The sequence below is a fragment of the Strix aluco genome, chromosome 16 (assembly GCF_031877795.1).
Source record: "Strix aluco isolate bStrAlu1 chromosome 16, bStrAlu1.hap1, whole genome shotgun sequence".
Taxonomy (NCBI): Eukaryota; Metazoa; Chordata; class Aves; order Strigiformes; family Strigidae; genus Strix; species Strix aluco.
The window spans coordinates 21,016,615-21,160,793 of NC_133946.1; the positions used below are offsets into that span (position 1 = coordinate 21,016,615).

At 42.0% G+C, this 144,179-nt stretch overlaps 1 protein-coding gene and 1 pseudogene across 7 annotated transcripts; both read right to left on the bottom strand.

The window, feature by feature from the left end:
• Nucleotides 1–8,244: 8,244 nt before the first annotated feature.
• Nucleotides 8,245–90,571, bottom strand: CPT1A (carnitine palmitoyltransferase 1A). Of its 7 annotated transcripts, XM_074842646.1 has the most exons (28): nucleotides 90,179–90,320; nucleotides 86,805–86,989; nucleotides 77,772–77,850; nucleotides 77,478–77,632; nucleotides 76,293–76,432; nucleotides 75,726–75,897; nucleotides 72,399–72,500; nucleotides 71,552–71,689; nucleotides 70,642–70,719; nucleotides 69,864–69,971; nucleotides 68,787–68,874; nucleotides 64,494–64,689; nucleotides 63,199–63,387; nucleotides 62,103–62,208; nucleotides 60,200–60,316; nucleotides 59,075–59,239; nucleotides 57,684–57,818; nucleotides 53,236–53,388; nucleotides 52,019–52,123; nucleotides 49,889–49,981; nucleotides 32,202–32,293; nucleotides 31,817–31,858; nucleotides 31,477–31,548; nucleotides 30,776–30,878; nucleotides 29,238–29,375; nucleotides 28,506–28,681; nucleotides 26,991–27,138; nucleotides 8,245–8,299 (listed from the first exon to the last, which is right to left on the bottom strand). In XM_074842646.1, exons 4-28 carry the CDS (start codon nucleotides 77,616–77,618, stop codon nucleotides 8,264–8,266), a joined length of 3,033 nt encoding a protein of 1,010 aa, XP_074698747.1. In that variant the 5' UTR covers nucleotides 77,619–77,632; nucleotides 77,772–77,850; nucleotides 86,805–86,989; nucleotides 90,179–90,320; the 3' UTR covers nucleotides 8,245–8,263. The 7 variants fall into 7 exon arrangements, with proteins under 7 accessions (XP_074698747.1, XP_074698742.1, XP_074698740.1 ...); XM_074842641.1 differs by lacking the exons at nucleotides 8,245–8,299; nucleotides 26,991–27,138; nucleotides 28,506–28,681; ... (4 more) ...; nucleotides 32,202–32,293; nucleotides 90,179–90,320 and adding exons at nucleotides 45,268–48,357; nucleotides 90,469–90,571; XM_074842639.1 differs by lacking the exons at nucleotides 8,245–8,299; nucleotides 26,991–27,138; nucleotides 28,506–28,681; ... (3 more) ...; nucleotides 31,817–31,858; nucleotides 32,202–32,293 and adding an exon at nucleotides 45,268–48,357 and having other exon boundaries at nucleotides 90,179–90,319.
• A 35,096-nt stretch (nucleotides 90,572–125,667) lies between these two features.
• The window catches only part of LOC141930680 (uncharacterized), a 20,090-nt pseudogene continuing 1,578 nt past the window's right edge, over nucleotides 125,668–144,179 (bottom strand).

Here is a 144,179-nt window from a genome sequence, read left to right on the forward strand (position 1 = left end):
CCTTTCCAGCAGCTCTTTGGCGGGGAACAGCAAGGGCAGGCTAAGCCGCAGGGGAAACCAACTGGGAGCTGAGGGTGACAAGAGGACAGGCAGAGGCAGCGCCCACACTGGAGAGGGCACAGCCCCATGGCACCTGAGCAAGAGGGCAGAGCAGATACAGTGATGGCAACTGGGTTCAGGCAACAGCCCACATCACCACACAAGTCAGAGCGATGAAGCAGGTCTGAGATCAAGCCGGCAAGTCAAGATCATGTGTCAAAGTCAAGGTCTGTACCAGCCAGGCAGAGGAATGGCTCAAACACAGATTAGGCAAGGACCACATATGAGAGCCTCTGCTGAAGAGCTACTCCTGAGCAAAGAGTACCTGCACCGTACTTGAGCTGCTTTCAGCCCAAACAGCCCGATCACAGCAGGGGTGGGGGGTGTGCATTCTGAGCCCTGACACTCTGAAAGGGTCTTCACCTCCCGCTGTCCTGCAGGTTTGTCTGCTCTATACAATGAAGTGCTGTATGGAGACATCTGTTCCTCAGAGGTGAGCTGGCCCTGCTTCTCAGCCCAAGGATTTCAAGATGCTAAGGAGCAATAATAGAATTAGCTATGCCCCCAGAAATCTGTGCTGTGCACAGATGAATGCAGAACCTAAACGGACAGAGCTGCCCATGTATTGTTCCTCACTATGGTTATACGTATTCAAGATAGGCTGCCTGGAAAAGGTTACATCAAACAACAGCTCTGCAGAATTCATTCAAGATACGGCATTTCTGACAGAGATTAAAGGGGATGTGGGTGCCCTCAGCTCTTTCCTTATAAAAGCATATGCTGCATAGGCAAATGCCACGTCTTTCTTCTGCACAGTGAATACATTTGTTATTGTGTTACGTTATGCTATTAGAGTTCTTACTGTCCTGAATGGTCATCACGATACAGATGTTCTGAAATAGCCAGTTCATACAGAGAAACCAATATAAAAAGTTACATCTTCCTTTGTCATAACTCATTTGATGTTCCTTTTGTATTCATCATAGTCAGATAGTCAAAATCCTTTCAATCCAGCATTAAGAGTATCAAAAGAGAACTAAACTGAACAAGGCAGAAAAAAATTTATGAGTGGGTACCAGAGAAAATCCTGCCAATTCTCTTTAACAATTAGGCTAGTGTTAGTGCACAGAGTGGAGTAGAATGGGATTAGAGTTTTCATAAATTATCAAAACTGTGACTGAAATTGAGCTTGCTTGGACAAGTTGTTACATATAGCTACAGTTTGCTTAGGAAAAGGGGAAAGTAAAAAAGGAGTTGTTTCTGGACTGTTTGTAACAGTGTATCTGTTCCATCCTGAAACTCAGGAGGAGGTGAGTAGAAAACTTGTTTAAAACATGCACAGGAAGATAAAGGGAGCAGTGATATAACAGGACACCTATTCAAAAACTCTTGCTTAGGGAGAGGGGGCTTTCTGAAGCACCACGCTGTGCTGAGCTGACCTTGGCTGGCTGCAAGGTGCCCACCAGGCTGCTCTATCCTTGCCCCTTCTCATGGGACAGGGGGAGAAAAACAGGATGAAAAGCTTCTGGGTCAAGGTAAGGACAGGGACACCACTTACCATCACAGGCAAAACAGATTTGACTTAAGGAAAATAATTTAATTGGTTGCCAAATAACCAAAGTAGGATAATGAGAAATAAGAACAAATCCAAAAACACTTTCTCCTCTATTTCACTCTCAACTCTTCTACCTCCACCCAGCCACCAGCAGTGCAGGAGGATGGAGAATGGGGGTTGTGGACAGTTCATAATGATATGTGTCTGCTGCTCCTTCCTCCTCACAGGGCTCTCCCACGGTGGGCAGTCTCTCAGGAATGGACTGCTCAGGAATCAAGATAAGGACAGGGAGCGGTCGCTCACCCATTATAGTCAAAGGCAAAAGACAGACTTGTTAGGGGAAGAAAAAAAGACATCACTTTAATTCAAAACACTAACAACAACACTTCAACAGACAACCAGATAGTGAGGAGTGTTACCATATCTTAAAAACACCTCTCCCCACCCCTCTCTTCTTCCCAAGCTTCTTCCCAAGCTTCCCAAGTTCCTGATATCTCTACCTCCTCCCCTCCAGCAGTGCAGGGGCAGGGGATGGGGGGTGCAGTCAGTCTGCAGTCCCTTCTTCCTGCAAAGGAGGGGGCAGCACTCCTCTGCATTCTCCCCCTGCTCCATGTGTGTCCCTCTCACAGGAGACAGTCCCCCACAAACTCTCTCCTTCGTGACTCCTCCCCATGGGGTACATTCTTCCTGAGATGCTCCGGCGTGGGTCACCCCCACGTGTTGCAGTCCTCCCAGTGCCAAACTACAACCGCGGGGGCTGCTTCTCCCCACAGAGTCCTACGGGTCCTCCACAGGCTGCAGGCGAGTCTCTGCTCCCCTGGTGACCTCCATGGATGTCAGGGGGGTGCCCCTGCCATCTCACCATGGGATACAGGGGAGTCTCTGCTCCAGTCCACCTCCCCCTCTTCTTCCTCCTTCCTTCAACTGACCTTGGTGCTCACATAGGTGTCCTTCTCATAAATCATCTCCATAAATCCCCCAACCCCATCCCAGGTTTCTCTTCTTAAATACATTATCACAGAGATATGCCACCATCTCTATTGGCTCAGCCTTGGCCACAGGTGGGTCTGACTTGGAGCCAGGGGAGTTTTGAGAAGCTTCTCACAGGGGCCACCTCTTTAGCCCCCTCTCCCGCTACCAAAAACCCCACCACACAAACGCAGCACAAAGGGCAAATTAGCCCAAGACAAGGGAAAGTTATTTGCACAGCAAAAGAGCATTCTTGCTACTTCAGTAGTTCCTTAAGTGCCCGAAATTTTAAAAAGAATTGTTCAAGAAGCAAGGAAAAGGCCATGTAATTGAAGTGAAGTACAGATAAATAACACCAGCCTGTAGAGATAATTATTACAGCAGCTGCAGTGAAAAAGAGTTCACAACTAGCAAAGACCACAAGAGCCAAAAAGAGAAGGTACTTCTGTGTTTACAAAGGGCGACAAAGAAAAGTATAGTCCATGGTAAATGGAAAAGAAGAGACAGCTAAGCCAGAGTGAACCATGAGCTTCCAGGATTTGGCAGCCTAGAAATAAAACCCCCTGATTTATTGCCAAGCCTAATCAAAAGTTATTGTTGAGAGAATGCACTGAGTTACATTTTTTATCTTCTTCTCCACAACCATGAAAGAGAAAAGCTTACCTTAAAAATTTATATGAAAAGTTTTTCTCCAATCAAATGCTTCCAGTAGACAGAACTATGAAAATTGGCAAAGCCAATTCCATTTGTAGATCAGATCAAAACTGAGACCGGTGAAAAACTTATTGAATTCAGTGGGGTCTGAGTCTGGCCAGGATGAAGAGAAAAGCTGATTTTGCCTAGCTTTGGTTCAACTTTTAGCAAAGCAGAACAAAACAGAACATGGACAGTTGAAGTATTTAATTGATTTTAGAAGGCTACTTGAGTCAACAGAGAGTTAAAAATCTCCATAGCTGTAAACTGACTGTAGTTTTAATGATTCAACTCACAGTAGATTTATGCAAAATATCTTCCTGTGTTTCTGGGTATCGCATCACCTTGTAACACGAGTAACAGCTGCTTCTAAACTGACATTATTTCTCCCTTAAAAAACAGCTGAGTGCTTGACAAGCCACCTGCAAATCTTCATTTTATCACCCATAATACGGGAAAGTCTTGTCAGAGGCCAGACTTCATCTCTTGTGAAATATCATCCCAGGTTTGTTCAATAAAGAAAGAACTGCTCAGCAGCCACAATTCTCTTCTACGCAATAGAAATGGGGCAGTCTGTTTATGTTTATTGTCTATACCCCAACTCCCGGAACTCTGTAAATCATTCTGGTTAGTTAAAATGAACCAAAGTTTCCCTCAGGGGTACAATTTTTCTCTTGCAAATTTTCTGAAGTCATATTGCCACTAAACATGGGCAGACAAGCTTTGGAAAAAATAAGTTCTTGTCTTCATTTTCAGAACTTCAGCTAGACAACACTTCTGTGGCATTTCTGGGAGGAAGATATTCCTGTATTCCCCTCATCTTGTCTTTCTTAGCTTTTCTCTGTTAGCAGGGCTGCCAGCAGAGAAATAAAAATGTAAGCTACACTGAACTTCACGTGGTGCAGTTAAGTCACAGAAAGCGATCCTGTTCTCTTTACAAGTTTTGTATCAGTGCACACAGTGACACTTTGTACATCAGAGTACATCATCCCTGAGACACACGGGAGAGCAGGGAATGACACTGCATTGTCAGTATGATTCACATCACTGCAGCACAGGCTTCTGTAAATAAAGCAAATGGATAGCTTAAGCTAACCACTTCAGGCAGAGGTACCCCTCTAGTCTCCATAACAAGTGCAATATTTAGTAGTCTCTGAGCAGCAAGCTTACATGTGGGACCCCATAACTCTTGCAATGAGTTATTTCAGCTGTGCCCTAAACCAGAACTTTTAATTTATCCCCTCAAACAAAGAGTAAACATTTAAATATTAAACATAATGTGCATGATCCGATCCTCAGTAAACAATACAAATTTGTGCAAAGAACTAATGAACATTGAAACCACCGCGTGGGATTTTTTTTTTTTTGTCTAACAACATATGTCACGTAAATCAGTGGGGTGAGACAGACAAATCATTAAAAGTAGTGCCTCTCAACATCTGTTACAGCTGAAGAAAACATACCTAATGTACACAGTCCAGGCAAGGAACAGAAGAGATCTCACAGCTTGAGCAGACTGGCTGATGGAAAAAAAACAAACCACACAACTTGATTTTGATTTTTACTTATTTCTAGTTACAAGCTGTGGACAAAACATTAGTTGTTAAATACAGAAAATCAGACCTCAAATTTTCTGCAGTGCTGATCTCCAGATTTCAACACTTTTCTCTGTCTGAAAGCTGAAGATTAAACAAAATGTAACCATTCCCTTGTCTGTCTTTTTAAAAGCTAAGAGAATCCCTTGCTTTTCTAATATACACATAACAAACATCCACCAATAGACTTAACTTTCAAAAAGAAGTTTGTGAAGCCCTAAGGAGTGAATTTCTCAACTTGAGCATTTGTCCTCTGCAACCCAAATCATTTAATCTGTATGTACCTACTCAAATCAATAGTGTTCCTTGAAATGTAAACGTTGCCTTTCCCTAGCAATTGGTGCTCTAAGAACATATTAATATGCAGATTTAAGCTGTTTTGTTTGTAAGACCTTTGGAAATTATTATTTGGAAAAGAATGGAGGGGAAGGAGACAAAAAAATTAAATCTCTGTGGCATTGTGGTCATATCTGATGTGCTTTGTCTCCTTTGACTCCATCCGCAATTAGTAAACATGCTTATCTAGATGCAGTCTCTAATCTCCTGAGGCTTAGAGGATAGACAGAAGTCTCAGTCCACAAAAGTTTGTTTGTTTGGTTTTTTTCTTGCACAGTTTTTCATATATATCTGCAACTAGCCACCGTAAACCAGGATAGCGTGCAAGGTGACTCAGAACTGCTGCCCTGAGAACACAAGAATCAAAGATTTGCATGACATACAAGAGCAGCTCAGATTTAAGTTCAACAATTTGCGTATGTTTAAAGTAGTACTCATGATTGCAAAGAAAACCACCTCAATCTACATATCTTTAAAAGTTTAAGGCAAGAGATGAAGCCATAAAGCAATTAGACCTTTTAAAATGAAATCCTTGGTTTGAAGTGGTAAACAACTTTCTTTCAGTAAGTTATTTATCACACAGTGGATAATAACTCTCTGAGACTGTAATTGAACACACATGATAAAGAAAATAATTTGGTTAATGCCTAAAAAGCACTGCAATGACTTGTACACAAAAATAACATCAACTACAATTTGTTAAAATATTACCAGTTTGAGAACAAAAGAACACATGTATTGATACATGAAGTCTTTGAACAGATACACATTTGAAAACAACACTCTCCCTCACCATGAGAAATTATATTTAAATCAGGTTTCTGCTGCATAGGGATGCATCTGCCTGTTTTCTGGATGTGGAGAACAGATGAGGAAGCAGGAAAAGAGGAGGAACAGACCGTTAGCTGAACTCCACATTGCAAGAGTCTCTATGTGGGGGTTCAAGAACACTGTTGGTTCCTAAACACAAACTCTGCAGTGGTTTTCTGAGTTCTAGCCAGGTTATGTGGAAACCGAAGCCGCTGACCCAGCTGCAGAGCAGGGGCACAGGAGTTACTGAAGCTTTTGTGTTGTCACATCTCTGCATGCAGCTGCAGTGGAACTCTACTTGATGAACATGGTCACCTCACCTCTCCCTCCCTCGTTGTCCTGCATAATGGGAGCCAATACAAGCAAAAGGCATCTCTGAGCAGAGAAATGCCTAAATACCACGCACTTTGAGACCACGTAATTTCTCTGTCTGTATCTAGTCACAAACACAGTGAATCTCTAAGTTCCCTGGTTGATGAGCCACTGCTTGGTTAACACAGCTTCTGCGATCCTAGAGCTCTATTCCAGTGTTGGTTTCCACAAGGTTACTTGTTGGTTTCCACTGGTTACTCCAATACTGTGCAAATATTAGAGCAACAATTGGTCTGTCTTCCCTTTAATCTTTCAGGCTTTTCCTAACTTCCATTTAACTACGACAGGAACTTATAACTGAGAAAAGCAACACAAAATCATATTCTATCTTCTTCATCTTATAATAAAAGATCTTCCTCCTGGCACCACAAGAAGTTAAAAAGAGGGAACCAAAACTTACATCTGTTGGGAAGCCCTTTGTAAGGTCAGGAAATCAAGAAGTGGCTTTCCTGCAAATGAGGAATAGACAACGGTGTTTTAGAACTGGAGAGAAAAACACGTTCATGCAATCATAACCAAATCCCATTCTTTCAAGCTGTGCTTCTAAATATACCGAACAGCAAAGCAGGAATCTCAGAGATACTATAACTTCCTTGTCCCTTAGTTTTATTTTACTCTGGACAAAGTATTTTGCTATAACACTTAGCTTCATTTTCATATATAGGGGTATAAAGAAGCAACCTTTCTTTTGAGCTTGAAACACATTTTAATTTTGGACAGTTCTGTAAGATTAAGACATTAAACAACTCTTTGCTTTTTTTATCTCATCATTATTAAATCTAGAAATCATAACAATAACAATACAGTTATCATTATTTGATTCATGTTACCATTATGTGATTAATGGAGCCACTTTTAACAGGAATAAGCTACTTTCCTAATGAATCTTACCATTATAAGAGTCACTTAAATGAATACAGTCATTGCTTTTGCAATCAAATTATCAAAGCCCTGAAACAGGAATATCAAAAAAGTGAAATAAGAATATATTTTTATATAACAAGCCAGGGAGCAATACAAACATAAATAACAGCTGCAATGAATGCATTGAAAAACACTTGAAAGTAAAATAAAATTTTTACAGCTACATAAATGTTATGACACTGCATAACTTACAAAAACTGAAAATAAGAACGTCAGAAAAATTCACACATAATAAATGGAGTCAGTTAAGAAAGGAGACCTTTTTTTTTAAAAAATCCTCTTATAGTCAGTTGTTTGTTGTAGTAGGAGACAGGACTGAAGATGAATATTACAATGCTTGACATTTAGTCAACTTCTGTGTGGTGGTTTTTTTTCTTTCAGGTGCAGGTTGTTTCCAGATCTCCTGGGGCCAACTAGCATTAACTACCCTGATATAAAAGAGCCTGACAATTTTCTAGCTTTAATCACAAAAGAAGGTAAATACTTTATACCTAATTCTCACAAACTAACCTGCATGCAAACATTGTTGTCTGTAAGACAGATGGCTGGAAAGGACCATGACCAACTGAACTGAGATTTGTGTATTTTATGATCTTTAGCTCTTTACAGGTGAAAGAGTTGCAAAGCAAATCTTTGACAGTATTTGGATGATAGAAGGGAGTGACAGCAGACATGATAGAATGGTAAGATTACAGTGTATGCATGCAGCCGTTTATCAAAAAGAATTTATTAAAAAAGAATTATTGCTATTTTCTTTCAGTAAACTGAAATTGTTGTTCTTTGTGCCTGTGCCATCTTCATGGGTTTTCTTACAGTTGAAACTGTGTGTGCTCCAAAGGTAAACGTTGTGTTAAAAATGTCTTTATCATATGGGAGAGTCAATTTCTGGTGAAATAATACCTACTTTATTTCTGTAACCTGCAGATTAAAGCTGTACTGAGAAGCTGGGGCGCACAATCAATGCTATACCTCAAAGGAGGCTGGAAGATATATTCAAAAACTTGTCCTGTGAACAAAGAAGGTATATGCTTATTTGGACTAAGACAATGAAAACATTGATATTTAAGCTATCACAGAAAATCAAAGGATGTTAATCAAATTGTCTATGATATCTTCACAGAATCACAGAATCATCTGGGTTGGAAAAGCCCTTGAAGCTCCTCCAGTCCAACCATGAACCTCACACTGACTGTTCCCAACTCCACCAGATCCCTCAGCGCTGGGTCAACCCGACTCTTCAACCCCTCCAGGGATGGGGACTCCCCCCCTGCCCTGGGCAGCCCATTCCAGCGCCCAACAACCCCTTCTGCAAAGAAATCCTTCCTAAGAGCCAGTCTGACCCTGCCCTGGCGCAGCTTGAGGCCATTCCCTCTTGTCCTGGCGCTGGTTCCTTGGCTCAAGAGACTCCTCCCCCCTCTCTGCACCCTCCTTTCAGGGAGTTGTAGAGGGCCATGAGGTCTCCCCTCAGCCTCCTCTTCTCCAGACTAAACCCCCCCAGTTCCCTCAGCCGCTCCCCATCAGACCTGTGCTCCAGACCCTGCACCAGCTCCGTTGCCCTTCTCTGGACACGCTCGAGTCATTCAACGGCCTTTTTGGAGTGAGGGGCCCAAAACTGAACCCAGTCATCAAGGGGCGGCCTCACCAGTGCCGAGTACAGGGATAAGATCCCTTCCCTGTCCCTGCTGGCCACGCTAGTGCTGATACAAGCCAGGATGATGCCATTGGCCTTTTTGGCCACCTGGGCACACTGCTGGCTTATTATCCATCAGTCACCCCCCCACCAGGTCCCTCTCTGACTGGCAGCTCTCCAGCCACTCCTCCCCAAGCCTGTAGCGCTGCTGGGGGTTGTTGTGGCCCAAGGGCAGCACCCGGCATTTGGCCTTATTGAAACTCCCCCAGTTGGCCTCAGCCCATCGCTCCAGCCTGTCCAGGTCTCTCTGCAGAGCCTCCCTACCCTCGAGCAGATCAACACTCCCACCCAACTTGGTGTCACCTGCAAACTTACTGAGGGTGCACTCGATCCCCTCGTCTAGGTCATCAATAAAGATGTTGAACAGGAGTGGCCCCAAAACCGAGCCCTGGGGGACACCACTCATGACCGGCCACCAACCGGATTTAACTCCATTCACCACAACTCTTTGGGCCCGGCCATCCAGCCAGTTTTTACCCAGCAAAGCGTGTGCCCATCCAAGCCGCAAGCAGCCAGTTTCGCCAGGAGAATGCTGTGGGAAACGGTGTCAAAGGCCTTACTGAAGTCAAGGTAGACAACACCCACAGCCTTTCTCTCATCCAATAAGCAGGTTGCCCTGTCGTAGAAGGAGATCAGGTTTGTCAGGCAGGACCTGCCTTTCATAAACCCATGCTGACTGGGCCTGATCATCTGGTTGTCCTGCATGTGTTGTGTGATGGTACTCAGGATGAGCTGCTCCATCAGCTTCCTGGGCACCGATGTCAAGCTGACAGGCCTGTAATTTCCTGGATCATCCTTCTGACCCTTCTTACAGATGGGCGTCACATTGGCCAGTTTCCAATCTGTCAGGACCTCCCCGGTCAGCCAGGACTGCTGGGAAATGCTGGAAAGCGGCTTGGCGAGCACCCAGCCAGCTCCTCCAGCACCCTCGGGTGTATCCCATCAGGTCCCATAGACTTGTGTGTGTCTATGTGATACCTATACTAAATGAAATATAATATAAATATATAAATAAATATATTCTCTTAGAAAATGGCCATAACAAAGTTCTTGTAAGCATAGTTGTATTACGTAAGAATAATTTTCAGCAGAAATTTTAAAATTTTTATGCCATAATACTTTATTCAGACACATATTTATTTTATATGTTCCTCTCAGGGAGAAACCATCCAGCAATATTTCATGTAATTCATGTGGTAGTTTGATGGCACGTGCCTAAAATATACCTTTTATCTTATATTTCTGCTTGTATTCAAGTTTTCAAAAATAAACAAACATAATGACCTGTCCTTCTACCTCCAGACTGAAATATGCAGGGTCTTAAGCTCCAGTTCTGATGATTTTTAAGGCTAGCTAGTAAATAGGCAGTTTACTTTTTGCTGATACTTAGAGGAATCTACATGGTATGCAATCATCTTATTATATTAAATAAGGACAAGTGCTTATGAGTCATGATTGAGTGGAATGTGAAGTTTGCTTCTGTTTGACAACAGAATGTCACTGAGTAGGCAGTCCCTCTACAAATATCTTTGAAAACAAGACATTTAAATTAATAAGGTACTTAAAGAACAGAGAATAGTACACCTACTCAGTATCTTTAGATATTATTCAGATGGCATTTGCTCTAGAGATTGTGGACTACATCTGACCTACTCTTGACTTTTACTGATTTATGTACAATATCTCAGGAACAATTTAAAAAGAGTGATTGATGACCCAGGAGTCGTTGCTATAATACAATATGCCCTCTGGTATCTAATTTCTGAAGTCAGCCTTGCTTAAGAAGTTTTATTTTAGGTTGAGACATTACCAGAATGATCTTGTAGGGGTTCAACTTGAAATCAAATTTTTCTGGAGGTGCATACACAACAGGCCCAAGGTGAATTTAACCAGTCACAGGATTATTCTCCAAAGTAGGATAATCTTTGGCTAGCATTGACATGTCATTAATGTCACGTTCCAGATGCCTCTCTCTCACTGGAACAGTGAAATGCAAGATGAGTAGCAAATGATTCTTCCACAGTTATTCCAGGTGTCAGAGTAGCTTTATGGAATTGCAGCAAGTTATATCTTCTCCATGCTTTTGAATCTGTGCTGGCAGAAAACTAGTGTAGGCCAACAGCAGGTAGTCCATAATCAAAGGAATAAGGACATGGATTAAAAACTACTTTCGCTTTCCTAGTGCATCCAGTTTGCATTAGATTTGCAGCTGAATCCCAGCATTGGGCCCACTGAAACAAAACAGTGAAGGCCCTAATGTAAAACCTTGTCACACTGATGTCTTGGATAAAAAGGACCATGCCTGAAGAAGTACAACCATATGGACTTCTCCAGCAATATTAGCACTACTGTAAAACCTATTTCTGTTAGGGTTCTAAATTTACCAAGCACACCACAGTGACACTATCTTAGCATTTGCTATTATTTTCATGTTCATCTGAAAAGTTTTCATATAGACTTGAGGTTTGTCAATAGGGATCAGCAGTTCAAAAAAAAGAAGAACCAAGTATATTAAAAAAATACATAATTTTGTAAGTTAAATGTGTGCTAGCGCTTCAAAAATTGCAAAGAATTAAAGATTTCAGATGCAAGCCAACAATATTATCTGCATCTTTTTCCTGCCATCTTAAGATCATGGGATATTCTTGAAGAACCATACCTTTTTTCTACAATCAAATAACACCAGTTGAGAGGCTGCATTTACATATTAACATACAAACAGTGATTATACAAGAGAACTCATTTGGCCACAAGTTTTGCTTCTCTTTACAAGCCTGACAGTGATTAATTACTTCTCTATTGTCATAAAATAGACACATGACAAAAGAAATCATATGCTCACTACCTTCCCCCAAAGAACTTTGTAAAGCTTATATAAATCTTGCCTTTCGTGAGATTATATAAACTGCAGACTTTCCTCTCATATATGCTTTCTAGCCAAAGAATTGCATGTTTTCACACCTATAGCTCATGGTGCCTCCTACTCCCCTACAAGGAACTACACATTCACAAAATTAAATCAACTCAGAGGAATAAAATCACAGCTAAAGCATCTGACCACTCATAGTGAGGTACCATCATCATGTGATTTCTTTCCCAACCTAAATTAGTCATAACTGCATAGAAGTAGTTACCTTGACCTCATCTCCACTCCAAATACTGTCTACAAACCAAGACTCTTCTCCAAAACACACCAGACAAAGAAGCGATCTGAAGATGAAAAGGAGCTGGCAGTAAGTAACTGGTGGATGTTGTAATTGTTGTTCATTTTATGATTTTGGGAGATATATTCTGGGTTATTCAATGTACCTCTACTGTACATACACAACTGAGGGTGGTACCTCAAGGGAAAGAAACTCCAAAACATAAGATAGACAACTTCTAGTTCTAATCACACTAAACCATGGAGCTGACTTCAGGCTTCCAGAAGTGATTTTTCAGAGTTCTCATGTTCTTCCCTATCTGTATCTATACTCCTACAGCCACTGTACAGAATGTGAAGATGTTTGAAAAGTGCAGGATATCATGACTTGGCTGAGTATATTAGACAGAGAAACTGAGACATGTGAGGTTTTATATGAAATACCCTCCTTTGACCTGTGCTATGCACTTTTCATCCTTCACAAGGTCCATATACATGGCTTAAGTAGTTCCATCACAAAGCCTAGTAAGGACGTTAGTTAACTGCATTTCTGAGATGGCAGAGTTGAGGCAGGGCTGGAATTCACCTTGCCTAAGTTTAGCTAAATAGAAGTCAGTTAACTTGTTCAACTTTCCTCTCCAGGTGGAGGAAAAGCAGCACCTCCAGAGGATGATGTAGCCCATCCTAAGACGAGATCAAACCATCAATGAAGAGAGAGAGAGAGAGAGAAATATGCCCAGAAATCAGTTTTTGGTCTTTGGAGGACTCTCTCTCTTGCTTTTGCTCTCCTTTTTCATTGATGGTGGAAAGAGCTTGTGCTCTTAATGTAAATGTCTGAGAGAAGACATGTCTAAAGTCAGGTAGGCTGAATCTCAATGAGTACAAAAAGCTGTACAGGACCACAGCATCTTTTGTCCCATAATGATAAGCAGAACCCAGGGGCCATGTGATTTCTTTGCTGAAAACACCACATGAGGAATTTGAACTATTTAATCTAACTAATTGCCTGGGCAATGCAAACAACAACTCAGGGTTACTGTAATAACCATCAGGGTAGCTGAGTCAGGGCCAGGGCCTTGCCTTTTAAAGTCAGCATCGACATTCTGTAGCAAGCACCTGCACATTATTCCTCTGCCCAGACCCAGTCTCCCTGTTATACACACAGTACACTAATACCTCTTGTCTTGAACTGGATGCTGTGTTGATGGAACAGTTTTCCTGAATTTTATGTTTCTCTCTCATTTTTACTAGGTGGCAGGAGATATGCCTCTGACAATGATGGACAGCATTACAAGCTTAATCTGGAGGATTTCAGTGCATTTTTTAAAAAGTAATTTTAAAAGAAAAAATATACATAATTTACCAATATACTAGCTACAGATAAATGTCATATTAAAAGCAAAACCATTTTTTGATGGTGTAAGTAGTTCTAACCCCACAGGATTATTGTACCACAGAGGATCCATTCCTTAGTTTCGTACACCAACTGAAATCTAAAGGAAAACAGATAGAGGCCAGGATTTTTCAAAGTGGTCAAAATTATTCTATCTCTGCTGCCTCTAACAATTTGAATTCTCTAAGAGCAGAATTAATCAAGTACACAGCACCGCCCTTCCTCCAAAACCAGTGGTATTCTAAGAACTCAATTATTTCTTGGGAAAAAACCACACCAGAAGTCTGGTGATCTTTCTGTATAGCTGGAGTTGAGAAAAAGCCAGCAGCAGTGTAGTGCATTTACCACACCCAAAAGAATTGTGACTGCAACAGGATGACAGCAGCGAAGAGGAGCAGCCCCGACAAGAGAAGGGTGCAGTGAAGCAGTGTAAGTACCACATACAGACAGCATGAGATGATGCCAGATGGCAGAAAAAAGAGTAATTTCAGTGTTATGGCAAGTAGAATTTCTTCAGTGCTTATGACACTACAAGCCCTCTCCATGAGTACAAAGCAGAGTTATACTGTTGGGAAGCGGCAGTCCGGAGATACAGCACCACTGCCTCACAATGCAACAGCACAACCTGAAGATTCCACTTTTTCTGCAGTGGGGCCACACAGATCACATTCCCAGCATTGTAATGGGGCCAGAAGTGAATTTGGAGTAGTCCTAAGAAAGAGACCTGAGAGTCTTCAGCATAATTCCTAGTTCTTCAGTTGCTTCTGAGAAACATCACAAATTGGTAGCGTTAGGAGATCAGTTTGCAGACTGGGTCAACAGTTTAGGGAAACATTCTTGTACAAGAAAGGTGATTAAGCACATATACAGTAGAAACGGACTTTAAATATATGCTCAAGAATCTTCCTAGAATAGTGCCTGTAGAAGTAATCATTACCAGAAGATTAATGGCAGAAACTAAGCTTTAAATGAGAAAGTAAAGGATGTTCACAACATCAGCCAGCCCTAGAAAATGAACATTTAGTTTTGGTTTAATCGACTTAGACCTTAGGGATGCTGCTGGAAGGTTAAAAAAAATAAACAAAAGTAATGGAAAAGAAATTAGCTTGCATGGGCAACCTTACACTTGGATTGCTGTTGTGGAAAGAAAGTGCCATGGTTCAGTTGGGCCTATGCAGAACATTCGAGGTTAAGCTGGGACTAGCAAAGTACAGGCTTTCAAGGCTGGATCGGCAAGAACAATATCCCAGGCTTGTAAGATAGACAGATACACATCTGCAGCAGCTGCTGTACAGATGTAAGACCAAAATCCAACACCTGTTTATATTAAAGATCTTGTCCTCAGTGCAGCTAGAACAGGTTATGAAAATTAATCATAGATACCAAGCACTGCTTGCTGCAGAATGTCCAGAGAATACTTACATTTTTGGCTTTTTTATTTAACTTTAGGCTATCTGAGTTCAACACTAATGAACTTTCTGAATACCACATGAAGATTTACAGCCCAAAACACAGACATCAGCTGCTTTAAATAAAGCAAAGCTTTCCTGCTGTTTCCTGCAAAAATGTCCTCATGCTGAAACACAATAATAAAAAAAAATTAACTGAATGTAACTACTGGAAATGTCACTGTAAGTCTCTCTAAAGACCAGAAAGTGTTAAATCAGCTTGTTCCAAGATGAATCTTCATTTCATCTCATTAAAGTTACATCTCAAAGTTATGAAAGCTAAAGGCTTACTAATACAGCTCATCTTTTTTTTTTTTTTTTCCTGACATTATGCACATGAGACAATGTAAGTAAATTAAAAGCTTATAATTCCCCTTACAATTTTCATAACTGTCTGTGGGAAGCAGCAGTATTCAAAACATCAGATCAACATTTCTTTGCTGTCCTCAAAGAGCTTCTTTCCAAAGCCTGTCATATGTGATGCTACAATATTCACTCAACTCCATGAATTATACTCAGCTTCTCTGTGCCTGGTCCTACCCTCCTCACACACTAGGTTGCTAAAGAGAATGAGGTGTCTCCACGCAGGCACAGTCTTTGTGATTCTCACAACATGGAAAGTGCCACATATCTTCTACAACTCAATATGTGCAAGTGATCACATTATCTTTAAAAAGAAATTAAACAATACAGTGTGTCTATTCCTTATTCAGGTAATTACCAGAAACGTTAATAAGCATCTACAGGTCTCATCTGTTACTATTTCATATATTTTAATTTAATTAAACTTCCAGTGTTTGCTTTCTTTTCTGACTTCACTACAACAGAGCTCAGAAATCTGAACAGATATTTAATAGATGTTGTTGCTGCTAATTTCATGAATTTTCCCCCAAAATATGCTGGATTCTTGCATAAGATCTAGAAAAAAACAACAGCATCTCACAACCAAGCTGCTTCTGATGTTTTCTGTGCAAATGTTAGATTTTGTTAATTACCCACTGAAAAGCTGCCTCAGCTGCTTACCCATCACACTGACACAGGACAGCTACATTCACTTCCATAAACCAGATGAAATTATTTATATGGCTACGATATGGCATACAGTTGTGGTCTGTAGTTGGATATGAAGATGATAGAAGTTTCAAACACTGACCTGAGCTCTGTTCTTTCTGTGACATCCTACCATTTCTCTACTGCAGTGCTGACACCAGCTTACAATGTTCTTTAATCATCTCTGTTTGGTTTAGTTTTTAATTTACCATGATGGGATTTTGATGGAATTTCTGCCATTGAAGAGAGTCCTAGTCCTACTCCATTACAAGAGTCCTAGGCACAATGGTAACATACATGAATAAAAGTGAAATCCAGGTGCCCTAGTAGAAGTTTAATATAATTTTAATAAATTGTGATAGTTTTCACCATCTCTGCATAGTTTATAGTTGAAGGAATCATCTAGGATCACATAGTCTGCTGTTGCTTCCTGATAAATACCAAATAGTGCCGTGGCCCTCAGTTCTGTACGCGGTGAAGTTTGTTGCCAATTTTACCCCATAGCTGTTCTATCTTCTGTGCTCTAGCAAAGCAGGAAAAATCACTGGAATTAAATTTTCACTATTTCTTTTAGCAGAGCTAAAGGAAACAGTGAAGGACACTGCACAAATACAAGATTTTATCACCAAAAGCCTTTCATAACTGACTGAAGTCAAGGGGAAGACTTCTACTGATTTCACTGACTGGTCAGTCCTGTCCCTGCATCAGAAAGGAAAATCTTTTCTTGTTGTCTGTCTCAGTATTATAATGCAGAAAATAACATATTCAAGATGGCATGTTTGGCTATGAAAATCCCATTAGCAACTACAACTGCAAGGACAGCTCTCAAGGAAGAAATTTTTTCAACGGTCCATATCTCTTGTTCCAATAAAGAATACAGCTGTTACATGCGGTCATATCCACTTGCAGTAAAGAAAAGGGATTTGTATGTTGTGGAACTGAAGAAAGCAATTCTACAAAACAGATTCTCAGTAAAACAGTGAAGCTCCAAAAATTCCCTTCTTAAATGAAGCCAAAATGTTAAAACACAGAAGTGACAAAAAAAGATTAATGCCTACTCATTTCTAGTGAGCAACAACAAAAAAAAAAAGTGGTGTGCATACATGCATACTCACTTCCAGTGAAGGAGTCTATTCTGTATTCACCTATCTCAAACTTTCTCGGTACTTAGTAAGTGCATAATCAGAAAAGTGCAAAACTGGGTTTCTCAGGGTAACTCTGTGAAGCAACACACAGTCTGATACTTATGGCTCTAAACTGAAAAGTTGCCTGAAACTTCAAAACTTCCCAGTCTAAAAAAACCTGATTTCATAACATTTTTTTTCACTTTCTTCTCATATACTCACCATTTACACCAGTGAGGTAGACCATGCTCTTTATGGGAGATATTCTCTATCACTTAAACACTACCATGACTGGAACAAACAATAGAAATTATCGATAACACAAACTTACTCCCAGAGACAGAGCAGCAGTACCACACTCCACTTGATTAAAAACAAACAAGCAAATGACAAAACAGGTAAAATACTAATATTTTTGTTGCTACTCTGCTGATTTTTCAAATAGTAGCGCCTAATCAAGCTCTATTAACAATTCAGATACGATTACAAGACTCTGACAATGCATTGCTCATACATTTTCCATAATTATATCCGCGCTAGCATTGACAGCTTCCAAACCATGGCGGACCTGCAGCAATCTCCAACGATTATTATCATTGTTATTATACTCGCTGCAGTCAGAATCTCTCTTGAGGACTCCCTGGTACTGCTTTTGACAGGATGTACATCTTAATGGGCTTCCTAACAAGACACGGAGAAAAGATATGCAATGAAATGAGGCTGGATTAATTATATGAAAATGTGAAAATACTAAATTTGGACAGCTTCCTACTGAAGTTGCTTCCTATTGTCCCCAGTTGTGTTGGTATATAACAGAAAAATACAGTATTTTCTTCCATAATTTCTCTTCTCGCAAAAAAGGTGTTTTTAAAGTTGTTATTCTGATCCCATAAGAATTTTCATTTCTATAAATGTTAAAGGAGCCACTTCATTGATCATAAAAATTATCAATAAATGGCAATTGTACACAACATTTGCTAAGATCCTTGCATTAAAGGAATTTAGCTTAACCTGACCAACCAAACTTGACTTTCTCATATTCTTCTACATTAATTGAACAACCCATATTCAGTTGCTGGGCTTTACCTTTGTAATAAAAGTAATTTGGAGCACCATGTTATTTTTAGCAGTTTCATATATCATATATTGCAAGAAATATTCCACAAGTGAACATTTCTTTTCTACTCCAAGGCCATCAGCTTGCACTCAGCAATTCAAACACAGCACATTAACGCAACAGAAAGCAAAACTTGCCAGAAGTACTTTTATCATGGGAGACATTTTCATCAGCCCACACCCAGACACAAACTGCCACTCTCAAATGACCTAGTGGCACCCTCTGTCTATGAATTTTGACACTACATAACACCTGTGAAGAGATTTCAGTATCCCTTCTAGACTATTTAGGATTTAATTACTTAGCTGAGTTTACAGGGAATGGCCCGTCTGTTCTTCCTCAGGTGTTATATTAAACATCTAATATTGCATTAAAGAAAATGTGAAATGTCATGTTTCCCTCACACAAAGAAAGATGAAAATTAAAACACAAATTAAATTCTATAGCATGCAGACTACTTAGAAGCTGACCCTCGTTTTCAGGAGATTTGCCATATGAACAAATTAATACCTATTGACTTCAGTATGAAACTAAGCCCACACCAGCTTCTCTGGGCAATCCAGTTCAAAGAAAAATGCACCTTTTGCATAATAAATCTACTTCAAAGACAGATATCTATTACTTTCAAAGTGCAGAATACAAACTCATTCACGTATTTCAAATACATTTTCTCTGTACTCATTAAGGAACCTAAACACAAAAGGTCTTTTTTTTCCCCTTTATGGACTAGGAATTTTAACTTCAAACTATGATTTGGTTTCCATGCTCCTTTCAGATACAAAAACCTCTCCTATGCCACATTAATAATATAATTATACCTTCATGTTTCTCCTGTTACAAAGAATTAAAGCATTACATCGCCTTTTACCAGCTTCTTTGCTAGGACAGAATACAGAGGGATGTGTTTCTAGCTACAGTAATTACCTTAATTTTGTAGGAACATAAGATTGCTGGGTAATCGGCTATTACTAATGCAATTACTCTGAAGAAATGGCTCACAAAGAGATGTGTCAGGGGTGCTTCTACATCAGCACAGATTGAAGTAATTTAATAATGAGTCACATTTGGTCTCTGAAGTGGGTAATACTGAATGGCAAATATCCACACTATAATGATTTATGAAAGCACTATTTTGGGGTATGCTTGTGGGATAGCTACTGGGTTTTGTAAATCCACTATACACCTCTTTTTGTCCCAAATATATTAGCAGTATTTCTATAATTCGTGTTATAGAAGAGGCCCCAGCTGGGATCAGGGCCTCGTTCCGTTAGGTATCTGCTCAGGGTCTGATATTCCTTACTCTTTCTACAGGCATGTCTCAGAGCTTGCTGAAGTAAACTGAGAGACTTCGGATGGGATATGGACTGAGCCCCAAATAACTGGGATATGGACTGAGCCCTAAATAACTGCTATATGGACTGAGCCCTAAATAACTGCTATATGGACTGAGCCCCAAATAACTGGGATATGGACTGAGCCCTAAATAACTGGGATATGGACTGAGCCCTAAATAACTGCTATATGGACTGAGCCCCAAATAACTGCTATATGGACTGAGCCATAAATAACTGCTATATGGACTGAGCCCCAAATAACTGGGATATGGACTGAGCCCCAAATAACTGGGATATGGACTGAGCCCCAAATAACTGGGATATGGACTGAGCCCCAAATAACTGCTATATGGACTGAGCCCTAAATAACTGCTATATGGACTGAGCCCCAAATAACTGGGATATGGACTGAGCCCTAAATAACTGGGATATGGACTGAGCCCTAAATAACTGCTATATGGACTGAGCCCCAAATAACTGCTATATGGACTGAGCCATAAATAACTGCTATATGGACTGAGCCCCAAATAACTGGTATATGGACTGAGCCCCAAATAACTGGGATATGGACTGAGCCCTAAATAACTGGGATATGGACTGAGCCCCAAATAACTGGGATATGGACTGAGCCCCAAATAACTGGGATATGGACTGAGCCCTAAATAACTGCTATATGGACTGAGCCCCAAATAACTGGGATATGGACTGAGCCCTAAATAACTGGGATATGGACTGAGCCCCAAATAACTGCTATATGGACTGAGCCCTAAATAACTGCTATATGGACTGAGCCCCAAATAACTGGGATATGGACTGAGCCCTAAATAACTGGTATATGGACTGAGCCCTAAATAACTGCTATATGGACTGAGCCCCAAATAACTGCTATATGGACTGAGCCATAAATAACTGCTATATGGACTGAGCCATAAATAACTGCTATATGGACTGAGCCCCAAATAACTGGGATATGGACTGAGCCCCAAATAACTGCTATATGGACTGAGCCCCAAATAACTGCTATATGGACTGAGCCCCAAATAACTGGGATATGGACTGAGCCCCAAATAACTGGGATATGGACTGAGCCCTAAATAACTGCTATATGGACTGAGCCCTAAATAACTGGGATATGGACTGAGCCCCAAATAACTGGGATATGGACTGAGCCCTAAATAACTGGCAGACTAAAGGAAAACAAAGGTGAGGGAGTGGCCTGTCATTCAGCTTCCAAGAGTCCTGACTCAAGAAGCTCCTTGACAATATGCTTGGCTTTATTATACAGTATTCACTCAAGTATTTTCCTGAATCAAGGCCGTGGAAATTCAGTGAATCTCTCAAGACCAACTAGGAAACATGTAACAGATCTAAGAAGTGAACTTGGGTCTCCGAAGTCCCTCTTTAGCTCCTTAGCCACAAAACACGTAATTTCTGTAAACAGAGCTCTGTGCTATGCAATTAATTAGTAAATTTGTTAACTATAAGCACCTCTCAAAAGGCCTGTCTGACAGAGCTTAATTAGTTATTGACTATGATTAAAAAAAAGAACTATAATGAATAAGAAACATAAAGTATCCCACAGCAGGTTGCCACACTGCAACAGTCGAAACGAAGACCATTTGTGTACATATGATCTATTAGTTGATTACAAGTAGCTCTAGAACATGAGCTGACCATTGCTTTGCCCCAGAAGCAGAAATACAGACATGCCCGAAGTATCATACATAGAACTGTCACTACAACTGGTATGCTTTTTTTCTCTTTTTTTTTTCCTACCCCTGCAACTGAAAAATGTAAACCAAAATCACCTAAACACAGGGATTAAATGATTACACTAGAGTTTTATCATCCAATAAGAAATGACTGCTACCTCTAGCAGCGCAGTAAAACAGAATGCAACGAATATAATAATTTTATATCTGCACAAAGTTCATCATCACTTTCAGTAATACTCATTAATTGTTAAACATACAGAAGGCCAGACCTGGCCAGGGTTAACCCAACAGGGTGTGAAAAATTGCCAGGTACTGAAGACGATGGAAGGGGGAAAATCAGCTAGCCAACCTTAACCTGGGCTAAATTAATAGGACAGGAGAAATTTCTAGACATAAAACACTGAAAAGGGAGTATCCAGAACTTCCTTTGGATAAAGACTGAAATGATAGTGAAAAGGTATGTGTTGACTTACTGGGGTCACTGACAAAGGCTACCAAGCAGGGATGCACCTCCCCACTCCCCAGACAAAAAAATCCAAATCCTAATAAAACAACAGTAAAAGTGTAAAATGGGGACAAGCTGTTTATCTGAGAGGGAGAAAAAGGGGCACCTGCTTTACAGGTCTCTGCCTAACCAACACAACCTGGAAGACCACAATAAACGTGTCGTCCTGACCACACTCTCAGGACCCCAGTGCATCAACAGACTCTGCAACCTCTTCCTCCTCTCCAGGGATCTGGCTGCCTGTGCTGGAGGCCAGCGTTGACATGGCACAGCTGCAGCCTTGGATCAGACTTGTGTGAGAAAGAGCCTTGCTGGGGACCTCCCCCCTTCACTCAGGAGCTGCGCTTAAACTCAGGCCTTGCTCCTTCCTGAGCTACTTCACAGATAGACTTCTGTGCCTGGTTATATACCCTGCTGATCCTCACTCACTGATTTGAATTCCTGATTTGACATCATATTTATCTCATCACTATGGACTTGTCTGGCAATGAGAAGGCTGTAGGTTGATCTTATTACAGTCACCAGAGCTCTTCTGCTCTTCCTGCTCAGGTACCACGCATTTTGTTGGTGTGGAATGTAGGCTCACAGGGTTGGATCTTCAAACCCAGTCCCTTGTTGACAACATGCAACATCTGTGTCCAGTTTAGAAGGGACCACAGAACATCTACTTCACATTCCCCAAACACTTCCCACCACTTTCTTGTATAGTTCACACGTGAACCAAGAGATTCAAAACAATACCATGCCGCAGAAAGAATCAGAAACTGAGAGCATCAACATCAAGTAAATCTTTGAATTGGCAGAACATTAAAAAATTCACTCACATGTGGTTGAAAAATTTTTCATGATCCTAAAGTAAGTTTGGTCAATTCAATCCTGAGCATGTAAACAGGGGAATTTAATATCTCTAGGAAGGTGAACACACACTGCCTGCGTTTTGCCTCAGCATCTGTTAGTGTTCAGTACTTAGGGGAAGTATCATGGAGAAGAAATATTTTTCTGGGTGTCATAGGTGACTAGCAAAAGCCCTGAAGTATGAGATTCACGCAAGGGAAATATGGCAGAATCTACTGTCTTTTCTTTCAAAATCCCTTGAATGTGCAATATATACACACCCAAAGCCTTTTAATGCAGACACAATTTATTGTCTCCAGGAAATCTGTTCTAATTAGGCAATTTTTGAAGTCCCATTTTTAAATAGTTCAGGTTCCTGGCTCACCTTACTCTTTGAATGGTTAGGAAAACTTACTTTACATTCCAAATTTAAGTGATACGTATCCTTTATCTTTTTCAGCTCCTATCCCTCTTTGATATCTATCCCCTGAATTTATTTATAAAGAGGAATCATATTGCCTCTCAGCCTTTATTTGCCCAGACTAAATCAAACTCCTTTGTTCTCTCCACCTAAAGACAGATACTCCATTCTCTCATTCATCCCAGGAGCCTTTGAGAACTGCATCTGTTCCAAATTAAGTTTATCTTTCTTGAGTACAGATGACCAGAACAGTATTCTTAATGAAGATTTAGCAGCATTTTATAAAATAATACAAACATTTTCCTCTCTCTACCAAAAATATATTTTTTAATATTCCCTAGAACGGTGTTAAGCTTTTTCATAGCTGTATGAATAATGGTAGCTTAGAGTCACCTTTTGATTCACCATATAATTCACATCTTGCTTTTCTCCTCTCCTTCCCTCAAACTGATGCAAAACAAATATAGAATTAGAAGCTATTTCTTACACCTCACTACTTTGCTTCAGCTGACAATCTTTCTGAGGTGTGTCTCTCATAACTCCCTTTGCTTTCATGTTCCACTGCATCCTGCTCTCTACTAAAATTGGGGCTCTTCTGACATTTATCCTTTTCTTCTTCTGTCCATATATGTCAGCTTCTCAAATGGACCAAGCAGTCTATAAAGAGAAGGCGTCTTCTGTCAGAATGTGTTACATTTTTTTTTTAAGCTGTACATTGAAAGGGAAACATTTAATCCCTAGGATCCTTAAGAACATTTGACCAAATTTGGAGACACCTGCTGTAATGAAACAGGGACAAACTCCAAACCTAATGGAGAAGGCATCAGAAAGCAACTTTCAATTTTTACATAAAGATCTCATGGAGTGGACTGTGTATTGTGTGTCACTTCTCTCATCCAATACATATATGAAAAACTCAGTTCTCCACATAATTTTTATTCTGTACCAATCCATACCTCTAAATAAGCTCTCACATACCACATTACAACGTCCTTCAGTGGAACTGCATGATTATGAGCCAAGAGAGACCCCTCAAAAGCGTCTGAACTTCTGAATTTCAGAGACCTCTCTGAAATAATTTTAATGTGCTGACCTCTGGTCTGTGCATTGAAGATCGTGACAGCAGTTTACCAAGCCTTTTAAAATACTGTCTGATATACCCATAGGTAAAAAATGAAACAGAAAACAGACATTTGATGAGAATGTTTGCTCTAAGTAACTTTGCAGTTGTACCCATCAAAATAACCTCTGTCCTTACCTATTTTAAAAGATCATTATTTCTTGTTATTTTCAGATGAGACTGACACATTGCCAGTTTCAAAAAGGTCTTTATGTTTTATCTGCAACATTAAAATGTAAGTAGTTCATGGAGTTATGAATTCACGGGCTTGCTTGTTTTTTAATTCCTTCTTGTTTCCTCAGAAACATGAATATCATATATTTCTGATATATCATAATTTCATATTCAGAAATTGAACAAATTATAATACTGTAAAAAGAAAGTAAGATCCATTACCAAGAACAGCACAATAGCTGCTATAAAAAGAGCTATCCATGCTTCTCAGCTATCCTTTTCCTTTTTCTTTACTTATTTGCTGGGGCCAGGGATTTTTTGCTAGATAAAGCAGCAGTGCTGGAAGGCAATTCTGCTTAGTTCTTGTTCATTAAAGCCATTTGAAGAAGCTTCATTCCTTAGTACCTAATTTCCAAGATCCTTGTATGAAACAAAAAGGCAAATTATCAAATTATTTGAAAAGGTGTTCTCCCCCTAGCACAGTACCCACATTCCGATTCTATTCAGCTAAAGTTTTTTGTCTCAGAGACAAGAGCTTAGGGATGTGGCTGAAGCTGTAGCTTCTGTCTTCTTCATCTCCCTTACTATGCTGTTTGTATCTCTCCCCTGCACTCCTACCCTTTACTTTTGGCAGTGGAATTTTCTTATCTTTCCCACTCTAATTCCATTTTAATTCTCTACATTATTTCTTTTAAATTTTCCCTGTGATTTTTCCTCTTTATTATTTTCTCACCTCTTGACTAGTCAGCAATCTTATGATTTTTCTTCCTAATCGTTTTTTCATCGTCATTTGAGCTCCTCTCTCTTTTGGGCTTAATAACTTGCCATTGTATATCATGGCATTGTTTCCTGCTGTGTGTATTCAAATTAAGATGCATCTGAAGATGAGACTGTATTACACTAAATTCAGCTTTTCAAGGATTCTAACAGTTCCTCTTACAATGTATTTATCTTTTTCTACTCCTCCCAATAATTTTTTATTTTATTTTGTATTTTTATTCCTAATTGCTATTTTTAATCCATACTTAAATCACTAGTCCTAACCCTACCTTCTTGTTTACTAGTGTTAATCCTACTGAACCCCCCCTCCACTGGGAATTTTAGTGAGTTTATTTCTGAGATTTGATTTCAAGGCATGATTTAGCAATACAGGCTCACTTCTTTTTTTCATATTTTGCTTCCTTTTGGAGTGTCTATTGACTCTACAGGCCTTATGGGCTCTTCTGACTTATGACCTCGTAGTAAAAATCTGGCTACAGATGATACCAGATGATACCTTTATGTAGGTATTAATTCCAAAACCAAGAGAAATCATCTTAGGCCCAGGAAGGATTGAAGCATACACATGGTGCCATATCACTTACGGAACACTTTGAGAATCCATTTTCTCCTGTGACCTTCAGCAACCTCCAGCAGCAGTTGTTAAAGATATAAAGTGCAATGCATTTACCTATCAACTACCACTAATAAAAAAGCTGTCCCGCTTTTTAAACAAAATTCTAAAATAGTATGCAGTCTCACCTGCTGTCCTGGCAAGAATTTTTCATGAATCAACATGACATGGAGAATACCTTTATTCTTTTAAACATAAATGCCAAAAATATCTAAGCATATATTATTAACTTAGCATAAAATGTCTAAAAACCAAGTATCAATTTTTATATAATCTGACAATTCATTTAGATTATTTTTTTTTTCTTTTCCAGAAACTTGGCAGGAAATAGCTTACTCCTGTTAGAGAAAATAAAATCTACTATTATCCCAACAGTGAGAATGAGAAGAGGAAAATATGTCACAGAGAAAATGTCCACATAAGACAAAAGAATAATTAAACAAAAGCTTTTCCAAGTTTTAAGGGAAACTGGATTGCAAATGCAGGGTTCAGCAGATTTCAATCCTAAACACTATGTACATAAAAGATTTTCCCATAACAAACTCTTGTACTTTACAATAGGAGTAAAAAGGAGGTCACCTTCCTGCTATTCTTTACAAGGCTCATCTGTCTAACAAATCTAATGTTGAACAAAGTCTGGTGTGGGTTTTTTTTCCAACAGTAAATACCAAAGCTGCTGAAAACATTGCTATATTTCCCAAAAATAGTACATCTGCAGACAGCAGAAAAAAGTTCCCAAAACAGAGACTACCCAAAGCTAAACTTAGTAGATTTGCCTACTACCACTGGAAATGGAATTGTTTCACAATTCATAAAATAACTAAAATAAGATAGCAAATTCTTACTCAGTTTCTACCGCATCTCCACTCACATAAACATCCAATAAAGTAATTTTAAGTTAAACTTACTTTTAATAAGATTCTAGGTAAAGACTGAAGAATCAGCTCAGAAAGCCCTAACTATAGAGAAAATCTGTTTAGTAGAAAATATAATAAGCTTTCTACAGTATTAAGTTACTCGGAAGAATGCTGGATGTGGTGTTGGTTTCACTTACACGAGCGTAATTCAGAAAGAATTCAGCTGAAGTAAATTAAATTCTTCCTATGAAAGACCAAAGATCAGTAAGTAGCAAAATTGTGGGGACTATGGTAACAGACTATTAGTACTTCTTTGCTTTATAACACATTGAATGTTATTCAACTTTCAGTCCTTTAGATTTTAATTATGCCTGTAGGACCTGGGACAAACATCTCCCAAATTCCTCCATGATCATCCGCTCAGCTAGACAGTCAGAGTAACCTCTTTGTTCTGCCTCTTCAGCTTGCATCAGGAGACAAGCACATATTACTTTCACTTCTTCCCAAGATACACGTACAACTGGTTTCCTGACAGAGGAAAAGAAACTGGTATGAAATATCACCATTTTAAATACACAAAATAATTTAAAAGGCAAACTGCAAAACTCAGTTAAGAGCTGGAATGCACAGAGCTGAATCAGAGCAGTTGCACTGTTACATCCTTGTAAGAGTTTCACTGTTCTGCACTGATTAGCTTCTAACAGATTGCTTCTGAGTTTTTGTAATTTATCACATGAAGGCTGTGTTCACATTACATAATTAATCTATCCTCCATCAGCATGCAACAGTCAGATCCTGCCTCATGTACAAGTAAATGTGTTAAAAAGGCATAATTAGGGTCTAGGAGGCACTAAATGTAAATTCAGTCTACTGCCGTTAAAGGAAACGGCACCAAGTCCTTCAAGAATTCCCTGAATGGCACCTGAGCAGCCTTGCTTTGAATAAACTCTTGAAACTACCAGTCATTAACATCATAATTCATTCTATTATATTAATAATGTAACTCATCCTACTGTGCGATTCAAGCAAAGGCATAACTTGGCAACACCTACCCCAGCAATATGCTACCAACTGCAGAAATTATTAAAATATTTTAAAAGTAGATCATCAGAAAGTATTTTAAAAATGGAATTAAGAGTAGAATTTGAAGGTAATGGCTGATGCAAAGAAGCAAAGAAAATGATGCATGCAACAGCAAATTTTAGAGCCTGGTGTAAAGCTCCCTAAAATCAATTAAGAGGTGTTTAATTAATTTTAATTATTATTAACAGGTGCTTCCATTTATTAGGCAAATGACTATACAGCAACCAAAAATAGAGATTAGGCTACAACTATGTTAGAAAGCATAACAACATCAGGATAGTATGGCTGCCTTAGAATATTTTACAAACCGCATTGCCAACACAAATAAAATTGACTAAAGGAAGAAGTGACGGGAGGGAAGCGGTGACATAAACATGCTTATTAACTGCACATCCAAAACATATTAATAACATTTTCTTAGTACTTCTTTGGTCAAGGTTTTGTTAGAAATGAATGCTTGAACATAAAAAAATTTAAGAACAGAGGAACTGAAGGAAAAACAAAGTAGCTAAGGGGGAAAAATGCTGAGAGAATGAAATATGTGATAAATACATAAATAACCTCTGTTTTGTAAGCAGAACTAATACATATATCCCTGAACTCTGTATACTATATTCTTACAGGACAGTTATAGCTTCTCCTTTAGATATTTATTTAGAGAAACAAGATGGCAAATGCAATGTGAAGTGATTCCTTGTATATAAGCCATCTGTCATTTTAGTCACTAATGCTTAGATAATTATGATAATGGTTACATAAAAAATAATGAAAACAGACCAATGGCTTATGCATAGCTATTTCCAAATATTCACCTGTCTTTCTTCAATTTTGGTAAGGTTTTGAATGTTGATGTTAAAACTGGGCTATTTCCTTCATTATTTCCAATGTCCATGGAGTTTAGCACATTCAACTGTTTTTTTTCATCTGGACTTTCTTCATAATTCTTGCAACCAATGCATTTGCAAATAGAGGAACACATGATTTTAGCCTGGCAAATATAGAATACTTAGAATAAAAATTGTATAAATCTTAAATTAAACATACATTTGAGCAACCATTGGAGCTATACCACCAGGGACTTATTTTAGATGTGCTGGTCTTGGATACTCCCAGAGCAAGACCATCAGTATAAATACAGTAAGGAAGCAAGACAGGTTTTTATCCATGGGCTGTCTGTGCAGATTGATGTTCTGTACATGGACAAATCACTCCTCCCCTCAATTTGTGGATAACTTTGCAAGATAACAAAATACCGTGGATGCAAAGAAACTACCAGGATTAGCAGAAAACCATCCCTCTCTTTTCTTCTGAAGCAAGGCATTAGGTGAGAGCTCCTCATACTGAAAAGTTTAGCTGATCAACTCCAGCCAAGTTCAGGTCTTTTAAGACATGACAAGAAAGAGACTGTGCCTTCTATGTTAAAAAAGTTTTGTGATGAAAAATGCAAAGGAAGAAGAGAAGTTATTATTTTTAGCAACTACTAGTTACAGAATATAGTCAATGTTAAGGTAGTAACTCATGAGAGGGAAGTTCACCTGACTCACCTCAAAGCACTCACAATAATTCTTGAGGCATCCTGAGCGCTTGCAATTACATCCTTTGTTATGGTGAGGTTTAATTTCTCCTAGTTTCCTTTTCCCAATCTTTGGTAAGAAAGCTTCTGGGTTTCTATCAAGACAGACCTAAACCAAAAATTGCCAGATTAAGAGAAATTCAAAGAAATGTTTTTAAACACCTGAATGACTGATCCAATGTTTACTTTCCACTCTCATTATTGGTGGTATGAAGCCCATGGATAAAGGAGTCTTCCATGGCATTTGAGAGCAGGAATTCAAAGATTCCAGAACATTAAGCCGATGTGGCTCTACCATGGCAAGCAACTTACCTTGTTTTTATGGAATAACCTAAATGACCCATCTACTATTCTCTTGCAGCTGGTTTTCTTTTACTGCTGACATGACTTTCACCAGAAATAAAAAGTTGTCAGTGAAGAAAAAACCCTTGCATACATAGTTACATACATCTCAGAGGTTTTGAACATATCTTGTTTTGATAATGGCCCAATACAGAGACCATTCACTGGATTCAGCATTGGATTGGAACAGGAGGTTTTAATGAGGTCCCAAGACCTTGCAATGTCATGGACTACTAAAAGACAGGTTAAAGAGGTTATATGCCTTCTATGTACGATATTTATGGATGGCACAGGTACGCTTTTGTCAGTGACAAACAAGATCTGTTACAATATCTGCCCTCTACAGCAGTGAAAGGCTGCATATTGGCAGCAAAAACTGCTGTGGCTTTGACTGGCTGGATGTGGCAAAGCTCTAACTATAATTAGATCAACATCTTGTACAATCCTGAAATTATGTGAATGATACAAAAAGAGTTCTGGAAAGTTGCATGCAGGAAGCTCAAAGCCATTAATGTATCCTTAAAGCATCAGAATAAGACTGCATTATCACTTTAAGATTTACAAAACATAATATAGATTAAATTATTTCCCAGATTGTGCAGTTGGATACACACACAAAAATTAGCCCACATATTATTCCTTATTCCACTAATAAAATCAGTCTCCAAATGTAGAAGCAACCTGCTTCTCACTAGTGCAGGGTTCAGTGTCAGTGCCAGGAGAGCTAACTCTGCATTGCTGCATGGGTCAGCCAGGAAGGCTGAGAGAACAACTGCAGAAGATCTGTCAAGGACAATAATAATTTGGATAGCAACAATTTGTTTTCCTTTAACTACTGTCTGACTTGGGGATTCAATAAATTTTCCTTCAACTGAAAAAATTTTCTGAAATTAAATTTGGGTTTGAATACTTCCTTCCAAGAATAGAAGTTATCATTCAGTTAACACATCACTAGTTTTAATCCACAGCATCAGAAGTTCTATAAAAGGAAGGAAATAAATTTCTTTATGTAAGAATAATGCAGAGGCAACACTTAGCTTTATTTAGGTTAAAATTAACATATTTCAAATACTGTAACTAGTAGAAAAACCCACACCGCTGTATTTTTCATATATGAAGCTGATACAAATGTGTACTGTACTTTCTTCTTTTTTTTTTTTTTTTTACCTTAATGGCTTTAAATCGCTCAGTTTCATGAAGTTGGTTGTTGTAACAATTATTGCAGTTGCAGTCGTTGCAAAAATCACCATTGGCAAAGCAATCACAATATCTATGATTAGTATGTAAAATAACATAAGAAATGAAAAGATTAACTGGTTTAAGGGTAAATTTTAAAATTTAAATTCTACTTCTAGGCAGAATGTTCAGTTTTTACTCATGAAAAATATTCCTTCCTCTGTAATTTAATCACATCCAAACCCAGACAAAGGCCTTCTCTCTCTCTTTCCATTTTACATTTTGCAAAATACACCCAGTCCATCAACGAATCAAACTTTAATTATCACGTACACATTTCTGTGCATGTTATTTATGTATGAAAGCAGCAGCAAGACAGAGAAATTATATTTTAGTATAGAGCATTTACATTTTACATAGGATTTTCCAGATATGCTCTGAAAAATTCTTCTAGCTTATCTTTTTATTTTTCATACCTTGGATTATATGAAGTCATCTACACCTGTGCACCAAATCTGGAGCTTGTGTGACACTAGTTTACATCAACTGTGGATCTTTCTAACTCAGTATTGGATGAGTAATTTTTAACATGTATTTACTGTTCATTTTAAAGCACACATTTCTTGTATGTTTGTCCTTTCATCTATACACTGTTATTAGCATTTATTAAATGTTGATAAACTATTACTTACAATTTAAGACACTGAGACTTTGTGCAGTTACATGGTTTCTTAGACTTTGCAACCCCTGAACCAAAAGGTAAGCTACACAGGATGAAAAAGGAAAAAAATTAGGAAAAAAAAGCCAAATACAGCTACAGTGAAAACTAATTATTCTATAGTTTTGAAACAATAAATACTGATTTTATTTTTTTACACCAATATTGGTGCTACTTAACAAGTGTGGCCTCCCAGAGTGCATGACAAAAAGAGAATAAGCAACCTGTAATCTCCCTCTATCCACCAGCTGTCACTACGTGGGACAGGTCTGCCCCAACCCAGGGATGGTTGTGCAACTGCAAAGCTCTCTCACCTTTCACACTGGGGTTGCATCTGCCTCTTATTTAAAAGTGATCTGCAATAAAATATTATTAAAATAATTCCATTAGTGGCAGAAATACAGGCTAAACACATGCTAATTAGATTTGGAAACATATCAATTAACTTAGAAAATTAAACGTTTTTCAGGCAAATGGACAGCACAGTTCTGATCCTAAGAAAATCTGAAACCACGCGACATAGTCTTGACTGCCAGCACCTGGCATCGTGACTACCGAGATATATACACAAAGCATTCTTACAGAACTGCATTTTTGTTACAAGAGAGAAGCAGCTACGCAACACGAAAATGTCTAGGAGTCATTATCAGTTAAAAATTCAAAATTCATCATGTATGTAAGATGTTTCATGCACCTTACCCCTCTGTGGTTGTTCTCACTGGCTCGTGCAGATCTGATTCTAGATGGAATGAGGCAGTGCTAGCTACTAGTTGTAAGGGTCCATTTTCAAACTGTTCAAGATAAAATGCATATATCCTGTTCATGTTAACTTTAAAAAAAATACTGTTGTAAGTTAACAGAGAAAAACTAACACAAAGAAAAGGCTTCAGGGATAATTTGATTGCCAGGGTTACTGATAAAAACTCATGGAAGTAGAGAGTCATGAAAACAGCATGCATTTCCTCTTGGAAATAATTCAATATGTCAGGAATCCTGTTTCTCCCAATGCAAAGAACCAAGAATAGCTTTCAGTGTTGCAGTGTTGATGCACTATTTTCAGTTTACTGATAGTTCTAGATTCAGTTGCTTTTAATTCCAGTCATCAACTGAAACTGGCTAGTGACTTGATGATTTACATCATGTTCAGCTGCAAGATGACATCTAATTAGCTGAAGACTAGGCAAAGTTTAAAAAAGAATCTCACAGGCCAAGAAAGCACACTGAAGATCTGTTGTCTCTTCAGACATATGATTAATAAGGGCCTGGTTATAGAGAGAGACAAGGGAAGAACAATTAGGATTATGCTGATACTACCAGTAATGAAGGGACAGTAAATAATTGTATATCACCATTATTTAATAGTTGATTAATCTAGCTGACCATAAAGGAGAGGGAAATTAATATATTTACAGCAAGAAAAGAAATCTAGGACACAACTAATTTGGGATAAAATTAGAGAAGAATTACAAGACTGTCTACATCACTGCTCAAGAATGTTTAGGCACCAGCTTGCAGATACAGCACCCTTAGATATGAAAGACTCCCTAGGTCATTGTTTGAGTTGACCCTCAGGTTTTTGCTTCCCTCTTTTGTGATAGTGGCTGCTATCAACAAACCATTTCCTGTGCTTGTATTTACTTCACACAAATCAAAAGTTAACAATGAAAAATTGCAGTGATTTTTGCTACCAGCTCTGTTGGAAGTAACACATGAGAAGTCAAACATCTGCAAAGAGTTTTAGTCTTCTGTTCAATTTTCATCAACAAAAAAAAAAAACCCAGCAAAAATTATAAAGGCTTAATGACTGCTAAATTCTAATTGAGAGAAAAGAGTGTAAAAAAATCCTACTGGAAGGAAATATTCCCCTTCTTCTGGTAAAAGTCAGTGTGCTTTCCTTCACCCCAAAAGAGTCTCAGAAATAATATAATCTATATAATACCAAATTCAAGGTTCAAAACTGGAAGAAATTAATTTTTCTTACGGAAAACTGTTTTTAATTCTGGTATAACTTCTAGAAAATGTTGACATCGGACACCTTTATATGCAGAAAGTATACTGACTGCAGAACTAATCTGTCCAAACTAGCTAAACTGTCTTAGAAAATGCATACAATTGTGACTTTCTAACACAAACTTAACAATGCATTTGAAGAAAAGGAAAAAGTGTATATTGTACCTAACAAGTTTAAAGGATAAAGCTTCTTTACCTCTTGTTCATTCGGAACCAGTTCCCCTGAAACAGGCAAAAACTGCCCCAGTACAGCTGTTACAGAGTTGTCCACATCTGAAAAGGCAACATTTACCTGAAGACAGCAGAACTATTCACAATGTATAAAGTTTCATTTATGCATAAATATTTTTGTAATTAAGCATACAGGCAAATTGGTATCTTCAACTTCTTTTGTTAATAAAAAAAATTACCTGAGGCTCTCTGTCCTCTGTTAGCACCTTCTCCTACACTTTTGAATCCAAACTTACTCTACAATAAATAGTGTCAATGAAAGGCCTTGAAGTTTTCTCTCCAGAAATGTTTTTCTCATTGCAAGAAAACAAGAATAAAAACCTGACCACACAAAAATACCCCTGACAGAAGAACCCACCACCAATTTGTCAGCTAGAAATTTGAGCACAGGATGTTTTCACTCTATGACATCAACTACATTTAAATTCAAATGTCATAGACCTAAAATATTTTTTTTTAAAATAAGAAAAATGTCAGAAACAATTAAATATATTTATCATTAGTTCTTATTTTACAAATTTCCAGAGTTCTGAGAGAGCATCTAGAACAGAAGTCTTTAGCTTATGAAAAAAATTACTAAAAACCCATGGAGAAAACCATAGCTGTGAGAGTCTTTGTGTAAGCCCCAGTGAAGAACTGCAAGTACATAAGCATCCTAGCCCAGGCAGAGAAAAGCAAACATCAGTCAGATGCAGACATCAGACTACAATATGAATCTTACATCTGTACTCACTTCCTTCCCATCTAACGAAAGAAAAAAAGTAAAACAGGAAGTCAAAGGGCAGATTAATTCCAAAATTGAAGAGATTAGTCCCTAAAATAGGGAAATATCAATTCTGGACCTAATTCTTTTATTCGTTGTGAAGATGAGTAAAACAGAAGAAAGCTCAAGCAAATAAAAACTAAAAAACATATGCCAGTGCACTACTCCTCAGCTTGTTCTTCCCTACCATTACATCAAATGAATGAGAGTTTGAATTTTATAAAGGAACATGACCTTTAACTTGAATGTGCCTGGTTTACTCTTCTGATGGCTTCTGACAAATATAAGTAAACAGGCTCCATACCTAGAGCACCTGCTGAGAGATGCTCACACTCAGCACCTGTTGATATTAAGAGCAGTATCTGTGCTTCTACAGTGCCCAATACTAAAAGGCTTTGTTTTCACATTGCCACCAAAATTCGCCACTGTAATAAAGCTATAATAATAAATAATTAAATAAACGATGTTAATAATGTTCTTGAGAAAGCTATATCCGGGTAAAGAAATCTTTCTTTAAATTAAAACTAAACTACACTCAAATACTTTGTTGCTGCTCAGATGAAAATGTGTTACTCCATCTAAATAGCACTAACTTTAGGACCTCAGGAACCGCTTTCTTTAACACCGATAGCATTTCAAGTTCACATAATTCTGTAAATACTAGTGAGACGTTCTGAATCCCAAGGCGGATGTCCATTCATAGGCCTCAGCATTTCATTTCTAGAGAAACAGTGACACTTGGTGGCAAGCTGGGGTAAACGCAAATGTATGCTGGTGCTTATGCTAAACGTGCTTTATGGAAAGTGACTGGTATGTTAAAAACTTTTCATAAATTCAAAATATCCATTACATCGTTCGTACTACACTGAAGCACCTAGCAATTTTTCAGTTATAAAATAAAGTAAAATAATAACTGGTGAGAGCTACATTACCTTTGGCTCATCTCCCCCTGTTGCTTAAGAACACAAACACATGCAGTTACACATTAACAATCTATGATATATAATCTGACAGGCCAGAGATAATTTTCATTTTCATTGCACCTGATTGAAGGTAATTGTGCTGATCGTGACAGTCAGGAATCAGAGGAACTGGTTTTAGTTCTTGTGTGTCACAACAGTTTATACAGAATATTTGAGTACCTCCTTCCAACTGGCAGATAACCTGGAATGAATAACAAATGGTTATCTTTCAGCTAAGAAACCTTAATTCTAACCATATAGATATAAAGGTTTCCCTAAGTGTACCGCCTGTCTTATAAAGCTTATAATCACAGACTGGAATCTCTCAAACAAATGGATCATTACACATTAAGATGTTTGCTTTCTGACTCTCAATTTTAATTTATTTTTGGAAGCAGCTATAGAGATCTAACACTGGAGCTCCTCAACCCAGGTGATACGGATTCCTGACTCTCTACATTGCTCCATGGGGCTTTGTAGAGTGTATTCGAGCTATTTACTAGTGTGCTGGCTTCAGATTCAGTTCCCTAACCAGCACATGCCATTGTAATTGTTTATGTTTTATTCATTTAGCTGCGATTTTAAATCAAGACTTTTCCTTCGAATGAAGTAATCTTCATATTGTTTGTTTCCAAATGTTAAATAGATAATAATATGTAATATATATATAAAGTAGCGCTATAACTAGATAAAATTTAGACTGTGAGTCCAAGGAAGGGCTGGCCTTATTATTCTTGATCCAGCTCTTACTAAGTGGGACTTCTTGACACTAGTGTGGTACAAATAAGTTAATTTTCTCTAGCATATAATTTTGCTATCAATTACAGGATAGAATTACCACAGGGTTGGAATCATTTCTGTGTGAACATCTGGATTCCTCTGCTACGCTCTGCCACGCTAATAACTTGCAGCCAGACTCATCAACATTTGAACTCCGAAAAATTGCTCTGTCTTGGTGACTCTCGATAACACTACTAACTGCCTCTCTTACCTCAGCCTGAAATATAAAGTTTAATTTTAACAGGCATGATTTAAAATCTACTTTAAACTCCAAGCAAATACAACACATTTAAAAATGTATCTGCATGAATCATATATTTTAAACCAAGGATTACATTCAGATGTAATACTGAGAACAGCTCATTTACTTCTCAATGGCAGAATGTTTTTTGCTTACGTTTCAAGTAAAAATATTCTTGAAGAATAACAATGAACAGTAACATACTTCACAGTAACAATGGCATTCAGGGTCTCCAACATGATGAAGCATCAACTGATTTCTAAACTGCCTTGAAGAAGTTAGGCAATAGTCACGGCAAATTATGCAAAACAAGAATTATTCTTGAATTATATAACTTGACTGGGGATCGCTGGGATTTAGTCTAAGTAGAAGCAGTCATGGGAGACTGCACAGCAAATTCAGTTATACCTATAAATCACAGTGGTCCAAAATGAACTTTTGTTACCGTGCTCAACTACTGTGTGTCATGGCATTCCATCATCGATACGGTGCCACCTGCATTTGTTGAAAACCAATTTATCTCCTATCTTGCCAATCCATTAACTTACTACAGTGTCATCTTCACAGAAGTCACACTTCCAGATGAAGCCTTGTCCCTATCAGTACACTTAAAACACCAGATGGACAACATTGAAAAACCTGGCTACAAAATTCCAGTAATTTTCAGAAATTTTCCTGTCTTGAAATACCTGAATTTCCATAGTTTGTCTTGCACATATCTAGGAAATTGTATTTGAAAAATTCAAGCATTTTGAAAGAATAATTAAGTTGCAAAGAACATCTCTCCATAGGCAGGGAATGCTGATTTTCATCCTCAGCTCTGTTCCTTTATATGAACTGCACATGTGATAATGGCTGAAGGACTGATCAGCTGCCCAAGGGTATTTGGCGCAGTCCTGCTAGGCAGTGTGTTCAGGTGGCCTCAGGAGAAGTCCCCTCCCTAACTGGCCTGAACTGGAACCAGAATGTGCAAGCGGCAGACAGGAGCCAGCTTGACTTGAGCCAATAGGAACTGAAACAGGCAAAAACCGCAGGTGCTGTGCTGCCTTCCTCCACAATGGAGCAGCGCAGGAAATCTAGGGAGCAACATTTTTCTTTCCCTCTCTTTTGTGAACAGATCAGACAGGACAGTGTTTGAAAGAACCTTTCACCCTTTGGCACTTAGAATAAATGCCATTTTAGACATTCAATGCTTGGACAGATTCCTCCAATAATAATAAAATCTCGCATGTATACTTACTATTTCATCACAGACAGAAGCACTAGTCTGAGGTAAGCCACAGATACCACTGGAAGACTCTAGTGCATAAAATAAAGCACGTTTTGATTACAAAAAGATCAGTGTTTTATATCAGGAATGCCTTTACAGCATCAATAAGAGATTTTTATGTCATGACAGCATTACATTCTTGTGAAGGAAATATTTAATATTCTTTTGTAACAGACTTGCTGGGAAAAACAGACATCAGTTTGGGTCTTTTTGATGTCTTTAGAGGTTTATTGAGCCCATTTGGTAAAATTCATTTAGCTTCAGGATAAACTACCTTGTAAGATCAAATCTAGCAGTGAGTTTAACCCTGAGCAGGACTGTGAACAGGTTATGGGCAGAACACATCAAACAACTGCTCACTGTCATCAGCAGCATCAGTGCAAACCATGCACATTTCATAACTGGTGGTCAAATTTCAAAGCGAAATAAAACCATTATTCAACTCAGTCAAAGAAAAACTGTGCTGCGAGAGGGAATACCTTCTTCCCAGTCCCCTGAAGGAATGGGGAGGTGTTATGAAAGGAAGGGAAAATCAAAAGTAAGACCGAACTATGCGGTTGAAGCAACATGAACATACATGAACAAACAGTGTCCATTCTCCTTTCAAAAATTCTTAGGTATATTAACATTATCAGAAAAGGCTCATACTGCAATTTGCCAAATCCAGAAATTAATTTATTTAGCTATTTAAATCCTTCCCTAAGCTTATACGAGAAGAAAAAATAAATCCCCCTCAGTCACTCGGAGCACTCACCATTTAAGCACGTGGTCAAGTTTTGTAACTGCATAGTACTGTTTTGGGTTCCTTGAAACTGATCATAACAAATACATTTATTCTCACCTGCAACTGGAGGTATGAATGATCTGAACACCTGAAGAAAATAATGTTTTATTTATAACTATTTCATGCATTAAATGATTTAATTTTAAAAAGCCGAATCAATAAAAACAGACTTAAAGTTACCTTGAAAACTGGAAGTTATATAATTAAGCACATAAATGTTGATGCCTATTCAGTATTAGCAGACACCATTACATACCTTGAATATTATTTCTGCTTTTTCTGCTCAACATATAGTTATGCTTCAGATCTAATTCATTTACAACTATAAAAGCATCATACTTAATACCTACATTTGTATTTTCAAAAACAAATCAAATGAACAGAAAATGGAACAGAGACCAACTACTTTCTAGTTTCAAATCAAAATTGAGATTGTTTGAACCAGACAGTTTGCTCTCCATCTGTGTGTGCTGTGCTTGCTCTTAATACAGACAGCAGTTTTTTAAGGTAACTTAAAGAGCAAGCGGAAGGTCTTGATTATTAAAGAACTACTGATACTATTGAGCACGTGTGTAAACTACCTTCCAAGCCAGAGAGACTTTTAAACTCTAACAGTAACCTGAAATCAGAGAGAAAACTAAAACATGTAAGGTAACTGTCACGGTAGACCTCAGGACAAAATGCCACTGGGAAACACCCAACACACTGGGCTGGGCAGCGTCAGCACGGATTTCTGTGACAGGAGGTTTCCTGCACAGACAGCCCCGCAGCGGCCACCTGGCTTCAGCCTGGCACCTCGCTGGGGTGCTGCAAGGGAAAATCAGACCTCGTTTTCAACCAAGTGGTTTTTGTCATTTGTGTTTGCTTGTGTTCTTTGGTTTTGTTTTTTTGTTTTTTTGTTTTTTTAATGCTTTTGATTTTTAAATCTGAAAACAACACTTTGTCAAAATAGTTACATAGAAAAAAATGTCAACTGGTATGCCTGATGATTTCAGGATAGCTCCTCAAAGGAAACCTCAGTGCCCCTCTAGAAGTAGCCACAGAGCAAACAAAATTTGGAGATTTCTTCGGATTATATTCTACAGCCATAAACAAAGATGCAAGGAGACAAGTATTCTACATATGAATAGCCTGCATTAAGCAGATGGATTTGGTCCTGTGAGCATCACAAGAAGTTTTATGCTGTGTGCCTTTCTAGATAGTAATTGATCAAACACAGAAAATGTAACTCCAAACTATACAGAAAAACTGCCAATTGTGGTAAGCAATGGGAATCCCCTCTCTTACAAAACTACTTTCCCCATGAAGGTTTAACATGAAGGTTATGGTTTACTGCTGCAAATAAATTACTTTTTAACTCATTTGGACTATACATTTTAAGATGACCTGTGGAACTAAAGAACAAAAGTTAATATCCTATTTGTACTTCGTACAATTATCTAATACTTGCTAATATAGACAGTAATATAGAAAACCAAAGTGGGTATGTTTGTGACATAGTAAGATTTTTTTAATGAGCAAAATAACTACGCAGCCATTTAAAAATATGGCTCGTAACATGGACAAAAAAGAACGGCAGTCAGAACCATAAGTTCACCCTGCACGCGATTTCTGGCAATAAAACCTAAAAGTTTATTTCTGTATTAAGTACTAAGTTTGTTCTAGTATAAAATCTATGACATAGCTTTAAATATTAGGTGGATCCCATATAAGTTTTAGTGTAGCAATTCTCCACGTTAAGTCACAAATAAGCATGAATATATAAAAAAATCTTTTTTCACTTAATCTTACTGGTATCATTCTGACATTTTGATTGACTGTTCCTTCTGGAGGGAAAATGCTTGCAGTTGGAACACTGTAATTTTTATGCTGCATTGCTACAGAAGAAAGAAAGTGGGCACCATCTGAAGGCAGATAAGGTGGATACATATGTTCAGCTTCTTCTGGAAGATTTAATTCCTTGTATTTTTCAAGATCATCATCACAGCTGTTGTTTCCATGCGGATGTACTTCAACTTTTACTATTGTATTTTGATTTTCAGTGGTAAGTGGGTATGTGAAGTGATCTAACAAAGCCTCTCCCACATTTACAGTGCATAAATGATTGTCTTGACTAGATAGCAATCCTTCTTCAATGGCATTATTAATTACTGCAGCTTCCAGATTAAAGTTTTCATAACTAACAGGACTATTTTGACTAAATATTTCAGTTATAAGTCCACTGTCTGCTGCTGACCTTATATCAAGCAATATCTGATGCTCCATAGTCGTGGGCAGACTGGCAGCTAGTTCATATTTATCTTTTTCGTTGAGGATCACTAAATTTTGTTTCAGTATTCTTCTGAATAGTTTTTCTATCTAGAAGTGAATGAAACAGACAAGCAAACAACACATGAAGATGAACCCATTTAACATGTAAAACTTAAAACCGTGGAAGAGGCTGTCAGGGTTCTGAGCCTAGCTTTCAGAAAACAGCCCACCGTGCCAGCACAAACAAGCTGCTTTTAGTGGAAGAACACATTGTTTGGAACTTTTAAGCACGTTAACAGACTTGGATCAGTTTTGCTACTTGGTGTTAGTCAAAAAAGGAATCCAATTCGCGGCAGCACACTTAGGCCAGCTCTCCTGACGCTGGTTTGTGGCGGTAAGCAGCACACTAACCTTGCCGGTTTTAGACAAGGCGAGGCCCAGCACCCCCGCCCCGAGTGTCACCGGGCCGCCTGCAGAGGACAGGCCGAGCCCCGGTCCTGGATTTAGACCGAGGCGCTACGGGAGGGCCGAGCTGCCCGCGGCCCCGCCTGGAGGCACCGAGCAGCCTCTGAGGGCTCCGCTCTGCAGGTGCCGGCTCTGGGACACGCGCGGGGGGCGGAGACCGGCCCTGCCCGGGAGCTCCGGCTGCTCGCCCCCCCGCCGGTTTCCGGGGCAGAAGAGAAGGGCCCGGCCGCCCCCCCCGGGGCCCTCACCGGGGACAGTCGCTGCCCCTTCCCCGCCGTGCCCGCTCCCCACAGCACCGCCCGCGCGCCGGCTGGGCCCGCGCCCGGCGCCTCCCTCCCGCCCCGCCCCGGCGGTGCGCGGGGCCCGCCCTGCGCAGGGGCGGCGGCGGGTGGGTGTTTGTATTTAAAGTATCATTTCCCTTGGGAATGATCTCGCGTTCCACGGAGTCAAAGATTAACCAGGACCCCGGTGCCGGGTGTGAGAGGTTATTTGTCACAAAGCAGGTAGAAGCTGCTGCTGAGCACGGGCGGAGCCACCGCTGGGCACGGGGGGGCGGTTCTGGACACCCCAGTACAGAATCACAGAATCGTCTCCGTTGGAAAAGCCCTTGAAGCTCCTCCAGTCCAACCATGAACCTCACCCTGACCGTTCCCAACTCCACCAGATCCCTCAGCGCTGGGTCAACCCGACTCTTCAACCCCTCCAGGGATGGGGACTCCCCCCCTGCCCTGGGCAGCCCATTCCAACGCCCAACAACCCCTTCTGCAAAGAAATCCTTCCTAAGAGCCAGTCTGACCCTGCCCTGGCGCAGCTTGAGGCCATTCCCTCTTGTCCTGCCGCTGGGTCCTTGGCTCAAGAGACTCATCCCCCCTCTCTGCACCCTCCTTTCAGGGAGTTGTAGAGGGCCATGAGGTCTCCCCTCAGCCTCCTCTTCTCCAGACTAAACCCCCCCAGTTCCCTCAGCCGCTCCCCATCAGACCTGTGCTCCAGACCCTGCACCAGCTCCGTTGCCCTTCTCTGGACACGCTCGAGTCATTCAATGGCCTTTTTGGAGTGAGGGGCCCAAAACTGAACCCACTCATCGAGGTGCGGCCTCACCAGTGCCGAGTACAGGGGCAAGATCCCTTCCCTGTCTCTGCTGGCTGTGCTATTGCTGATACAAGCCAGGATGCCATTGGCATCCACCTGGGCACACTGCTGGCTCATTATCAATCCCCCCCCAGGTCCCTCTCTGACTGGCAGCTCTCCAGCCACTCCTCCCCAAGCCTGTAGCGCTGCTGGGGGTTGTTGTGGCCCAAGGGCAGCACCCGGCATTTGGCCTTATTGAAGCTCATACAGTTGACCTCAGCCCATCGCTTCAGCCTGGCCAGGTCTCTCTGCAGAGCCTCCCTACCCTCGAGCAGATCAACACTCCCACCCAACTTGGTGTCATCTGCAAACTTACTGAGGGTGCACTCGATCCCCTCATCTAGATCATCAATAAAGATGTTAAACAGGAGTGGCCCCAAAACCGAGCCCTGGGGGACACCACTCGTGACCGGCTGCCAACTGGATTTAACTCCGTTCACCACAACTCTTTGGGCCCGGCCATCCAGCCAGTTTTTTACCCAGCAAAGTGTGCAATCATCCAAGCCTCGAGCAGCCAGTTTTGCCAGGAGAATGCTGTGAGAAATGGTGTCAAAGGTGAGGGAGACGTGGACATACTGGTGAGGGCCCAACGAAGGCCACGAAGATGGCGAAGGGACTGGAGCATCCCTCCTCTGAGGAACAGCCTGGAGATACAAAGGGGAAGGGAGGGTGCAAGGAACGTGGAGCCAGGCTCTTCCCCGTGGTGCCCAGTGCCAGGACCAGGGGCAACGGGCACAGACTGGAACACGGGAGGGTCCCTCCAAACACTCTTTTCTGCTGTGTGGGTGATCTAGCACTGGCAGAGGTTGTCCAGGGAGGTGGCGGAGTCCCATCCTTGGAGACACTCAAAAAACATCTGGGCACAGTCCTCAGCAACCAGCTGCTTGGACCAGATAAGGTCCAGAGGCCCCTTCTAACCTCAACCCCTCTGCTTCTAGCTTCTGCTCTTAGAGCCCTTTCCACAACTCCCTCTAAATCTTAGAATTGTCACCCTGGTGCCATAAAGATTTGAGAGTTTAGAAAACACTCCAAACCTACCAGGCCCCTGCTTATGGCCATTTAAGATAAAAAGATGTTTTTGTTAAAAGCAGAAATTGAACCTGAACTTTTCATTTTATATATTAATGTCTTCACTTTTAGGAAGCTTTGTGTATTAAAAAAACCCACAGCAACTAAAAATCACCCAAACCACTGTGAAGTTACCTTTCATCCATAAGGTGCCGTATAATTAATCCAAGACGAAACCAGAAACAATTTTTCCTTATGCTTTTGGTTACAAAATTCCACCCTGCTGTCCCTGGGCCGGCACCCATGAAAGTTAGGGAAAAACAGAACAAAACAAAACAAGCCCACACTCTCTCCTCCCCTCTCATAGGTCTCATCTAACAGCTAAATTTTTTATTCCAGTACTTCCCAACAGGAGTTCATTAATCTTAGTAGGAGCTGGTTAATCCCATGCATCATGTACAACCACAGCAACACTTTCTGAGTATAAGATGCATCTTATACTTGTCACCCTTAAAAACAAGCAAAAGGAAAGGGTGAAAAAACCCCAAAAAATAGATCAAGTATTCTGTGCCTAGAATCTTTCCACACAGCATTTTCTGTTCAGATTGAACATACAAATTTGCAGCTTCAGTATACAGCCTTGTTGGAGATGTTTGAAATACAACCAGGAACTTACAGCATCTAAGAGATGAAGTGTGAAATTGAAATCACTGCGTTCTTTCATGTAGTGAAGGCTGCAAAATCCAGAAAAGCAGCAAACTAAATGACTGTGAAAATGGTCTATCACACAAAACTATATGGTGGACTTGGTGTGGGTTTTTTTCTTAATTGAACAGCAATTCAAAAAACCAGCACATAAACCTTTAAAGGGTAAAAAAAATCCTCTTCAACAGTCTCAAAGTAGTCCCCAGTTTTAATGCAATGTCAAAGGAGTTTTCAGGTATTGGGAATCTTCAGATAAAGCAATTAATATTTTAACAACGTTAAATTTCTGTGCCTGAACTAGTAGTCCACTGCTTTACCATTCACATTCTATGGATTATTCACTGTAAAGATCAAACTAGTGCTATCCACTAGCTTGCTGTGCTGGGTTCGTGTGTGGTGGGGCTTTTGGCAGCAGGGGAGGGGGCTTCAGCAGTGGCCCCTGTGAGAAACTTCTCAAAGCTCCCCCAGCCCCATGTTGGACCCACCTCTGGCCAAGGCCGAGGCAATTAGTGATGGTGGCCGCGTCTCTGCAATAATGTATTTAAGAAGGGGAACCTGAGAGGAGAAGTTGGGGTTGTGAGGAAGAAATCTATGTGAACACTGAGCTCAGTGGAAGGAGGAGGAAGGGGGGGAGGTGGACCAGAGCAGAGCCCCCCTGTATCCCATGGTGAGATGTCAGGGCCACCCCCCTGCGACCCATGGAGGTCACCAGGGGAGCAGAGACACACCTGCAGACCATGGAGCGGAGCAGAGCAGAGCAGGGGGCTGCGGCCAAAGAAAACTGGGACTCTCCCATTAACCCCAAGCATTTTGTTTTATTTTCTCCTTCCCATTCCTGAGGGGAAGGGGTAAGTCAGCAGCTGCACGGTGCTCAGTTGCCCTCTGCACTCAAACCACGACACTTGCCCAGACTGCTTCACAGAAACATGAAAAAAGCTTATCAAAAGTAAGACCTATGTTGTTTCTTCTTTCTACTGAGCCTGAAACCAAAAATTGCTCATTAATACATTCCCTATTAACTAGCAAGACATGTATAAGTCACTGCTAAAATAAACTGAACAGTCTGCTAATACCATTCCTAACTGGATTTAATAATGATTTCACAAGTCCAGAAACAGCAACAAGGGAGCTGGAAAGAAGATACAAAGGATATTAAACATTGTATAAGTAGTGGTAATTGTGAAATTTTATTTAAGTCACAGAAGAAGGTAGAAAATAGAGACAAAGTGGTAGATCTAAATAACCAACCACAGATGTAGAGTAATGAACAAGATAAAAAAAACCTAGCTTAAATTAATATATTCTATACAAGAAAAAAATTGGTACGAAGGCTGAATTAGAACCACGGTTTTCAAGGTCAGGCACACACTTCCTTAGTCCCTCATAAAACCCAACCTTTAAAAGAATATTTAGTCTGGAATGGTGTCAATCCTGGACAATGGGTAGCCTCTAAATGCACTTAATGCTCTCCTAATTTCTGGCATGAAATAGCTGAAATAAGAAATTTGAAAAATGCACATTCAAAGTATTCCACCAATTCCACACTGCTATTTAATAAACAGGTCAATTATCATCCAACCTAACTTTTACCACCTATTCAACCCTAACTCCGAGCTCTTAAATCACCAATTGAGAATAAGTGATTCAAGGTTTTAGTAACAAATTAGTAGTTTTTCTGGAATATGAACATTTTAAAGTACACCGTACTAGAAAGTTCACTCAAATCTAGGTAATTTCAGTTATATTCCTATGGCTTTTGAGCAAAAAAAGCAAGCAGTTTCACTGTATGTACACAATATTGAACATCAAGATTTAAATTAATTATTTATTAATAACCTACATTCACTGTGGATTTCTAAGATTTACATCCAAAAAAAGCACATTTTATGTACATGCTGTTGACATTTTAAAGAAAATGAAATAAAATCTGTTTAGGAATTACGATCTATCCCAAATTAAAAAAAAAATACATTTAACACCACAAAATGTTTAAAACATTTACAGTAAAAAACAGCTTTCTGTGCCAATTATACTTACTCTCTAAGAATGTAAAATTGCATTGATAACTGCGCTAATTACAATTAGACTTGAAACATTTAAAACCTGAGAGTCAAATCTAAGCTTTTTTTTTTTTTAAAAAACAGAAAATCCTACAAGCCAATATACTTTAATGTTAATTTAAGCACAGATTGGTCAGTGGTCAATAAAAAAAAAAAAAAAATAAACAGTGCATTATTTTTGCATCTCAAAAAGAATAGACCACTAAAAAAATCGTTGCAGTAGTTTGATAAATGCCAGGCCTGCCAGCTGCAGCAAGGCTTATTTCAAAGTGTCTTTTCCCACACTGTACCCTAATCAAATAATGAGTATCTTTGGCCAATTCCTGTGAGAGTTCCTACATTTAGATAAGCATGCATTTGCTTAAGTATGCATCTGGAATCTTTGAGGTTTCCTACCTCAAACACACATATACAGGTGTTTTAATAGCTAGATCAGAGGGGAAAAAAAAAACCAAAACACAACCATGAAGAGGCATAGAAAGTTAGAAATACTGGCCAGAAAACATTCAAAGTCTAATGAGAAATTTTATATCAACCCCAAAGGCTTTTTAAAGCCAGCATAGCTCTGGAGCAGCATTCACTGTATCACCATGTACCTCACATTAAAAAAAAAAATAGAAAAAAAAAATGTTGTGCCAACAGGTGCACTTTGCTGCGCTGCAGGATGTAAAAAGTAACCACACCTACAAAGCCTGGGGAATAGAGGCTTTATGCACAAAGTTACTTCATTTTGTAGTAGCCGCTTTATTTCTGCACTTAGAAACATTATGCTCCTTTTTGAGTGAATTAGCTTTCCCGTCCCTCCTTGTATCCTTCAGAAACTGGGCTTGACCAAGAGCGTCTCCCCGGAGGGGGTTTGAGAAGGCCATGGTTTTCCTGTTCTGGAGCTGCTGTCCACAGCTTTCACAGTCTGCCCTTCTCGTGCAGATGCTTGGCGATGTAGTGGCGGTCCTTCCAGGCTGACAGCAGGCACACTGCCGTCGCCCAGCCCCTCCAGGCAGCCGTGCTTCGTACACTACCCAACAGGTTGTGTTTAAGCAAATTGACATTCCCTGCGGCCCAGAAACTCTTATCTCAAATGACCACCAATACCATTCACCAAAACAAGCACATAAGTATCTGTAGCTCTGAAACAAAGTGATCCTGCATTTCATAGGGACCGATCTTTGCCATTTAAGATGGGAGCATTTTCTTAGAGCTTTAAGCCTAGCTGCACCACATGGCAACATACTCAAGTCTACTTATGCCACAACCACAGTTTGAAAACTAGATCTGCATTGCTGCTACTTTACCTCCTGCACCACTAAGACAATGTAAAACCAACTCCCAGCATAGTTTTTTCCTGGGTTTAGGATGTTCTTTTTTCTAAGGCACTCGCATGAACAAGCACACAGTTTCATTTATTTATATGGAAATAAAAGTGATGTGGCAAACATGCTTGTAAGTAATAAGAAAAATGTGATACGTGCTAATTAGGTGACACATTTGACTACCCAATGTAGCACCACTCAAGGTTTTCTTTTTTCCAAAAACCAAAAAAATTTTCAACAACTTGTATGTTACAGTGGGTTATATCAGGGATTTTTCTGTGTATGTTTTACAGAAATGACCTTTAAAAAAAAACCCCAAAAAACAATGAAGGTAAACAGCCACAGGTTTTGTCATTCATTGACATAAAGCAGCAGATACATTGAAGAACATTCTGCTATAGCAAATCGAACTTTTTCTAGTATTTAAGATAGTGCGTTTTATCCCTTTGATTCTGGAATACAAATAGACTAATTTTAAGTAAAAAAAGAGCAAGTGTATACAAATTAAGAGAAAACTGCAGGAGTTAGAATATACACGACTTCATGCAATGGTACTATACTTCATCCCTAGAAACATACAAGATTTCAAAAGTCATCCCTTTGTGGAAATAAACTCTTCCAAACTACTGAAAAATAAACCAAAACAAACACTCAATACACTGCTAAGGTTTTCATAGGTGATCAAGATGATGTTGACTCAGTTTCTTCGCCAGCTACTGTTTGACAAACCTTCCTCTCATTCACTGTGCAGAAGAGTTCTCATCCCAACAACAGGAGATTGCTTGGCACCAATAAGGCAAATCACTTGGTACAGTTTTTACTAAGGTTAAATAAGCCCATGATGTCAACCATTGCTTTTCGGATGTTTTTTCCAAAACGATGAGAATCCTTTAAAAACAAACAAAACACAAAACCAAAGACTTGTACTGTCAATCAGCAGTTATCTTTTAGTTCAGCATTTTGTAATTTTAGAGCCTACGGACTTCGGGCATGTATTTTACCATAAAATGGGGAATTTAAACCACAAAAAATTTAATGCTATACAAATTAATCCAGGTTTATGCTATTACTAACAAGTCCTTCATTATGCATTTACTTTCCTAAAGGCAGAACAGAGATCATCTCCCTTTGAAATCAGATGCATCTATAGCTTTCTGATACTTTAAAATAGCTGGGTTTTGGTATTGGCTTGTTTTGGGTTTTTTTTGTTTGTTTGTTTTTTTTATACAAGATTTTGCAAATTTTCAGAATTTTCAGAAAACAAAAGAATGTTCAGGAGGTGTATGACTAATGGCCTAGAAGTACCAAAAGAGCAGAAAAACTTTGTATTTCAGTTCCTATCAGAATCCTGAATTTTGCCATTGAAAAATTACATCAATTATTGAAAATAAAAATCAATTATCTAAGACTAAACAAACTATGAACTGGTTCTGTTTATTCTAAGTGTCAGATGAATGGTACAAGGAAGAAATTAAGATAACAAATATAAATTACTAGCTACATTATAGGACTTACTACAAAGACTCTACTAATATCAAGGCCATGCACACAAATGCTGCCCTTTCTGCATGGACCTTTGACTTGACTAGTAAGTAAAAACTACAGGGAAATTTAAAGTACAAGCTAACAGGCATCTGAAGAACAATTTGAACCAGGAAAAAACGAAGTTGCATTTCCTAATCTTTAATGATTAACCAAAGGCACCGAGATTTCTCGGACAAGTTAAGGTCAAAAGAGGAAAACTAGTTCAGCTATGTAATCCTGAACAAACTCAGCATGTTTACTGAAGTCGTAAAAACCTACAGGGGAAGGATGAATTGAAGCTTACTCAAAGCATGCCTCCGCAACAGCAGGATACTGAATAGATAACATCTACTACAGTCTAATAATGGGTGTTATTCTAATAAATTTTTGATTAATTATGTTTCTCAAGCACAGATTACAATTTGTGGGCCAGCTTCTTTCAGTATTATTTAAACCAAGAAGGTTTAAAGAATAGGGAATATACATTTTACTTTGTCTTTACAACTGCAGCCAGAGACAAAAACCAAAGCAAAACTGTAATAAAAAAAACCAACAACCAGGAAACACCCATCTTACTCTTTATGGGACAGATACAAGTCATTCCACATGAGTTCCAAGGAACTACACATGTGTAAAGATGACCTTGGGCCACATGCTTTCTTTGTGCTTGAAAGCATAAGTGAATAGGATATGGTTTCTTTGGTTCATAAAGCTATTAAATTTATAGAAGTGGAGACACACCCCCCCTCCCAACAAAACAGCATATGTTGAGAAAGAATACATGATAACTGTATGTTGCAAGTCCTACTAAATTTTTTTAGACAATGAGTACAACAGTTTTATAAGCAAATATCAGAACAGATTTATTAAACCATAGGAAGGAACTGACTCTTACCGTATCAGAACAAGATATTTTGCTGGAGACATGGAAATGGATGGCATTTTCATCTAGGATAATATAAGAAACACCATAACCATCATCAGCCACCTAGGGGAAGAAAGAAGAGAAAAACAAGTTCTAAACTTTTTCTTTCTCCTTCCATTCCTAAATTATCTTATACATAATTACACAATTCTTACTGTGCAGGTTTTAAAATCAGTTGCAATTTCTCCTCGAGCAAAAATTAAGCTTCCGTATTTAATGCATATCATTTCTGAAGACTGATTCCACGTAAGGAAACTGTTCTAGTCTCAGCTGAAGTGCATGGAATTAACATTTTCTGAATATATGTCTGTAATATTTCCCAGCTTTAGCATTCTGAAATAGAATACTTGTTCAAAGGCCTTATCCTGCCAAGGTCTGGTCCTAAGCAGCTATACAGCTTCAGTGCTCAAGTAGAAAGGAACAAAGCAGTTCAGTTGTATACCTAAACATCCTGTTTCAGGGGATCACTCTGCAGATGTAAACATATATAGTATAGAAACACAGAGTATACATGCCTTGTAGTATGAAAACTTGCCCGAAGGCAAAGTCATTCAACTCTACAGCAAAGATATGGTTCTGAACACCCGTATCATGAGCAGAGCTCTGGTCTGATTTCAACATTAGCAGGATTAACTGTCCCAAGTTACAGTCTGATGTTAAAGTATGCCTAGGAAACACAGACTATCCTGCTGCCACCCTCCTTCCTCACCTTCCCAACTCAAAGGATCACAACCTTCAAGCTCCTTGTGGCCATTGCTCCTAAGCAGCCCGATAGCCTTCTCTGCATTAGTGCTAAAGGGCTATATTCTACAGAACACTTAAAAAAAAAAACCCCAAACCCAACAAACACACACCCATGGAAAGCCTGATGTACTGAATCTCTGGGCTACTTCAAACCAAAGCAGAGTTTTTGTAAGGATACAAGGAACGAAGGGAAATGTAAGCAGGGTTATTTGGAAAAGCAGAAAACTGAAGGAAGGAAATTAAAGGAACGAAGAAAGAGTAAGAAGGGAGCAGTTAACGTAGCATTAGCAAAACCAAAAGGAAAAATGCATTAGAAATTCCTGCAGCTTAAAACTCTATTTTATTGCCAGACTACACCTTTTGGGTGATTCTAAACACTGACTTTATAATCTGCTGGGGCAAGCCAGTTTCTCATGAATAAGCAGCACTGCAATAGCTAAGCTTCCTTGATACTGTAATTTAAACTCATTCCAACTTCAAGAACTACTGAAAGCTGTATCAGAAACATGAATAAATTTTTTTTAAAAGGCACAAAAAAACCACCTTCCAGCTTGACAAACCAGCCAAAATACACTGTACTCGTCATCCTAATTTCTGTGTGGCAAAGAGCAGTCCTGTGATCCCTCTCATTGTTCTTTCAATAGAAATGCTTTTTGAAAACAGATTAATCTAGTTTAGAGCCCCATAAAGTCTGCTTAACAGATCTTGTTAACAACTATATCATCATCAATGGCCATGTTCAAATCCCGGTAAAATACTACAGCAAGTTAGAGATTTTACAAGCTTCTGACAACACTCTAGTTTCTTGGAAGTCTATAGACGCTGCAGAATACAGTTTTATTCTTGACTCAGCCACTATTCACACTTAAGAGGGCAAGCAGAACAATGTGAATAGCTTAATTTAGAGGAAAGCATAAACACATTTTTTAATTAATCAGGAAATACAAAGAACAGGTCAAGTATGATTACTTTTACAAATCCCAACCTTAAAATCTAGTTTAAGTAATAAAGCATTTGTCACTGTAATAACAGCCTGATGTACAGAAGCTCTGGGCATAGGTAATGTGATAAAAGCCCCCACTTTATCAGATCTCTCTGCCATGCAGCCCTGTGCCACATTTGATAACTGTGTATTTCCTTAAGAATAATCCATTCTTGTAGTGGTATATGAGGAAAAGGTCGTGCAGACTTTTCTGAGCACACCCACATCATGAGAAAGCATTAAACACAGGCATTTAAAAGCACGTGTTGTACCTCTGATGTGCAACATTAAAGTATTACAGATCTGAAATTTTTAGACTGGCATATTCAAAATAAAACTGTTTTTAAAGGGGTACTCGTATTTAGCAAACATACCGGTCCAAATCCTCCACCACAGGATAACATCTCAGGGTTCTTCTTTAGATCAATGTATTGCTGCGGTGTCTGACTCGTTGACAGCCTCCAAGGCTCTGACAAAACCTTTATTAGATATGAAAGAGATGCAAACAAGTGTAACACACTGTTTAAGAACATGCAACTTTCTCAAAAACTAGCCAAGATGAGTTAGAAAACACTCAATAAAGAAATATTAAGGATAACTCCAGTTCCCATTTCAATGGACAGCCAAGAAGGTTAAAAGCAACAGCTAAACTTGTCCTGACACACAAGCCATTACCATGAGGTCTTGATGTCAATTCCTTAAAGAGAATAGAAGCTCTTTCAATAGAAGGGCTACTTCAAAATAGATTAATCTGGTCTACAGCCTGGTAAATTCTGCGTAACAGGTCTTGTTAACAATGAGATCATTAATGGCCATATTCCAACCCCGGTAAGATACTACCTCAAGCTAGAAGCTTCTAAAGTCTCTAACAATACACATGCATCTTGAAAGTCCACAGAAGCTGTAAAAAGTTGTTTTATTCTTGACTTAGCCACTACTCACATTTAGGAGGGCAAGCAGACAAATGTGAGTGGCTTAATTTGAAGGCAAGCTGGAACGTAATTTTTATTAATCAGAACACATGAACAAGTGCAATATAATTACTTTTATAAAACCCAAGCTTAAAATCTAGTTTAAATAATAAATCATTTGTCATAATAGATAATATTACATAATAATATAATATGTAATAAACAGTGACATTAATATTGTGCATTAAAAACCATAAATTACAATATACAGCTCCTTTAACTCACAGTAACTTAAGATAAAGTGATTTTGTCACAGTGCCAAAAGAACATTGAGACAAAACACACAGTCTCTGTTGTGCTGCCTTGAAAATATGTAAAAACCACAAGCAACCAGTATTTTTTTTCATAATACCGACTCTATCTTCCTTGCAATCCTTAACAACATGTATCATATTATGAAGCTCACGGAAAGCATTACTACAGGTCTATTAATAAGCGTATACATAAAGCAAAACGAAACTTGTAATCTAGCAGCAGATGTTAAACTACACTAGCTAAACTCTCACTTTTTTTCTTAGGAAAGCCAGAGTTCTACAAGTATGTAAGCAGATACCACAAAACACTAAGTAAACAAAGGATTATTTACTGTAATGAATAGTTACTAAGTAAAAGACACTTACTTCCTTAAGGAAAGGAGAATCTACAGCAAGGTACTTGGACACGACGTAAAGGCAGAAGAGATGGCGGTCAATGCCAGAACCAGTCATGGCAAGACGATATAAGTGCTGATGTTTGGCAGCAGCAAGCCGGAAGAATTTAAGCTTAATTTCATTCTAACAATGAAAAAAAGATGAAGAAAAATCTGTTAAGTGAACTGGGTTGAAGATGGAGGTGCAGAAACTCAGTTACAGCAAGGGCTCCCAAGCCTAGAGTGCTTAAGGGTGAAGTACAAGACAATGCACACAACTAACACCAAGTACCAGTATCCTCTGGCTTTTCAGCCTCACGTATTCAACTTCAGTTATTACCAAGTGTCAACTATTACCTGCTGTAAACAGTATATAACAAAAACAAATCTGTATTTTAAGTGTGATCTAACCCCAGAATAAAACACGATTACAACTCAAGTTTACTACATTATTGTATATTTAGTTTCTAGAGACACTAGTTAAAAAGTTACAGAAGTGCAATTCTCAACATGATTTAAAGAAAAGCTGGAACTGCAACAGCCCATTTTAGACAAGTTTAGGCAAACCAACAACACTGAAGATACCAGGAGTCCACAATGCTGGTCATTTTTTAAAAGCCTTCTCTTAAGAGCTTAGGAGCAGACAATTCCAAAGTGTCGTAAGTCAAGCAAGTGGGGCAGAAGGCTGGCTCGACCAAGCAGGGATCATCATCTAGAATTTAGGTGGAAAAGTGTATGGACATTGGAAACAAGGACAGGTGACATGGGATGACTACAGAGGTGCTGTTCACCACTGCAGGGAGGAAAACTGTGCAGCCAAAGCTCAAATAGAGTTCAAGTCAGCCAGTACCATGAAGGACAGCAAAAAGGGTTCCTCACAAATAGGGATGCAGACAGAGCAGAGACATTTAATGCCTTCTTCACTTCTGTCTTTAACACCAATGATGGGCCCTGGGACCACCGGAGCCCTGTGTTGGAACACTGTGACTGGGGCGATGATAAACTCTCAGCTGACTCTGAACTTGTTTGAGACTTGCTGCTCCTGCTGGAGGCACATAAGTCTATGGAGCCCAGTGGGATTCATCCCAGGGTACTAAACGAGCTGGCCGATGGTATCGCAGGACCTCTCTCTGTTGTTTTTCAATGGTCTTGGGAATCTGGAGAGGTCCCCGTCAACTGGAAACTGGGAAATCTTGTCCCAATTTTCAAGAAGGGTAAGAAGGGAGACCCTGGTAATGACAGGCCTGTCAGTCTCAATTCAGTGCCTGGTAAAATCAGAGAAGGTTACTCTGGGAGTTATTGAAAAACACCTGGGAGACAATGTAGTCACTGGTCACAGACAACACAGGTTCACAAGGGGAAAGTCCTGTTTAAACTAACTTAATTTCCTTTTATGACAAGGGTCACCCATCTAGCTGGCCAAAGGAAGTCAGTAGATGTGGGATTTTTTGGATTTTAGCAAAGCTTTTGATAACTGTTGCTCATAGCATCCTTCTGGACAAAATGTCCAGCATCCAGCTAAATAAGGGTGAACTGTCTGATGGGTCAGCTCAAAGAGTTATAATAAATGGGGTTACATCAGGCTGGCAGCCAGTCACCAGTGGGGCTCAATTTTAGGGCCAGTGCTGTTTAACGTTTTTATGAAGGATTGGGACACAGGAGTTGAATGTACAATAAGTAAGTTTGCTGATGATACTAAACTAGGAGGAGCTGTGGACTCCCTCAGGGGTAGAGGGGCCTTACAGAGAGCTCTGGATAGACTAGAGAGGTGGTCACTCGCTTTGTTCAGCTTAGAGAAGGCTGAGGACTGACCCCGTCCCAGTCTGTAACTTCCTCAAGGGGGCAGTGGAGGGGGAGGTGCTGATCTCCTCTCTCTGGTGACCAGAGACAGGACATGAGGAAATGGAATGAAGCTGCATCAGGGGAAGTTCAGACTGGACCTTAGGAAAAGGTTCTTCACTGAGAGGGTGGTCGGTCACTGGAACAGGCTCCCCAGGGAAGTCATCAGGGCACCAAGCCTGCCTGAGTTCAAGTGTCTGGATGATGCTCTTAGTCATATGGTATTGGTTTTAGGTAGTCCTGAGAGGAGCAGGGAGTTGGTATCCTTACAGATCCCTTCCAACTTGAGATATTCTATGATTCTGTGAATACTGTATGAATGCTGCAACGGTGAAAGAAAGTGTCTCTTCAGAACACTTAGATAGCCATTCTGTTAAGATTTTATAATATGGAATGCCACACACTGAGTATATGACAGCCTGTCACTTTTTATCTCCGGTATCACTGCACTTTACACCACTTATTTGGGACACAATGAGCAGCCTACTTGCCTCCAGCATGAGAAACTGGTAAATCACTTTTAGTCATGCTAAGCATGCCTACCACTGGCATTCAGGAGTAAAGCTTTGTGGATAGTCTATGGAGGATAGAAGTGCTCAGGAAAAATTCTAAGGAAAAACCCAGAGAAAATTAGAAGCAAGCAGTAAAGGCAGACAACTATTTTTAAAACAACATATAAATGCATATAATACAAGCTTCATAACATAAAAAATAAAAATTGCATTATGAAGGCAGCATTCCTCTGCTCTGTGGCTGATCATTCCAGATGAAGGACAGTAATGAATCAACAAGTCTGGAAAAGAATCATATTTGTAGTAGTTACAAAAAAAGTGAGCAGAATGAAGTCTGCTATATATATATATGATCTTGTCACGTATGGTGCTACCTTATTCCTTTAACAAAAATGCAGATGTTAACTGCAGAGATGTAATAGCAGTTAATTCTGACATTAGGACTACGTCAAAATGACTTTCTATACACAGGTAGTCGTACAGAAACTGTGCCATACAGTTATGCATGACGTGGTGACATGACTGGATTTCCAGACTTGCACTGCTACCAGCACATCACACTGAGAAATCCAGGGGGATTTTATCTACATAGAACTTCCAGAAAGAGGAGGGAGAAAAAATTTTCTCTCTTTCTCTGAGCATCTATTTTCTTGCAGTAACATTTATTCACAGAACCAAACCTCAACTGTTCATTTCCTTAGACTTCTCTGCCCTAAGATCTGATCAACTAAAACACTTTTCTGAAGGACCATTACGTAGCTTAAAGATTTTCAAAGTGAACCAACAACCTCTCCAAGCAATCTGTTTCAGGCTTCTCACTATATTTCCCTCCTTACTCATTATCCTCACCAGCAGAAAATGTTTTCCTAATGTGTTTCTTTACAAAATTTAAGTCCATTGCTTCTGGGGACAGAGACAAGATTGTTTCCATCATCTCTGCATCACCCTTTTTATCTTCTTGAGCACAACCTGGCTCCCTCATCCAGAGTGTCCTCCCTTCTTTAGACTAGGCAAGAATAACTAAGTTCAAACTCTCCTCACAGATCCTCTTCAGAGGTTTGTAACCATCCTTCTTGCTCTCCTTTAGACTCTCTCCAATCCATCCACACCTCAAGCGTGGTGTCCAAAACTGGACACATCACCCCAGTTAACGCTTTACTAGAAAAAAGTGACTACTAAAAATACAGGGCAAAAATAACTGAAGCAAGGCCTCCATTTTTCCCAATGGGACAACACTGAATGTGCTATGTCAGCGTTCAGTTACTGATTATTATAGTCCTAGATCTTTTTCATTAGAACTTCTACCCATGCAGCTGTTAGTCAAGCCTGGATGCAGTATCTTGAGTACATTCCTACTCAACAAAATCCTCTTTTTCATGTCAAATTTTTATTGACTCCAAAGAATTGGAAATCTCCTTCAGCTTAGCAAAACCTGCAAATGTAATGATTTATTTCATCAACTGTATCTGTGAAAACTGAATAGCAGTGGATTAAAGAACAGAGAGCCCTCAAGACGACCATTCTCCACCCTTCCATTCTGAGAGCAAACATTTTAACCAGTATTGTCCAAGTTTTCCAAGTCAAGAAGTTTTCCCCCAGACCATGCTTCCTTTGTTTGCTAATCAGAACATCACAAGAAAGATTAAAAAGCCCACTGAAATCAACATATAAGAGCAACTATTTATTTCCTGTGAATACTTGCCTCCCTATCAGAAAGGAAAGCCTAACTGTATGAGGTTACTCGTTTTACAGATCTTTGAGTTTTACAAGTCACAAAAAATTCACAAGTCATCTCACTTTTCTGCAGTTCAGGAACTGTAAGAAATGTCATATTTGGCTAAGTTACTGACATTCTCTTTCAGTATAGCCTTGAATTTCTGTCATATTGACAGAAAATACGGATTTCAGTTTAGCCTTGAATTTCTGCCATATTGACAGAAAATGTGGACAATTACCTTATGCTGCACTTCATTCCTAAAAAACAAAGGCATCACTAAGTGTTTAAAAATTATTTGGGAACTTATACAGATATCTAGTGATAACTCATGTGCCTTATGGATTGTATAAGGCAACACCACCATGAACTTACACTTTCAGTTGGGTCTTCCATCCTTCGAACAAAATTACATGATTCAACAGTACAGGAACGAACAGTTTCAGTCCTGCCTTCTCTGAACAAGCGTGTCATAGAGGCTTCGTATGTTAAAGAAAATTTTCCCATGTCCTTGAAAAGGAAAAAATAAGAACTTAGAGGTTTAGCCCTCTTTCTTAATCAACAGTTCAAGGTAAGCACACAGGATAATGAATCACTCCACAAATTAAACTCAACATTGTTTCTTAGTAGCCCACCATTAGCAGTCTTACCAAAAGATAAAGACAAAAATAGCGTTTTGATAAATGCTAACCACCAGACTACCAAGGACGACCCTCTGCATTTTATATTCAATCTTCTGCAGTTTATAAAACAAGCTGATTTAAAGGCTATCAAAAACCTATTTGAAAGTTCAGAGGCTTCCTAGTTAAAACAGCTGTGGTACGTAATTGAGAAAACTGTAACACCCTTGAAAGTATTTTCAGTTAAAAGTTTAATAGCATGCAGATGCATGCCAGTGTGGGGATTTTCAAGAATGGGAGAATTGAAAACAGCCTGCAAAATCCAGGAAGTGTGGCTTCTGTATTTCCTGTAGATGTGCACAATCTACAAATTAAAAGTTGCCAAATGATAGAAGTTTATCTAACATGTTAGCAATTGTATCTGTCTAAAAATCATAGATCAGAACAGACTGTGAAAGTCTGTTCAGTTTTAGATTAAGAGGGTGTGTATTCAAAATAAAAGAGGTGAGTGGGTAGTCAAAACTATTTGCCACGTAGCTATCCTAACCAATGAGAAGAAAGACTGTAAAGTGGGGACAGCTGTCAGGAAGTCTGGATGCTTTGAAAAACCATTTGGAACTACTTTTAAAAAAAAAAGTAGAACAGTATTTCAAGAGTGACAACTAGAAAGCAAAATGAAAAACATGCACATTGGTACGCTGGTGTATTCTGAAAGCACATTATAGAAAAGGTGAACTACCAGAATAAAACACAGGCTGGCATTTCTGTTAATCCTCTTAGGGAGTGCCCATAACTACTGAACTAAGGGTGATTCCAAACTAAAAGATAAGTTTAACATGGTTTAGATTATAAACACAGCTACTAGAAGTTTCAGATCTACTTCTTTCAAGTCCAAAACGCCTAGGGATAGACCAACTAAGCAGAAGAGAAAAATTTGCATGAGTGTCAATACACCAACCTTTGGACAATTAATTTCCAGCTAGCAAAGTGTTTACTGTTTGTACCAATTTCCATTGAGTGTCTTTAATAACCTTGCACAAGTAGTGCAAGATTAAAATACTTTACACAGTCACATGTTTTAATCACAAACAAGCTATACCAAATTTAATGAGATTCTATAAGCCAGAAACAGTCTGTTCTCCTTACCCGATAGTGAGCAAGCTGCAGGGCAAGTTGTATAAAGGCATCGGGGCTGGTTTTTGCTTTCTTTATTAGTCCCTTCCCAAAAGCATCAAAGGAAAATGAATGGAAGTCCACATCATCTGCCAGAGCTATGGCGGTGCTCAGAGACTTCTCAATCACTTCTTGACACTAAAATAAATAAACACTTATATTCAGTTATGTTCATATGATGGCATTTGAGAGAACTGTTCAAAAAGCGCAAGTATTTTTAATTGATAAATAAGAAATGCTGCCTTCATGCGTGCCAGGAATATCATTATTTAAATAACCTCCCTCTGGGGAAAGAGGAGAAGCTATCTTTGCAGGAAAGTTAAAATTCAAAAAGCTAACAAAAAAGTTTTACGCCAATACACATCTGGAGTCCAAAAATTACACTTTAAAAAAATACCAGCGTTAAGACTGTTCAAATCACTAGAACATAAAAGAATGACCCACAGAGACACTATGGCAATAGTGGTGTGGCTTCAAATCTGCCAGACATGCTTAAACATATCACCAACCATTACTTTTTTATTCAAAATTAAAATCCAAATAGGTGGCGGCAGTTTGTCTTGAACGCAGGTTAAAAAAAAGAAAAAAAAAAAAAATCAAACCTTACTCAACACATATACAGAATTTTGAACACAAAAAAGACAGCTAATCTCAAGGAACTATTACATAACAGCATTTGTTGCGACAACAAATGGGAACTGTCAATGTTGGGTTGATGGTTGGACTGGATGATCTTCAAGGTCTTTTCCAACCTAGACGAGTCTGTGATTAACAGTAATGAAACCTCAGCAACTTAAACTTCATTTTAATACAATTACTATTTAAAATAGGTGGCCGCTTATTTTTGATGTGTTGCCAACCAAGAAAGTTTCTAGTAAAAAGTTGGCATTTCCTGGCTAGAATTTTTAAAGAGTGATATTAAACCCCCGTGATATCTTTTTAAGTCAACTGAGTAATATCCACACATGAAAAAGACATCTAACAGGAGTCAAAGGAATTTAAAGCTGATTTATAGGGTTATCAGTAATTACTTAAGTTATCTGACTGCTCAGGAAAAGAAAGGCTTCTTTCTCAAACCACTAGCTGTTCTGTACTTACTTCTTCTGGAATTTCCCACTGGAGTTTGGTAGGAATAGGAATATTTTGATTGGTATCTCCTTTGCAATGCCCATCTTCTGAATAGCCCAGTTCAAGATACTCAGTTGCCATTACATTCTGCAAAGAATGATACTTCTTCAGAATTGCAACATGTTACATATTGCTGTGGAATTAGGATTTAACTGTGAAATCAATATAATCCATTTTCAGTACACAGTGAAATACAATATACAATACATTTCCAAATACTGAAAGTAGCTGCAAGTAAAGCCCTGTTTTACCTCCTCTTTTAACACATTTTTACTTGTGTTCTGAGTGGGAAGAATACCAGATATGCACACCTATCCAATTACACTGGTACATTTTATTAGATGCTACTGAATTAATCAAAATGTTTCAGTTAAAAACCCACCTCAAACTTACTAGCAGTAATAAACAGTCAGTCTTAGAGGCTTAGATTTCACAACCTTTGTTCAGTTTAGATTCTAGAGAACTTCTGCAAGTTTTTTATCTGTCAAAACTTGTTCATCAAGAAGCAGTTTATTTCAGAGTAAGGGCATATCCCTGCAAGAATTTAATCCTTTTTGGTTTGCATCCCACTCAAAATTGAGGTTTATTTTATATATGCACCAGAGCTCTTGGGTGAGGAAGTAGAATAACTACATGATGAACAATACAACTAGAACAGACAAAAAAAGCCTCTGTCTTACAAGATTTCAAACATCTTCAACATAAAAAAAAAAATTAATAGATTTGTATCTGCTCAATATGGAAAGAAAAAGCTTGACAAATCCATTGCATGTTCTACATATATATTTATAATCCACTCTATTTTAATTTTCTTAACTAGTGGTCAGAACATGCCAACTATGAAATAAAGCTTAATCCATTTTATTCTAAAAGTAGACAGTCTATAAAAATCTAACAACATATAACTTCTTAGGAGATGAAATCTTACTTAACTTATTTTATTCATTTTAGCAGAAAATTAACCAAGTACAGAGATATGAACTAAAGCATGTAACATCCTTCATTAAAAGAAAACACAGTAACTCTTTTTCATTGAGCTAGTCTAAACTGCACTGTCGAGTCAATCTCAAATGAGTTTGGCCTTCTTTCTTCCCTGATTTAGAGAATACAATGAGGATTTTTTGTTCTTACACACATGGAAACGCTCATATAATAAAATCAGGAAATTACTTGGGGCACCAGTCAGACCTGAGACCCATCTGCACAAATCCATAATGAAATCAGAATTAGCTAATGATCATGAAAAAGTTCTGAGTGGTTGGGTTATGTAACTGTTTATGGGTGCAAGCTTCAAAAAGAAAAAGAAAAAAAATCAAATAGGATTTCAAGTAATAAACGAAGCTCGCGATGAGCAGACCTGACAAAAAAGTACATTTATTCCATTCATTACAAATAAATACAAGACATAATTTAAACAGCATAGCAACCTGCAGCTCATCAAACAATGGCTTAGAGAAAAGTTAAACTCTGTACCATTTCTTTAAATTTTGAAAGTAAGCATTGGATTTTTATAGCACAAGAAAGCTTAAGTGCTTCAGGAGCACATATATACACAAAATACAATGCCACATCAAAAAGACAACAATCTCTTGATTTAGACTCTTATAAGCAAGTTAGATGAAGAGCTGTACCACTTTTCTATGAAGACATCTATGCTCATTTAAATGCAATAAAGACCTTAAGAGACAGCAACTTTTTATTTTAAGCAAGTTTTGTTTTGTTTTTTTAAATTCTACAGTTGCTGTAGACACAGGCCCATAATCACTCATCAGCAACATGAATGCAAGTGATTGAAAGTAACTGCTGATCTTCAGGACTATTGCATGGACCACATCACATTATCTTCTGCATTAACTTTGTATTAAACACCTACCTCCCACAGGTGTCCAACAATAGGAGCATCTGCCCAAGAATGCTCTGCATTCAGACCCATTTTGCCATTTTTGAATACTATAAGAGTGAATGTTTTATCAAACCACCTACAAAAGAAATTAAAGTTTGCTTATGGTTTTCTACCTTTCAATAGCATTTTTATACTGTAATTTAATCTCAGAAATTCACATTCAAATGCACTAGTTCTTGGCTTTTTTAAAAAAATAACAGTTTATTTAAATAAATAGACATAAATTTGAGCCTCATGAAGTTCAGCAGAGCCAAGTGCAAGGTCCTGCACGGGGGTCGGGGCAACCCCCAGTACCAATACAGGCTGGGGGATGAAGGGATCGAGAGCAGCCCTGTGGAGAAGGACTTGGGGGTACTGGTGGACAAAAAATTGGGCGTGAGCTGGCAACATGCGGCCACAGCCCAGAAAGCCAACCGCATCCTGGGCTGCATACGCAGCAGTGTGGCCAGCAGGCTGAGGGGGGGCTGTTCTCACCCTCTACGCTGCTCTGGTGAGCCCCCCCTGCAGTGCTGGGTCCAGCTCTGGGATCCCCAGCACAGGACAGACAATGGATCTGTTCCAGCAGGCCCAGGGGAGGGCCATGAAAATGCTCAGAGGGCTGAACAGCTCTCCCACGAAGAAAGGCTGAGGGTGGTGGAGAAAATGGGACACCTTCTTGCAGCCTTTCAATATATGAAGAGGACTTCTAAGAAAAACTGAGAAAGACTTTTTACCACAACCCACAGTGACATGACAAGGGGCAACGGTTATGAACTGAAAGAGGGTAGATTTAGATTCCTCATAAGGGAGAAATTTCTTTGATGATGATGATGGTGAGACACTGGGACAAGTTTCCCAAAGATGCTGTTGATGCCCCACCATTGAAAGTGTTCAAGGTCAGGCTGGGCAGGGCTTTGATGTCCCTGCTTGCGGACTAGATGATCTCTGAAGGTCCCTTCCAGATCAAACAATTCTGTGATTCTATGAAATTTATCAGCTTATAAGTCACTAATTCCTATGTATTAGCCATGCAAATTAGTGAAATTCTAAAAAAGAGAAGGTGTTTTTCACAGAGTCAATACCGTACCTGTCATAACATCGGCCATGTATTAAGGATTTTGCATATGCATCCAGTGACCCCACTGGATCTTCTTTCCTGTACCCTTGCTCAATGTCATCCAATGTCACAAAAAAAGCTGCTTTCTCAACAGCATCTAAGGACTGTTTGTTCTTTCCACGGCTAAAATAAGCCTGTCGAGCTTTAGCCCATGGTACTCTGCAAAAAGAATTTGGTTTACAGCCAGATTACACAAATTTGTCAATGTTTTATCACCCTTAAGATCACTATGAGACATTCCTCCTTTTATCAAATTTGAAGCAACTACTTTCATTACATTTAAACTATATTAGCAGTGAAAAGTTCTGAAAATACATGTACAATATAATCTTAAGAACCAATTCATCATCACACACATACAAAGCTTAATTCTCAGAAATTCAACATTTCTGTGGCATGCAATACATATAGCATAGATCATCTATGTATATAACTGAAGGAAGTATCTATTATATGGAAGAAAATAGTAATAATAATGAAAACAACCAACAGATATTAATATCCATTCTTGTAACACCTAAACCTAAGAGTCTGGACAATTGTCAATGAAAAGTTCTGTGGTAAATGCCTGAAACAGATTTGAAGTTGTAGAAGTCCTGAACAATGTAATTTCTGTATGGCTGAGCCACATTTATTTATAAATACATGTGGTTTTCCCAAAGAAAAAATATTGCAGTTTGTTTTAAAGCAGAAAGCGAGAAAAAGGAAGAACTCATAGTAAGAAAGTATATTACAATCCACAGCTCTTTCTCTCCCTTATCCAGAAACAACTAGATAGATTGAACTAAATTTGTCACAATTGAATTCAATAATTTTTCACCTAGAACCAACCGAGTACCTACTGCTTTAGTTTGTAGGCACATGAATATGGAGTAAGTTACTAAATTCGCATTCTCAATCTTAATTTTTAAGGTATTCTTTCAAATGCCAGTGAACCCCAGAGTAGATATAACACTCAAGTAGTTCAATATGTGTAATGCTGTAAAGCTTCCAATTACGGCTCTTTTGATAACCACAATTAAACCAAACTTCTCCAGCTAAGTATAGGTGATTTGTGTACAGGGTTGCCACTGCAAAATTACTTGTAACTCTACGTAGTTACAAACTGAAAGGCTGTTACATGTTAGCAATAGACAAAATCAGGGATCAAGGTACAATCAACTGACTGCAAAACATTTTAAAATCCCAAAGCCCATATTTAATTAGTATGTTATGCAACTATGTCTAAATATTAAAATTAATTTTAAAAATAATAACTGCCATACCTATCTCCTGCAGTAAGAGCTGCTAGTTTCTCTTCACCAGCCTGAGGCTCTGAGTCATCATCAAGAATTCTTTGCATCTGCTGTTCAATTTCTCGGGGTTTCAACAATCTACCATCATGGTACAGCCACACTTTGAAGTAACGGCCCTTATGATACACAATAATGTGTTTGCTGTCTTTCACGTGCTGCAGAGTATCTGGAATTGCAATCACTTATGTGAAAACAAAGCTGAAGTCTCAAAACACTAACGCACTAAATAACATCAGACGCCTGCTGCATGCACTACCAGTTAGCCATTGCTCATTTTAACAGAGTAACAAACGGTGCAGAATAAACCACTCCCCCCTGTTATTTCAGCACAAAGATTCCTGCATGAAACAGTCAAATGCACAGATTTGATAGTAATTTGCATATATAGCACCACCACTGTCCACACTGGAGGCCAATACTAAGCAAATAAACCTGAATTTCTGTATCTGAAAAGTGATCACTAATAGTGTAGTCTGATTAAGCAGTCAGCAAAAGAATACACTAGATGAGTCTCAGGAAAGGTACTTTTAAATTATCTACATTCACATGCTAGAAAACTCACAGTACAATCTGTGGGGAGTCTTACGAGACCCCAGATTTAGTACTGTGATTTTAGTTCACTTTTACCCTGGCAGATGCAGAGTGAATACTTCATAGATGGCTAAAAAGTGTAGTGTTATGGAAGTCAGTGAAGCAGAAACCTAGACCACAAATTTTTCCTCACTTTATTATTTAAATGGCTTAATTGGGATAAGCCTGAAATTAGTCATGAAAGCATTGTATCAAACCACAGAGGAAGGCTTCTACAGCAGCCAGGAAAAGCCCTCAATTGATGAAAAGTTAATCGAATTCCTTCACTAGCCCAAAGAACTGTTCTATTCCTATGAATCTGAGAAGACCCGTTACTGAGATTATGAAGAAAACTGATGCCAAAAATGAGGGCTGAGCCTAGAAGCCATGATTCCAAGAGATGTGAGAAACACCGTACAAGGGAAGAGTTCTATACTTTGGGTGCTCTCAGCTATCCATAAAGTTTTGGTAGGTATGCTCCATCGACTGATTAGAAGCAGTTTTATGCTAATCATGCCTTTGGCTATTCACCTTGCCCTTCTGCCAGAGATAGGATGCCTGTAATAAAAGTGCTAGGATTGGCAGAAGCATCACTCCAACTGTCAAGTATTTTAATACAACGGTTGTGAATGGAGGAGAAACCCCACAGAGGGGGAAAAGCAGCAGCAAAGCAAATCAGCTAGTGAGGTAACCTTCTACAATCCCAACCTGAGTCAGGAATCCCCAAGTATTTGTATCACATACATGAAGTGTCCATACAACAAAGACAAATTCTTGAGTGTAAACAGCAAAAGGTCATTAGTCAGCTCAATCAACAACTGACTTCACAACAGTTGTTGCTCGCAATCACCTTTCAGACACTGTACTTATGGGCCTAAATACAGATTTATGCACCTGGAATACAGAATTGCTGTAATACAAAAAAAAAAAAAATCCTTTCCTTTTTCTTGCCAGTCCAGGAAGTCATTTACATACATCTAAAGATGCACGTAACATGCTGCATGGGTTTCCTATTAAAAAAATGGGAACGGAAAGACACAAAAGCCCTTCCCTGCTTAAAAGAAGTGGTTCACTCCATTGTGTGTTTTCTTTAAAACACATGATTAAACTATTGCTCGAAGTGGCAGGATACAACGTTCATTAAGATTTTACCATCATTTAACATGAAGACATGCCACAGAATTTTTTTTTAAAAAAAATATGCTGCTCCTTTAAGAACTAACATACATAAAACACTTAACTGAAATCAGGGGCAAGAAATCAAGCTACTTGTGAGAATCTGGGAAAAATGTCTTTATAACTCACTTATCCACATACAGAATGACACAAGTTGTTTTTCCTTTAGAAAAATAGAAACAATGGAAAACTGAAAAAGCAAAATAGGAAATGTGAAGTGCTTAGGAGGAAAATAAGGTAATTTTATGATGCTGACTGTACTTTAACTTGAAAGACTTTAGGCAGGAGAAACTGAGGACAACCATTAAGATACACAGGATGTATTTCAATCAGATGTTACAGTTAGAATGGGCCACTTCTATGCATTTGTGCAAAACTTTCCAGACTAAGAGAACACCAGATCCAAAGCTAAACACAAGTAGTTCATACCTTTTATTTTACTGAGTACAGGGAAGGGACAAGGGTAGCACTTTCAGCACCTGAAGTATTCTAAATAACAATAGCTCATACACTACAGTTGTCTAATAGATGTTTTAAAACTTGCTAGTCTACCAAAGCTACTAGTTCATGATCAGGGAGTAATCACATCAGGGGGATGTTATTCTCCAGTTTGCAGATAAAGGAAGATGAGGCATAGCTGGGAAATAATTCCTCAATAATCTACCAAAGGCCAGCAGCAGAACTAAGAGTAAAATCCTTATCTGACACATACACCCACTGCTTTATGCACCAGCCAGTGCTGCTTCACACCCTCATCCAACTTCATACAGCACAGCCAATGCCAGGCCCCCAGCAGGGAAGAGTGGGCACATCCCTGTGTCTGCTCAGAAAGTCTTTCTGTTCTTTTGTCGTTGAGTGGGACTAACACGCTCAAAGACAGCTTGAAATATAAAAGTGAGTTCACAGATCTCAAAGAAAGTTAAAAAATATATCTTATCTTCAAGTGACAGCCCATACATACATTCCCAATGGAGGTGATTAACCAACTGCATTCCAAATTCCTAGTGGCTGTCCTCTGCACTGATCATGAGTGTCAGGATAGCTCTGCCAAATACTGTATTTCATTCTGATGCTGCCACAGTGATGCAGGGTTGGATAAACATGTCAACTCACTTCTAAGAGGCTCTTCAGCATATAACCAGGTCAGAGAAACCTAGGTATAGCTTAAGCTTTTGTAGAAAGCACAACAGAAATCTCCACTCAAATCTGCTGTGAAATGATTAGTTTGCTTCTCAAAGAATGAGAAAATGAATAGCAATGTTTTCTTCCACCTGTTGACTACAAATGTTAGTATTTCTAGATGCAATCTACCTCCATTTACAGTGACAAAACTCTGGAAAAAACACAATATTAAGATCATGAAAACCATCTTGAGCCTGGAAAATTTAGCATAAGTTGATGGAGATCTTTGAGGCTACCTTAGAGAGAAACCCATGATGAAACTTTAGGATACATTACCTTTAGAATAATAGCTCCATATGGAGAAGAATCAGCCACAAGATCTTGGATGATGTACTGACCATCAAAAAAAAGGTATTTTTTATGTTGAGGTACAACAACAAACAGTTTATCAAAGGTTTGCCATTGACTGAGTGAAATGCTTTTATGTCTATAGGCAGTGTTGATGAATGTGTGCAATGACAGCATATGTACACCTGCAGTGAGAAAGTGTGTATGAACTGTCACTTACAGATACAGTCTCCCACAACAAGCAGAAGTGGCAGGAACAGACGCAGGTGAAAATGACCCTGCTGTAAGTCAACAGGTACGCCCCTCTATTCAACATTAAAATGTGAAACCTAATTACTCAGAGCTTAGGATAATCAGATCATTGCTGGGAGTTAGGGCAGGGCAAGAACTAACAAAACCCAGAGTATATATTTTCTTAATGTGTTACAGAGAAAGTTTCAGACACAGTCCTTATTAGAGGTGATTTCACTTAGCTGATGTCTTACAGTGCATCAAAAGGTCAAGGTAACAGTGGCACTGAAAGCCTTGACAGGACTAAGACTGCACCTGCCTCTAAACTGGGTAAACAACTAGTGTTAAATTTATGTTCATATTGAGAACACCCCACTGGGATATTGTTGTGAATCATAAGTCAAAAGGAAAAAGGGAAAGTCAAGCAAGCAAAAGATTTTAAAATGGTTGAGGTAAGAGAACACAACTTCTACAAAGATAAAAACATGGCTATCAAAGGAGCCTGAAAGAATAGAAGGGGGGAAAGTAAAGGTTATTTATAAATTAAAAACACAGGGCAGACAACAGTTTCTTGAAGTTAGTTTTTAATTTAAGTAAAGGAAGATAAAAACCACTGAAGAAGTTTCAGAATCACCCTAAGAGGAAAAACATCCATGCACTCTATAGCAATTCATTACTTCCTGGGTATCGAAACACAGTATTGGTATGTCCTTGTGTCTGTCAGATCCTTATCTTAAAAACCAGGATTTTAGCAGAAAATACCCCCAAAACTGAATTCCATTAAGATGCTTATTCTGCTTGGCTGGCCCTGCTTACCTGATTCCTCTCCTGGGATACGGGAGGTATTAAACATCCGTTCCCACTGGGCTGAGCAGAGTGGAACAGTAGATCCCATCAGAAGAATCTGTGCCACAAATGTACATTAAAATGTAATTTTGCATATACAATTAGCAAGTTAAAAAGAAAAGAAAAAACAGGCTGTAGAACACCAAGGGACATCAACTCAGGATTTATTTTCCCCCACTCTGTTCATTGTCTTTCCTTGAACTACATGTGGAAGAGTCCACTGACATTCCAATAGCTGTATTTTTTCCCTCCTACCAAAAGCTCACCCTTCAGGAGGGATGACTGAAGCTAGCTAGCATCTGAAATCCAAAGTGCTCTCAATGGCCAGTCTCGATGCAAAACTTACACATGCAGCACGCACTACCTCTTAATTTCTTCTTTTAAAGCTATTTCTGTCTGTGTAGGAACAAAAGTTCACATTCCTCAGATTTGTAGTTACATATAACTAACCGCATCCCTGTCAGGACCTTCAAAAAACCAATTGTTTCCACAATATTTGTTCACAACACACAGTCACTGGACAGAACAAATTCAGAATGGGATTCACCTTGCCTATCTTTGCTACCTAGAAATTAGTGCAACACAGGATTTTATCATCACCTATACTTGGGCAGCCACTGGCCCACTCTTGGCCTCAAGGTCCAGCCCATTGTCCCAGCCGCCCCTTGTGCTCACACTACATGATACCACAGACTCTTCAGACTTCAGTGGCTCAGAAGTACCATTACATGCTTAGCACATACCAACATCTGTTATAGGGAATACTTAACATATGCAAGTACAAAACTAATTTGTCTTTTGGGCAAATACATATGTTACTTTCAAATACAGCAATGAGGTGGCATGACAGAATCCTGCATTGTTGGTAGTCTCTGCCCATGTGTGACTCAAGCGATAACCAAGATGTTTGGGACCACAAATTTAGTTACATCTTACATGTAGTTCTGACAATAAGACATTCTTCTCTTCTCCCATTCTGAAAACCGATCAACTTCTTACAGACTGTGATGGAAAAAGATCAAAAGTCATTTAAACTGATATACATACTGGCTTGATTTCTTGTCTGTCCAGTTTTTTCCGATAGCGCAGGATGGCATGGATAACATTACCAGCTCTAGCTGCCTGCAGGGTTGTGGGAGATAAATAAAGGAAGTCCTGTAAAGTACATAAGAATAATAAGTTAATGATTACCAGACTACTTTAAAAAGAAAAAAACCCAAACAAAACTGATAGTACTTCTCATCCATGTTCTTAGAGTTTATTTTGGTCTATACAGAAAAGGCTTTAAATCACAGGAAGCACACTAGTGCAGTGAGTTGATGACTCAAAACTTAAATTTCTTCAACAGTCACAACCTCAAACAGCATCAGGCTGAAAACATACATGATAGCTGTCAAACATCCCAGTAGAAATGACAATGCTACTTAAAACTTAAAATCCAAGACTACCATATTTCCTCTTTTTGCTTTTGATTTTAGGGTCTTCTACAATTTTATTTCCCATCTGCAAATATGAGCACACACCTTGCTGAATTGTGTTACCCATAAAGTTTTACACGGAGCTTTTGAAAGATTGCTTGTTGCAGTAAGCACAAAACTGTGTTTACTACATGAATTTGCCCAAGTGGCAGATGTGATAAGTTTATTACTAAGATATCACTGTACTTGAAGACATCGGCTGCAGGTTATACTAGAAGAAAGAAAAACAAAGGTCATGTACTCAGTGGGAATGGATTTCTAAACAGAAATATATCATGAAATAAGATACCTGGCAGAAATTTTACAGTGTTGCTTTCATACCTAAGGTGTTTATAGTATTTACATACCATTGCAAAATAGTTACTATTAACCATAATTGGTCCACGTCCTCTAAGGTAGATATATTCTTCCCACCAATCACTAACCTGTAGCAGGAAGGAAAACAAAAGCAGTAAAATCCCAGTTTCCACAGTTTGTATCTTCTATATTAATGACTCCACAACATTCCATACAGAAGCAGGAAGGAAACTGCTAGCTTGCCCCCACCCCGCCCCTACATAAGATAAACAAAAACCCCCTAGTTTGTATTAAACTTTAGACAAAACAGCAAAAGAGGGGCAAGAGAATTAAATTCAGCTGTAGCTCTCTGATAAGCTTCTGAAGAAGTCATCATCTCCATATAACATTTAAAGTGTATCACATCTCCCGAATGTTTTGCAGCCTTTGCCAGGACAGCCTAGACTACTGGGCACAGCTGATAATATATCAGGAAGGAATTACATTACAGTTCTCACTATAATGTTGGGGCTTGGGTTTTCTTTTTGGTAAAAAAAACCCCACCAAAACAATAACTTATTGTTACAATTCTTTATTTCTCTTCCATATGCTCTATATAAAAAAGTTGTCTTAAATCACTCTTCTAAACTACCTGGGTAGCCAGGCCCATTGTTATTAAGCAAATAAACAGACCTCAAAAGCAAATGTAACAGCAAAAGCTAAATCACCTGCCCCAGAATATCAAACACAAAATGAGGATTCACTCTTTCAAGTTCCATTCACCACACTGTTTGTTTACCGAATCACACAAATTATTTCTGTGCAAATCAGGTGTCTCCAAAGCACTTTGCCTTTTTTGGCTTAATTTTCATTCTTTCTTAAATATAAAAGAACGCAATTGAAACTGCTTAATATTTTTGCAATGGGGAACAAATTAAGTTATGTCATTTGAACGACTGAGCCTCCTATTTATCTACTCACATAGTTTGTGGCCCACCAGGATTTTAGCTTCAAATACCACTGAAGCCTTGGTCCCAAATTAAATGCAAAATCTTTGGCAAGACCCTCCATTCTTCTGAACTCGTCATCATCCATAAGTGGCCGAACTGATTCCAGATACTAGAATACAGGAAAAGAATCAGTATAGTAACTAACACATAGGTTCTCACCATTCCTACACAAGGTATTTGAACAGTAGACAGAGTTTATCCAGACTCAATTCATAAGGTTGCAAATACTATGTTGTTAAAATAAGAGTATACACTCTTGTAAGTACCTGCCTGCAAACTACAAAAATGAGATCTTTTTCCAGACATGTCAGCAGATCACAAGTGGAAGAGGTTACTTTTCTAAAGATATATTTTCCACTCAAAAGGGGAAGACATACTACTACTTCAGTATCAGGCAGAGATTTTTTTTTTCCATCTCTAAAAAAAAATAATCCAACCTTCAGTTTCTGTGACATACTGTCCTACTTACACACTTTGCTATAAGGTTTTGTGTCATAAAACACACATTTATACGTTCAAGCTGTGGAAGATAACAAAACCAGTAAGTTTCAAAACCCCTGGAAATCACTCTTTGTTGCATAGTCTTACATCAACAGATATCACATCATCCCATATGAATTACGCCAGCTTCAAACTGTCACCAGTTTCAGTGGTTTGTCATAGCCTTTATTTTAATTTCTGTGCAGAAGTTTTAAACCATTACACCATATTAATACCACCATGTAACACTTTTATAATGCATGGCAAAAAAACCCCACAAGGGCACCTAAATATGGATTCATTGCTACTGAAGAAAATGAGTTAATAAATATACACACCCTATTGACTGTGTCTTTAACAGCTGGAACTGGCAATCGTGGTAAAGATGTCTGGAAACTGTATAACATGGGTTTACGTCCTGAGAAGAGTTTTACAAGTGCCTGAACAAAAACAAAATACACACCTCAAATTATTAGGTTCAACAAAAGAAAAATGACAGAGTAATAAAGTCTAATGTAACTCATAGTTCTTTTCACTGGTAAATTATACTGTACTAAATTTAGCAAACTATCATTTTTATCACTGTTTCACAAATAATAAAAGGCACTGACAAACTAACTTCCTAAAAGTTAAACAACATGTCAGTGGAAGAGAAAAATGGTCATAGTCATTCCTGACTTCCCAGACAATCTTCTGGTCATTAGGCAATATTGTTTATGAATGGCACACCTTGATCTCAACAGAAAATAGTTACTTATCACTTCTTTTCTTCATACATTTTCCTCTATAAAGATTAAAAAAAAAGCAAAGTCTACCAGTTGATCTCTTACTATATAGTAGATACTACAAGAATATCTGTATTGTGCTTCAAAACAGGAATCATTATTAAGCCCATCGCTCAGCTAAGGACCCTAGTTAACTATCACCATCTTTAAAAATAATAGTTATGCTTGGAATCATGGTTTAATATTTTCTAAAGTTACAGCTCAACATCAGTAGTAGTACTGATATTACAGGGAGTTTCTTCAAGCACGAGTCTATCTCAGGTAGTCTACTGCATGATTTGAACATACCAAATTGTGCAAGCGTGCCAGTGTTATGCTCGGTGCTTGTGTTACAAAAAAAAAATAAAAACAACAAAGCACTACAAAACAAAAAAGCCAGAGATGACAGCTCCCATCTTAGCTTCAGATCTTACAGCATCCCAGTTTTCCATGGGAGACTGGAGACAGAAGCAGCATTTTTGCCTAGGACTACTTCTCAGCTGTGACATGCACTAGGCTTAAGTCTAGACCATGCAACTTCTACGCTACATATGAAAGGATTTTGACACTATCACCCTATTTCAGCATGAAAGTAAGGTCAAATACTACACCCACAGTCCAGTGGAGCCTTTATTGTCGAAGTCCAATCTTGGTCCAATACACTATACTGTATATTGTATATAGACAAAAGAAAACAGAGGATGCAATTTCACTACTAAATTCCTAGAACTTCTCCCTTTTACCTCCCCCTGACAAACTGACAAAACTACTTTTTAAAATGTAGAGTTCCACCCCTCCCTCAATTTCCTTGATCAGCACAGCTAAAGGAGGTTATTTTAGGCAGTGCAAAGCTATTAATAATTGCAGAGTATTACCAGCAGAGACCTCCCTGCAAACACATCTCTTTCATAGAGTTGTCAGATACACGTGGATGCAACCACAGTAATCAGCCCAATGCAGTCTAATTGTGCTTCACGACAAGATAACTTGGAAGCCAGGTGAGAAAAAAAGCTCAGCTTTTCTTAAGAAAATCTAATTCCATGATCAGAGACAATTTTATTCCAGAACTCTTAAACCAGGAAAGGCTGAAATTACCTTCAGACAGAGAGTACCTGCTCAACTGACAAAACCAGCAAACACATTTCACAGTATTTATCTCTTGAGTAAACTTGTAGTAGAGAATTTGTAATAGTTTGAGACTATTAGTGATCTGACAGACACGCATCCTTAATTACATATGCAGACACAGCAAATAATCTCATTCTAGCATGCGTTGCACCTGCTCACAGATCATTATTATTTTTTAACTGATTTTTTAAAACTGCAACTAAGAGTTCTATTTTTTCCCTAACCCTGGTACAGAAAATTTGACTTCAGAAGATGAAGTATGTTCATTAAAAGTGCCACCAGACTTCCAACTAGCCTGAAAATCAGTTTGTACTGTGACTGAAATCAGAGCCCAGGTTTTTGATCTGCATGACTATTTGACAGTATATTCATTATTGCATTTTTCATGCATGAAAAACAGCCAAGCAAAAAAAGACTAACCCAACAGGAAAACCCCTCCAGAGAATTACACAGTATTAAAAGAGAATAAAAATCTAGAAAGCTAAGGTAATTGGTACTGTTCTACTAGGGAAACCAGCCTTTTGTTGGGACTAGCTAAAGAAAGAATAAGGTATTAAATAAGAGCTTCATATTAAGTACAGGTGAGACACTGTTGGGCATACACCTTGGTAGTGTTCTGCATTTCGAAACATACATAACACACAACAAAATACATAAGCAACATATGTAATAGACAAAAATTTATAAATACAATATACAACAAAGCATGGTAAGTAGCATTACAGTTCATACTGTTTAAGGTTGATATGGCAGTATTAACAGCTTTAAAATATCTATCTGGTAGGGCATGCTGAAAACCCAGACAGCTACAGCTTCAAGCAACTGACACAAAGCCTTACCATTCAGAGCCTGTACTGTACAAATTCGAGTCATGAGGCTCCTGATACTGCTTCCAGGAGAAACTATCGATTAGAAATTTCAGTTGTAACAGATGAACATTATATTCTATTTTAGTATACCATTCTGAATACCTGTTCTCGAACATATTTCATAGGAAATCACATGTTGTTAGTCTAATGAACCAACAGTTAATTTTTGAGGCTGCATAGACTAATTTTATTGTTGTAGGGCACTTAAGTTATTTCTACAACAATACTGGCAAAAGTGAGTTGAAACAACCGAGTCTAAGTAACAAAAAACTACTTCATCTCTTGGAGCACCGGTATGTGCATTTCCTCACTTTATACCTACCACATCCTTTAAGGATCCTCTTCCAAAGTACCCCAATAATCAAGAGGAGCCAGATCACTCTCATCTTATCCTTATGTGAAAACTGCACAAGCTACCTACCTTATGCTTTTTCTCCAACTCATTTTGGAGGCATACCACTAAATCCATTAAAAGGACACTCAATATTCTTTTCTTCAAGTATGAGGTTAATTTTAGAATGGATGACCGCAAATCCTAGCATTTCAACAAAGAATTAGGGCAGCACTTTCTGGGGAGGACAAGATTCTTTGGTGCTACAGCCCAAGTTCTTTAACCTGTACTTGCATAGAGGAAAAAGTAGGTAGTTGAGTCACACAGTTCCAAGGCGTTGGCAAATTTAAAAGTTGTTCTTGAAGTGTTTATTCTTCCTTCTACAAGGCCATCCTGAATAGTTTAATTATAGCATCAGGATGACACTAATTAGTAGAAATGTCTGCCTAACAGCCTCCTGTCCCATGACACACAAAACACAAGCAAGGAAAAAACCTACAAAATTTTCTTTTAGGACTCTGAATACAAATCACATAGAAATTAAGATGAGACAGAAAGACAATATATCCTTACCATCCAAACCTTGGTGCCTGCAGAAACTTTGCCGTGTTCAGTGAATATCCAACCATGATAGGAAAGCAGCATTTTTAGAGAGTAGCGCATTGTGACAATAAGGGCAACCCAAAGCCCTGTGCCAAAGAGTATTCCACTCACGATGTTCTGTGTTTGGTTTGACATATAGCCGCTATTTAAAACAAAAGCCAGCATGTGTCAGTTAATGTCAGTTTAAGTTCTAAAAAGAACCTAACATTGCAGACCTAAGTCTAATGGTACCACAGGCAGGCATTGCACAAGCCTCATGCCTGTTTAGTCCTTTTTCATAAACTCCTTTCCAAACACCCTCTCATGAAGCAAGATCAAAGGGCACAGAAGTTGCCAAATGTGCTTCCCAAATACTCAGAAAACAATGCAGTAATACTGGTATAACAACCTACCTATTTCATACCCTCATACATCTGTTTATTGGACTTACTCTGCCACAAACATACTCTTCAAAAACTTTAACAGGATTAGCTTTAAGGGTAGTTACAAATAAAACTGATTTCCTTGAGATGAACAGTAACTTTTCAGTCTACTTACGTTGTATCAAGTGTTCGGTTGATTTTAGCTATTATTCCTAAAGAAGGATCAATTTTGGCATACATTGTTGACATCACACCCACAACTACAATAAGCCAGCTAGATGGGCTAGCAGGATAAACGCCAGTGATAATGCCATTCTGGAAAGAAAAGCCTTCACATAATTTTTTCATACCAAAGTGGTTGACTTCATATTATCATGGAAAGAAACAAAAAATCAACACATTTAGTTTTAAACAAGAAGTTAAGATTATCCAACATTTTCTTACGTATGCTTAACTCAGGAGTAAGGAATGGATTTAGTTAAGTTTGACTGCTACAGTTTTGTAGACAACACTGGTCCTGCTGCAAGTCTCACTAAAAATACTGAAATTAGCAAACAACTTTCAAACAAATGACACTTCAATAATTCCCATTTACACTGAGTTAGGCCTCTCTAAATGAATACATGGCAAAAACATTCTACCGAACAAGCCACTGAAAACTGCAATCAAGGGTTTTTTTTATATCCTTTAAACAGTCCTCATAGCTTTCTAAGAAGATTTTATTAAGACTACAATACTGTTAAAAATATGGTTTTGAAAGAGCTATTGAAGATAGCCTGTAGCTTGTTATCTAGTTTGCTACTAACAAAATAGATACTTACCATTTATGATCCCATGACCAAACCAACAAATTCACAACAATCTGTATCAAATGTCTCATCAGAAACGTTACTATTTAGCATAACTTGTACAAGATAGATGTTCAGGTAATTTCTTGAAAACAGCAAGCATTCTCCTTAACTTTGATTTTGGCAAAGAATACATAAAATCAAGAATATAGTCTTGTACCTCTAAGTGATATGACACTAAAAATCAAAACTAATTCTATTTCTGACTTATGCTAAATGATTACATAATTAAATGATGTATTATGAAGAGAATGAAGTAAATTAAAGCTATTAATTTCAACATCTGTTTCATCTTCCATAATAAATCAAAAAGATGTACCCTTTCAGTCTTTCACTGCATCATCCAGTGCTACCTTCCCTGTCTTAACCAAAACCCACACAAGCCTTTCATAGTAACAAACTTTATTTGCCATAAAGGCAAAAAAATTAAATTTTACCTAAATAAAACTTCAATAAATCTATAAAAACATTAAAACCCCTCAAGTTTGGTGGACTTGACTAATTTAAAATACCTTGAATCTGATGAATTTTTTCTTCCATGAATGGACACCAGATAGGTAAATTTGTTTGAGCGCTTCATGGCTCATTCGCAGGTCAATCCCATCTGGAGTGACTGTAAATTGAAAAGCTACTGCTTGGTGAGCTTCTGCCATTTTCAGAGCAAGTTCTGTCAAAAAGCAAAGTTTAAAAGTTATTTCTTTTTTGTTCAAAGGAACCAGGAGCTAGTCCATTTCTAGCAAGGTACCTTCTATACAGTAATTTTGGGAAATATTTCAAAGTATGCCAAATTTACACACAGTACTTGCCTCTTCCTTACAGGCTATGCTTGCACTTCAGTCTCAGCGTCCAGTATGTTAATTAAGGTACCTCTTCTAACCACAAGAGCTGAAAATGGAAGCAAAACACTCCCATATAACTTAGGCCTTTTGGCAGGACTGCAGCAAGCTTAATATCGTATATACATGCAATATATAAAAATTCAGAGCAGAAAATTAGAGCCATACTATTTAGGAAAAAAAAAAAAAGTATCACAGGTACATAGCATCCTACTCTGTAATGATGAAGGAGATTCAGAAGGTTTGTTTTTTTTTTTTCTCATCATTTTGAAACAAAAGTTCTTCACCTCAGCTAGCAAAACAAAGCTGCTTCTGGCCATATCTTCCTCTGGAATTTTTTTCAGATCTTAATTTCCAGCTAATTAGTCACAGCAATAAGACACTACAGCTCTGGTGGCTCTGAGTTCTGACTGGCAAATAACTGCAAAATCAAAACTGTGCAGAGTTGAAGAAACCAAATCACAATTGTCAGAAAAATGACCTTCACATAAACAAATCTGAAATTAAGAGGAAATTTAATTGAACTGCAGCTCAGTTTAACTACCCAAACAAATATCAACAACAGTGCAAACAGACAAAAGACCATCATAATGGGCAGGTGTAACAGGCTCAAATAAAACCACTGGAAGTTAAAACAGAAATATAACTGTGATGCTGTTTACGTGTTTATGGCTCAGCTTTGAGGATACAGCCAATTTGAACTGAACTGTATGCTCTTATTTATCCACTCATCTTCATAGCTTCTTTCTTTCCATAATGAGCATTTCTACATAAATACCCTGGAAGTTACCCCTACTCATCATTAATTCAGACTGATGTTTGAGCACTTAGAACACAGATTTTTGCAGACAGGCTCTATGTATAACACTGAAATGGTCCAAACTACATATTCTCGAGACCATCATGATTCCAAAGTCTTTCGCCCACATTCATAGGGATCTGGTGCAGTTGGGAACTGTCAGTGTTAGGTCAATAGTTGGACTAGATGATCTTCAAGGTCCTTTCCAACCTAAATGATTCTGTGATTTATTAGCTTACCAAAACTTCTGTGCATAATCCTAAAACAACACTGTCTTAGAAGTATGACAAAAAGGGAGAGGAATCCATAATCCCACCTGTAGGTCAGGGTTCAGGGGTAAGTTTTAATTTCATATTTTTACTGGCACAAAACACAATATTATCAATACCAAGTGTTTTAAGGTGGCACTTGCATTTCTATTTAAGCAAAATCAAAAGAAAGAACAACTACTTCATGCTTTTTGATTCCTAAAGGCTGAAATGTACATTTCTTTTGCAAACCTGAGGCTTAGACTTTGTAATTAAACTTAAATTCTGGTAGACGTTCATCCCCTGCAGCATGGAGGGCTAACAAGTGCAGTTTAGCTGGGCACTTCAAAAACAGTTTATTATGACCGTAGTGCTGCTCTTCTAGTCTGTAAATATTCTACTATGTCAATGTCATCTGGAGTACAAAGAAGGGGTGCAAAGGTGTACGAGTAGACAGCTAGGGAATGCTGCAGTAATAGCAGGCTTAGGAAATAACACAGTATAGGAAGAGAAGGAGCATCAGGCAGAAGTGAACAAGATAAGGGCTGTTGTGCAGCATCTAGTAAGGTTGTGACCAATACGTAGTGACTGTTTGCAATATTTAAAGTGTTTATCCCTAGACCAGCCTGCAGTGACCAACCTCTGCAATACAACTACTACGGCGGCTGATGGTAATTCATAGATCTCCCAAATCCATCAGCCACTGCTCAAGTTTTAGAGGTTGAGCCCTGGGTGAACCAGGCTTCTGGGTTTGCAGAAGGGTAGCTAAAGCTCACAGACAGCATGCAATTGGATCCATGCATGTACAGCGTCCAATTAGGACAACAAAGAAACCAAATCAGCTTTGAACATCAGTTTCAAAACCCTTAAGACAAGCCCCTGTGCCCTAGTAACAACTGCAATTTGTAGTACTTAATGACTCTGCCAGTAACAACTGCTTATTCATGGGGGCCTTGCTGTAGACAAGTCTCAGGAAGGCAGTCAGTTGTGCATTCATTCATTTAAATTGTGCATCACGCGGTCAACGTTGAGGCCAAAACTACATGACAGCAATAAAACAAGAGACAGGCAGTAGTAACACAGGATGTGCCCTGGACTCAACAGGGTTTGCAAAAGGGGAAAGCACTCAAAGTTATGAATGAATCATACGTTTAGCAGTGCTATTAAGACTAGGATTAAAAAAAATAAATAAATTAAAAAAAAAAAAAAATCACACCACAAAAACAACTATACCCCCATATGGAGAATCAGGCACCTGGATTTGTCTCAAGAAGCACCGCCAGGTCCTCCAGTTCACTCATGGAATTTTGCATTCTGGAATGCCAGTGTCTTAAGATCAACTAGTTTCTATTACCCTTTGACTCCCCTGTGACTTCTCAGCCTGGGAATTTGTAACTATCCTCCTCTCTGTTTCTGAAGAGAAAAAATTTCAGGAACCCTTCCCTTTTTAGGCACAGGCATTTCTACTGCCCAAGGCAGAAAAAGATTATAAATAGCATTAATCATAAACTGTCAACCCAATATTTTGATGAATTGAAGCTCAGCATGATCAGAAAATTAAACAGGTTTCAATAAAGAAAAATATTCCTTATTCCCAAACGAAGAACTATTAATCCAGCAAGAATTAATCCTGAACCAAGTAAACAAGCCCTGAAAACAAAGACAAATCTAGTTCTAGGACTGTATTACTTGACCCTAAAATGTGAAACAATCAAAAGGCTTGTTCCTTTTTATATCCTTTTCCTCTACTTCAGAAAACTCTAAGCCTTTAAGACTGTTCTGAATTATGACGGCTGGACACCAAAGACTTCCTGAAGTCCCTTTCTTTGAACACTTATTTTCCTCCTTAAAGGCCAGTTCAGCCCTAAGCCGCTGTGCACTTCCCCTCCTCTGCATTCCGCTGCCGTCACGTGCTCGCCAGCAAAGTGGGTAAAAGGGCACAGGCCAGAGGAGCATGCGTTGGGCTGAGAAACTTGACTTGCCCATGTTAAAGGCAGCACCCACATCAATTAGCTAGCTAACACCGAAACAATAACTTCTTCTAACTTCTGGCATTTTGGTCAGCAAAACACTTCTGTACAGCATATACTAATTAACCTCATTCCCAACAGAGCTATAAACAAGAGCTTGGCCAAGTCTTACTTAAAGGGGAAAAAAAAAAAAGACACAATATAAAAGTAATTTAACTATTTTCATTCATTTCAGTGTTCTCTCATAATATTAACATATCTTAAAACACACCCTTGCCCCTTAAAACTTGGTGTCTTTTTCTTTGCTTTTAATTAAAGGAGAAAGCTGTATGTTCCTTGCTCTTTTCTGGTTTTACTTCAGTTCAAACATGCTGTAACAGCTGCAGATGTTTCTCCTCTTCCCTTTTCATACCTTTGCTCAAGCCAACCAAAACTTACCACAATTTTTTTCCATTGTTATAAACAAGTACTGCTAGGTTGGATGTCACTTTTAAGTCAAGAAAACACCACGCAGTAGAAGGCCTAAGCACTGATAGACCTGACGGCCTGAAAAACTATGCCTACTATGCACAAAACCTCCTCAGACTGCTATTTTTGCAGTTTCAAGATATTTACACTACAAAGACCGAGGTTTAACTCACAGACTGCTCACAGACCTTACAATTTCAGGTTGCAGACACTGAACAGTCAACTCTATATCAGGGCTTACATGCTCCTAGAGCCACGGAAGATGAGGGCTCTGGAAAATCTGAAGCTAAGGATCCCATGTGCAGGATGCTTCTATTTAGTCAGGCATGCAAGAATTCACTTGTGGTTGGTAATGCCTCTCTGAAGCACATAGCACAGAACACAACATCTAAAAGACAGTGAAAGGAAGACCATGTGCATCTTAAAAAGCACCAGGCCATGATACAGAGGTATTACAGTAGATTGCACAAAACAAGCTATTAATTCCTGAAGCAGTTACCTTTGGAACTGCAACAGAGTATGAACCTTCCTACATTTCTGTAGATTTCATAAGCTTTATATGGATAAAATGAGTGCTAAAAAAGCAAAGTCACTACCCCTAACTCAAAAAAACCCCAACTCCTCTACTTTAAGTGGATATCCATCTCACATCTTATCTCAGAACTCAGCCACTTGCTTCCCATACATTGCTTGGCTCATGCAATCCTTTTTTTTTTTTTTTCCCCTCCCATTTCCCATTCCTCTTGGAATAGGGAAAACCTTGCCATTTCTTCTTGGTAGGAGTCCAAACATCCACTGGAAAGAGATATATTATTTAAACATAGTTTTCACATCTAGAGTTCCTTTCCTGCAAAGGAAACAAGATAACAAATGCAGAGAAAAACTGGAGAGAAATCTTATTCACATGATCCAGAATAGCTAAAACCTTCCTGAAAACTTAATTCTACGACTCTCACTTGCAAGCTACTTCAACAATGTATTTTGAGGCTCTCCTCACAGATTTTTGGCATTTATACTTTAGCTTTTACATACAGGGCATACACCTGTCAGTAACCAAACTAAGCTCACAAAACATTTCTCTCCAAATATTCTACAATGACTATCAAAGGTTGACAGTTTTCTGGGAAAAGCAGTGACTGCTGCATACAGTTTCTCTGAGAACATTGCTATGTACACCCCACACAGGTTTCATACTGCCAGAGCCCTCAAACAGACACCCTTGGCATCCAACCCACAGGCTGTTCATAGACGGGGGCAGACTTGCAGCATTGCATGTCCCTGTGCTAAGAGCTAGAACATGCTGCATCTTGAAGTATGATGGTAGTTCTGAATTCAGAAGCACCTGGAAGCCCTTATAACTTCGTGCAGATGCAAAGTGCCACCAATAAAGCAATGAGAAGCATCTTATCACTAGATAGCGTTTTTGACTCCTGCCAAGTTCCTACTAGCAAGATTAAAAAAAAAAACAAACCAAAACAACTCAACCAGAAACCCTACCTCAAAGAATTCTTCGCTCCTTTCTTAGAATAAAGTTACAACTTCAAAATTTAGCTTAGCACTCAGGTTTCAGATAGGAGTAGAGACTGGTGAGGAGAAAAGAATGATACTAAATCATTTACAATTACATTGTTTAAGGAAGTTTTCAAAATGGGAAGTAGAGAGAGAGATTAGATCAAAGAACGTTAAACCCAATTTTAGTTCAGAAACATACTAAGAACTATATTAAGATTTCCATTTAAAGCTAGACACCTTGAACTCAGAAGGTCCTGGGAAACCAAGCAAGTACCCCAGTGTCTCCAAACCCGTTTATTTCAAAGAGAAAGGGAAGGAATTCCGTTTCTATCAACATGGAAAGCAATGAGTTCCTGTCTGAAGGTTACAAGCAGCCATACAGAATGGGAAAAAAAAATTCTGGAGCTCTTGCAGGTTCTAAAAAGACTTCAACTCTGAAACTTGTTTAAATATTGAAAACACTGAACAAGTTTTATCCAGTATTTTATTACCTACACATCAAATCTCCCTTCAGGAGATGAGCTTGCTACAGCTTTTGGAAGAAAATAGACATCCAAAAAGTTTCATTTGTATGTTATTGATTTATATTTTGACATTTTAGTATAGATCACTGAATTCCAAGAGTCTGAGGACAGACTTAATGAAATCAGAGCCAGTATTAAAACACTAGCACACCCACACTGTATTTGTGCTGAGACAGTGATCAACTATTTTCTCTCACTGGTTTAAGCTATTACTATGGAAATTTGCATATTCTACTCTCCTAGAAAGCCAAAATTATGAATGCATTGTTTTATACAAATCAGTAACTGTTTAAGCTCAAATCTGTTGATTTCATGTCAGATAAAGTGAATTGTAAACATTGAGATGTCCATCCAAGTCTCTTCATGCATTATTTCAAATTTCTCTTCAGATTTCTGTTATTGATGCTCCTGCCAGTCCAAGCCTCCAGTACCACCAACCCAAAGTAATTCAGACTACCTTATAGCAGCTAGATAGTATGTTTGCAATGAAGTGATATCAAGCGAAGCACAAAAAAAGCCAGCGTCAACATCCTAAAATAACTTGCTAGCATGTTAGTTTACTTCCACACTTTGCCACCAACTACTGGTTAATGGCAACATTGATCTGTACAGCCATCCCAGAAGGGGATGCAATCTATGGATAATCAAGGCTGCTTGAATTTTTTGTTTTTGTTGAAAAAGACTCATGCAAACAAGGTTCTAGCTGTCAAACCTATCTAAAAGGTTGAAGACAGCAAAAAACAAAAGCAAAACTGCAAATGGATTTACAAGTACAGGGACTGAAACTGGAAGTAGTGGCTGATAGACCAGAGGATTTCACTGCCATCCAGAGGGACCTTGACAGGCTGGAGAAATGGGCAGGCTGAAACCTTATTAAGTTCAACAAAGAGAAGTGCAAAATCCTGCACCTAGGGAGGAGTAACCCCATACACTAGTACACACTAGAGACTGACTGGCTGGAAAGCAACTTTGCAGCAAGCAGCACCCAAGCCAGCAAGGCGACCTTGCAGCAGAGGCAGCTAACAGAATCCCGGGGTGCATTAGGAGGAGCGTTGCCATGAGTTGAGGGAGGTGACTCTTCCTTTCTACTCAGCGCCGGTGAGGCCCTATCTCGAATACTGTGTCCAGTTCTGTGCTCCCCAGTAAAAGAGAGAAATCAAACTACTGGAGTGTCTGGTGAAGAGCCACTAAGAGGATGAAGGGCTTGAAGAATCAATCCTATATTTTTTATACACTTTTAACTGCATACCTGGCAGAAATGCTTTATGAAATTTAATATCGGGGTTTTCATAATAAATCTGCTTCAGAAGTCAAACTCACTTTAGAACATTTAAGACCTGAACAAGAAATCCTGTGCTTCAATTGCCTTAAGTGAAGAGCGTACCTTGAAAGTCAAATTGGTAGTAGCAGTCAAACATTCAAAAAGAGCAAGTTTTCTGCAGCTGACAAAAAGTACTATTAGTTTGGAGGATAAAAGAAGCTGGATTTTGCGGTAGAATTTTTACAGAGATTTTGCATGAACTTTTCATACAATGATTCATCTGAATTTTTCAACATTATTCCAGTAACTTCGCCTTCACTAAAAAGCACCAGCGTGTCATTACACAACGTTTTTAAATGTATGTTGTTTTTTTAACCACCACTACATTGCCTAATGAGAGTCTGCTAGTCTTAAGGCAGCAGGTAGATTTCTGGAGCTGACCCTAAATGCCACATATACCACAGTGATATGGTGGGAAACATTATAAACTCCTAGTAAGAAATAAGCCCTTGGAATTTAATGTTACATGTATATACCTATGTAGCGGAAACACTGACTGTTCCTATCAAATTAAGAAAGCCTGTATTATCAATAATAAAACCGATGTTACTTCAGTAAAGTGTTTTCATGGAGTTTGCTATACATGCAATACCTTCAGACACTAAAGTATATGCTGTACAGCATCATCCAGCACTGACTCAGTAACTCATCCACTCTTATACAAGTGCCTACCTCCCTACCACTATCTGAAATAAATACCAAAATTCTGCCCTAATGCTAGAGGGTCGATTCAGTAAGGCAGCTAACCAGAGAATGCCAAAAGGATGCTAAAACCATTTTTACTCATGTGCATCTGGTGCTCCTTTGATGCACAGCTGAACAAAGTTAAACCTAAAGCTAAAGAAAGAGCATTCAGTTTAACAGAAATCCAAACAAAGATCAAAGTTGTCTAGAGTTTTATGCCTTTCAAAGAAAATTCAGGTTTTGATCTATAAAAATCTTCAGTAAACAGTATAAAATACACAGCTCAAACATTTAAATATATGACCAAAAAGACTGCCTGGTCTCTCCTGTACCTGTTTCTTGAATATTCTACTAGCTAATGGCACTTTCTTGCAGTGTATACTACACCTCTGCAAAAAGATAACAAGATATCAAAGCCTTAGAAAGAGTACAGAGCTTATTCATAGTCCACGTGATATTCCACAAGGTGCTGACTTCTGAACTTACTATAAAGATTAACCAGACATTGTTATTTGCTTGAGAATTTCTAAATAGCTTCCTTGCATACTAACCTTCAATAATATCTAATCATGCTTCAGCATATAAAAAGACACTGATACTTGCTGTTCAGAAGCCTTACCAATAACTCACCTACCTTACAATGATTAATCATTCTACAGATACAAAATCATTACGAGAAATCTGAATGAAGCCAAATCATTCCAGTGCAATAAGAAGTCATGTGGATTAAATTCACTCAACAGGGCTTCTCAGGTGAACCTAATGACTACGGCATGGAAGTAAAACAGAAACCAAAGAATCACTCTCTTTTAATACTTCAATTAACATAGCATTCCATCAATTATCATTTGATCTGATGAAAACAAAGTTAAACTGACAGGTTCTCTCATGCCACTTTGTGACTGACACATGTTAAAACCAGTTTAAGCCTCCTAAAAGCTGAATCTGTTGTTTATGCAGCACTTCTCTCTCATAGGGTCCCCAAAGAAAAATTATTATTCCGTGACTGAAGTGGCTTAAGATAGAAGCCTCTCCTCTGATAGCCCTCATTTAACTGGGAAATTTCAAGTTCTCCTCTTTGGTTATCGCCAGTCATCGGCTCCAATCCTTCCCACCCTCACCTACAGCTGACAGCTGGGGTCCCTCAGAATTGCAAATGTCTTGAAGGATTTCTCACACCTAAAAAATGAACAAATGCTGTGATTCAAGCCAAGGCGGAAAACTGAATACATGTATGAATACATGCCCAGGTACAGCAGCACCGGGACCTACCGCAAACCTCACCCACAGCAGACAGTGTGAAACCAGAACAGCGAAGGAGTTTGCAGTAACTTGCTCCCCCACTGACAAACCTATCAGCTTGTGTCCTGTCCTCAGCAGTTTTCCAAGATCCCCTCCCCAAATTGTAAACTGGAACAACAGGCATATACAGAAACGAAGAGGTAATAACAGACCGATGAATGAAACGTAAGCACACCTGAACAGCTGTCTTCTTTAAAAGCAGGCTTGAGAACTGTTTGTCACACAAATCTTCTGTTCCACAAGCTCACTGCAGCTGGGATCTTGAATGTGTTAGGACACAGTGAGAGGCAGATTCATTCCAATGCTGCTAGCTCCTAACAGACATCACACTACAGCAACGGCAAACAGTCACTTGTAGCTCTGAAACAAAGTCGAGAAAAACAGTTTGAGCTTTGATTCACACACAGCTTTCAACTGCTCAGAGGGACTGGATCAGACTGGAACCATTTGAGAAAAACTGATGGCAATGTAGAGAATAGTCACAAACAGTTCTGAAACACCATTTTCCGTTATGCTGGATGAATGTGTTATCTGGATTGATCTGTCTTCCTTTAACGGGTCTGAGATGGTGAGGAACTGTGGAGTGAAAGGAAGTTCATCTGCTACCCACTCGGTCATCTCTGAGGGCTCCAACTAGTGATCACTAGCTAGTGCGATAAGCAAGGTGATCTCACGGGCCAGACTCCAACATCAATTTCAGCTTTCAATTTAAGACATCTGAGCGTTTGCCTGCAAGTTTTAAACTCCCATTACAGTCAACACAGATGACATCAAGATCTCTTGGAGAGATGTTCATAGAACAGACTGTTTTTACTGGCATTTCCAGGAGAAAAGCCACAGAAGTTGTCTTCTCACCTGATCAAACTGGAGACAGTCAGGCAAAGAAACAGAAGAGACTGCCTACAGCAGATGTGTTAATTACTAGGCCAACACTGAGCAATGTTATCCCTACACCTTCTGGATCATAAGGTCTCTCTCCTCTTCCCAAATAGCGCGTTCCTGTGAAAGATGGTTCCAAATGATACACTTCAACAAAAAAACCAAAACACTGACATGCTCCACAACTGTAATCAACACAGGAACTGTCATGTTATTTACACTTTTTCCCCCTATACAGAGTGGGACATACTATACTGTTCCTAGGCCTTTTAGATTATTCTAGTCTCTATTGCAGTACGTTACGCTGTTCACATCCCAGCAAGCTACCCCCTCTGACCTTCTAGAAATTTATAATAACTACAGAGTAAGAGATAAGCACACAAAGCTAAAACACTGCACAGTTATACCATGCAGAAACCTCCCCCACGCCCAAAAGGCCCTAGATCTGGGTATTTCTTTTTAATGCTGCTATAAAAGACATACTTAGGCATTTAGATTCTGTGAGTTTTGTCCCTTCTCTCTTCCTTTGCACTAATGAGCTTCTGTGCTCACGCAGTAAAGAAGAATTATTATCTTCTCTGTAACAACAAACATTTCTGGAATCGCAAGACTTTCATGAGACATGCAAGATGCCCCATTTTCGGACTTTGGAGATGCTGGAAGATGAACAACAACGTTTGGGGACCAAATGCAGACTGAATGGCTTCTTGCTCCCACAGCAGTTCAATGATCATTTACTGTACAAGGTTGAAAGACCCGAGAAAGGTCCTTCAGCTGTATGAGGCCGAAAGACCGAAGCACCAGTTCCAAACAAAATTACAAATAGTTAAACTGACCATTCGAATCAAAGTTAATGCAGACTTGGAAAAAGAGATCTTGTTTTTCTGAACATGTGAAGTTCAAGACTATGATACAGCATGCTGCAGGACACAAAGACAACGGGTTTGGAATATTAAAAAAAGAAAAACAGTTTTTGATTGTGGATTGGGGCGGGGGGGGGTGTTGGGTTTTTTTTATACAGAAGCATTCGCTGAAGTCGGTTTTTCCCAAGGTTTTCCCAAGCCAGTCACGCTGGGGATTCAACACTCCGGCCCCCGCTGCCCGCAGCGCACAGACACCCCCCCCCCCCCCCCCCCGCCGCCGCTCTCACGTTCCGCGGGGGCTCCGCGCGCTCCGCCGCGCTCCCACCGCCCAGGCGGGGACCCGGGGGGGGGGGGGGGGGGGGGGCGGGGGGGGGCCTCCGCGGGCGCGTCCCCTCCCCCCGGCGCCCCGCCCCGCCCCGCGCGAGGCCGCTCACGTGACCGCTCCCGAGAAGTGGGTGAAAGGTCGCGCCGCCGCAGCGCCGCGCAGCCCCGCCCGCACCCCGCGGAGAAAGGGGTGCCCCTAGCTTGTGCAGCCCAACGGTTCTCCGTGCTAAAACCCCTCAGCTTTTGGGGTTGCGGTTTTCTTTAACCAAGAATGATGTTTTCTTCCTAGAAGAAGCTCTTGAACCAAGGCTGCAACACCCCAAATTTTAGAGCTGAATTTTAAAGGTCAACTTACCTTTCAAACCAAGTCACAGCTACGACAGAGCTTGATACTTATGTAGTAAAGTTACATTTCCTAAACTAAGAGATCCACCTCGTACTTGCCCACAACATGCCCTGTGCTATCACAAACTGGTAGTTACTGGTTTGTATCACTATATGAACATGCTCACAATAGGAAAAGAACCTGCTAATTACTACCGAAGACTTTTTATACAGATAACATCCACTCACAATGGTCTGAACACACACCCAAGAGCTTGCAGATCTGGAAACTGAAGAGATCAGACACTCAGGAAAAAATAAATTAAGGAAAAGAGAATTTAAGGCATTAGATCTTCCCCATTCTCAGTGCTACACTGCTACAAACGTGGTAAGTTTTCTGTACGGTAATCTCCTCCAGACTGCAGTTTCAATACAATTGTCCTCTAAGTGCTGACAAATTGCCAGATAAGAGGAAGAATGAGATATTTGTCTTGATCCTACTTTGCCCTTTTCTCTTTCCAAAAAAACGTGCTTCCTGTATACAGTTCCATCCGCATTTGTGTAGAGGTTATAACTGAAATCATGTTTTAGGCTGATTTTTCTATTTAAACCAGAAGACAGCGCAAAATATTAAGAGTTGTGCAAAAACGAGGCAGGAAAATGGAGTTCCAAGATGCTACAAGACATCTCAATCTACCTTTCGCAACAAGTCTAATTAGCAGTCGCATCCAGTGAACGTGCCACGCCACCAACAACATACACACAGGTAGAAAATGTTATTTCTCAGGAGCAGGTCGCAGGGACTGCGGGGTTTATGGGTTTCACAGCCCGCAATCACATGAGCCCCCGGACCGCCCGCCCGCTCTCTCTCACACGAACACACACAACGAAGGACTCAGTTCACACACGGTTGGAAACCCACCGCCGCTCCCGCAGAGCTGAGACTCGGCCGGTACCGGGTCAGCGCAGCCCCGCTCCGCCGCGGCTCCCCCGCGCCACAGCCGTGTCCCCCCCCCCGCGCCACAACCGTGGGTCCCCCCCGCGCCCTGCCCGGCGCAGGACCGCGCGGACCCTCCCGCCGGGACGCCAGGGCCAGCGCTGCCGCCCTGCCCTGCAGCGCCGGGACGCCCCGCTCGACGAACCGCGCTCGCGCATTTACCGCAGGACTTCTCCTTCGCCCCGGAGGAAGCGCCGCCTCAGCTAAAGTCGGCGGGACCGATCCCGCCCGGCGCCAGCCCCGTCCTCCCGCAGCCCCAGCAGCGCTGCGGACGCGTCCCGGCCCGGGGCGGGGGGGGGGGGGGGGGGAAGGCGGGGCAGCGGCCCGCAGCGAATCCGCCGCACCCGGAGGAGCCGCGGCCCCCGCACCCCGCTCCCCCGGAGCTGAGCTAAGCCGCGCCGGGAAAGCCCCGCACCTGCGCGGCGCTCGCGGCCGGCCCCCGTCCCGCTCACCTGCCGAGGCAATGGCGGTGACCGGCGCTCGGGCGGGCCGGGCCGAGGCGAGCGGCGGCACCAGCAAAAAGCCCGTGAGGAGGCGGCGGCCGCTCCCCGCCGCACCCGCCAGCGCCCCGCTTGCCGCCCGCGCCGCCATTGGCTGCCGCCGGGAGGGGCGGGACACGGCCCGGGCGGGCGGGGCGGAGCGGCGGGAGGGCGGTGGGCTGGGGGGGGGAGGCGCGGCGGGACCTGAGGGGGAAGTCGGGGCAGGGAGCGGGCCCGGGGCCCGGAGGCGGGTAGGCCCCGGGGAACGCCGGCGCCGTGGTCCCAGAGCCGTCCCGGGGAGAGAAGGTGCGGGGCTGGCGAGGAGACAGGCCCGGGGGGCGAATGTGTGTGGGGAAAGGGGCGCCGGGGAGCGGCTCGGGGCTGCCGAGGAAAACTGAGCCCGAGCCCTGGGGTGGGCGAGCCCAGGCCGTGGTTCTCCTCTCGGTCCCTGGGCCAGGCCGAGGGCACCGGCGCTGTTGGTGGGGCTGCGAAGGGGCTTCCAAGAGAAGATGAGGGCCACCAACAGCGCTCGCTCCGGGTCCCTTCTGTGTGGGGACATTCCCTGGAGGGACTTGCTTTTGGTAGGTGAGGAGCTCCCGGCAGCAGGAGTGTACAGCCCCGCTGGGGGGGGGCTGGGGGGGGCTGCCAGAGGAAGGTGAGGGCAGAAACAGCTGGAGATTTGGGGTGCAGCCATGGAGGCAAAATGGCCTCCCTGGGGAGGACCAACCCTCCCACTCTGCTCCAGCAAGTACTGGGGTTTGAAGGATATAAAGTACACTCAATACATCTCGGCAAAAGTAACTGTATCCTTTAAAAAATGCAAAATTATGAAAGTAATTCAAACAAAAGCATATGGACTGTCTCAGGGCGCAATGGCGCTCAATTTGGAATGAGTCACAGAATCATCTCAGTTGGAAAAGCCCTTGAAGCTCCTCCAGTCCAACCATGAACCTCACCCTGACCGTTCCCAACTCCACCAGATCCCTCAGCGCTGGGTCAACCCGACTCTTCAACCCCTCCAGGGATGGGGACTCCCCCTCTGCCCTGGGCAGCCCATTCCAACGCCCAACAGCCCCTTCTGCAAAGAAATCCTTCCTAAGAGCCAGTCTGACCCTGCCCTGGCGCAGCTTGAGGCCATTCCCTCTTGTCCTGGCGCTGGTTCCTTGGCTCAAGAGACTCATCCCCCCTCCCTGCACCCTCCTTTCAGGGAGTTGTAGAGGGCCATGAGGTCTCCCCTCAGCCTCCTCTTCTCCAGACTAAACCCCCCCAGTTCCCTCAGCCGCTCCCCATCAGACCTGTGCTCCAGACCCTGCACCAGCTCCGTTGCCCTTCTCTGGACACGCTCGAGTCATTCAATGGCCTTTTTGGAGTGAGGGGCCCAAAACTGAACCCAGTCATCCAGGTGTGGCCTCACCAGTGCCAAGTCCAGGGGTAAGATCCCTTCCCTGTCCCTGCTGGGAACAGTCCTTTCTAAATTCGTGATGAGCTGGTCCCACTCAAGAGCTCAGTGCTTGAATATCTGATGCTTTGTTTGATTTCAGTACGATAACAGCAGGAAGACTGCTCTGCCCCAAAAGGAGGTCATGGCCTCTCAGACAGCAGTGGTGTCAGAATGAAGTCTCTTCTTTGAACTAGTACAAGTTGGGATTCATACATTTTTCCCTTGTGGGCAGACCCACCCAGCTGCACACTCCTGCCTGCTGCAACTTCCAGGATGTGGCTGAAGGCTCCAAAACACACAAACATATGACCAAATCCAGAAGCATGGACACTACAGACTAAGCCTCTCCCTTACCCGTAAAATCATGCAATGTCAGTGAAAAAAAAAACCCCATGCTTCTGGTCAGAATTTTCTCTTCTAGTGTTCTGTGCCTAATGATGCAATTTTAAGATGTTGTTCTTTCAGAAGGAAACATAAAGCCTAGAAGAAAGCAAGGGGAGGAGGAGAAAAAGAACCAGGATTTAGATCTGGTTTTGGTGGGAGAAAGAAAACAAAAGAATAAATCACTAAAAACCCAGCTACACCCTCAGATTCAGCAGTATTCATATCTACATATTTTTAGCTATAGCAGATAGGAATTTAATTCAAACAGTTACAAGAAGGTAATTATAGCTTAAAAAGAAAAAAAAATAATCTGCATTGTTTTCATTATGCAGAAAGGCAATCTAAGATGTCTTGTTAGGTCTTTTTTTTAAATCTTCCATGTGCTTTTTACCTTTGAAGTATTAAAAAATAAACCAAATCTGCTTTTGCTCATTCTACCAGGAATTTCGTCATATCTTGGTCCCCAGTGAACATTTTCATCTACGCATGAAATCAAGGAGGGAATCAGTCACGAGATGTTGGTGTTAATTATTTTGTTCTCCAAATAATTGTGCAAGCTGTCATGAATTAGGGAGCACCAAGGCAGAGGGCTTACTTTAACAGGACTGTGAGCTCCCTGCAGCTAACCTTGGTAAAGACATGAAGAGTACTGCGTTACATAAGCCTGCAATGTTTGCAACTTAGCCAACCCTGACTTGACTGTTTAGCTGGCAAATGCAGCTTACAGATAATCCTGTGAGTAGATCCCGGTGGTCCTGACACTGACACCTAGGTCAGGCTCTATTTACCCATTAACCCACAAGGAGCAAGTTAGATACTTCTGAAAGACTGTCCTAGTCAGAATATTGTGCATATTTTATTGTGGCAACATACACTGCTGCAGTGCTCTATCTCCTCTACCAGCCAGCTCCCTCAGCTGAGGGCATAGGGTGATTCTGCCTCTCTGGCTGCAGCTGGAGTCACCTGCAGGCCTGCAGTGTGGCCTGTGCTTCTGCAGCAACCTGTCACACCTCAGCGAAGTCAATTTTTCCCCTGTAATATTATCAACAGCACAGTCCACGTATGCCTGGTGCTGTAAGACCTCCCTAGTGCGGTCCTTGTAATCCAAAGAAATCAAAATAATCAATGGCAAGTCAGCAGTACCTCCGCAGACTGAAATAAGTCCAGCTTACCACAGTGGATATGCAGCTCTTGAATTCAATACATTTGGTTATCTTACCCCAGCCCTTCAAGACTTCCTGGCTTCTGTACATGCAACACGGCTTCTTTATAGCAGCTTTTCTTATCTAGTATACCTACCTTTCATTATTTCTGTCTATTTTTGAACAGATTTTAATGATGGCAAAGTATAAATGGCAAAAAACCTTAAACCTGGATCTGGTCTGGAAACCTGGCTATCTCCAGTGTAATTTTGTGTTGTTCTGTTTTGGTGTAGTTTTTTTGAATTAATTCTGTTTCTCAACTTGCTTAAGTTCAGCAGTTTTAATATAGACAAGCAATTCTCTTTGTTGTCTTGAAACAGAATTATTCTGCTAATTGGAATTGAATTGTTCAAGACCTTCAGAGCACAAATATATTGGGTGCAGTCTTAGCTGCTTGAGCAGATATTTTCCCAGTTTGCTTGCTAGTCAAAACACCACTGCAGTTTCATTTTAAACAGGAGCAAGAGCATTTGTTTTTTTCCTTCATGTTATCTCCCATGATATTTGAAAACAAAGGTTCCCAGTTCATAGTTAGGATGTAAGCACAAGTAAGTCAGCGTCCCACAGCAACTTGCCACTGGTAGCCTGAGTGGCAAAACAAATTGGTAGTAAGTGAACTGAAGAACAGCTCCAAAATGTAACTTTTTGTATATAGGTAAGTGTATGCATGTTTGTACAGCAGAGAGCCAAGGGTGAGAGCAAAGCGGGCAGGGCAGGGCCCGCCCAGACGAGGGCACCGTCCCATGGCACCTGAGCAGGGTGAGCAGGACTGGCCCTGTGACAGCAAACAGGGTCGGCCACACTGTTAGACACATCTTCGGTGATGAGGCAGATCCAGGGCTGTCAAGATGGAAAACTGAGTTGGGATAAGGGTCCAGATCGGCAGGGAGCACGGCCAGGTGCAGGGAGAGCACCCAGGATGAGAGCCTTAGCTTAAAAGCTACTGCCAAGCAACGCGGGGAGCCCCGCTGGGGCCTCGCAGCACAGCTTCCCCCAGCAGCTCATTTCCAGGCCAGACACCTGCACTCTGTCTAAGCAGGCCCAGAGGTCTGGCAGCCAAAAGCCCAGGAGGGTTGGAGGGAGGATATCGCATACATGTGTGCAGATTCACAACATGGCTGCATTTACCTTTCTGTGAGATGATGCAGGAAAAGTGAAGGCCCTTACAAAATGCAATGGCCGAAAGGGTACAGGATTTTTTGTCAAGAACAAAATGTTGCAAAACTGTGTAGTGCACATTACTGACTGATTTCACATACCACGATTAATGCCCATGCCTTGCCACATCCTCAGTTTCTTACATGTTCCAGACCACTCCTGTCTCCCAAGCCCTTATTGCTGTGAGTCAACCCTCTCAGCCACTGTTGTCATACTGAATAACACCACATAACAACAAGCTCTGCCAGCACAGTAACATCTCAGACTTTGATCTGGTTTGATCTTTGTCCATTCTTAAATACTTTCTCATGAAAATACAGTAGCAATTCAACAGATATTTAAACAGAACAGGGTGAGTTGCCATGTGTTGCCCTGCTTTTTTTTAACCAAATAAAATGAATACTACTAACCTTCACTTGACTGAGTTGTCAACAGGGCTATCAGCCTCTCCTGTGACAGTCAGACCTAGCAGAGAACATATCATGTGCATCTGTGACTGCAACAGCAGAAAGATGTTTTGGGAAAATAAATATGCCCCTCTTCTCCTAGGCAATATAATTTTTAAAACTGATTATTCACTTTTAGTGTATTATTTTTTCTCAAGTGGGACAAGCATTTTGTTTTTAAATTCACTGGTTAAGGAACTGCAAAACAACCACTCAGAACATGTCACAAGTTTTGCTTAGAGTTTATAAATCAAAATAAAACAAGTGTACCTTTCCAGTGCTCTGTCAAACTAGCTAGACTTTCCAGTTTCCTTGCAAAGTGAACACTTGTAGATGCCATTTAAGCAGTAAGTAATGTGTTTTTGCTTTAGAAATGACGCAACGACAACTTTTCAGGTGGTGAAACCCCACCTAACTTCCCCAGATCTGATCCAATAATTCTCCGTGGCTAGGGTTATGCTCCCAGTGTCTGGTATTACTGTTTTGAACACCTGAGATAGTCTTACCTACTGTAACATCACCTCTGAAGAGATGACTGGAAGACCAAGCGAACACAAGCGCTAATCAATATCCATTGAAATGTGGATGGGTATAGCTCTAATACGCTGCTGAGCAAAATGTCCATAAGCTCAGCAGGTACCTAAGTTTTTCAGAAAAGGTTAAATTTATAATCAAGTAACCACAGGTAGACCCCTTTGAGATTTTTTCTAACAGTATCTGAGCATCTTTGGCAAAAAAGTCCAAAAGAAATTAAGTGACATCTGTATATTCAAAACACCATGTTCCAGGCAAGTCACTGTCTCTCCAAGTTATTTTTAATACATGTTGACCGTAAGAGCAAAATGAATACTACTGCCATGGCATACGGATAAGATAGCCCTTCTGGGCAAGCTCGCAGGGGGTCCTCCGCTCAGAAAAATAGGTCAAGAGTTTGGTAGGAACATCCGCAGCAAGTGACAGATCTGCCCCACACGCAGATTTTTAGATCTCCTGGTTTTCATTTGTCTTCTTCTGATGTCTCACTTCTTTTCTCTTACTTTGCATATTTATGACTCCTGCCTTTGTCCTTCACAGTCACATTGGGTGAGCAATATGGATCTCCTGCTACCATCCCAGATGTGAGGAGATGGCTGACATCCCAGGTGTGAATGACATTACTTACAAGCCTCACAGCATGTGCCTGAGGTTAACAGTAGCAAAACGGAGCCTGGCCAAGCTTTGAAAGGAAAGTATGTAGTTGGAAGTTTTCTAAGGCAAGGGAACAAGTCAAAAATACTGAAGGTCACTGTATATTAGAAAAAGCCAAAGTGAATGTTTCAACCCATGTTTGTGACACTCCCTAAAATCTGCAAAATGTTGAGAAGGAAAACTCTCTGGCCTGAAAATACACATCATAATTTCTAGCAAAGTGTAGAGTTTTATCTAGAGATTATTTGGAAGGTTTGTTTGTTCAGATTGAAGGATCTGGCAGATACTTTTGGGAAGACACCATATGTCCACTTGTAAAATATTTAAAATAACCCACTGTCAATAGAAAATCTGTCACTCAGACTAACTGTCACTCACAAATTGATAGCATAGTTTTCCTTAACAGTTTCAAATGTGAGGCATAACTAAAGGGTACCGCAGATTTTCTTGCTCACTGGGCAACCAATACTGTATATACTGTTTCCTACTGTAATCTACTGGATGGAAGCAGAACTGTTTGTGACAATGGTGTTTGTGACTATTTGATTTCTAGTATAACAGTCATGTGCCTTACAATAATTCTTAGACTGCATCCAGAGAGGTAAGGAGATTGAACTAAGCCTAAAATGAATGAAGTGAGTTCAATTCCTTGCTACTCTCCTTTAGGAACAAAGCGTATCAGCTGAGTTCCTCAATGGTACTCATAGTTCAAGATAAGCAGAGCACATGGGAAGCCGTGCAAAACCCAGTCTGTGCCCGTGGGGAGCAAGGATGAGAAACTTCGCTTGATTTCACATGATTTTGCCATTTTAGACAGAATTAAAAATGCACAGGATAAGACTACATGCCTCCAGCTGAGTGGATTGAAAGACTCTCCTTCCACTTTCTTCATAGCTTTTGAACAAACAAACCCCCAAAGCATTGCAACATTCACTAGGACTGCTGTCGGTTACGTAACGTTGCTGTGTCAGTGCAGTCTTCTCCCTTCAGATGCCAGCAGTTCAGCCATAGGTGACTGAAGCACATCCACACTTCATTATGGCACTTCCCTTATTAACTGCCACGCGCACTCAGATACACCTTCCTTAGTGATGTGTACAGCTGTGTGAGGAGATGTTCTTCCATTCTGCCTAATGCTTCGTGATTGTCTTGCTTCAGAACACCTCCCAGAAAATACAGGAAACTTGGATCAGACCAACCCTGCCCCCATCAAGCTTCTCTTGGCATCTAATACCAGTGCCAGAGATATTTCCAAAGTAAGCCAGATAAAGTGTCCAGTACTGAACACCATAGTCACAGCAATCAAAGTAAGATCCACAGTGCTACTCTTTACAAAGACTGTTCCCCAACCACTGTTTCAGGAAAGAAAAGGATATTCTAACTATGCAAAGTCCTGAAAGAGGGCTCATTTTCATTATAATGTTCATGCCAAAGTAAAAACTATCTGTGCTGGAGCTGCTCGCTTATCGCACCAGTAGATTTCCATAAGCAGGCTGCAATATGAGCTCAATTCCATAGACTTTGTTTCAAATGTATAATGCATAACCAAGAGATTTTAAGGCCCTGTAGATTTGCAGCGTATGCAAGTCTCATCTTTAGTCAAAGCTGAGTGCACACATATGCTTAAAATCTACCTTTGTACCTTTTCTATTGAATTTTCTTATCTTTCTGTATCTGCAGTCATAATAAAGCATAATTCATTTGCACTGGGTTTCCTTTAACTTCTATAGTACCACCAACTCAAGCAAAGCAGAGTGCTGACTGGGTAAAAAGAGAGAAAAATGCTCCAGAAATTGGAGAAGGACATGAGAAAGCAAGCATGAGGCAGCTTGGGCATGGACACTGGAAGAAAAGCAGTTTAAAATCTCCCTGTGTAGTTGTACTGCGCATCCAGGTTACCGAGGCAGCTCCTCACCCGCAGCAGGAGTGTGTAGGCTGCTGCTGGGGGCAGGTCCAGCGTGGCACGATGCTCTGTGTGTTGCCCTTGCCACCACTGTTGGGCCTCAGCACCCTCCACAGCTGGTCATCTTCCTCTTCAGACACTCTGGTATGCTTGTTTGCTTGTTGTGGCAGCAAAAATCACAGCTCTTTTGTGGATTCATGGTACTACCCCTTGCATAAAGATATTTTAGTTCCTCACTCTGCTTCTGTGAATTCTGTTGCAGGATTCTGGCATTCACTTGCCTTCCTTTCAGCTCCTGTTGTGCCCTGTTGCCTTTGCTGGCCCTGATGATGCTTTGAATCTTCTTGCATCCTTACTTGGAAGAGAGGAAACGTGCATTTAAAAGGCAAGCAAACATTGCCATATCCTCTCAAAGTGGTCTCTAGGAACATTGCGGGGTTGAGGGGGGCAGCACAGCTGTCAAAGCGGTGCCAGATACTCACAAATAGTACCCAAAATGGGCAGTACCCACAGTTACGATGAGATTTCATAACTGCCTAAGGGAGCTATGGAACAGTGGAAACATTCTGATACCAGCCCTGGTTCTCCAAGAGTGAAGCAGCATAGTGTGATGAACTAGTTAGCAGACTGTCCAATAGTGTGCTTTAAATACAGTATTACAACAGATAGAGCCCAATTATAATGCTCAAAGCTGTAGCTGTGAAACCAGGATCTTGGTTAATGCTCAAAAATGTTTAAATTAGAAGCAAATCTTCCATTCATCTGCCATGGAATCTCTGACATCAAGCAAGATTTTGGTTTTTTTCCTTTTTTTTTTCCCCTATCAGAAACTGGCACCAACACCAACAAAGTCAATGGCTAGTTTTTACCACTAAGGCCTTAACAGAGAGGAAAATTGTTTAAAGGCTGGAGAATTACCAGGTTCAAAAGTTAGTTTGGGGGTTGTTTTATTCAATAGTCTTCTGTTGTGCTGTTTGTATTTATTCTCCTCCATGCGTGAGGAGACAATTTGTCATGTTGGTCTTTCTGTCTCACTTAATTGGCAAAATGTATTGCCTTTACATTTTTATAATTTCATATTTCCTGAGCACATTGATGTATCTACATATATAAAAGCAAAGCAAGTCAGGAAAAAGTGGCTTACACTTGGTGCAGAAGGCAGGGAAGTTTGTGGTACCCTTCACCTAAATGTAAGCAGGTGAAAGATTTGCTCTGTGGGTAAATAACTAAGAAAAGCACCATAATATTTTTCAGTTTCTAGAGAAATGGAAGTATTTAGTCACGTTTAAGGACCTCGTGTTTATCAAACCATCCTAATGAGTAATAAAAATTGTTACGGAAAGCAAAATGTTTGACTAACCTATTTACCAACATTAACTTCAGCTCCTATCAAGATGGGCAGCAGAAAGTAAAGCAAGCTGTGCACAAGTACTTCTGTGCTGTTTGGCTGACTCTGAAGTGATGCAAGCATCCAGTGGACTTTGTCCATATTTGTGACTGACTAGTTCAATTCAGTGTAATTCTGCTTAGTTTTGTGGTCGTACACCAGCACAAGTTCTATCCCCATGTATCTAAAACACACATCAAGAGCTGAGAACAGATATGAAAAGGTGACTAGAAGCACAGATCATCAACATGCTTCACAGACAAGTTTCCCAGGACCTAAAGAAATATAATATATGTGACTCTCTGGGCTATTTACTAACCTGTAGGCAGGTCACCTTCCCAGGTAAGCTGTATCTGTCAGGCTGCTTTTCCGAGTACTGTCAGCCAGGGAATGACTGTTGCAAAGACCTGTGTTCTGCCTGCTGGAGCTTTTCACTCTGTGTCTGTGAGAATAAGTCTAGTTTGCATTTGTGCCTGGGAAGGTAATGAATTTAAGAATCACACAGATGACCTGCTAGATGGCTAGAATACCACCACACATAAATATCTTCCTGCAGTTTAATGAAGGAACAGAAGGATCAAGGGAAGAATGGCTAAGGTAGGAAAGCCATCAGCATGTGGAATTATTAAAAGCATATAGGGCTGAGATATCTGTGTTCTTCTATATGACAATATATATATCAGAAATTGAATTGGTCAGAGAAAACACTCCAATTGCACCCCTCCCTCAAAGACTATACTTTTCTGAATGATTTCAAATTAAGAATAGTGGAGAAAATATTGTGAAACATCACAATATTGTGAAACATCATAGAATGCAAGGAAAGTCTGCTTTCTACCAAAGTCCATGAAAACAGTAGAACAGTGTTTCTTAGAATATTTTAATGCAGGCTTAATGTTTGTGGCAAAGTGTTAATGACTTTACCAGTGACTGACTTTATGTGACTTTTCTAGGAAGCTAATATGATTTGAATCATGAACTTGATGCAGGAAGATTTTGTGTTTGGAAACGAATACATGAAAATGACTTTGTAGAAAGAATACGTGTGGGAAAAGGGCATGCTCTAGAATAATGTTGTTTTAAAAAGGCCATAATTATAAGTCCCTAATAAACATTCTTATTTTCATGAATCCTGAATTTGATTCAGGATTTCAAAGTGATCCTTACCTTGAAACCTTGGTGAGACACTGCACTGCCTCACATTAGGTCCTTAGTGTGCAAATATCACCTGGATATGTTATTGAACAAGCACTTTGTGCCGCATGTTCCGCACCTGAGGGAATAAGATGGGGGCTACTGCCCTCGTGTGGCTATTGCTATGGAAAAAAAAAGGTCATGGAAACACCACGCTTCAGGATTTGATCCAGCATAAAACTACTAGGAACAGGCACTCACAAAGCATAGATTGCACATCTTTCTCCTTGTGAAACTTTCTCTTCTTGCCTCTGAAGCAGCTCTGACCTGCCATACCCCAGCACTTGACTAGATGATCTTATATCGTCCGACTGTTTCTGGGCTCTTCTAAATCTGAAGAGGTATTTTAGCTTTTCTGTTTGGAGACAGGAAGGAAATCATAGATTCATTTTCTCATCCTTTAATTTTTGTGACCAGTCTTTTGTTATTTCATAATGTTCTCAGGAGCATAAGATTACTTGCATGGAGGTCAATGTTCTTCTTAAAAACCCAGCACAAAACATCTTTAAATAGTTTTTGATTACTGCATTTGAGAAATTAGCTAAATGCAGAAGAGTTACTCTGCTCTCATAGTTTTTCAGTACTTCTATCCAGCCTCTTTGAAAGTTTAAGGGTTTTTTTTATTTATTCATTTTTATCTTCGTAAAAACTCCCACACATTGCAGACTCCTCACAGATGCCTGCAGTTCTCCCCCCTCTCATGGGATTTGATCTGGACTTCCAAAGAGAAAAGTGCGCAGTTCTGCTGGGCTTCCTGTGAAAGTGTGCAAGCTGCATGAATATTGATGCAAATATGATTGAACTCTTTTGAGATTAGCCAATGTTACTCACCCCCTGTCATCACCAGCTTTTGTAGAGAGGCTCCTGGCTGTATCCATCACTACTTTTTAGCAGCTATAATAATAATGCAATACAGATGAGCTTGCAAATCTCTGTTCGTTTCACAGGTGCATGCCTTCATAATCCTCCTCTAATACCTGGTGATTAGCCCTGTGAGCTCATGATTGACCTTCCCACATTGTACCTGCAGCCTTCAAGTGGAAATGTCACCCTCTAACGTAATGAGGTGCCAGCATTGCATGGAGGGCCATTACCCAGCAAAGATGTCCTTGCCTGGAGTTTTGTGTGTCCGTTGTCCACACTCCTTACCTGAACCAGGCATGTTAGGTAAGGCATATGGCACGTGCAGGAGCACATGTGTAGGGTAAATATCAGCTGTACAACCTGACTTTACCGGGAAAACTTAGGCGTGTTCACCATTCCTACCCCTCCCTCCCAGATATTCTTGCTGCAGTCAAGAGACATCAGAGACCTTTGAGTTTGCCTTTAAAAATAAATGGTGGGGACAAATAGAGGGAGGGAGCCTTTCTCAAACAGCCTGTCCTTTCAAAAGAACGCCACAGGCACAAAAACACTTGGCACCCTTGCCCAAAATGGACTCTTGAACTGGACGAGATATATGGTTTGAGGTTTAGCAACTTATTTATTTCTCTCTCTGCAAATACTGGTGCTAGGACACTATCACCTACTCTGCTGTTTACCCTCCAGCCTGCTGACAGGTGGCTCAATCACATCTTGTTCAGCAGAATCCCACCAAATACCAGCCAGACATGGTGGAAGGGGTTTAACGACTGCTCAGGATGTTAACACAAGTCAAAACAAAAAGAAAACCAAACAACATGCTTGGTTGGTAATAAAATACTGGAGAAAGCATCACTGCTGGTGCCTCAGCTCTCAGGGGCCCTCCAGGGTAGCACAGGTTTTTTGCATGGCCCCAGACCATAGTCTGCACTGGTTAAACAGGACACTGATGGTTTCATGTACATGTGGAGTTTATGATTTCTGCCATGGAAGGAGAAAGCACAGGTTGTTCAGGAGGCTAAAGTGGGAATCCTGATAAGAAAAAGGCGGCCATGTAAAAGCAAAGTGATGCTTTTTAGGCCTAGCAACCCAGCTTAATGAAAAATCTTTCATCATCCAGGCAGCTGTCCCAACTAAATCTGCCACCAAGACAGAGTTCGTCTTACCTCATGGTGGTTCTCTGATACATAGTTCACTAAGTGTGATCCCAAGTCCCTCTGTGAGCAGCAGCAACATATCCTCTTCCAGGCAGCTGGAGCACGGCCCACAGGCATTGCCATCACTCTCCAGGGCTAGGGAGCTCGCAACACTATGTTACGTTTACATAATTAATTCTTACAGACACCTAAAATGAAGTGAGATCAATTCCTCTACAAATAAGTTGATCCACTGATGTTTATTTACGGCGAAATACTGCCTGTCTGCTCCCACCGATGACCGCAGTGTGGTAGTTAGCCCCATTTCTTCCAGTGTCAGTGAAGTGTTATGCTGTGGGAGTCAGAGCTACAGATCTGGTCCTCTGACTATAACCTGTGTTCTCTCAACATAGCAGCGGAAGAATGAAACTTTTAATTTGAAATGGAAGTGGTAACAAAAGGAAAAACATTGAATTTAAAGCAAAATAATTTAACTTTGAAGCAAAATAATTTATGTTAATGAAGCAAAAAGTTGCAGTGACTTATTTTAACTTAATTAAAATGACAGGGCTTCCCAAGAAATATCTGCACTTTGATGGGAGTCTCCTTTGAAATCCAACCCAGTTCACTTATTTCTCTTGGCTACAGCCACAGTGTGGCAGTGCCTGGGAGCCTACAGTGAACTTTTCACATGACACGCTCTGTGAAAGGCACTGGCTTACTGGGTGAAGAAACTACAGAAAGATTTACACCCACACTGCAAGACTGCTAATTTAGCCACCAACCCCACTAGGAGGGGTGACAAATAAGACAGAGTGGAAGAATGTGTATTTTTGGTGCATGTCTGCTACTTGAAATACCCTTCTCTGCTAGATGCCACCACCAGTTAAATTTCAGAAATCATTTTCACAAAAATATATATATTTAAGGTATGGGGATAAGAAGTAACACAGTGTGAAGTACCAAACAAGTTGTTGTGAGACATGCAGACTCAGGACCAAAGGCACAAAATTGTGCAAGAATCTCCTGTAACTGATGACTTATTAAACTAAGGTGTGCTTATGGACTACAGGGGTTGGTTAGTTACCTGCTTCCTGGAAGTACTTAAGTGTTCCCAGAAATATTTATTTCACTTTAACGGAACAAAGTTGACTAAAACAGAAAAATCCCACAGGTTAAAGACAAAACCTGGCAATCTTTAAAACAGGGGAGAGCAAGACAAGCATGTGAAGCAAATTACTAGGGCCAGCTTTTACGGCAGCCTCAAGCTGTTGTATTTTATTTGCTGCATGCCTGGCATGTCTGCACGAGCAGCCCAAGCTCTTGGTGCTTTCTATTCAACAACCTCATCCTAGGAAATGCTGAGTGACAATCCTGGGTCACACAGAAAGGCACTCAGAGGCCCTGGCTTTGGTGGGGCTCTGAAGAGGCTGACAAGTGAAGGTGAAGTCCAGCAGGAGCGTTCAGTCCTGGCCCCTCGGGGTGGGAGCCCTCACTGCAGGTTTTTGTCTTTTGGACCCAGGCTGTGGCTAGAGTGAAGAAGGAGGAGAGGGAGATCATGAGGTGTCAGAAGAAGCAGGGAGCACCACTGTTGGTGGGGCTGTGAATGAGCTGCCAAGGGCAGCTGAGGCCGGGCAACATTCAGTCCCCACCACTTCTGTGTGGGAGCCCCAGCTGGTGGCTGTCCATTTTCCAGCTGGTGGTGGTGATGGTGAGGTGTTAGAGCAAAGACAGAGCCCTGGTTTTGGTGGGGCTGTGAAATGGCCTGCCGAGGGAAGGTGAGGGCCAGCAACAGCTTTCACTCCAGGCCACTTTTGTGTAGGAGACATACCTGGTGGCTGTATGTTTTGCTACTGGGAATAATGAAGGTTAGCCAGTGAAGTAGGCGTGGAGTCCCCAGTGTTGGTGGGCTGTGAAATGGCCTGCCAAGGGAAGGCAACAGCAAGGAAGAGCTTTTAGCCCTTGCCTGTTCTTTGTGGGAGCCTTAGCTGGAGGCTGTCTTCTTGCTAAGCTCTGGCGACAATGATGATTAGGTGTTAGAGCAAAGACAAAGCCCTGGTTTTGGTTGGGCTCTGAAAGGGGCTGTGGGAGCACAAGCTGGCCGCTGGCAGTTTTCTTGCTGGGCTGGGCACTGGTGATGATTAGGGGTTAGAGCAAAGACAGCCCTGGTTTTGGTGGGGCTGCCAATGGAAGGTGAGGGCCAGCAACAGCTTTCTGTCCAGGCCACATCTCTGTGGGAGCCATACCTGTCAGTTTTATATTCTTCTACTGAGCACTGTGAAGAGTGAGGGCTAGCTGGTGGACGAGTGCTGAGCCTCAGTGTTGGCAGGGCTTTGAATACCTGTTGAGGGAAGGTGAGGGACAGCAACAGTTTTTAGACCATGCCAGTTCTCTGTGTGAGCCTTACGTGGAAGTCTTCTCTGTTGTATATTAAGTCTGGCTAATGGGAGGCAGTAGATGATGGAAATAATGAGGATAAGCACTACTTAGCAGCAACTAGAACACCAGTGTGTTATCAACATTATTCTCGCACTAAATCCAAAACACAGTGCTGTACCAGCTACTAGAAAGAAAATTAACTCTATCCCAGCTGAAACCAAGAGAATATCCACTCCTTATTCTACACCATTTATGTTATGCCCATGTCCCACACGTTCCAGTACATCCCAATTAATCGCCACCACCTCTGTTGTTTCTTCATATATACACACAGATATCATTCCCGTAATCTGTGGGCCATCCGCAATAAAATGCATTTTATATAAAAGAAAATGTTTGTCGAGTTCATTCAGTCCATGACTTTGGACTCCATCTGTCACAACAGTCTCTCAGAGCAGGAAAGATGGTGTGTGGTGTTGGATTGTTGCATGCTGAAGCCAGTTCTGGTTCCATCACCACTGCGCTGTCTGGTTCTATCATTGCTGCCCCTTCCTTGGTTGCATCACAGTTCACTCTTCATTAATCTGGGTGATTTTCTGTAATAGCCTTGATAAAGCATGCAGCCACCACAGAAGTGATGATGTATGGCAGTGGTTCTCAACCTGTGCTCTGCGGACCCCTGGGGGGCTGCAATGTCATCACAGGGGGTCCGCAAAGGCTTAAAGCAGGGGTGGGGAACATCCAGCCTGGCACCCAGAAACATTTGGACTGGCCCAGGGCAAGCACTGCGCCTCCTTTTCCCACAGCCCCCTCCCCTCAATGCTCCTCTCATACTCAAGCCCCCCGACCCCATGCCTGCCCTGACAGGCGTGCGAGGTAGCAGCACCCTCACCTTTGCTTGGTGACTCTCCCCTCGGCCCTCAGATTCACCAGCAAGTCCCTCCGTCACTGGGCTCTTCAGGGCTGGCTTCTGGTACAACCGTGAAGGTGCTCTCCCAGTCCTGGCACTGCCCCTCGAGGCGGTCTAGTGCTTTAAATCTTGAATTAAGTCTGGGTGGTCCATGGCCACAGAAGGTATTTAAAGGGGGTCCGTGGTGAAGGAAAGGTTGAGAACCCCTGATACATGGTATTATATAGCAATTAACATCATACGTAAATCAAATCCCCTTGAGGTACACACTGGACTCCCCCATCCTCCTGCATTGCCCTCCAAGTGCACCCAGGCCCTTGAGCAAAACCAATCCCACACTTGGGATTGCCTTTGCCTGAGGCAGGAATAACCCAGACTGTTTTCCCTAGCGTATTTTTTATGTGCACTACAGGGACTTTATCCCCTTCTACAGGACGTAAAAGTTTTGACTCGGCAGGGCCAACCCAATTGGCAGATCCTCTAGCGTTGACTAACCAGGTGGCTTTTGCTAAATGTGTCTCCCAGTGTTTGAAGGTCCCACCCCCTCGCTCTCAGTGCAGCCTTTAACAGTCCATTGTATCGTTCGATTTTCCTGGAGGCTGGTGGATGACAGGGGATGTGATATACCCACTCAATGACATGCTCTTTGGCCCAGTATCTATGAGGTTGTTTTGGAAATGAGTTCTGTTGTCTGACTCAGTTCCTTCTGGGCTACTGTGTCACCATAAGACTCGCCTTTCAAGGCCCAGGACAGTGTTCTGGGCAGTGGCATGGGGCACAGGGTATGTTTCCAGCCATCCGGTAGTTGCTTCCAGCACTGTAAGCACATGGCGCTTGCCTTGGCAAGCTTGTGGGAGTGTGATATAACCAATCTGCCAGGCCTCCCCAGATTTATATTTCAGCCATCATCCTCCATACCAAAGAGGCTTTAATTGCTTGTCTTGTGTAATTTCAGTGCCTGTTTCCCATTCATGGATTACCTGTGCAATAGCAGCCATGGTTAAGCCCACCCCTCGGTCACGAGCCCATCCGTATGTCGCATCTCTTCCCTGATGGCCTGAGGTGTCATGGGCCCAGCGAGCCATAATTCACCCTTATGTTGCCAATCCAAATCTACCTGAGCCACTTCAATCTTAGCAGCCTGATCCACCTGCTGGTTGCTTTTATGTTGCTCAGTGGCCCACCTCTTGGGTACATGAGCACCTACATGGTGTACTTTCACAACCAGGTTTTCCACCCGAGCAGCAATGTCTTGCCGCAATGCAGCAGCCCAGATAGGTTTACCTCTGCACTGCCAGTTCCTCTGTTTCCATTGCTGCAACTACCCCCACAGAGCATTTGCCACCATCCATGAGTCAGTGTGGAGATAGAGCACTGGCCATTTTTCTTGTTCAGCAGTGTCTAAAGCCAGCTGGATGGCTTTCACTTCTTCAAACTGGCTCGATTCCCCTTCTCCTTCCACAGTTGCTCCAACTTGTCATAGGGGTCTCCATACAGCAGCCTTCCACCTCCAGTGCTTTCCTACAGTGCGACAGGACCCATCAGTAAACAGGACATATGGCCTTTCATTTTCTGGCAGTTTATTGTACAGTGGCGATGTCAGATTATTAAAAGGAATGTTAAAAAGTCAAAGGTCAGCTTTGTTAGGAACACTGTAGAATCAAATGGTTAGCTGTTAGGATAATGGTAGATACAAATGATTAACCTTGAAACCAGGATATGCCTGACGAAAAGCAGGAGCCTAGGTAGGATTAAAGGGAAGTAGAGACAGTGAGCTGCAATGGTCTGCCTATGTCTGCCAAATTATGAGGAAACTAAGTAAAAGGTAATTCCGACAGGGGGAGATCACGACCACCAACCCATGGACCACCGACTAATTATACCACAGACTCAGAAAAGTAGGCAGAGAGGGCAAACTAGGCATGTGTGCTAATTTGCATGCTAAGCGTAGAGATTATGACCAATCACTTAGTAAATATGTATCAGTGTACTGAATATGTAAAAATTGTGTGTATAAACAATCATAGTTTTTGGGACCATGGTGTGCTGTCTTGGAACAGGCACCCGTGCATGTGCATTCACGTAATAAAAGAAAATACCTCTATCTTGTGTGTAAATTGGGTGTCTGCACACTGGGTGAAAAAGCCCTGTTTTGGGATAACTGTGGGGCCTCTTCAGCACGTCACCTCCTCCTCTGGCAACATTCAAAAATCTTTGCCTTCTGGCCAGTCCATGATCACTTCCAAAATTCTTGGGTGACTGAGCTTTCCTATTTGAGCCTGTTGTGTGATCAGTGCGACCCACTTACTCCATGTGACATCAGTTGCATGATGTGTAGAAGGGACCTTTCCTTTGAACATCCAGCCCCGCACCAGCAGACAGGGTGTAACAGGAGCTGTGTTTCAGTACCAACCACTTCTGAGGCAGCTCAAACTCCTTCTTATGCTGCCCAAATGTCCTTTTCAGTTCAGAGTATAGTGGGCCTCGGATCCTCAATATCCCCAACTCCAAAACCCCAGGGGTTGGCTTTGGGTGTTCCTGGGTGCTCTCTGCCAGAGACTCCAGGTAGGGCCATTCTCCCTAGCTGGGATGTAGAGCACATTTTTAACATCTTGTCCTAGCCCAGACTGGCTCAAGGGCTACTGCATGAACAATCTCCCATTTGATTTGTTCAAAGGCTTGTCATTGCTCAGTGCCCCATTTAAAATTGTTCTTCTTCCAAGTCACTTGATAGAGAGGGCTTACAATCAGACTGTAATTTGGAATACGCGTTCTCCAGAAACCCACAACGCCTGGGAAAACATGTGTTTCTTTTTACTAGTGGGTGGAGACATAGCTGCTACTTTGTTGATTACATCCATTGGGATCTGATGACGCCCATCTTGCCATTTTATTCCTAAAAACTGGATCTCCTGTGCAGGTCTTTTAACCTTACTTTGTTTTATGGCAAAACCACCTTTCAGAAGAATTTGGATTGTTTTCTTCCCTTTCTCAAAAACTTCTTCTGCTGTGTTGCCCCATTCGATGATGTCATTGATGTATCACAGGTTTTCAGGAGTTTCACCCTTTTCCAGTGCGCTCTGGATCAGCCTGTGGCAAATGGTGGGGCAGTCAATTCCAGGTGTATTGGACACGTGTCCACATGAAAGCAAACTGTGGCTGGCACGCTGCTGCCAAAGGGATTGAGAAAAATGCATTAGCGATATCAATTGTGGTGTAGCACTTGGTTGCCTTTGACTCTTTGAAACTTTGACGTTTGTATTGAAGTTCTAGCATGCCCAGCATGGCAGCACTCAGCGGCAGTGTGACCTCATCTAAGCCATGATAGTCTAGCATCAGTCTCCATTCTCCATTAGACTTTGTCACTGCCTGTATGGGGTTGTTAAGGGTGAGAGTGTCCTGCTGATCGCTCCTTGGCTCTCCAGTTGATGAATCAGCATGTGGATGGGAATCAGGGAGTCTTGGTTGGTGTGATATTGCCGCCAGTGCACCACTGTGGTAGCAACTGGCACTTGTTGTTCTTCAACCCTCAGCAACCCCACAGCTGAAGGGTCCTTCAAGAGACCGGTCAAGGTGGACAGCTGTTCAATCTCCTCCGCCTCCAAGGCAGTTATACCAAAGGCCCACCAGTACCCTTTTGGTTCCCTGAAATACCCTCACCTGAGGCAGTCTATGTCAAGGATGAAGGGAGCCTCTGGGCCTGTCACAGTAGGGTGTTTTTGCCAGTCATTCCCAGTTAAACTCACTTCAGCCTCCAATACAGTCAGCTGTTGGGATGCCCCTGTCACACCAGAAATACAAATGGGTTCTACCCCTTTACAGTCTGACGGCATTAGGGTACACTGTGCACTGGTATGTACTAGAGCCTTATACTCCTGTGGGTCCGATGTGCCAGGCCATCAAATCCACACAGTCCAGTAAGCCCAGTTGTCCTTCTTCTCCACCTGGCTGGAGGCAGGGCACCTCTAGTCTTGATCATAGGACTCCACTCACTTCTTGTAAAAACAGATTAGAATTCCTTCTCATGGGATCAGGAGTAAGATCAGCCCTTCCACTCTGTTTCACACACCACTCACATCAACCACCACAGACTGGAGCAGGTTTCCTGGAAGAACTTCCATTTGTGATTGTTTTTCCTTGCAGTTCACATAATTCACATACCCATGCAACTAAGATCAAGGTAGGTTTTCCATCTAACTTCCTCATGTCCTCTCCATGATCCTGTGGGTAAAACCACAGGACCCTATGGTGTGTACCTTCTAGATTCTCTCTCTTGAGCAGGGGCATGCTTACTCCTAACAGCTGAGATACAGATGAGGAGTAGGGCCTATCCTCTTTGAATTGCTGGAACTCTCGGGAGAGTTTCTCCACAGCTGTGATGAGGGTGGAAGAGAGATTTTCTTCATATCACTGGAGCTGGCAAGTCATATCATCCATCACTGGTGCCTCTACATCCTTCTAGACCATTACTGCCAATGCACTGGCATATGACTATGGTGTGCTCCGTAAAAACATCCACCATATCGTTCATGTGCACTGGACTTCATCTGGATCTGTCTGTAACTGCACATTGTCTGGGTCATAAAAAAACATCTCCTGCATGGCTTATTTCTTCAAGTATTGGATACCTCTCTTCATGGTGGTCCACTTGCCTGGTTGACATACATCTTCCTTGAAGGAATACCTTTCCCTCATGCCTGACAGAAGTCTCCTCCAGAGGCTGAGGGCTTGTGTCTTTTTCCCAATTGCTTTGTCAATGCCTCCTTCCCTAGACGGGGATCCCAGCTGCTTGGCTTCCTTACCCTCTAATTCCAAGCTACTGGCCCCGTTAGCTGTGGCAGGTGCACCCACCCGATGAAAATAGGGCTTCTTGGCTGCTGAAGTGCCCTTGTTCTCAGGGCTTTACAGTACTTGGGACCCTTGGCCAGTGGGAGCTGATATTGACCACAGATCAGGTTTGGTTTGGGTATAAATGGAGTCCCTCGGGGGAGCCATTTTGAGCCAGTGCCCACTGGAGCAGCACACTGCAGACAAGGACTCTCCCCATGGGTCGGGACGCTGCCCAAGGAAACACCTTGAGGTTCCTATGGGTTGGGACACTGCCCTAAGAAGTTCCTTAAGGCTGAGAGCCCTCATTTTTTTTAGGTGAGTGACAGAGCATTTTGGGTTGTTGTTAAACCCTAGGAAGTGGTGATAGTTTTGTTCTCCTCTCATGGACATTTGAATCTGCCGTCGTATGTTTGCAGAGTGCTAGTTAATTGTGTTGACAACAAATTTTTATTTTTTGGTTATATTTTGTTTATTTGAGAGCCTCTGCAACGTTACCCCAGCACTGGAGCAGCCAAATCATAAATGTGCTCACCTGGACGATGGCTGGTTGTTTCACATGTCTCATGGCTCACTCAGGGATAGGGATTGGACGATAACTTCTGGTTCTGTCTCTTTCTCCTATTCTCATGACGACCCTGGTTCATCTACATTCCTCACTATGTGAACTGATTTTTTATATCTCTCCTTCTCTTTAGCATAACTGATACGGGCAGGGGCTGATTCTCTGGGTCAGCTGTATCACCTGTTGCAGGGGTCTGAGTGGTCACAGTGCCTGTCACCGGGTCCTGAGTAGGTGCAGTGCTTGTTGCCAGAGTTAGAGCAGCTGCAGTGCTCATCATGGGGGTTAGAGTAGGCGCAGTGCCTGTCGCCAGGGTCTGAGTAGCTACAATAACTACTGTCGCATGGGTTGGTCTTTGGGTGGCATTCTGAAGTAGTTGTTTAACCCTAAACGGGTGAAACACATTCAGGGTTTCTAACAATAGGACAGTGCTTGGTTTCAACATTCCAAGGATATTAAAAATTTTCAAATTTTTCAAACACTTTTGTAATTAGCCTGGCGGAGAAGGGGAAGATGTGGGAAGATGTCTCCTCCATAGGCTGGCTCTCCGAGGAGAAAAGGTAAAAAGTGTAATTATTAACAATCTCCAGCAGATGGTCCCCGAAGCACAGAGATGTCTCCTCATGGGTTGGCTCTCCAAAGATAAAAGGTAAAAGATGTAATTATTAACAGTTTTCAATAGATGGCTCCCGAAGTACAGAGGTGACGGCAGTACCGAGCACAAATACCAGACCAGCTCTTCTATCGTATCATAAGCCAGTGGTACACAGTACAACAACATGGTAACTCTAGCCCAGTTCCCATGGGTGATACACAGCACAACAGGGAGCATATAAGTTATTACATAAACCAACTTTAAGAACAAGCACGCCAACTTTGATAGCAGATGAATCAACACTGTGACCAGTGACTATTAAGCCCATACAATGAATACTTATAACAAATTTGCTGTAACACACTCTCATTACATCTATCAGTCTCTCAACCTTTGAGCCCCAGAGGTGCTAAAAGAGGCTGTTGTGGTTTAAGCCCAGCCAGCAATGAAGCACCATGCAGCCGCTCGCTCACCCTCCTCCCACCCTCCCAGTGGGATGGGGAGGAGACTTAAAAAAACAAAGTAAAACTCACAGGTTGAGATAACAACAGCTTAATAACTAAACTAAAATATAATAATAGTAAAATATAATAATAATAATGGTAATGAAAAGAACTATAACAAAAAGAGAGAGAAATAAAACCCAAGAAAAAGACAGCACATGCTCTGCCAGGAAGCAGGTGCCCAAGAAGCTGGGAGGGAACATAGCCAGGACGGCTGACCTGAACTAGCCAAAGAGATATTCTATACCTCAGAACATCATGCTCGGTGTATAAACTAGGGGGAACTGGCCAGGAGGGGAGGATTGCTGCTCAGGCATTGGTCAGAACCTGCTCGCTGGCAGAGCATGGGAAACTGAAAAATCCTTAAATTAGGATAAGTGCTACTCAGCAACAACTAAAACATCAGTGTGTTATCAACATTATTCTCGCACTAAATCCAAAACACTATACCAGCTACTAGGAATAAAACTAACTCTATCCCAGCCAAAACCAGGACAGCCTCCCACACAAGAGTGGCTTAGACTGAAAGCTGTTGCCCGGCCTCAGCTGCCCTTGACAGCTCATTCACAGCCCCACCAACAGCAGTGCTCTCTGCTTCTTTTGACATCTAATGATTTCCCTCTCCCCCTTCTTCACTCTAGCCACAGCCCAGATCAAAAAGACAAAAACATCCATCGAAGGCTCCCACACAGAAGCATCCAGGACTGAAAGCTCTTGCTGTACTTCACCTTCCCTTGGCAACCCCTTCAGAGCTCCACCAACATCAGGGCTCAGCCCTTCAACTGCTCCCTCACCTTCAACTGCTCCCTCACCTACTGTTCTCTACACAGAGCTTTCTGTCAAAAGAGAAAAAAACTCCTGTGATGGCTACCACACAGAAGTGGTCTGGACTGAAAGCTGTTGCTGGCCCTCACCTTCCCTCGGCAGGCCATTTCACAGCCCCACCAAAACCAGGGCTCTGTCTTTGCTCTAACACCTCACCATCACCACCACCAAAGCCCAGCTGGAAAATGGACAGCCACCAGCTGGGGCTCCCACACAGAAGTGGTGGGGACTGAATGTTGCCCGGCCTCAGCTGCCCTTGGCAGCTCATTCACAGCCCCACCAACAGTGGTGCTCCCTGCTTCTTCTGACACCTCATGATCTCCCTCTCCTCCTTCTTCACTCTAGCCACAGCCTGGGTCCAAAAGACAAAAACCTGCAGTGAGGGCTCCCACCCCGAGGGGCCAGGACTGAAAGCTCCTGCTGGATTCTACCTTCACTTGGCAGCCCCATCATAGCAACACCAACACCAGCGCTCTGCCTTTGCTGTGAAAGGTGTTCTAAAAATAGCAGCTACTGCTTCAGAGCTTTTATTTTTTTAGATACAGACTTCAAAACCAGAGAAAGAGCCTCTACTTATCTGCAATACAAAGGCATTCCCACTAGACTACTTAAAACCAGTAAGTTCAAATAGCTTTAATTAATATAGGTTTAAATAATATAGGTTTGTTTTCTCTTTGCCCAAATGCACATCTTGTACTACAAAACTAAAGAAATTTCTTGTCTACCAATTCCCTGCATAATTAAATGCATTTCCAAGAGAGAAGCAATAACCAGACTGCATCCCACACTATACTCTCATTACCTGCTTCCACAGTGTTTTCTGTTTCTGCCACCTCCAAACCTTCCACACTGCCTTCATCCTCCACCGCAGTTTTTCCTCTGCTCCAAGGACTGCAAATATAAGAAGGAAAAAATTTTTAAACTGAAAGCATTTTTCAAATTTTGAAGTTTTAAATTTAAATTAGGATTTAAATAATTTCCTTTTGAGGGATAGATGTCACCACTAAATTATGTAACATTTAAGCTAACCCATGATTTGAGTCTTGTACAAATCAGAAGTTTCCTCCCCTTGTTTCCTGTTCCAGGTAATGTTTTCAACAACGTACACTTGAATCAGCAGTTGGTCCCTTAGGTTTTTCTGGTTATTCTTACAAGAAAATTACAATAACAAACTTTTACTGCTCAAAAAGTACATTAAATCAGGAAGATTTTTAAGATGCAAGCATCCTGTTTGCTCCACATAGGGGGTAACTACAGACAGATATGAGAAAATACAATCCAAAATCTGGCCAGTAGTTATACACTATAAAATAGCTACCGATCCATCCCGAGCATCCTGGGAAGAGATTTCTACAAAATCATAATGATGCTAAAGCAATTAAATTGAAACACATATTATTTTCACTGAAACAAATATTTTGACACATAAAATGTTATGAGAGATGACTAGATGTCATCACATTAAAAAAGTCACCACGCGAGGACAGCACATCAGAACCAAAGTACCTGGCAGATTTGTTTCAATTTCAGCCAAGGTCTGGTGGAAAGCAGACAGGTTTGCACCACAAATTCCAGTCTTTTTCCCTGCCTGGCTCTTCAGCAACTAACTTGGTTGGCTGTTGAGAAGCTCAAGCATCCAGATTCCCAGCTGTTCAGCAGCCCATTTGAAAGGGGGCCAAGTGTTTGGCACCTTGCCCCCACAATTTTCAGGCTACTTGACAAACTGCCTGGTGTGCTGATGGAAAGCCTGGGAGACCCTGGGAGCTTCTGAGTCCAAGTACACAAATTCTGAGCTGTTTGGGGCATCTTGGCAGTTCCAATGTCCCAGAGCTCCCAGACAACCATTCACACAACTGACATGCCTTGAATTGGGATGCCATGCAGGCCAGCACACAGACACCCTGCTTGTCCCCAACCCCAAAACAGCTCTGGCTCCTCTTTCACGAAGGATTCTGAAAAGTTTGGGTTTAGTTCTGTGCTGGGGAAAAAGTTTTGGTTTGGGTTGTTGGGTTATTTTTTAAGTGATTAATTCATTCCAAAACCATCATGTCCTTTTTTTGTACACTCTGTTATACTTAAATCTATCCAAACTATTTCCACAGAACTAGATCTGATAAATTGCCTACAGAAAACTCTATCGTGCAATGCCCTTGGTTCTCATGGATCAAAGAGGATAACGTGCTCAGAACTGGAGCCATCTTTTGGGTCTGCATCTGTTGCTCTCCTGCTAGAAAAGGAGCGGCTGTCTCAGACTACCTAGCAAGACAACCCCTTCAAATTGTGTTGGAACCAGTTTTGGCTCTGCAAAGGAGGAAAAGAATTAAAATGAGGCTCAAACCAAAGCCTGAAAAAACCCCACTCCATTTACAAAGGAGTTGGGGGGGAAAGGAAAGCAATAAGAAATGGACAGAAGGACCCTTCTTGGCATCCCTATGGAATTTGTTCAGGACAATGCTGAAGAATGTGGGCACAGTGGCAATCCTAGGAATACAAGGTTATCTCTTCCCTTGCCTGCTTATCCATAAGCAGTGACAGCATACACATAACACACAAAATAAGTAATAGCCCTAGACGGGACAGAAGCCACCATTCCCTTCAGATCTCTGACACTTTACAAGCTTCCAGTGTAGTTGCTTAAAACTCACGTTTCACAAATATTTAAAGCAGAATAAACTGCACAGCAACCAGAAGAAACTGTCTGATACTCCTCCCTTCAGTCACCGTATCAGCCCATCCATGCACACAGCAACCGGTGAGCTGGCTGGAAGGTGGATCTGTGTTTGGGAAGTGGGAAGGACACAAATGTTTCTCACAGCAGCACCTGAGGTTGTCAGACAGAGCTATTCCCATCTGTAAGGAAGAGTAGGGAGTAGAGCAAATGGACCATCACACTCATTGGACAGAATAGGCTCTTCCAGCAAGACTGAGATACAGCAAGAAAGAGGTGACGCTCTTCTAATACTTAGAAAAACAATGCAGCTGGTAAGAAAACAAGAGCATTTTAAGTATTGCATTTCTTGTAGTTGTTCCCACCATCCCAGCTCATCAGCCAGCACCGAATGAAAGAGTGGGAATGCAGGTAAGTGCGATCACTTCACTTGGTACAGGAACGCTCAAAAGCTTTACAGAACACCACCAGCTAAGAATGGGGATTAGTTCTATACTCTATCCCAATTATTCTTCTACCAACTATCCATCTGCAATGCAAAGTTACAACTTTGTACTAAACCAGGATTACTTTGAAATCAAACATAAATGGTAATTCCGCTTTCTTCACAAGTACCCCATTTTAGTATTCTCCAACACAACCCTGTAGGTGAAGGTCACTGGATAGTGGAAGATGATGATTGTTTATGTTTATTTAATAATTTACACATGGCTTTAGATTTTCTATTAAAACATTTCATGTATTAAGCACTGAAGTACCTCACAAAGCCTTTTTAACACTTTGTTTAAACAAGAGCAGTATTCACTCCTTGAACTCCCTACTGTAATTTCAACCTATTTAACACTAAGGAAAATCAGAGATTTCAGTTAAACGTAATTGCTTATTTCAGCAAAATATATAACCATGTCTGATGTTTTCTTGCCATTTCACTCCCCCAAATATTCCTCAAAAACCCTTCATAATGCTGTGCAGGTTTTAAATAAAACTGAAATGGAGGAAAAATACTGGATTATAACATTAACTTATTCTTGCTATTTACATTCATTTCACAATCATCAGAAGACATTTTATAGTCTACAGATTTATGTTTGGCTTAGAGAAAAAATAATTCAAAGTCACAAAGCAGTGAAATATATACTGTACTGACAACTATAATTTAATGTTTCCACAGAAACACCATTTGAGGCAGCCATATAGCATACCTAATCATTGCAATCAACATTTGTAATAAGAATGGATTGTTTAATGTTGTTTGCATTAAGTTTATATATTTTGCTTAATAGTTTTACACGTAAAGCTTTTGGCTGGTTTGCATAACACTAGATTTTTCCACTGACAAACCCTGTAAATTTTTTTGTTTTCTATTTACTTATTTCACTCCCCCTTAAATAAAGTGGGCAAAGCAACCTGTGCTCTGTTCTTCTGGGACTTTACAACTTCGTCTGAAGTTCATCCTTCTGAAGGAGGATGCGAAAAGGCTGCTGGGGCAAGACAGTTGTGGCGCCAGCTTTTGCTGTCTTAAAACAATGACACAGCAACAGCCTGTGACTACTCCGCTTTGCTCACGCACAGCCAGACAGTACTGAACCATAACTGCCATACTGAACATCACAAACTCAGTTCTGCTCTAGTCGAAGGTCAATCCCAAACTATTTTACTAGGAGTAACTACATCCTGCCTTTACGTATCATTGCAGAAACCCCATCAGCTTGCAACAGCAGAAGTACTGAAGGCAGATGAGCCACGTCTCCTACAGCGTAGAAACCAAGGACAAAATGTACAGGCAGAGCCTGACCGATATGGACTCTACAGGAAAACAACAATAAACATTAGTCAGTACAACAGGCAGTGGGCTTGGTACGCAGGCTGAACTGCTGCCAAGATTTCCACGACTGGCTTTCTCTCCGGCTTTTTTCCTACAACGGAGTTCAATTTAGAAGGAAAAACCAGAAGCACATCTATCTGTCTTTCAAAGAACAGATCCACTAAGAAATATAACTTCTTTAAGTGTTTAAAGCACATTCAGCATTTCATGAAACGAAGTCAGCAAAACACAAAACTACATTCTTTAATGTATATAGGACTCCAGTTGAATACAATTAGTCTACAAAAATTTTACTCACATTTGCGTAAAATGGAGTAATTTATCAGAATCCTTTGTGATCTACTCCTAAATTTGTTATCAGTTAGCCTTCTTAGCTAATGACTTTCATTAATCTCCATCTTTAAATACACCATAACCAACAAAAATCTGTTAGTTCTTCTGTAGGTAAGCATCCTAATTAAATCCAGTCCACAGGGAAAAAAGCCCAGAAGAACATTTTGCAGGGCTCAGCAGAGCATTAGGTACTCCTCTGCATGGGGGAAAGCCTCGCTGAGGCTGTCTCAAAGCCTCGCTGACATTGCTGACACAGGAAGATCACCAGGCAATCGAGTGGCTTCTGCTGAACTGCATGGAGAGCAGCAGGAAGCTGGGAGAAAATGGAAAAGTCTCTTATTCACCTGCCAGTAATTAGATACTACTTCTTTTACTGTTTTTTTCCTTTTTTTTTTTTTTAAATGCATGATATTTTTTACATATTTGGGGTTTTTTGGGGGTTTGGGTTGGTTTTATTTCTTTAAAGGTGACAGCAATAGCACCATAACCTCACAAGTACAATGTAGGCCAAAAGTACATCTTGGATCTTACTCAGTCTTTCCACAAGGTGATCAGTAATGAGGCCATGGGCCAGCATCTCCTGGAACCACCTGAAATAACGGACAAAGCTACAATCCTCAGATGCCTGTCACTGCCAGGCTGCTAGTTTATGATTACCCAGAAGTTATTGCCGGACACCAGTTTCTGCAAGTTCTCTGTAAGTTGCTACCCACAAAATGAGGTGACAATTTGTTCAGACCATCCATGGAAACTACTTTACTAATCCAGTGCATTTTGTTTCAGGCTTACAAGAATGTGTTTGTATGAACCACTCCAGAGCTTCCCCTCTTTCTCAAGTGCCAAAACCTCTAGGTCGTTCAGGGGAGAAACTTATTAATTCTAAGAGTTGAGAAAATTCTACATCCAAGTCTGGATAAAATGAACAATATGGCTCTGGAAGCAAGGCAGAGGGCAGCTAGCTAGAATGAAATTCAATAGCCCTAAACACCAATAAGCCTAAAATAGAAAACTATCATATTGACTCCAGCTTCAAACTGATTCCCATTTAAAAGATTTTGAAAGGATTTTTTAACTGAGCAATCAGTAATAGGTGAAAATATTTTCTGCACTTGCCCACCACAACATTTTCTTTCCTACGTTATATTTACTCAGCATTATTCATTCACCATGTTCAGAGCTGAAATTTCGTTCACATCTATATTTTATACAGTTAGCCCTGAGAGCACTACCAGATATTTCTCTAGACTGAAGGCTGACAGCAGTGCACAAGGACAGTCCTTTCCAGACATCTCACTCCTGGGTAGAAATCCCAGAGACTTCCTGTAATGAGAGGAGGTCCGAAGAGCTACAATAAGCTTTTAAATCCAGCACTGCAAATAAAAAGCAAACGGGCAAACAAAGAAACAAAACATGACAGGTAAACCTGGGGCACTAATGATGAACAAAAGGTCTCCTGTGAAGTCCCTCACAAAACAGACAAGTGGCTGAAAGAGATGCCTGCAAAGAAACGGTGGGTGGAAGATAACCCTGATAACTCCAGCACCAACGCGGAAACGGCAGCACTGACCCTGCTCCTGCTCCTCCTACAAGCTCTTCACCAGCCACGGGAAGAAGCAAACCCAAGGATGATCAAATCAGATCTGACAAGAAATTGTGCCCTCCAAATCAAAACGATCAGGAAATCTATTTGAAATACAGATTCAAATCCACTGTCATGGATGGTAAACTTGCCCTGAGCACATGTTGTGCCTTCAGACAGGAGCTAAAGGCTGCATGAAGTGACCGCCATGAGCAGACGCTCAAATCCGAAGCATCCAGAAGACGCAGACAAACCTCCACCATTTTTTCAGCAATGTTTCAAGCCACACGGTACTCGGTCCAGGACGTTACGAAATGTCACTAACCTTAATGATAGCAGCCTCTTTGCAGGTTTCTTACTCAAAAGCAAAACCCAAAAAGCCACGTACCCTTGGGGAAACCCTTGCCCTTCTGTGTGGCTGGTGTCTTCCCATGGCTCTTCCTCAAGGCAGGAAAAATGACCGTGGGGGATCATGCACACACTAAAACAAAAGGTCATCCTTTATGGACCTTAAAGGCATGAATATTCATACATTTTTTGAGAATTTTCCACCTTTCCGCCTAGCTCCTGCATTTCCATAATGCTGGTGTTGCAAAACTACACTACACATGCGTGGGGGTCTCGGGTGGTCGTTTGGGGAGTTACCCCCCCACTCTTTTTTCCCTTTTATGGTCATGAGTCTTTTGAGGACAATTTCTTCTCCTTGGATATTTCCTAACTCTGTTGTCTGGCCAAGCTGTTCTTTCTCATCTGCCTTGTTTCAGCAATTCTGCCAGGATGTGTCTCTTCTCAAGGTTAGGATGTCTGCTCTGTACACTTTAATCACTCAGGTCTTGTTCCATACAAAGTTAAACGTTGTTTGGTAAAACAGCTTCTCAACAACTGCGACCCTTTGGGAAAGAACTCCTGAAAACCTTACCCGTGCTGGAGAGCTGCAGGAGTGTGGGGAACAAGCTGCACAGCTCACAGCTGACAGCCGCGGTGCAGCAGCCCTCCATCACGCTTGTTGCCTGTTGCCCTCATCTCAGAAAAAAAGCTGCTCTTCACAGAGCGTCTCCTCTCCAACGTGCCCCTGCCCCAGGGCTGTGGCTGCAGGGGAGAGCCCCCACTGTGAGGTCACAGAGCCCTGCGGTGCCACGCCGGGGTGTGCAGTGCTGTTGCCGGGCACCACGTCAGATGCGCCGGCAGCAGCAGCGGCAGCAGCAGCAGCATGGTGCAGATGAAGGGGACCATGGCCCCCACCCTCGTGCTCATCCTCCTTTTGGTGGCCCTGCAAGCCCAGGGTGCCAGGGCTGCTTCGTGGCAAGCGCGGAGATTAGGTAGGTGGGCAGGTGAGGCCAGCGCCCAGCCCTGGCAGCGTGGGGCAGCACCCACTGCACCTTGCGAGGGCTGACAGCGGGGCTGGGGTTGTGGTGGGGCAGGGCTGGGAGAGCCATGGGGCCTGGGCTGGGCCGGGCGAGCTGTGTCCAGCTCCGCGGGCAGCGGGAGGCAGACGCCCTGTACGGGGGCACAGGGGGCTGTGTCCGCTGTGGGGGCCTTTTCCAGGTGGACGGTGGGACTGGGAGCAGCCGTGAGAAAGCGTCCCTAGAGCCGGTCCTGTGCCGTCTGCCCCGGGGCAGCCTTCCCCCAGTCGGTGTGTCAGGGCCCGGCAGCACGGCAGCAGCTGGGCAATAGCCCGCGGGAGCACTTCTTCCCCGGGCCAGGCACAGCCATGTCCGGGGGGTTCGTGTCTCTGACGCTCCCCGGCTGCACCCCAGCTTTCAGCCTCGGGGACGTCCGTCCTGGGGAGATGTCCACTGGGGAAAACAGGAGCATTCCTGCTCCAGCCCTGCAACGCTCTCCCCAGGCGAGCCCAGGCTGCCATGGGACACACAGCCCCAGCCCACAGCCTGGGGAACAGACGGGGCAGCGCTGGGGCAGCCTCTCCCTGGCCACTGGGCTCTTCCCCAACAGATACGTGAGCAATAACGTTTTCACGTGGGCTCCTTTTCCGCCCAGAAAATGTGTCCCAGGAAGAAATCCCCAGGGGCCATACTGTCCATCCGGTCCTTGAGGGCTGTTGCACAGGGCCTGGAAACAGTATTTTGAAAGCCTCCAGGTGCAGCTAACAGGTCACCCTGGCCCCTCTGCACCTCTGGAAATCTCCACCCACGTCTGGGTCCCATGGCATTACCTGCCCCCCTCCAGTCACTGCAGGTCACTGGGAAGGGAGGTCACAACCTCTAATGGGAACGTGCTTGATTACAGCTGTGCCCAAAGCCAGAGGCCACCTGACTGCTCAGCTGGATCTTGTCTGGGAGCATAAGGGCGATCCCACAGGTATGACCCTTGAATGAGTGAGCACTTAAGTTTTAATATTCCGTCCATGTGAAATGTCACTGAACGCTCTCTTGGCCCACGCTCAGCCGTGCAGAAGAGGAGCAGAGAGGGAATGGGTGCTGTGAGCACTCTGCCTTGCGAAGGCGTCTGTGCCAGCCTCTCGGCCCTGTGCTGCTTCTAGTGCCTGCTGCAAGGCCAGCGGTGGGCTTGTTGGGGTTGAGTTGAGAGCTGGTGCGAGCTCCAGGGAGTCCTTTCTCCCAACACCTCTGTGCATGTTTGCATGCCTGCTGCAGGCACCCATTACCTGTCTGCACAACGCTCCTGATGGAGAGGGGAGATGAGTGCCATGGAGCAATCCCGTGTTGGAACTGCCTTCACGGCCGTTCAGACCTGCAGAGGTGTATTGAAATAGTTCATGGGAGCTTCTCTGTCCTGTTTGTTCACAGACGTGGCTGGAGGCGATGGCTCTGCAGCTTCCCAGCTGGGTTCCAGGGCGCACGCTCAGGGAGATCGCACGGGTACGTCATGGCTTTTGACTTCCTTTGGGAGCCGCCGGCTCAAAGCCCAGATGTGAGCGAGGCGTCTCTGGTGGCTGTGAGAACGTTGACCTGCACTGTGTGTGCCGTGCCATTGCGTGATCCGCTTGTACGTTCTGCTGCTCGGTCCTGACGGTGTGTATCACAGTGCCTGATGGAAACTCTCGTGGGTGTTTGGTTGCAGGTGTGGGTACAGGGAGGGCTTTTCCAGATTCTCGGCTGGCTTGTGCACTGAAGCTTCCCTGGCGTTGCAGGGGTGAGTAGTCAGTCTTGACTGACTTCGCAGACAAAGCACTCGTTTTCAGTATTTGTGAGAAATTTAACTTTGGACTTTCTGTTCGGGTTCTCAAAGAGCAAAATATAACACCAATAGAGGAAAACCCTCCCAGCAGCACTCAGAAGGCCTCCAGGGAATCCTGAAGGTGATGTACAGGACGATGCCAGCCCACGGTGGGTGTCTGTCCCTGTTAAGCAGAAGCCTTGTCAAGCTGAGGTTTTAGATGTGTGGATGGACAAGCCGTAGACTGCACAGGAGGAAGGGGCCGCTCAGAGCCTCACTGCGGCGACACTCAGCACTCAGCTTCAGGCCTTGCGGGCACTGGCGAGCTGCAGAGATGGTCGAGTCTCTGCTGGCAGTTGGTGTTCCAGCCGAGCCCCAGGAACCGCTGCTGCCCCAGTTACAGCCTTACTGGGGCCAGAGCTGTTCTGGGCAGGCGGTGGTGTCCAGCTGTCAGGAGCTGGTGGGACTCACGCCTTGAGTGCGTGAGGGACTTGCCGAGGAGCTGATGGCTGCTCAGTGCTGAGAGGGCAGCACCCTGCCAGTCGCCGGAGGGGAGAGCGCAGAGGATGCGCAGGCAGCTGGGGCTGGCTGAGCCCAGCAGATGCTGCTGGGGCTGCAGCCCTGCCCTGGCCAGGATCGGAGCAGCCCCAGCTTCACAGCCTGGTCCAGCCCCGTCGTTCTCCTTGATGTCTGAGGCCTCTTGGTGACACCTCGGTGTCAGGGACGGGTGAAAGCTGGACACCCAGCGTGAGGCCGGACACCTGACTTGAAGGCAGGGAAAGGAAGGGCTGTGAATTCAGTCTTGGGTGGTTTAGCTCTCTGCTTCTAGTTGTGCTTTAGAAAAATGGCTGGTGGTTTTCCCCTTGTTTTGGGGGACTGGGGGAAGCGCTGCTCAGAAAAGCTCTTTCCCCAGCTCAGCTGGCTACAGCATCTTCCTGTCCTCTCTGAGGGACGTAACCTGCCATCACCTTGCAGTTTGCCAAAAATGCACTAAGTGGAACGTGAACAAGACCACGTGCAGTCTCCTAGTCTCTGGGCAGGTCAGGATTTGCTGTCTGCTGGTAAACTGGAAAGGGTCTCGTGCTGGAAGTTTTCTCCATGAACGACACCTTGTTTGGACTAGTGACTAGGTGCACCCCCAAACGTCCAGGACTTGTTTCTTGGCACTGTGAATGTACTTTGAGAAGTACTGGCCTCGGAAGGCATCATTATCCTGACAAGGAACGGTTACTTCGACTTAATCTGACCTGACCTTCTTTCTTTCTAAAGGGATGGACCGTGAGTCTTTGGAGAAGAAGGCATTTGGGGGACGACGTAGACAGGCAGTGCCAGCCTCTGCTGAAAGAACAGGGGCAATGCAATCAGCGGGCGTGCCAGGTAATTGCTGTCCTTGGGTCACCCAGTGTCATACATCCAAACCTCTCCCTGTCTGCAGGCTCTGCCCGCAGTGCCCGCTACTGCACACCCTGTCAGCAGCACAGCCCACAACTGTTAGTGCAGAGCAAGTGTTTTAAAAGAAGCCGGGAGTGGCTCTCTGAGGAGGACTGTCACCTCTGGGGGGTGCAGCTTGTTGGTTTCAGACAGACGCTCACCTCCCAGCACAGCCCATCACAGGAATTTCAGAACTTTGCCAGTTGGAGATCAAGAGCATCTGCTGCTTTCCCTGACTCTGCCTGGTTTCACTATGGATGTTACATTCTAAGAATTGTTGAATTTGTTGTCAAAACAACTGCTGATATTTCGAAACTCGCACTTTGTTCACTTTGCTTTAACAGAAACCTGGTAAACCAAGATGTGGTTCATGGTTTATTTCCATTTGACAGACTTCCTTTTTCCCCCTTCAATATTCTCATTTTAAAATTTCATATCACTTTGCAAAGTCTGTTCATGGTTAGGCAGGACTTTGTACAGACTGGGAAATAAAAGGATGTAAGTTAGCTGCCTCCCTGAGGTCAGGCGAGGCCAAAACTTGCTCTGTCACTCTAATGCTCTGAGAACAGAACTGGGCACAAAATATCTCTGTGGAACTTGAATCTCTTGCTTCCTCTTCTGGTGCTTTTAATTACAACACCATGAAAGCTTATTCTGAAAACCTCCATCAAATTAGTTAACCCTCAATATGTGTGCTGTAGGAAAAATGTTTTGCCTGGAAGATAGATTTCCTGTGAGTCATGGCACGTGTATTTTTTGGGCATGGATGGATGGAAAAAATAGCTTTTGTAAATAGAAACTATAATATTGGTAGCACTAACGTTGAGGGGTATTTTTCTTTCACATTTTTGCAGGTAAAAGAGCTCTGCTGTCACGTGCGCTGTCTCTCATTCAGGCTTTGCAGAACATCTCTAGGAAGATGTCCCATCTGTTACATCAAAGATATCTTCTGCAAACCTGATTATTTCAGGTGTATCATACAGGAATAAAATTTTATTAGACAACATGTTACACTTGCTTATTGCTTTTCACTTAAGGCGCAACTAAAATGCACATCCCAGCTCTTTGGTTTAATTTGCCAGGTTCATTTTCAGTGGTTAAACTCTGGCGTCTCTTGCAGAGGGACTTGGGAAACCCCAAGTTGATCTGATGTAACTACTTAGACTGCGCCCCACTCCCCCCCCTGCCTCGCCCTGGTCCTCGGTCCCTTCCCTCACACCCCTCCTGGCTGACCCCTCGCCCGCAAGCTCCATCGGCTGCCCCTTCCTCGTCCTCCCCAGACCCCCTAGAGCCCCCTCCCTCAGCTGCCACCCCCGCCCCACTCTATCTGCCCCCCCCCTGCTCCCATCACCCCTTCCTGTGCCCTGTCACCCCCCGTGCTAACCCCAGTAACCATCCCTGCTCCAGGCCACTTCTCCCCACTCTCCAGTGACCCCTCCCTCCCAAGCTCCCTTGAACCCGCTGCTCCACCCATGGCCTCGCCTCCACCTCCTGACTCTGCTCTGGCCATCCCCGCATCGTCCTCCCCTGAAAAACTTATCACCTCCAGGTCCTCCTCTCCCTCAGACACAGCATCTGCCACATCTTTCCCTGATATTCCCCCCTCCTCCAGGTCCTCCTCTCCCTCAGACACAGCACTCGCCACATCGTCCTCCCCTGGAAAACCTCCTTCCTCCATATCCTCGTCTCCCTCTGACTCCTCTACCTCAGAGTCCTCCTCATCACTCTCAAAGAGGTCCTCAGCCACCCCCCGTCCCTCGGGCTGCATTCTGCCTTCCTCCCAGCCAAGCACTTCCTTTGCACGTGACAGCTCCTCTCCCCAAGGTCCCTGCTCTTCGAGTTCTGCCTCGCTCTCCATCCCCTCCACCAGAACTCCCTGTTCCCCTGGTGCCACCTCTGCACCAAACTCCTTTCCTTTCCCTGTCCCCTGTCCTTTGGGATCTCCCTCTGCCATGGCACTCTCTTCAGGAGCAGATTCCTCCACCACAACCTGACCCTCTGCCTGCAGCACAGCCACTGCTTCTTCCTCGGACAGCAAATCTCCCACTCATTCCACTTCTCCTGCCTCTTTGGTGCAAAATTCTCCTTCCTCTTCAACAACGTCTGCCTCCTCAAGTGCTGGTGTCTCCCCTACCATCTGCCCTTCTCATGCCACTTTTTCTGCTGCTCCCTGCACATCAAGTGTTCTTGTTCCTTCTGCCAAGAAAGTTCCATCTGGTGCTATTAAAAAATAACCAAAACAATAGTTTTATTGAGAACTGTGTAAGTGTTAAGGCTATTTTACAGGGTTATTATTAAAGATACTATCTCTCCCAAGAAATGAGGGGACATCAGCATGGTGACAAGAAGAAAACTTGCTGTGCTGCTTCTCATCATGCACCTTTGCTCTGACTACGTTTCTAGTGCTGCTGTTCTGGCATCTGGCATAACTAATTTAAGCCAAAATGCCGATGCATGACCATCTTTCAACTCTGACAGCTCTGCCTGCCCTCCGTACTCTCCCCCCTTCCCTCACCTGCTTAGCAGGGAGCCCAGGTATGTCTACGAAGTAGCTATAGGCTTGACGGTAATATTCAAAAGTTAAGAAATAGGTGGTAAATTGCTCAGGTAAAATATGCACACACAGGAAAAAGAATACTCAGCTATTCGTGTAACTGCTTCCCATGGGCTCTGTAATTACATCAGGGGAATAACACAAGGTCGATTCCTGCCCGCTGGGAATTTCACGGCAATGCCCTCACTGAATTCGGTCTGTGGTGTCTGTTCTGGGGCAGCCCCCCCAGCAGCCTGTGCTGCTGCACCCGTGTTCTGTACAAACAGGGCAGGTTCCGGTTCTTTAAGAAAAGAGAAGTTTTGTGCCACCAAAAGGAACAAGAGCAATGTGTTTCCCAAGCTACATTTCCCAAACTGCACAAAGGCTGTCTTGTCCCAAATCATCTCCCACTCTTTTTGATTTATTTTACCCTCCTGCACTACTGCTGCACTCCACAGTTACTGCTTTCTGCTGCTTGCTGGCGCAACCGCCTGTGCAGCCAGAGCCCGTCTCTGGGACGGCAGACAGAGAAGACTCCAGGCCTGGAGGACACTATTTGCCTGGCCCATCTCTGCCAGCCGAGTGGAGCTCATGTCCGGCTTGCCACATCCCTCCCCCTGGCCCCGCTGATCCCCGTGCCCACTCCTCCCTTCCCGCCCTTCAGAGCTGGGCCGGACTCGCTCCCAGGTCTCCGCAGAGGGAAGTGGAAGGTGCACAAGGCAGCTCAGGTGGCTGCAGACAGTGCAGGAACCAGGAGGAGGAAGGACAGGCTGGGAAGAGAGTTTCTAGAGAGAGAAGGGAGGTCGGGGAAGGAGAGGAGAGAGCTCAGCAGGTTGCTTCCTCCCACCAGACCCCACATCGCTGAACACTGGACCACAACTCAAAATTTAAAACTCTACATTTTGCAATACAAGAAATCATGCCTTCGTCCAAGACTCATCTTGCACCAGGTTTGTTGCTTACATTTACTACTAGCTTTCTGTACCTTATCTTTTAAGGTTTTTCTTCTTTTATACATATACATACATATATATATATAAAAAAAAATCACATCAATTGCTACCATATTTTTACACCACTCACACTGAAAATTCTACCTCCTGAATCTGGGGGAGCTCAGGTCCACTACCAAAATCAGTAACATGAAATCATTTAAAAAAATTTCTGAAGTAAGTTTTGGTACAAAATGAAAACATCAAAAACTGTCATCCCAGCTCAGAGTAAATATTCCTGTCTCCACAAAAGTACAGTGTCCAAACTGTCCAGCTGCTTATACTGGACTGAGTCCAATGTAATGGATTTTGCTGGTCCCTGTAAAATAGATGCTTTGTTCACTTTGCCTGAAAGAAACCAAATGCTCTGTGGTGCATGGTGTAGTCTACCTGTTTACCTGCTTCATTAGCAGAAAGAGCAGTTAATTTCCTCTGGCTGCTGCTTACGAAGTATTCCCTTCTGTAAAGTGAGGTCTTGCCTTGGGCAGAATGATAATGGCAACTGTGAGGTTGTTTCAGCATTAAAGGATTCCAAATGAGGCACCATGGAACCTGAGAAGGTAACAACTAGGAGATTCGGGTCTTTCCAAAGACCACCTGCCCACGAAGCAAACGTGTTTCAACCCCGATCCGGAGGGACAATTGCCACAGAAGTCGGGCTGCCCAGGAACTACATGTTCTCTACCCTGGTCTCTGCATCAGAAACACAGATCCTTGTGAAGACCAACACATGAAGACCACCAGGCTTTGAAACTAAATGGTATCGACAGTTGTCTGCAGTCAGTTGATGAGACCGAGGCAGAAGCAGTTTCATCTGAGGAAGAATTACTGAGGAAAAATACAATTACTGACAGACCAAAGATGAGAAGGAACCTCCAGTCTCCTGTATACACTCTCCAGATGAAAGACAAGACACCTTACAAGACTGTGCTCTTAGGCTACATAGAGGAAGGACGTCAAAAGGCTCCCAGCTGACCAGAAAAAAAACCTTAGAACACCCTGGATTAATGTGCCAAAGTACAAGACCATGCACAACTAGCAGTTCAAAAACAATAGAGATGGCCTGTTCCTGCCAGACCCTTAGAGGATGGCAGAAGGAAATGGAAGAGCAACAGTGCAGACTGAAGTCAGTTTTAGCCTGTGGGTTTCTTCGCTTTTCAGACTCACTGCTGCTGTGGAGTAGAAGCTTAAGGTGACCTTCCAGTACGGCTCCCCAGCAATGAATGGCTCGGGGTGCAGGGACCAGAAACGTTCTTGGAGGGAACCAAGACCAAGCTGAAGGTTCCTCACTGCCAGTTAGGCCAACTGCTAACCAGGAGATGAGCCTGGGAGACAAATGGGGTACAGCATGGAGATGGAGGCTGCAGCTCAGCTTCCCTCCTAATCTGCCAGTCCCACCCTGCCTCTCCTGGCAATGCACCTCCTTAGGAGCCCCTGCGCTACCTGGAAGCAAGGGGAAACTCACTAGACTCCTGCCTTCCACAGCTGTTTTCTTGACTGGCAGCCAGTTTTTTCATGGCCTGGATTCTTTACCTAGGACCATTATAACTGCCAACAAAGCATATTCACTGTAATACAGGTTAACTACACATGACTACAGAAGCCAGCCAGTCATCACCCAATTTTATACAAGTTAGGAAAGAAAAGAGCACACGTAGGGTTTGATACACTGGAAAGGAAAGGGAAAGGGCAAGCACTTCTATAAAAAGTCTTCAGATTAATCAGATTTCATCCCTGCTCAACAGCCAACTCACCTTCACTGGCATCATACTCCCCACTTGCTACGACCTCTTCTTCCACATCCGTACAGGAATCATCAGGTTCAGAATTCACGTGACGACCATGTCCAGATGCCGTTGCTGTTTCTGCCTGGACTGGACTGCAATCTGCAAGAACTATCACAAAGTTATGAAAGAGGAAGCCAGAAAGAGAAGTCATTAAAAAGCAAAAGGGGAGCAGAAGTCATCCAGCACCTCAGCTTGGTTTAAAATTTGAAATGTTAGGGCAGACCCGATTGGAGCCATGTCAATCTTCACCAGCAATAATTTTTTTAGGTAGATTAAAACCAAACGGAGACAACCATTTAAAATCCAAGGGAAAATTCATGCAGGGGCATCTACTGAACCATAGAGCAGCAATCTTCCATAACATTTTCACAAAACGGTGAGATTGCTTTTGTCAGGCAGTCTGAGGGGGGTTCAACACAGGAGGAAAATATTGTTTTATAGACATAAAATTGTTATTGTTCTATGAATACTTTTTTTTAAAAAAATTATCTATGTTAAGCTCTTCTGATGATTCCTCAATTCCCCAACTTAAGTGACTGAAGACCTACGCTTGTGGAGAAGTATTTTCTGCTCTGTAAATGCAATGATTATGATGCTTCACAGTCAAGTCATACATCTGACAAAACGGAACTGACAGTCTTTCGAAACACAGAGCCTAGGGCAGGGTGACAAACACGGCTGACAATAATTCTCTCTCTTGGGACTGGCAATATCTCCTTGTCACAAAGAGCACAGCGAGATCAGAAAATGCGCAGCAGGAGCCCACCCCAGGTACTTCTACGCTTCTGACAGACCCTGTCACACCACCCATTGTGATCTGCCCGGACTCAGCCTGCAACTGAACAACCCCAGAGGAGCACTCTGCACCTTTTGCTTTCTTCAGTGTATGCAATTTTCTCCGATAAATTAGTTCTGCACTGCTAATGACAGCACCGGTTAGGAGAAATCCTGTCACGATGGGTCTCATCGGGACAAAACCAGAACAGGGCTTATCAGTCTCCTCTCAACACAGCCCTGAGAATGACCCTTGGAGGCCCAAGAATGGACTGAGAACCAATTCTTTCATTGCTCTACACTCAGTTTCCTGGCAATTCTTTGTTTGCTATGAAATTTACCTAGATAACCCCCAGGTAGATGGGGACAAATCTCTATGCAATTTAGGAAGGCGTTCCTATCCGTAATTTTTAGGATTCAATGATTTTTCTTGTCCTTCCTTGACCTGCACCATCCCTGAATCTCAGGTAGTCTCCTGGCAGCAGAGGTGATGCAGGACTGGACTAAGAAGTAAACGCTGTTACCTACTTACCATTTGGACTATCTATCTGTATCAGATAGAGGATCTCTGTTCAAGCCTAGAGCCATGAAACTGTGTGTGTTGGATGTAAGCACACAGGAATTGTGCTAATAAAGAACACCACTATTGTCTTAGGCCAGCTCAGTACCAGATTACTAGCTTGACACATTCCATTGATCTTTCCTTGGTTCTGTATTACAGCATAATATTCTGTCCTCTAGGTTTTTAAGCTTCTTTCTTCTTCAGTAGTCCTTGCTCAACTCATCTGAGCCTCGTGGTGAAAGTGCCTAAACTGAAGTTTCTTTCACACAAGAGAGGGGTTCCAGAAGCAAACATCTTTGGAGGCTTCAGCATTATTCAATGAACAGCACGTTACTGTCTTTACTGTCTCTATTCTGAATGCCAACCAAAACAAAAGCAACGCACAAGACGGTCAAAGCAACCCAGCAGCAACTGCCTGGCAGAGCATTAAGCAGCAGCATTCCAATTGTTTATGCCACACAAGACTATCTTAGATGCACTGCAGTGAACTGAAAGCAATAGAAACAGAACCAGAACCTTCTGTTAAAATCAAGGAAACGCACTCTACATTCCACTGCAAATCCAGCACACAAAGAGACAACTGAAAATTTCATCTACCATGGCTTGTGGCTCTCCTTTATGCCAGCACCAGTGCAGACAACTATTCTTTTATGCTGCCTGATTTAACAGCACCCAGGACATTCCCCTGTGACCTGGATGACATTGCAAAACAAGGGCTTACATTTTTTCCCATCCCACAGATACAATAATGCAAAGCCTTGCCCATGTGGCCAACCTTTTATTAATTGCCCCTTATCCGTACAGATAAGGCTGAAACTGCAAGATGCCCGTTTTATCAACAGTAGAAATGAGGTGTTGCACAACTAATTGATTTGCTCCTCCCCACCAAATCCACGACAGAGTGAAGCAACACAACCATGGATCAACTGACATAGTTTTGATCTTCATCTGATGCACTGTGATTCACACGGTAAGTTTTGGTTTCTTTTTGGATCTAGTATTTTGACATTATAAACAGATTCCCCCAACCTGGCCTACAGACTCTCCTATAGGTAATCAATCACGTATGGATTTCATAATAATTGCATGACATGTGAACCCCAGCTACTGGAGTGAAAAAGAACAGCCAAAGCCTTACACTAGAAAAGAAACAATAAACCAAGGCTACGTTCTGGGTGGGTATTTAGCTCACAGCCATAGAGAGTATTCTAGTAGCCTGAAAACAGCCCAGAACTGCCTTCCCCGTGCTGCGCCAGGACCTGCTGTACAGACACACAGCCACCCTGGGGTGCACTGGTCACTCACGGCTGTGCAGAGGGACTGTACTCACCGCTCCCCTCGTCACTCTCAGCACACTCCTCATTGCTGTCCTCTGCTTCCAATACACCGCTTTCTGACAGCACGAGATCCTCCCCATCATCCCCCCTGCTGCTTGCATCCCTCTCCTTGTCTTCCTCCACAAGACTTTTCCAATGACTCAGCCTGTTTGAGCTCTTCAGGACTCTGACGCCGTATTGCTGTTGTATCTTCATGAAGACTTCCAGTGTCTTCCCTCACTGTTAGATCTTCTGGGTTTGCCTTTTCTTCTTCATCTCCTTCAGCCTGAGAAAGGCTAGCTGCAATTTTTTGTATTATTTTAAATTATCCTACTCATCTGCAGTGCATTACAACAACTTTGCAGGACTGCTTTTAAAAAAACCTCAAACATGGAAGCTAAAAATTCCCTAAAATATGTCAACAACTCCCATTAATTTTAAAACAAGAACAAAGAAGCTGTGTTTGAATGGGAACTGCCATTCTAAATCAGTGGACTGCCTTGTATAGGTGCCAGACTAGCAATTCAAGAAAACTCCTCAATTTCCCTTAAAAGTAGAAAGGGAGAGGAGCGTAGCCCAACACCACCTGCCAGCTCGCTGCAGTGGTGGTGTGAGGAAGCTGCCTCAGCCCTGGGAAGCCGCGGAGGCGCACGCTCATTCCAACCGCCACCTCCACAGCGACTGGCAGCAGAGCAGCGAGCGGTGCCATGGGCGGGGTGGAGGTCTGGCCTCCAGCAGCTGCTGCCACGGACGTGAGGCACAAACGACCGGGCAGCCACCACCTGGCAACGACTCTGGCACCTCCAGCCTGCCCCGTATTCGCGCCTCTGTTCTGACGGGAGGTACATTTAGACTCCGGGAAAACACCATCGCTCCCAGACACTGACAAGAGTATAAACAGTGCAGAGACAGAACCACTCCAACGTGCAGATTACATACTGCACCAGGGGAGCTGTCAGCGATTCTCCCCAATTCATTCACAGGCTTATGGTCCACAGGGATTTGAATGCCAAGGTCCCTCTTACACGCTCTTTATTTATGTCCGATTCATAATATTGTATGCAAAAGTCACATCTTTGGCACCTCAGTTATTATTCTAAACTCTGTATGCTGGCTGAACTGACCCAAGGGGCCCAATGGATTCAGACACTCTTGAACGAGTGTCATGATATGCTGAACTAAGATGAGACAAAATCTGTCCACAGCACGTACTCATAAAAATCCAGATCCCATTACTATTAGCGTGTTATTTCTGCTAAAGCAGCACTCATAGCTTACAAGTGGATTAGTGTACAGATTGCTGAAACACAGAAACATAGCATCCATGCCCAAAAGCTTGCCCTCCAAAATCTTGGTCTACCAACACTAACACACATGCTTAAGTTGAAGTGAGTTCTTCTTTGAAAAAATTACAGGTCCAAAGCTCAGCAGATGATCTCAAAGCACAACAAGTGTACAGAGCATGTGGAATTTCAGGACACAAGCGATGAAAGCTGAAGCTACCAACAATTAAATGGGGTCATGTTGTCTTGGAGAATTTGTAAATATAAACATAAAGAATAAAAAGACCTGCTTAAGGATGTGCAAAAAGGCATAACTAAAAACAATGGTGTTAAAGAAAAACTTTTTAAATAATGAATATCCAGAAACATCTTCCACTGTGGAGAGCTATTAGGCACTTTAACAATCTCCTAAAAAATAGAACTAGTAGTTGCTACTAATGTTACTTGAAATATTTCCACATATACTATTTTCAGAGAGTCCTTCATTCGAACAGAAAGCTCTTCTTGCCCTCAAAATTACCAATGAATTCTTATTTTTCATGAATTTATTATTACATCTCAGTTGGGAGAACATCTTTTTTATGTCTTCTCTCCACCTCTTCTGTTCAGTCCTGGGGAAAAAAAAAAGTAGAAAGATTTCATTACAAAGGGGAAAATATCAAAAATCAACAAATAGGAAAGAGGAATGAATGATCATCACACACTGCTAGAGCTTGAGAGGCAGCTGATTAAAGTCACAGAAAAGTTCCTAATGCCATACACTAACAATCAGAAAAGAATGCTTCATTGTACTGATTATTCATGAATCACAAGCTATTGATGATTATCACGAGACAACAAAAACTAAGAATCTTTTTGATCACTGCAATGATTTTATAAGCAAGGATGTTTCAAACCTAATTGGAATTTCTGGTGGACTTTATACTTTCTATAAAAAGACTGGATCTTTCTTGCGGCTGCAACCTTTTCACAAAGAGCTGTATCACCATTGCTTAATTCACCTAGGAATACCAATGTGAAAGTAATGTTTCCATTTAACCTGAGAAACGGTTTGCACATTAGGACTGTCAAATGTAAGGAATATAGAGTAATTGATTTTGAAAGAGCAGGAAATGGAGAAATCCTGGTACATTATGACAAACAAGAGGCACATAAGTCAGCTCAGGATCTAACAAAGCCATAGAGGAGAAAAGTTAAGAGAGAAATAAAACACTGCCACAAGGAAGAGGCAGTTCAGTTCCGACTTATTCACGACGTGGTGAATGGAATGCTGCTGTTCATCTAAGAAATGAGAAACTGCCTGCGAGTTTTCCATGGGATTATTGATGAAGATAATCCCAGGGCAGGCAGCAGGGAGAGCTGAGCTGACGGCATCTCCTCCCTCGGCCAGCACGGCGCCAGCGGTGTGCCAGAGGACGCCGCCGAGGTTCTGACTGTTCAGGGCCATTAAAGACAGCACTTCTAAAATACCAGGAGGCACGTCGGGTGTGCCGCTGGCTTCTCAGATAAAAGCGCGTATCCTCAGAAGGTGTGAGTGGTCTCGGATGTCAGTGACCACTGACATCAAGTGCTGATCTGCCCAAGTATTTAGAGCTAATTTGCCGACTGCCTCCATCTCAATTTCTGCACCTAAATAGTTCAGCAAAGACTGCTGTGAGCTGGCACGCCCTTACACTGCCAGTGGGTTTTGCCGCATTTCAGTGACAGATGGTCGAATTAATAACAGATAAAATAGCTATCTTTTTCCAGTTCAGTAGGAATTGCAGTTTTTCCTGTGTTTTCCCCTTAACATATGTACAAAATGTAAAACATGCATCAGGTCAACTTCTCTAAGCCTCACTATGAAAAAAACTAACGTTGTTCATCGTCCTGGAAGTCACTGTCAGAGTATCTATCATCTTCATTCTTCTCACTGTCAGAGACCTGCAATGCCTTCTCTGATAAGGTTTCACTCTCCTTTTCAATGTCCAAGTCAGGTTTTTTATCACCTGAGGGTGACTCTGATGTTCCACTCATTTGATCGTCAATCTGTCTCTCTTCTGCTTCAATATCTTCATCATACTCTAAAATACAAGAATCATCCTGTGAGACGGAATTCACAACTCATAAAGTTCTTTTTAAGCAGGCAGGGGTTAACTTCATCAATCTCCTTTTGCCTTTGCATTTGCTCAGCCTTTTTAATGCCATGAGAGAATCTAGGACCACAGACAGGAAACATAAGAGCACATTATCGTAAAAAAGCATCATATTCTTCATAAATAGAGTAGCGAAAATGCAGTAAAGCTACTGAATGATGCATCAAGTATGATCAATACATTAAAAGCAACAAACAAAACCATGAGCCACTGAAAGACTAGAAAAACTGAGAACTGGGCAAACTCGGAAATAAAATGCAAGACAGCCTCTTATTACAGGAGAAAAACCTGTTGCAACGAAAAAAAAAATGCAAGCAATAGAGAAAGCTGGAGAAAGGTAACATACTGCAGCACAAAGTAAGATAAATATGGATTGACATGGCTAATCAGCAAAGAAGTGGCTTACAAACGAAATGAATTAAACCAATCCAGCCAAAGGGTGCTGCGGAGGAACATTCTGTCATCGCACTGCTCTGGTACCTCCTTCAGCTCCCAGGTGACATCCTCACACAAATGAAGCTTACAACAGAATTACCATTTTCACACCAACACGGTCTGGATTCCGTCCCAGGCCACTAGCCTGACGAGCTGTAGTAGCTGACAGATAGCTTTGCTCACAGCTGGAGTAAAGACTGGCCCCACGCACACGCAGTAAAGAATCCTTCCCTGTCCAGCCAAGCTGCAGCGGTTAAAATCCCAGGCCCCAGCGTGCACAGTGATGTCAGTGATTTTCCTGTGAAACTCAGTAATTCCACTGCTACCACCAGCTCACTGCGCGTGCAGCAGAGAGGCAACAGACCCAAACTGTGCCGGAGAGCTGTCACCGCTGGCACACCAGCTGTCCCTCGTGGCCATCACTTCTCACCTTTCAGATTTTATTGATCACCTCTTTTTCTTTCGATCAGTGCTTTTAAAATACTGAAGTGACAGATGCCAGGGACAGAAATGAAGAGTATCTGATGCAGAACCAATTAGGCAGATAAACAGTTACCCCGACAATGAGAATCAAGGGAATAAGGAGATGTTTTTTCTGTGTTATAAAAATCACTTGAGATTCCAACTGCATTGTTGGAAGTGAGGCCTCCTTAGGTAAATGTCAGAAAGGTGCCCCCCTCCTGAAGGAAAAAGGCTTCATTAATCACAAACACAGGTCCACAGGGACCTGGAGGTTTGGGCAGGTGTCCCCTAAGGGGGGGCACTGTGGTGGAGAGGGGGCTGGAAAGAGCTTTAGGGAACAGAACACTGCACGCCCGCTGGCAACAGAGGAGAGGAGACCAGAACACTTCAGCTAGCGCTGCATCTTGCTGACGTTTTGCTGCTACGTGCTCTTCCCACCTTCCCTCCCCTCCTGCACCCAGTACTGAGCCTCCCCCCTCCCCAGTCCGTCCCCTCTCCCACCCATCTCGGAGCAGGCAGCAGCAGCTTTCCCACCGCCTGCCCCTACAGCCGCCATCTCCTCTCCACTCCCCTGTGCTGAAGCCCTGCCTCCCTCAGGAGCTCTCCTCAGACTCACCATCTCCCTGCCCGCACCCACCCCGTTCCCTCCTCCTGCTCTCCCTGTCCTCCGCCTGCTGCCATTCTCCTCCCTCACGGTTGTCCCTGCGCTGTGCCCCACTTCCCTCCTGCTTTCCCATCCACCTCAGGCTCCTGTTGCAGCCTCTCACACCTTCCTTACTCACTTCCTTGGCTCTTGCAAAACCCTCTCGTCCTGTTGTTTGGCCCAAAGAAGCCCCACTGATTTTATCACCCAGACACAGGCATCGCTACACTCCTTGCACGAGGTGTCCTTGGAGAGGATGCCCCAGGCGAAGGCGGAGGCCCCCAATCCCAGACCTTCTACAGAATCGTACTCTCCTGTTTTTCATCCCCTGCTTCTCTTTCACAATACTGCACCGTTTTTACCAATGTCTTCCTGACTATCTTCATGCTCACACTCAGATAGTTTTTTCCGTTCTTCTCTGTTCTCTTGTCTGGTGTCCATTTTGTCCTCAATAGTTTGCACACTTGTTTCCACACCTGGTGAGATGATCAACACTGAATCTTTGCTTGTTTTCTGTTCAATACTGCTCTTACTTGGCTCAGTGCACACTCCATCTGCCCTGGAAACCACATGATTTTCCTCACGGTCCTCCTCCATCTTTTCCTTGGGAGGCACTGGCTTTTTGTCCAGACCCATTGCAATGATGCACCTATAAAACAACAAGGAGAATTGGAAAGTATCATGTTTTTCTTTGTGTGAACAATGGAAGTGAGCTGTTCAGCTCATTATCAGCACTGAAACCGGGTACCCATCTGCCCCTGCGCTGCCACACAGACCACACGGGTACTGATAACCACTCCCTTGGAGAAGCACCCTGAAGTTCTCAAGAGCTCCGCTATCACAGATACAGTTCTTCCTTGAAGGAGAGTAACACCTAAAGGTGACGGTTGAAGTATAAACAGATTAAAATCAAAATGATCATAAGTGTCCATTAATTTCAAGCTACACCAACAATGATCTGTGAAGATATAACCACTGAGAAGGGCAGGCAAGCGCCAAGGCAGATGTGTGCTGGATCCTGATCCTGCTGCAACACCCACTACAGTGATAACTCTGGTTTTGTTTTTTAATTTGTCTGCTGGGTCTAATAACGGCGGGGGAAGAGGCAGATTGAAACTGAATTCTTTCCAGTTTCTGTTCTGTTTTTCCTACCTAACAGAAACCCAAACAGTTGGAAAACAAAGCGTTTTGAATGACTTGTGAGACTGCTCCTCTTCTATAAAATGGAGTGGCAGCCTCTGTCTCACGGCTGGGAGGCTCATCTGAGAGACCAGAGCTCCTGGTCCTGATTTAATGTTACCTGCAGACACGAAGAGTCACCCCACACCACCCACGAGTGTCGGGACACTGTGCTCTATGTAGTGTGTCGATTCAAATCTGCAAGCAGAGGGAGACACTGAAACCGGAACTTTCACCTTAGCTAACCACAAGTCTCTCTGGAAAACTGTATTTTCTTCACAGACAAGGATGTCTTTTTTTTATGTAAGGCTTGATTGCAATTCCCCTCACATTCCAGCTGTTTACAAACTACCGTGAAACATCCTACAGTCATTCAGTCTAGAAATCTTGTAGTTTTGCAGGCATCAAATGTAAACGTGACAATTTCTGCAGAGAGTCCTACTTTTTAATTATTTGTTCTTGGTATTTTTTTCAGGGACCTTTGAGATATTGAAGCATTTCTGCTGTACAGAAACGCTGGACCTAGGCCAGCAGAGAACTCGGTGCAAGGATCACAGCATCGGTGTAGAAATCACAGGGCAACACCTCTCTGTGAACCACAGCTGACACCCAACAGGGACACTCAGCTGGGATTGTTACTGAGAATCAGGGTGGGGATTTAATGGGTGGATGTGGTGTCACACTCAAAGCGGGAAACAAATACAACTGCATTTGACCTGAAGGAGATGTGAAAAGAGTTGTCATTTATGGGGAAAACCTGGTTAATGGAGATGGTTTTTAGTCACCAGATAAAGTTGGCTGGACTGACAAGAAGACAGGAAACAGAGACATCACTAAGAGGTTTGACGGGACAGAAAGTGGGGGCACCTCAGGAAGAAAGGAAACAATTTCTGGAGACTATACTCATTAGAAAATTTACTTCAAATCCTTCTAGAAATCACACAATAGCTGAGATTTGGGCATTTCCTAAACTTGGTAGCCACTATATCCATTCTGAATTCAGATGCTTTTCACTGCTTCAAAGATAATAAGTAATACATTTACATAAATCATGTCCAATGGTGGATTGGAGTAGAAAAAATATGGCACGATAAAGCAGATTTTTTTTTTCCTCAGAATTCAGTCCGTATCTGAAAAATAAGAGCATAGTTCTGTGGAGATTCTCTTCTTCCAACTGCTTGCTGATCTTTCAAAATTACTTACGAAAAGAACAAAAACGTTTTAAAATTATCCATGTGTACAGAATTTTACTTGCCTGGCATGACTTAACAATCACACAAAAGGAAGATTTTATCAAAATTAAAGCTTCTTGGCAAACCCACAGCTGTTGCTCACATTGACTTTTGCCCAAACCCTAGAATCTTCTGCACAGATTTGCTTTCTGAAAGATGGCTAACAGTCAGTACTGTCTTAATCTGCAGCAGGGGTATTACAGCAGAATCCCACCTTCGAGGCAGAGCTGTTTAAAAATAAATTATCCCGTTCTCACAGTCACAAAGAAACCCCTCGAAACTACAGTTAAGTAAGCAGCGCTCTTCATACTTATTTCACCAGCACTTGCAGGAGAAGCAGGCAAGGGGTGTATGTGAGCACCCCCCGGCCACCGCTCCGCTCGGGGCTGAGGAAGAGCTGCAGGGTGCCCCAAAGATGACAAAAAAGGAAACAAGGGATAAACTTGAACACTGGGCTGTGAGGGCCTTGCGAGCAAAGCGCACTTATCTCCATACCTGTGGCAAGGAGATGCTCCCTCCACACTGAGAAACCTGAAGTTTCCGTGTCTGCCTCCCACCGTGGAGGGCCTCTGGTGTCTGTGCTCACAGCAGCAACTCAACCTGTCCACTGGCAGCCCATTGAGAAGAAAGGTGAGGCTGAATGGGAAATCTTGGTGCCTCCTTGAGATGAACTGAAAGGTCTCTGCAGTCACAGAAAGGATTCAAAGAAAAAAAGTTCTGCTTTGCTGCCAGCCTGTTGCAATCATCGTGTCTCACCTACAGCCCTCCAAGGTCAGGTACTCTGGTTCTCGGCTACATTAATTAGTTGGTAATACCCCACCTCCTCCCCACACAACAGCCTCGTCTCTCTCCAACCCCAGAGTGCCAAGCTGGACACCCCTGTGACAAGCCACTCAGTTTGGCCACTCACAGCTACACAGAACAGAGAGCAGAGCCTCCCATCTCCACAAAATTCACTCCACCCTTGCCTTACAAGAGTGGGCATCATGCACAGGAGGTTCAGTATTCCTGGCACGTGCCTACCCGGTGCAGGGCAGCAGCATGTCAGAGCCCCGCAGTGGGACACACCTTGCAGGGAGCAGCCGAGGCTCCAGATGAGCACAGCTCAGCACCAGCGGCTCTGGGCCTGCACGGACACGGCTGGGCTCAGGGAACACCGGGCACCTGAAACATGCTGCTTCTGGAGCCGGTTCAGGCTGCTCTGCAAGGGCACTGCTTGGCATCCAGGCCGTGAGGGCACCGAGGCGGCCACCCCGCTCCGTGCTGGGGGGACGGGGTTGTACCCCCTCTACACCGGTCACTCCCTCAGGTGCGTGAGCGGGGCTGGGGACAAGAGGAGCAGGTACAGAGGACACAGTGGGGAGTCAGCCGCAGCAGCCCTGTGAGCTGATCTGCGGGCACGCCGCCCTGCACCCACAGCCTCGGGGACGGGGGGAGCGCAGGGAGCTCTGCACCATCTTCCCACACCCGCTGAAAATGCCAGCACAGGGGTTCTGTGAGCTGGAATGAGGGGTGTCATCGGTGGAATCACTCTTCCTCATAAAATCCACTGCATCGAATCACCCAAAATTGCAGGGACCATGACCCGTATCGTCCCTCCCAATCCGGGGTTCCTACAATTTCCTTTACAGGAGTCAGAACTGGCTGGAGATATAGTGTAACAGATGAAGTTTTCATACACTCAAGGCATTTCACATACCCCTCTGAAGTTCTGGTACCAGATATGGTCAGAGACAGGATCAGATTGACTAAACCAGAAGGCTTTAAGTAAGAGTTCCCATGGTTTTTCTGTTCAAGCACCCTTTTTCCCCCCAGCTGATCAAAACCACCAAATGTTTTAGTATAGAGAGAGATGGGTGGCAGTTACTGTGGTGGTTTGACCTTGGCTAAATGCCAGGTACCCACCAAGTCGCTCTATCACTTCCCCCCCCTTCCTCTTTTTTCTCAACAGGGCAAAGAGGGGAAAGAAAATAACCAACCCTTGTGGGTAAAACAAAAGCAATTTTAATATAAGCAAAGCGAAGCAAAGGTCCACGCGTGGAAGCAAAAAAAAGAAAACAGATTTATTCTCTACTTCCCATGAACAGGCGATGTCGGGCCTTCTCAGGAAGCAGGGCTCCAATACGCGTAGTGGTTGCCTCGGAGGACCAAGGGTGACCCCCCCCCCTTCCTCCTTTTTCCCATCTTTATACTCGAGCAGACGTCATATGGTCTGGAATATCCCTTTGGTCAGTTCGGGTCAGCTGTCCTGGTTGTGTCCCCTCCCAAGATCTTGCCCACCCTGTCCCACTGTGGAGGGGGAAAATGTTGGAAAGAGCCTTGGTGCTGTGTAAGCACCACTCAGCAGTAGCCACAACACCAGTGTGCTATCAACACCCTGCCAGCTCCCAACGTAAAACACAGCACCATGAGGGCTGCTACAGGGGAAAACCAATTCCGGCTCAGCCACACCCAGTACAGTTACATATTTTAATAGTTATGAATTTTATTTCTTTCAAAAATTCAGTGAATCTTTATGCAAACTAGGTATACACATCTTTCAGCATTAGGCAAATACATGAACAAGGAAGATTATATACCTGTACATAAACAGAGAAGTAGACAGAGCTAACTTACCTTCCTTGGAGGTTGCTCTGTGTCAGTGGGTACAGTGATGGGATGCAGTTGTCTCCCTCTGGTTACCCCACCTCTCACTGGGTTTCCACCTTTTTGCTGGGGCGGAGGTGGCGCTGGTGTCAGACCGGTGTTAATGATGGGAGATATATTGGTCACATATTTCACCACCTTTGGACCTTTGACTTCACTCCTCTCCTCCTGTGAAAACATTCTAACCAGGTTAAACAGGTTATGCAAAAACAGCGACCGAGCGTATTGAACCAACCATGTTTGACGGCTCTTTACACCGAGTAAGACGCACACTTCTAGAACAATTCCGTAACTCGGTGCTTGCAATTTTGTTCATGAAAAGATTTCTGTGCTAAAACCCTTTGTTTTAATTTGCAAGGCAACAGGCAGACTGCTTGGAAGCATCACCCCCACAGGTCTATACAGCACTGTGAGCCGTGTGCTACTTGTAACCGTGCTGAGTTCTGATCCCCAGCAGACAGAACCCCATGGCACTGCTGCGCTCCCTCCGCTGGCAAGCAAGTTCCAAAGCAGCCGGAGTCTCCCAACAGTAACATCATTTGGCATCAATTATACAAGATGGGGTTCAAAACGCTTCTCTCCCGTTTGTAGTGGAGGTCTAGTCCTCCTTCAGGATGAAACGCAAACAGAGGCCCAGGGCCCTGAAAAGCAAAAGACACCTCTAGAGAATAAATTCTGCAAACATCGCGTGCTCTGGGTCTGAGCTCTGCATCATGTCTGCACAACCTGTGACTGATCCGGCTGTTTTGTCAGCACGGAGCATTAATAGAAAGTGCCAGCAAATTCTTGGAGAAGGGATCATGCCCATCACAATACAGAGCAAATGCAGAAGGGAGATATTCGTACAGTGTCTGCCAGGCAGCGGTCACAGCCCCATTCCAAAATCCCCCAGTCCCATGGAACTCCTAACACAAAACCAATTACACCATGCTTTTCTAGAACAGAAGTCCAAATCTCACCTGAAAGTAACTGTGTACGTATCAAGATCATGTCTGGCTACTCCAAAAAGCTCTCATTCTCTGAACCTGCTAGTGTGACTTAGCAAGAGGAACGGTAAAAAAAATAAAGGAGTTTTTTTGCTACTTTGCAGCTGTAGATGAAGATGAAAACTTGTAAGACTGTGTGAAAATATTCCTGAGTTCTTGGTCTTAACCAGGTGGCTGCCTCCCTCTCTACATAACAGATAGTCTATGTGGAGGGAGAAAATTATGCATGCAGAGATTTTATACTATAAAAGATAAGTCACCACATTTTTCCTCACTGTGATCAAGAACTGGGCATTAGACCAGTAAGCCAATGTCTTGAAAATTAAGGGGAGGTTAAAAAGGAGAGTTTAAATAAAAGCTGATCACCATTTGGAAGGCATGTTGCCTGCAGTATACAGTTCTGGGAACTACAGCACTAAAGCAGTATTATAAAGCTGTCCCTAAAATTACGTTGTTTTCAGAATGAAATATGGCCTCACCCTGCCGGCAGGCTGTCGATTGAGTGCAGGTGCTGGGCACTTCTTTTCAGAGGTTGAAGTATTTACAGCCTCTGCTGCAGCACAGATGGGAAGTGGTGGGAAACGGAATGAGGGCTGCAGATACCCTGGAGCTGTATGTGGCTGCCTGGAAGTCTAGAAAAGGAAAAAGAAAACAGCTACAAAATCTCAGTGTATAGTTTCCAGTGCAGAGCAGCATCATAAGGAAAAAAAAAAAAAAAAAAAAAGCACTGATTGAGATATTTGGAAGTGGTGAGTGATTCTCAGGTACCTTCAGGAAATTAAATTTTCTAGTCTGCCTCCGAAGAGCCAGGCCCCTCTAGGCATCTCTCATTGAACATCCAAATACT

Bases quoted from the DNA above. Each gene is read 5' to 3' on its own strand.
- CPT1A (XM_074842646.1), bottom strand. From the start codon at position 77,618: ATGGCAGAAGCTCACCAAGCAGTAGCTTTTCAATTTACAGTCACTCCA. The intron at 75,898-76,292 runs GTAAGTAGACTG...TGTTTTAAATAG, and splicing joins AACCGAACACTTGATACAAC to CGGCTATATGTCAAACCAAA. The intron at 72,501-75,725 runs GTAAGGATATAT...GTTTTTGTTCAG, and splicing joins CAGGCACCAAGGTTTGGATG to GCACTTGTAAAACTCTTCTC.